Below are 109375 nucleotides of genomic sequence, written 5' to 3'. Positions count from 1 at the left end.
CTGGCTGAACTAGCGACTGCATAATGTAGCAGAGAGAGACAAAGAGAGAATTTATTCTGAGTAAGTCACATTCAGACTTCGACAGAAAGCCAAACGGTGAAGTCATTATGACCACTTTGCCCATTTTCAGTCAGTGAGGGGTAAAAATCTGCCAAAAGGTCACTGAATTGTTTCCCACAGACATTTGATGTGTCTGTATTGTGGCCCAAATGAAAAACGAGTCAATAGAATGTATTTGTTGTGCCACCTTTGAATTGTCTGTTATGCAGGAAGAGCCTTTGCTAATATCAGATGTTTATGCACCCAACAGAATTGGAGACAGATCACCAGTGACAGAAATCAGACTGTCAGAAAACACTGCTATTAGAAGCCTGGTCTAGTTAGCCCTCTCAAAACCCTCTTTAACACAGTACAATATGTACTGTCACAGCAAATACTTGTAGTAGAGTAGTATGCAGTTGAGGTTATGTGAGCTGGCAAAGTGGTCTGTGTGTCCTCACTGCCCAAACAGTGGACTAACTGCCTGGCTGTGACTTCTGCCAGTGGCTCTCAGCTGTATCTGGCAACCCTGTCGCTCCTGTTTGGCTGCTCAGTTGACATAAACTGGAATGACATTCAGTCAGTTTTCTAGTGATTGCAATCATATCATTGCTGTTGCATCTTCAGAGTTATGTTTAAACTTGATTTTGAAAAACAGAAAAGTACAATTAGTATCTAGAATCTACAAGGTCTAATAATCTTTGAGATCAACAAAATAGAAAAAGAGGTTTTTCAGAATTTCAGCATATGAGTTTTTATTGATGATCACCAGGATTGTTCCCTTTTACAGTAAATCAGCAGAAATCTACGTTTGCATTTAGAGTTGAAAGAGATCATATGGAATATTGCACTAAAGAAGAACAGAACTAAGATTCATACAGCGGCAAAAAACAAGAACTATCACAGCATCTTCTCAACAACATCTTAGGGCAAACAGAAGCAAAGCCCAATAATATGCATATTTCAGTACTATTAAGACAATTAGCTTGTTCAAATATACCTTTTTAAAATAGTATTTTTGTTTAATTCAGTTATTAAACAAGTACATTCAGGATTATAACTAATAAGATCACATGCAGAAATTGATGCACTGGCATGACGTATGGGCAAATGAATCCATTATTTTCCGAACATGGGACTCAGGATCATGAAACTGAAATAAAAGAGGAGGTACCTTTTGGTAGCATGTTTGCTTGTTGAGAAGGAGAATTACACAGATGCTAAGTTGTTCTGAAATGAAAACTGTTCACAAGAATAAGTTTGTATCACCTAGTTTGATTGGTATATACAAGTCTATGTAAGTACAGGAGTTGTACCGTTCTTTTGTCTTCTTTCACATTTCAAGTCATATTCAGGAGAAGAAAACCTCGCAACTGTAGTTTGTACAGTTTTCAGTTGTGGGGCAGCCCTCTGCAAACCATTTTTTTCAGTTTTCTATCAGTAAGACAGTGACACATCAGTATTGAAATCAGCAATAGTCGAATGAGTCTACAGTAATTCTTTGACAAATCACTCATATAAATACCTCAGTCTTTCTCTGCAATCGTTTCTAACACTGTGCCATGTGCATATTAGCTAGTTCTTTGTTTTGTTCAAGCAGCATCCAGCAAAGCAACTTATACATTCAATAATATTAAGTTAGTGCATTCATTACTTACACAGAGTTCTGTGTACAGCAATCACAGCTAATCAATAAGACCAGACAGTGCTTGTTACTAAGGCCAAACATTAAAATATATCTATACCTTTGGACATACAGTACGAGATCCCATTTTAGCATAGTCTTCTATCAAAAATACATTTTGTCCTTGGTGTTTGTTTATGTTGTGAAGAGTAGAGAGCATTTTCAGTCAATTTGTTTATTGGCTCACTTCATTTTTCGAAGGCCTAGAGGTAATTCCATTGCTTTGGCCACTTCGAACTTCCCACAGCTAACCTTGTGCGTTCACAGCTAAGAGGAATACTTCGAGACCCTGCCGCTGAAAACATCTTGAGAATATCCTTTCAAAAAGCGAAACATACTCACTGACTTAAAACAAGAATCAGTGATTACTGAAATGCCTAACAGTGAATCACACACCTTTGAAGAACCAATTAAGACATAAACTGAGCAGGCTCACTTGGCTGCTTGGGTTAAAGACCTTGTAACAGCTATGTTTCAGCATAGGAAATGGCACAACCAGTTTACCACAAAAAGAATTCATTCATTCGTGAGCAGCAGTGGGTTTACAAGATTACTATGACTAAAGTGTGGCTAGCTGTATGTCACAGAGTGCAGGACAATGCAATATCACTAAGAACTTATTTCATATACAGTCACAGTCTTGCTTTCAGTCCAATCTGCATACGGCAAAGAAAATAAGAAATATATTTTCAAATGTGACAAATTCTCGCTGGCTTTTTAAAATTTCAATATTAACAAACTGAATAAAAAGATACAGGCATTGTGTATTATGATTTAGAAAATTAAATATGTAAATAATATCGACAAAATCAACCAACCAATGTCAATGTGTTAATACTGTTGCTGTAAAATAAATCTCACGAAACGTATTAAGGTATGCTATAGAACACATAATTCAAAGTATTTTATATTTTGTGGTTTGAAATAATTGACTTCTAGTGGTTTAAGATTAGTCATAGTCGGTTCTTCACTCTCAAATCACTCAACTGAATGTAACTGTTGGATGTTAGTTCCTCTGTATGATGGACATACAAGGTAATACATGAGTGTATACATTTGAGACGTACTAGATTCAATCAACCACATTCCATTAAAGCTTCAGTACATAACAGGAATACCTCCAGATAATTAATACAAGTTTGCATTTCTTTAAAATAAATTAATAATTTGTTATTTACCTAAATATTTACATGCAGTGTAACCACCTATACACCTTGCTTGTATGGCTCCTTTACAGTCTATAAATCTGCTACCATACATGGTGCAAAATTTCCCAAACATCTCATTTTGGGACAAACACCTTAGAATAGGGGATAATTCATTCTGTATTACTGTACATACATAAGGCTGCTAAGGACTCATCATTAAGATCTGGATAATGTTCAAAAGCACATCAGCTCTATTAATCATTTCCACACTATTTAAAATGCTTCTGCATTTTTTTCTGTAAACTATTTTGTCATATTTAGACAGTTAATGCAGAAGGCACATGAGGGGACCCTTGCTCTCTGCTGATACAGTGTATAGGCTAAATAATGCACACTTATTCTTGAAGCTGTCATTTACATTTACACCTACAAACATGTCTGTACTGCTACATGCACCACTGAAAATCAATGCCATTCAATGTAACTCTAATTTGTAATGTTTTGTTGTGTTTGTTTGTTTGTTTGTTTTAAATAACCTTTAAATGTCACCTCAGAAAAACGAAGACTGTGCTGACACTTTAAACTATCAAGACACCCTTGAACTCAAAACTTCGCTCTATGAATCCTCTACTGTAAAACATCACTTATTTCAGCATGTGCAAGCCCTCTGACTAGTACTCTTGACACTATTATGAAAAGTTCTGAAATCAGACTACTGTCCAAGCCCTAGAAAATCATATTACTGGCAATAAACTATCATAAACTCTATCTGATTTCACTCTTAAACAACTTAATCAACATGTAAATGGTCAAGTAAATGACAGACGATACACGTTAAAGTAGCTGCCCTAGCTATTAGTCTGTATGAATACACAAAGACTGTTCTGATCATTAAAGCAGAGCCCTCATGCTTTAGTTGAACTTAATATAATACCAATCACTGAGGAGATCCCCCTTTTAACATTGCTATCTAATATAGGTTCTTTACAGAATGCTACACACAAGCTGCACTGACTGGTTCTTGACCCTTTTGCATCAGCCACTATGAGTACACAAAAGCCCAGTCAGCAAAAATAACACTGAGCTGCTGGTATATGTCATCTACAGTGCCATATTCTTAAAGGCACATACAGACATATACAGCCTCCAGTAATACCACACTGCTGAGATAATTGAGCAGATGAAAATGTTTCCTTAAGGACACAGATTTTGGATTTTTTTTTTTCAGGATCTGTATAGATTCTGTTAATTGACAATACAGGATTAAGATTTGGCACTTACATATCCTGTGTATGAGCATCTGTTAGCTTGTTTATTGGTTTGTCTGCTTGCTTACTTTCGCTGGTATGTGTACAGTATGTGCCTTTTCAGAATAGTGTGATTTAAGTCTCCTGTGGTAGAACTTTATATTCACAGCCATTATACCTGACCATCAGCCACGACAGTTAGACATTTTCTAGACTATCAAAGTGCATGTTATTAGTCCTCTCGAAACAAAATTACACTCCTATATTCATTGTTTGTTTTCCTAGATTGAGGTTAGAGTAAATGTTTACTGAGGCATGCTAACATTCATAATGAAGAAACAAGGGTAGGATGAGGTATGCTATTAAAAAAATAGCAGAGGGTATGTTTTTGTGCTTCAAATTGAAATTTAGGTCAAGGCATTTGAACATGAATACTTGTCTCTTAAAGATATCACCATTGAGAATACAAGTAAACTAAATGTGCAACAAACCTCAGCTAATGCTAGCTCATACAGCGTCTAGTAATTCAAATTCTTCACCTAAGCCTTGCAGACACAATCAAATAATATGTAGGTGTGAATCAGGAGTCTAAACCAAAGCTTATAAGGCCTTGTTTGACAGCACTAGGATCTGTGGCCGTTGCAGGCTAAGATACAAACTATAAATGGCAGTCGATGGAATACAAGGCTGTGGGTGGTAAAGAATACACCATCTAAGTCTTAAGGAATGATGAGAAATGAATGTGTAAATAATAATAAAAATCCTGCCTAAAATTCAATTTTGCAGGCAGGGAAAGACTCATCCTGCATGACCACTGTGCTGCTGCTGGCCAGGACCATTATGTTCAGATCCTGCTGCTTCTCATGAGTCTGCTGATACCAGTCACGAGTCACCTCTGTGTCATGGGTAGGGATCAGGGTTACCTATAGAAGGAAAATGTCATCACTGATGGTTCTCTATTGAAAAGCAGATGTTCATCATTGATAGATACCCACTGATAAATCAGTTAAATGGTTTGACTTCACAAAAACCACTGCAGAAAGTGACATCCTGGCAAGTGAAAACATTTTAAAACTTGGTAATATATCACTGCTGTCAGAACAAAACCTTGTATATCCAAAATGGTAAATTTACAGGAGAAGGAAAAATAAATATTTTACTTTCAATGTAGGTCAATGGAACCAGATTTGTTTCCCCAAGTCAGTTTAGTCCATTTCTTTTGGTCCTTTCGTTGTGAAATTTGCACACAATGTTAAGGGAAATGGGCATTTGCAAATTTTGTCAAAAACTGAAAAACAACAAAAATGGATACAAGGTTTTTTCAGACAGCAGTGATATCTAATAACATCATAATACATTATATGATTATAATAATCAACCTGTTTTCACACTGTTACTTGTTTGCAAATTTATCCAGTGAAATTGTCTTAATCTATTAGTAAATACGTTTGCTTGTTTCAAGACATAACACAGATTGTGAAATGAAACTAGCAAAATTATAATAGAATTATAATTTCATAAGATCAAATGATTTTAAACAAGTTTTTACTTTTTTCAATACTCTATCATTACAGTTTATCATTACTACACTCTTAAAATGAGTTATACTAGACTTATCAACACGATTATTCCACATGCTAAGACTTTTATTATTTTTATTATTTTGCAGTGTGTGGAGTATAAGAGGCCTATGTGAATTCTTTTTGGGAGAGTACCTGTAGATTGGTTCCCCACTGTGCTTTGCCTTCAAGCAATGCGTCCAGAACTGCACGGCTAGGTTCTCCGCTGCCTGGGTCATTTCCACTCACTACGTAGTACGCAGCGCGCACCCGCTTGAAAAATTCTTGGTCAACATTTTTAGCACTGCAGTGATTTGGAATGTAGGCAAGGTCAACATAGAAAGGTGGTCCAGGTGGAACACCAGAATTGGACTTCTGATTGGAGCCTGAAGGGTCAAAAAAAAAAGTTAGGTTATGATTTTAAATCAAGCACTAACACAATTTTTTGGGGGGCTGCAACAATGAAAAAGCATACCTGTATTGCTCTTTACACCATTGACAAGCCCTTTTCCTGAATAGCTCTCTCCTTTAGAGCCTGCTGTCTCAGACATTCGAGACAGTCGAAGTGTCTTCTCAGAATCTAATCTTTTAAGAGAAGGGGTATGAGGCGAGGAGTCTTTGGATGCCTGTTTTACAGGTGTTGTGGACCTTCTGCTCCTAGCATCACCTTTACGTGCTGGAGATGCAGACTTTGGCTTCCCCAAGGTCTTCCTTAACCCTTTGTTGGTTTTAAGGTCTTTCTTGATGGGTCGCTCTGTGTGGGTTTGCCCATTAAGAAGAGCTTCTGGATCCACCATGCACACATCTGGGTGGGGGGGTTGGGGCACAGGGTCTTTCATTGGGGCCGGTGGAGGATCATGGCTCCTCGGAGAGGATGAGTGATGACCACTGGTTGCTGTGGTAGAGGTTTTGTCAACTGGTAGGTGCTCTGTATCTTCATCTGAGTCAAGGTTTCCTTCAGCTGTGATGGATGGACACTCCTCAGTCTCAGGTGGCACGTCTGAGTCAGACTGAGAAGGAACTGACTCACTTAGAGAGGTGGGAGGAGTTTCTTCTCCGCCTGCAAGTGATACTCCATGTCCAGTTGCCATGGCACTAGAAGGGGCATGTGTTGCCTCTTTACTGTCTCCATGGGAGCTGTGGGCATGGTGACGCTGCTGTCTGTGAGATCTCCTCTTAACAGAGTGCTGTTCACGTTCATCATCAAAATCATCCTCCCTTGAGCAGTCACTTCTGCCATCCTCCTCACCCTCTTCACTGGATAAATGATGTGGGCTCGGGTTAATAAACGATGGGGACAGTTCTCCCTTGCAGTGTTTGTATAATGGAGGTGAGCGAGAGGAGCTGGCCTCCATGCAGAGATCAGAAGGTCGAGTAAAATCCTCCTCTGACGTCTTGGATGGCTTAGAGGATGAGGTCTGTTCACTCGATGAAACTGACATATCATGAGTTTGATCTTTTTTCTCTTCTGAGTCATATTTCAGGAGCTCTCCCTGAACTTCCTCCATTTCCATTTCTTCACAGATATCCTCTTCATCACCAGGTGTTGCTCTCAAGCATGTAATGGTCTCCTGCCTTGTTTCAGAAGCAGAGGTGCTTTTTTGACTGGATTCCTGTGCCTCTGTGTTCTTGGTATCTTTTTCTGGCAACTCTGCTTTTAGTTGTTCCTTTCTCTCTTCTGACTTTTCTTTAGACTCTTCTTCAATCTTTTCCTTAACATTCCCCGGTTCTTTTTCTCTACCCTCTTTTTTCACCTCCAACACTACATCAACCATTTCTTTGCTCTCTTCCTCACCCTTTTCCCTCAGAGCTTCAATTGGTAGCTCTTGCCCCTTCAATTCAGTATCAGTCTTTTCATGTTCCACTTCTTCATCCTTTTGTCTCTGTTCTTTCCCTGTTTTCTTTTTGTCCTCCTCCATCTTTTCCATGCCTGGGACAGGTTTATGTTCTTCCTGCTGGTCCTTTTTCTCTTTTTCAATGTCAGCTTCCACATGCTCCTTTTGAACCTCATTTTTCTTCTCTTCTTTCTCTTTTTCCCCCTCTTCCTGTTTCGTACCTGGCAGGCCTAAGGCCCCAGCCACAACTGCTTCACTTATTTTGCTTGAAACATTTTGAGAACTTGTGCAAACTTCTGTTGGTCCTTTTGAGGACCTTTCTGCAGAGTGCTGCTCTGATTTAGTTGAGGCTTTGAAATCATCATGTGGTTCAGGCAATGTTTCTATGCTTCCTTTTTGAAGGACAGATCTGCCACATTCAATTCTACAAGGTAAAGTGCCTTCATCAATATTGCTTGCATGACCTTCAGGTTCAATGTCAAAGGATTCTTGCTGGCAGTCTCTGTCTGCTGAGTCAGCTTTCTTTAATGGCGCAATATCAAATATAACTGATGTAGCTGAAGGAGCTTCAGACTGCAGAGATGTAATTTTGGCAGAATCAGGTTCTTTTGAGCACTTTGAGTCAGCTACAAATATATCTTTTTGGTCAAAGGGCTGATCTTTGTCTGATTTTATACTTGTTACTTCTTCTTCTGACTTTTCCTCTGCTGATGATGCTTGGTCTTGAAGGAAAGATTTTGTCTCCTCCAATGGGCTTAATGGAGAAAACCTTGCAAGACTAGATATTGACTCAGCTGTTGTTGTTGCTGGTGTGAGTTTTTCAGATACTTCCATGTATTCATCTCTTGACTGTACTCCAGAGCTTAAGCAGGGTAGTTCTTCCTCTTTGAGAAAGGAGTACTCATATGACATACTATCTGCATCTGACCTCAGAAGAGCACTTGGTATGGTAATAGGGGTGCCTATCCCCTCTGCAAAGTGCTGACCTGTTGAATATGAGGCAGAGGTTGATGAGGAACTGTAGGATGAGGATGAAGACTGTGTTGCATCGGTCTGGGCACCTGTCAAGGATTCTGTTCCCTCGGTTTTTTTATCCAAGGTCTTCTGTATGTCATATTCATGTTTGTCCTCAGTGGACTTGCTTAGATCTTTTTCCTTTGATTGCTCAGAGTCCTTGCTGTCCATATCATGATGATAACCATGTACAGATGCAGGCCCTGATGTAACTGTCTCACTTTTTTCTGATGGACCTTGACAAAGAGTGGAAAAGGTGCTAACTCTGTCTTTAGCTTTCTCACTTTCCAAAGGGTCTTCTGAAGCTTCTGATGTATCTTCCTCTTGTTTTTCACAAGTGTATTCTGATTCATATATCTGCTTCTCCTTATCTTCTTTTGTCTCACTTAACTTGGTATCACTGTAATCATCGGATGCTACTTTGGTCTCCTTCTCAGACATCTCTCTGGCACCTTTTTCCATATCCAAGTCACTAGCATCATCTTCACCTTCCTCTTCCTCTTCCTCGTAGTCATCCTCTTCCTCTGCAAATATCTTTTGACTTTTGACTGGGTATGTTTCTGTCTCTCCACTTGCCATTAATGATTTGCTGGTCGCAGGACTTTCCCTGCTTGCACTCTCAGATGCAAGGACATTGTCATCTACATGATATACCTCAGTACGAGATGTAGCAGAAACCTGAGCAGCTCCATCCTCAGGGGATAATCGACCAGACATATCTTTCTCTGGTGGTGAGTGCCTTCCAGGGGAAAATGGGTCTTCTTTGCTGGGAGATAAATCTAAATCTTCTTTCACTTGCTTTGCTGAACCCACATCTGTCTTATCGCTCTTCGTGCCCTCACTCTCTGATACGTTCTCAGCATGAGATGAGGTTACTGTTGTGGTCTGAAGGCTTAACTGATCTTGTAATGGAGAAAACAGCCCTTGTTGTGGTGCCCCAACAGTCACATGAGTCTCAACTTTTAGAGATGATGTTGTGTCATCACAAACCTCTGTATGAAGTGCCGACTTTGTATCTTGCCCTTTTGCCTCTTTCTCTTTCTCAGGCTCTGACATATCAGGATGTAACGGAATGGAGGCAGAAGTGCAAGGCTGTTTTACTGGTACTTCAGAACAAGTATCCTCTTCTTCCTTGCTATGGAGAGAAGAGCGTGTGTCCTCCTTCACAGTTTCCTTCTCTTTCTCTTTCTCCTCCCTTACTAACTTCTCTGATTTGTCTTGGATGTCACTGGAGGAACAGCTTGATCCAGAGTCAGGAATGGTTCTATTGTCATATGTCTCTACATAAGTAAAACTCTTGTCCATGTAAGGGGTATCTAGTCTTTCTCTATCTAACTCTTCTTCTTGGTAACTCTCCTTATTGTCTTGTTCCAAAGAGGTACTGAGTCCACCCAGGATACTTGTCTTTGTCTCAGAGAAAGATGCATGGTAATCAACCTTGCTGAATGACACTGGTTCTTCATCACTTTGTTCATCTACGTGGCTTGCAGCTCCCTGCAGAGATGACTGGCTGGCCCTTCTATTGTCATGTACATCTACGTCAAGGTTAGAGCTAGGATATTGCTCAGTGTCTCTGTCATGTTCACTTGAGAGAGGTTTTTCATAGGGCTCATATTTGGATGTTTCATAGCTCCCTTTCTCAGGTTGACATGTGATGCCGTCGTCCATTTTCTCTTTCTCTATTTTGGTCCTTTCCTCAGCAGTCTTTTTAGAGTACTTTTCATCAGTGCTGTCTGTTTTTTGAAAATATGAGGAAGATTTTTCCAACCCTGGAGAGGCCATTTCTCGCTCTCCTTCCATTTCTCTCTCCACTTCTTTTTCAGGTTTAACAGTGTCTGTTGAGAGTGTCTGTGTTTTAGGCATGTTTGACTTTTCAGAACTTGTCTGAATGGTGGTATGGGTTGTTGGCTCTGTCACTGTTGTAATACTATGATCTGCAGGAGCTGTGGGGACTGAGGTTTTCACGGTCTCTTCACTTTCCTTCTCTATCCCTGGTGAAAGCCTAGCTGAGTCTGTGCGCACACCTTTATCGTCTAAATTAGTTATCATTTCCTCTTTTTCACCCGTTGTGGGTGACATTTGTTCAGCACAACTGTCCTTTGTTTCCTCTGAGGCCCATGGTTCCACTGACAATGGTCTTGAACCTGCACCCCCCATGCAGATGGCATCACCTTCATCTTCCTCTGTACTTTCTTCATTGTCAGAGTATTTTTCAGGAAATTCAGAGCCTAACACTGTTTTCACTCCGCTCTCTATTTTCTCAGTTATTGACAGTGAAGCGCCATGTTTAATCTCAACACATTTCTCTTTATAGTCTAAATTCAATTTGGCACCAATGTCCATTTTCTCTGATATTGCTGGTAAAGTTTCTGTTTCATATGTTAACACAGTATGGTGCTCATCATCTCCTAGCTGCTGTGTTTTAGATGTAAGGTCTGTCTGATATTCCAGATCTTCTGCCTCAGAGCTTGACACCGATATTTCTTTTGGAGATTCTTCATGAGATGACTTTTCAACCTCTTGATCTGTTTTTTCTGGGATCACTGATTTAAAGGTATCAGCTTCTTCCTTAGACTCTAAATCAAGTTTAGAATCCACTTCTGTTTTTGATTCAGATGAAGGGATTTGTTCAGGCAATGATTTGGTGGGACTGCTGGGAGCTGCTTTAGATTCTAATTCAAGCTTTAAATCAAATGTTTCATCAGCTCCTTTTTTCCGTTCTGCAGTTTGGTCCAGCTTAGAAATGTCATCTGCTTTTTCAGACAGTGACTCCAGAGGTTGTGGTTTGCTTTCTTCCACATGCTTTTCTTTAGTTTCTTGATCTTTGTCAGAAGTTACACTTGTGGACACAGTTTTTTCAATAAAGACCTCTTCTGCCTTTTTCACTTTAGAATCCTGGTCTTCTTTGTCTGCTGATTCAGTTTTCTCAGATGTGGACTTTAAGACTTGGGCTTGGTCTTCTTCCATATCCTTATCCTTAGGTTCATGATCTCCTTTTAGTGAAATATCAGATTTTTCATGAGCTGATTCTAGTGTTTTTGTTTGAGATGTGATGTCTTCCATGATCTCATCTTTTGATTTTTGACCCTCTGCTGTTGCTATGTGCTCGGATGTAAAAGTGGTTTGAGGATGGCTCTGCTGTCCATCACTGTCCTCAGAACTTGTCTCTGTTTTCTTTGCAGCTGACTGTGGCAATTGAGATTTGATGTCTTCTGTGTCTTGATATCCTTGATCTGTTATGCAGATTGAATCTTTTTCTTCTGAAACGACAGATGTTTCAGGTGTGCTCAATTCTTTATATGTAGATTCATATTCTGTCTTGGAAGTAACATCTGATTTTTCTGCCATAGGTATTGTTTCTTCATGTTTCTCTGTAGACTTCTCGTCAAGCTTGCACGCTACATCTGACTTCAGCTCCAGAGGCCCAGTTTCCTCTTTTTGTTTCTCCTTAGAAACCTGATCCTCTTTCACCACCAAATATGTTTCATTTGATGGGGCCTGACAGACTTCAGGCTGGCTCTCTTGTATTGGTTTGTCTTTTGATTCAAGGTCAGATTTTAATAGTGAATCAGATTTTTCTGATGTTGATGGCTGTGTTTTGGATTCAGTATCTTCTAAAACTGATTTTTTCAATTCTTGTTTTGGTTTGCAGACTAATTCCAAGTCTTCTGAAACTACAGGCTTTGTGATTTGAGATTGACTAGTTTCTGTGAGTTTGTCTTCAGGTTGAAAATCTGATTGTGTGGCTACATCTGGTTCTTCTAAAGTGTGTGTTGTTAACTGGGTATCATCCATAGGCTTTGTAGATTCTTTCTCACCTTCAGAAGTTAAATGTGTCTCATCTGACTTTAAGGCCAGACTCTCCATTTTCTCCATTTGTTTATCCTTATGCTCTTCAACCACACTGGTTGGTAAATCTATGACCTCTGTAATTGACTGACTCATGACTGTATGCTTATCTTTTGACTCATCTGCTGTTGAGGTGACATATTCTGTTGAAGCTGGGTGCTGTATTTCAGATTCAATGTCTTTTGTAGGCTTTTTTGTAGATTCTTCCTCACTTTCTAAAGTACGTATTATTATTTGAGTATCGTCCACAGGCTTCTGAGTTTCCATTTTCTCCACTTGTTCCTCCTTATGTTCTTCAACCATTTTGGTTGCTAAATATTTTACCTCTGTAACTGACTGACTCTCCACTACATCTTTTGATTCATAATCATCTGTTTTTGAGGATACACATTCTGCTATGGCTGGCTTCTGAATTTGAGATTTGATGTCTTCTGTGGTCTCATCTTTACTTTCTTTGTCCATTTTGGCTATAGCTTCTGTTTTGTCTGGTAGCACTGAGATCTGGTAACGTCTCTCTTCAATAATTTCTTTAGAATCCAATAGTTGTGCTTGAGATATTGTTACTTTTGTCTCCTTTTCTTCTGACTTTTGATCACCTTTGTGGGATGCATCTCTGTCTTGTAAAGTCGACTGCAGAGATACAATTTCAGTAACTTCTAATTTCTTTTCAGTCATCTGATCCAAGTTATCTACCACTGGTGAGACTGATACAACAACAGGTTCCTCTGTATATTTTGTTAACGAGACATCAAATGTTTCAGCTTTTAAATCTGATGACTTTAGGTCCACAGGTTGTTTAATGGCCATATCTCTGGATTCATCAACCAGGGTTGAGGGTAAATCTGCCTTTTCTGGTGTTGACTCCAAAATCTGTGGCTGTTTTTCTTCAACTTGTTTCTCTTTAGATTCTACATCCTTCTTGGGGGCTATTTCTGTCTCTTCAGGTATTTTTTCAGAAATCTCAGCTTGGAAATCCTCTTTAGGAGGCATATCTATTTTCTCTGATCCTGAAATTAGACCTTGCTCATGTGCAATTTCTGTCTGTTTTTCTTTAGATTCTAAAAATGACAGAATAGTTTCTTTATCAGTCTCTGGCAGAGAGGTTTGCTGATAATCTTCTTGTTTCTCATCTGCATCCTCTTTCTCATCTTCATAAAGCTCCTTTTCTTTCTCCTTTTTCTCTTCTTTTTCTACAGAGGATTTAACCTCAGAGGATTTACCATCATGATCATCAAGGAAATGACTTTCCTTTTCCTCTGCAATTGTGACTTTATTACAAATGCTGAAATCATCTTCATATTTAACTTCATCCTCTTCTCTACTTTTTTGCAGCAGTGCCATATTCTCTGCTGATAAATCTTCCTTTTTCAGTAAAGGCTCGTCTTTTTCAGTCACTGGAGCTGTCACAGTGGTGGGCTCTTTTGTGTCTTGGATTTGTGATATGTCCCCTTCTTTTACTAGCAACTCAACCTTCTCCTCCTTCTGTACTTCTTTTTCACCTGCTTTCATAACCGTATCTGGTGCAACCTCTTCAATGTCTGTTCGCTGTTTTTCACTCTCCTTTTCAACTTGAAATTCAGAGGGACAGATGGCCCCCTCCTGTTCTTGTTCCAACTGTTCAGGGAACACCCTGGACTTATCTTCAACAGGTGACATACGAAGAGGGGAGTGAGTAGCACTAGGTGGTCCAGATTGTGTAGGCGAGGCCATTTTAACAGTGCTGTCATCCGGGCTGAAGCATCTGTCTTCCGCCTCTGGAAAACTACCTGACTCTGAAACCAATGGCTTAGAAGGGACAGGTGATGTAGAGGCTGGTGTTGCAGTAAATTCAGATGGTGCATCTTCTTTAAGTGGAGACACTGTTCTTTCCTCCAGAACAGAAGGAGACACAGGTTTCTTGTCTAGTGTGGACTCCAAGGGAGAAGCCTCAGGACTCTTGGGCTTTTCACCTTCTTTGTCTTTCTCCTGGAATTTAGGAGATACAGCATATCCTTCCTGTAACTTTCCAAGAGAAATATCAACATTTGGTGTTTGATCTTCGTACTCATCCTCCTCCTCCTCCTCCTCATAGTGGGTAGTAGTCTCGATTCCCTCTATCTTCCCCTCCAAGGGAAGTGGTGGACATTCCTCTGAAGGAGGTGATTTGAAGCACTTGTCCTCTTCTAGGGAGGATGTTGGAGAGATGGTTCCAGCAGAGTGCAGATAGTCTTTGCCTTGGGTAGCTTCTGTTTGGGTTATGGGATGTACACTGTTTACTGTGTCGAGAAGTAATGAGCTCTTTCCAGTGTCCTCAGTCTGAGGTGCTGTGACAGACGCCACTGACTGATCCTCAGTAACAGAGGTTGGAAAAGACGACAGTTTGTCATATTCAGTGATTGATGTAGCTGAAGAGACATGTTCCTCCTCAGCCAACGGAGCAGCTATTATGCTGGTGTACACCGAAATAGCAGGCTCTTGGATGCCAGTAAATGCTTTTGCAGGTCCTTCACCCATGGCTTGCATCTCTTTCATGCCATGGATTGCATCAAAGGAGCCTGTTTGATCTGGTACTGAGACATCATACGTGCCAACTTCATATTGAAGGTAAGGTATCCTGTCCTCAGATTCCTCGTGAATCTCCTCATCTGAGATTGTTTGTTCAGTTTCTGAGTAACCTGGTATTGTTTCATCTTGAATATATGACAAACTCTCTGCTGCAGCAGCTCCTTGGACTGTGGATGTAACACCAGCTGTCAGACCTCCCACATTAGATAAGTATGCGTCCTCATCGTCTTTGGCCAATAGAGTCTCCTCACTCATCTTGTGGTCCTCCTCCTTCGTTAACTTCTCATCAGCAACGTCTTTGATTTCTTCATCCGCAATAGCATCCAAGTCCTCAGCTTCTTCCAACTCTGCTTTTTCAACATACTCATCTTCCATCTGTCCTTCTTCAACTTCAGTCTTTATTTCAGTCATTGCTTCCCTTTCGCCGTGCTTCTCCATTTCTTCAACCTCATGTTTTCTGTCAGCTCCTTCCAAATCTTTGCTGTCTTTTACCATTCCTTCATCTTCTTCATCTCCTATGCCCATGTCCTCTTCCACCTCTATTGTTTTCTTTTCAACTGTAACCACTTCCTCTTCCTCTTCTTCTTCATCCTCTATGGCCGTGCCTTCATCCTCATATTTATCACTCTCCAGTCCTTGTCGTTCCTCTGCAGTTTGCTCAGGTTCAATTTTGATTTCTTCTGTAGTTGGCACTTCTTTTTCTGGAGATCCTGGTTCCTGTATACCTGTTGCAGTTTGTGAAACAAGAGCATCTTCTTTCTCACCAGTAGTATCTGCACACGGACCTACTTTTTCATCAGCTGGTTGTTCTGAAGGTGTGAGGGAACATTCCTCTGGCTTAGGCTGATTTACCAGTTCAACTGGTGTCTTTTCTCTCAGCTCTTCAAACTCCTTGGTCAAATCTTCTGGAGTTGAAGGAACAGATTTGACTTCTCCTGTGCCATTCTCCTGAGTCTCAGACTGAGCCTTCTCAACTCGGGATTCTGCAACAGGCTCTGCATTTTCCACCTTAGCAGTCTTGCTCTTTACTGTTTTGGGTTTCCCTTGGGTTTTGGCCTTGTGAAGAGTTTTCCTGACCTCTGGTGTGAAGGGTTTTAGATCAGGTTTGGTAATTTTCCGCAGTTCGGGTTTTGAAACATCCTTGGTCTTTATTTTTTTCTCATCTTTTTTCACAGAGTCATCTTTTTTGATTTCACGTTTTTCTTTCTTAATCTCTTTCTTTTCTTTATCTTTTTTCTCATCCATTTTGGATGCCCTTTCTTTTGTGAATTTTTTCAGTGATTTCTCCTTCATTAACTTTTTCTTTTCTGTTACCTCAGTTTTTGTTTTCAATGGCTTAGTGTGTTTTTTCTCCTCTTTTTTGTCAGACTTGTTCTCCTTGACAGATTCAGTTTTTGTCTCAAGGATGGATGTGTCCTCCTGTCCATCCAGTTCTTTCTTGAAGGTCTTTGTAGGTGTGTGCATCTTGGGAGATGACTTAAGACTTTCTTTGCTGTCTGTCCTTTGCTTTAACTTTGTCTGTTTTACAGCAGAAGGTGAGACACCAGAAGCTATGTCCTTTTGTGTAGCCACTGGATACCTCAAAAAGTCAAGGTGTTTTAGCTTTTCAAGACCTTCAAGGATTTTGTTCTGTGGTGCATTGCCAGGGAACAGAACTCTGACAATCTTCTCTGTTGGGTTGGCAGGAAGCCAGACCACAAGAGCTGTAACAGATGTTAAGTACGGAACAGATATTTCACCCTCTTTTCCATTGGGGAGCACAATCCCAGTTTTGGCCTTGCTGTTACCAGCCCACTTCTGCATAAGAAACTGCATTTCCTTACTGTCCTTCACTGGATTAAGGACAAACATTTCTAACCTGCCCACACCCATCTTGTGAAAAAGTGTGATGGGTTCAATGGTATTACTAACTACACGGAAAAGAGGTTCAGGCTTAATTCCAAGCTTGTCAAGGTACTGCAATGTCAAAGAAGCTTCTTCAATACTGCGTTTGACTTTTAAGTTTGATTCAGAGGTGCGGAGCTTCTCTGGTACATTGAAGAACACAACTCCAAGCTCTGGTGAAATGAGGTTCTTCATCCAGTCGCTGTATGTAGTTGAGCCTTGTGACTGCTCTTCCTCTTGCTCTGCTATCTTCCTCTGAAGGAGCCCATTGATACCAGGGAGATTGTCAGCACCAATGTGAGTGAGCAGAATGGAATCAATACGATCTAAGTGTCGGACAAGTTTCCAGAAACATGATTTTCTCTCAGAGCCGCCATCAATCAAAATATTGAAACCATTGACTGCGAACAGGGCAGAGTCTCCTCTTCCTCCAGGGAAGATGTAGCAGCAAGGCTTTGACAGTTTGAGAAATCCTCCAGAAGTGGGTGGCTCAAGTAGGTCAAATGGGGATGGCACATCTACTGTTTCGGAAATGTACTCTGTGAACTCTGTGACGCCCTCCATTTTGGGAAGTATGGGCTCAGGATTCAATTTATAGTCCAGAAACTCCCTCAGACACTGCCCCAGGGAGGTCCAACCTGCCTCAGCTCGGCAGGACACAGTGAGCGTTGCCCGCTGCCCTGGGTCTGCTTTACCCAGCAGATAAGTGACCTACATATGGAGAAAGACAGAGTCAGGCAACATGCTGACTAGTGGTCCAACAGTACTCTAAAATATCTGGTCAAGTAAATGTTTAGTGCTTCATTAGACTTCATATGAAAATCTAATTACATTTAATTTGATTACCGGATTTGATGCAAAGTGAAGATTCCACGATAAAGGCCTCTGACTTACCCCAGGATCAGCAAAGACACGTGATAAGGCTTGATAAGTAAACACTCCAGTTTGAAGAAGCAGGTCACCTTGGTCCGAGTTCTGCCCACTCAGGACCAGTAGCTTGTGCACAGCTGGGTCAGACACAAGAGAATGGATCTAGGACAAAGGCAGAGACACAGAGGGCAGTTTAAAAAGACATCACAAAAGTTCTTTGCCTTTGTGTTTTAGGAGGTCAAATAGGAATTTATCTGCTTGGTCTATCCTAACAAGTCTATGTTTCAGTAAATATAGTAAAGTATATGAATTGTCGTTGACCAGAATTGAATGAATAGCTGCAGTCAGACTCCATACAACTTTTCAACAGTTATTTTCTGAGAAGCCTACCTCTGAAAGAACTGTATCCTCCGATGGATTGACTAAGACAACTGTCTCGAGTACATCACTTCGGTGGTGCAGAGTCCTTTGTCCTGTAAAAACATGCAAAGGTTTCACTGCTGAAGTTTAAAAGAACTGGTTTGGGCCTTTGCAAACCTCATTGTGTCCAAAGGGACTTTTGGATCAGTACACAAACTATTTCAACAAGCAAACAATTTTCAACTGCAAAGGATTCTCTGACATAAATGCATTGTAAATGTAGTCATTCATTAAAACAAGGAAAAGTTATTTTGCTATAACAGACCACAATATTAATAAAAGGAGTTAAATCTTGTAAGATGTCCATCATCAAGGAAAAAGCTTAATTTCCTATGCTATTTCTGGCCTTACAATGCACTAAAAGGATTCACTGCTCTACATGAGACAGTTTAATCTATTGGTAATATTGCAATAATTATGGTATGAATTACTGTGCTTAGGGAAGTAAATAAAAAATAATAAGTGTCCAAAACTACAAAGAATATGCGACGCTCACAAGAGACTGACTTGATAAGTTTCTACATATTTCAGTCCATAATTGCAGTTGCACATTAGGTGCATGCCACATTTTAGCTGAATCATTGCTTTACAGGCAAGCCACTGAAAAGTAAGTCTATAAAGTGCTTAATTCAGCAGTGTTGCCATAATTAATCCTAAACGGAATGCCCATTAAGAACAATGCATTGATTGACCAATCATATTAAATGGCAGCTGTAAGCATCATTGGATAAATTCAATCAGGAGATATGCAGATTGAATATCATTGGGTGGTAAGCTATATCTGTTTCTAATATATAATATATATAATATAATAATAATAATAATAATTTAATATAGAAATGCATTAAATAGACCCACTTTAATACTTTCATGTTTATTTGTTGTGGTTTAATATTGCAACATTGAGAAAAATTTGCAGTAAATTCTTAAGGAGTATTGTTAACAAGATATTACAGTGGTTTAGATTACAGACAGCTGGTGAGGACTAAAGGGTCAGGGTTTAATAAGTATAAATGACTGTAAGAGGATATCTAGACAAAGCTGACAGTGGGTGGCAGGGAAACCACATGCCACAACTACAAAAAGGGATCCTTTATTCGCCTTCATCTCAATGGACAAACCCAAACAAACATGATCTTTTCAACTGTAGAAAATCTGTTAGGAGATCAGCCCATATGGGGGAATTGGAGAGTACAGCATCAAAGGAGCTGGTTCCCAAGCTGGCCTGAGCCCAGAGCCTCCATCAGATGGAAGCTTATATTGGGCATATAAATGTTTGCAAAAACTGTTGAGATATATTATGAGGGATGGTTATACTCACACTGCAGACAATGTTTGATACACAGTAATACAGATATTATGCAAATTATTGTTTTTCTTCTCTATCACGAGTCAATGTATGGTTAGTTTGAAAATGTATACAATAGAAAGACAAATAGAACTTCACCATCTAATGAGGTATTCTTCCCAGCATAGAGTGAAATGGACAGGCTTTTTCAGAATATATTGGTTCCTAACCAAATGACTGTTGAGAACCATTGGATGTTAACAGTATGACATGTTGTCTGTGCAGAATAAATTATTGTATAGAAGTATTATCAGAAGCTTGCCAAGTTGGTAATAATAGAGTAATTAAAGTTAGTACAATTGCCATCAGAGACAATGCAAGCTACAGTGTAAAGCTCTGTAATGCTCACATGTTCTGAATTGCGATCACAACAATATAATTTATCTAAATAATTCTGCATTTGTCGAAATGTACATTAAGGTCTAAGCTTGGTATGTTTGCCTTTGTTGTAGCCATTCAGTGACACAGCAGTTTGGAACAAGGGGATACTGAGAAACCGTCTAAATCAAAGCCTTGTCGCTTGCCTCAGGCACACAGCCCAGAGCAACATCAGCTGACTGAATAAGTAACAGATACTGTAAAGTGTTTTTTGTTTCTCACCAAAGTTATCATCCCAAGAGTTCTCAGCTGAAATGGGTGGTGGCATAGATTCCTTCCTGAACCTTTCAAACTTAACATAGCCCTGATCTGCAGTTTTGAGCAGGATGTTCAGCCAACTTCATTTTCCGTTATTCCCTCTGGCACTATTTCGCAGACATTTCACAGAGGGAGGAAGCATAACATCATAACTCTTCATAACTCCTTGTTTCAACTTAATGAAAAGGGTGCCCTATTATTTTGTTTCAAACTGTGATCTTTATCTTATATATTAGCTGTTGTATACACTTGTAGCGTGCTCTCATTTTCGCTTCATTCATGTAAGTGCTGCTTTGTTAAATGATTGTTCTTCAGTCTTTTCACAACATAAAATAGCCGGTCATTTCTCAAGCACGTCTCAGTTGCGATTCAGTCCTACCTCGATTGACCTGTTTGATATAAATATCCGCTCATGAACACCCAAAATGAGAGCGCTATGTTAAAATAAGCTCAAACAGAGCACTGACAGAACGCAGACCAAGCCACTGCACTGCTCCAGATAGTTTGCTCCAGATATAATCACCCCAGAGAGAGAGGCCTATGGAAGTCGGGAACAAAATTGCCTCATCTGAGGTGAGGCATCGGAAAGTGGCTTTTCAGAGCATTACTTAATGCCATCACATCATATGTGCTTTTCCACCTAGGCAACCTTGAGACCTTGCTGTGGTGCACATGCTCAGCAACACTGCATCTGTTTCTGCTGCTGACAAAGACACGTTTTCTGTTATCAGCTTGATGACGGTGTCAGATTGAGGGTGAGGACTCAGTATTGAGGCATTTCTCTTAAGTGCATAAAAGTAACATGTAACAGGCCAATGCCTCTTGTGCATTAACCCTACAAGTCTGTCAGTGCATAATGAGATAACAATGTTGTGTGTAAAGGGTTTACTGTAATCTCATTTTCACAAATGTGTTATTCATCCTGGATTTATTCCAGGGCAATATTAGATGAGACAGAGTACAGTTTAATTAACCACAATTTATCATGAGTCGTATCATTAGCTAGCGTTTGGCATGGAAAGACATCATATGTCTCTGTTCTCCCGAAACATCAATGTATCTGAGACTTCCTGGTTTTATCAAGCCATCCAACACTTTTTTAGAATCTAAACCTGACCCTCCTTTTTGCTGTACCTTCACAAGCAGCGAATGTCCCAGTTTCTTCATGTAATCCTAGTCCTGTGATTTGGCAGTCCTGAATGATTCTGCTGGTAAGCCAGTTATAGCCTCTGTGTTAATCGCAGCTGTGTCCACCACTTGGGCGAAGGTGTGGCCATACCATCATGCCACTGAAATTAGGACCACACTTTCTACATGCATCTGCCATATAATAATACAAAAAATCCAGACCTCTCAGCTGACTGAAATAACTCTATAAAGTGATTCACCAAACCCAGCACCAGGAAGAGATGAACGCAAGGCCAGTAGCAACCTAGGAACCATGACAGATAAACGACTATTATTATGGTTATTAGAAGGACCCTATATATATTTGGTTGCCTGAGGCACGCTTTCAATGTTTGTGCAGTTTACTGTACTAAAAAAAGTTAGAATAATTTTATGATAATAATTGTTTAACTTTTACTTTTTAACTATCTTTATCCCTTTGAATTAAATAGGCTGTGTTGGTTACTGTACCTTTACGACTGATAAATCTATGTGAATTATCTCTGTTCTGATTGGCTGCCCTGTATTGCATCAGCTGGACCACCACTTATAACTTCAAAGTGAATGGGTGCAGCTCAGCTGTTGGAAGATGCAGGTGGATATGAGTAAATGTGATGGTTTTTGTGCCACTGCAAAAATAATTAAATCAAAACAGACTGTTTGTTTTTGCTGATTATTTTCCATATGTGAACTATATGCACTAGGGTGCCATAAGAATCAAACATTTATTTCCCCAAAAAGTGAGAACAAACTTTTTTTTGTTATATAGGCCCTTTAAAGACATACATGGGGAAGACAAGAACATAAGGAAGAAGACAAATAAAGAATTTAATACATTTTGTTAAGAATTGTGTACTGCGGAAATATGTTAAACTTTTCTGAGATAAATAAACAAGAAAAGAGAAATGAGAAGACAAATAAGGACAGATATGACCAAAATGGTGACAAGGCAGGGAAAGGGCAGGAGCACATACTTGGTGCACTACTCCTGTTTCCTAGAGACAAACTCTATGCTCAGTCTTGAGCCAACTATGAGCTCAGAATCCTCACCCTGCCTATTCCCTTAGCTTGGTGCCCATATGCTTGTACCTTTCCTCTTAATTACAAGTGCAACACCACACATATTATGAGTATTAAATATTTTTCCCAGCATATCAAATACAAACCCTCACAGTCTCCTTTATTAGGTACAGATATGTCTACTTTGTATCTACAATGTCCATTTGTCAGTGCCACTGCAATACTAAGAATATTTATCACCCAAATAAGGTGCACCTAATAAAGTAGTCAGTGAATCTATATTAAAAATGCAGCCATATTTATGCAAAAATGTTTAAATCTGAGCCTGCTGAAATTTTCCAAATGTTGATATCTTTCTATTTCTAAAACAAGATAGAAAAAGACAGGGAAAACATCTTCAAAGGTTAACTTGGACAGGGCCTATTGTATAACACAGTATTGCCAGGGAATTGAGACTGAAGCAGTCAGAGGATTTACAAAAAGCTTATAGGTGGATTTGCAGACTGGCAGCAGGCAGGTTGAGAAACAGCCTGGTTTACTTGCCAACGGTAACTTAATAACACAATAACTCTTACAGTTTCCTGAAGTCTCAGTCAGGAATTACTGCATCTGGCAAGCTGCTTTACTGTACTGCGTCAACAAAAGCTTTCAGACCCAATAACACGTGGCATTGTGCACAGTTCATCCCTTATATTGGACTTAATATTAACAATACAACGTATTACATATGCTGGAATAGAATAGAAGCCTCAGATTGGTTCTTCAGAGTAATATGTCTCTTATTGGGTTGTTCAAGCTGCAGTAAGCATGACATTGATAGATTATTCATTTCAGATTTCTCAGGCTTGTTTTATTGATGTACATAAGTTGACGATGATCAAATTCCATGCAGGCTAGCTCTAATATTAATCAATGAGCATTTTGGGGACTGCATAACTGTACAACACTACATATCTGCACCCACTACAACACACTCCAGCATTCCTGATTAGCTTTAGAGACTTTGTATGTCTTACAGTTTGCAAAAGTAAAGCATTTATTTACCATCGTGCGGCACCTTTTATGCACCATCATAATATTAATGCACTTAAATTTAGATTAGAAATACAGATAAAAGATGCATTTAATAATAAATGAAGTTAAATTTCCTTTTAAAAGACTGACAGATCCATTTATAAAAATATCAAGCACTAGACAATGATGAATGCATTATCTTACACTGGCAATTATTAAGTCCAACTGAAAATAAATATAGTAAGAGGATGAAAATGTCAGATAGGAGTCTGTATGTGTTAAAAGGAAGGAATTCAGAGGATTAATCTAATCAAAAGAATTTTTTCATAATTTCTTACCATTTATATAATAAGGGGGAATTATTGAACAGCTATGTGCATTTCAAGAGAGAACTTACTGGCTTAAACCTGAAAAAGCCAGTAGGATGTAGACATTCTGACTAATTAATGCATTAAATCTATGTATTCTCTGTCATTAAAACCATGCAGCAATTTAAAATGCTTTCTCTTTCATGATATCAGTAACATGAAAAAAGGCTAAAATGTCCTAATTCCCTTTTGGATTTAACCACTGCTGCATAGAAAGGTTTTTTAAACACTAATGGTGAATGGTGATATAATAGACCTTGATACTGACCTTAAATCATTCTCTTTCTTTTTGATTTTCCAAATGACTGAACAGCTAATTCCCACTAAAGCTGATTTTTGTATGACATTGATGGCAACTGTAGCGTTTAAACCCTGATGCAGAAAAAGGCTAAACAGAGCATAAACTCATGTTTATGCACTCTTGGGACATATGATTTTAGGAAAAAAACTTATTAATTATTTAATATAGAACATTTACATTAAAAGAGGTTCTTCATACTTGCACATACGGCGGAATGAGTAACAGAAAGAGTGCAATTATAAATAGCAAGAGCTGCTTTTTAAATTGTGTACTGTATTATGCAACTCTGTCTTAACATGTTTTAAATGGGGAAATTGAACCTAATAACACAGAGCTCCAGAACTGGCCGTCTGGCACAAAACATTCAGCGCTCATGCCAAAAAATAAAAAATAAATAAAAAATGTGTGTGTGTGTGTATGTGTGTGTGTATATATACCATATAGGGAAACACTAACATGTGAAATGTAGGCCAACACTGATATCCGATATTTTTCATGTTCTTATCTGCCAATACTGATACTGATGCTGCTTTATAAATGTTTATAAAATGTAGAAACTGGGACTACAGTTACCTGCATTTGCATTACAGAGAAATGTAACATTTATTTCTAAAGGCTCCAAAAACCAGTAGAATAAAGCAAATGTAGCCCAGCATTGTCTAAACCTTTACCACTTCTGGGGTAAAATAAATTCATCATCAAACATTGTTTTGAAATATCAATCAAATCCAAACATCCATCTGATAATTTTTTATTTTTTATTACTTGCCAATGTGATGTGCATTCGATGAACGGTTCTGTACAGAACCGAAAGTGGCTTTTCTTTTTGTCACTGTTTTAGAAGTGTAAACTGAGTAACTTTCATAAAAAGTTGAGTAGAATGTAGAATGTTACAGTAATATTAAGTCAGCCACTGGGAGTGGTCCTCACCAGTGGAGCGCTGCTCAGTGCTGCAGTGCCGCCCGCACAAAAACACACAAATCCTGGATTTCAGCAGCAGTGGCACTTTGTGTGGTCTCCCACACATCCACCAACACAGTCACCCAGCAGTAGGAATTAAAGACAAAATTACTTAACATTTGGAACAGAGAAGGAAGAGGAGGAAGTTGCCTGGAAAAACAAGAATGATAGTGATGAGAGAGAGAAAGAGAGAGAGAGAGACACAGAGAGATGTTTTCACCTCACAGCAACCGATGGGAGTTCACAGCAGGGGCTTGTGACATCATGTCTCAACATCTCTCGCAGCAAATTTTACTCTGCCACAACACATTGGATCATTCCAGCACCTCACACCCCACAGAGTGCGCTTTCCACCATGACCCTATTTTCTCGAGCAGACTAGACTACTGCAACAGAGATTAATGCACCCAGCTCTCCAGTCCAGTAAAAAGCCCCATATTCTTTATCTTTAATGCATTACAAACAGCTGCCAACTGACAAGAATGAATCAAACAGTCCCACAAGCTGTTACAAAATGGCCTTAATATTTCTGTCTGCAACCCATTGACTGCAGCCTCTCAAAGGAAGCAGGATGCAGAGCATAACAGTCAGTTTCCCCAAAACATCCTAATATAGCTAGCACATGAGTGCTGGAAAAGTTTAGAGTGATAGTACTTTCTGGTGTTGGGAAACTTATATTTTCTTAATAAACAAAGACAAAACCCTTAGGCCTCTTGTTCAAATTGCAATGTCTGGTTACATATAGTATCTACTGTCCACACAAGTACCTGGCCTGTCAGGTCAAGCACCTTTCAACTCATTAATCCCCCCCACAGAGTGGCTCTTTATTTCAACGGCCCGTTCCTAAAGCCGGAAGGATTAACCAATAAGCGCAATGTCACAGCTGCTAATATAATCGGTAGGATCATTTAATAGGGACTCCAAGTGTATCGGTAAGCAGAGAGGTCAAGTTGTGTCCTTTATCTCCGTCAGCTACAACTGGAACAAGCCGCGTGAATGACTCAGTAGAGCCTGGCCTCTGACTGTCCCTGTCAGCCCGTTCCTGCCATGGTTGCTTTTAACATTGAGCCTGACAGACATGTCCTTCAGGGTCTTTTCACTCTGCCCTGTTTACTTTACAACAAAATCTAATGGAACATGAAACTCGTCCGTTCGAGCCAAATGAGCAAACAAACAAGATGCAGTCAAGGCAGGACAGCAGTGATCAGGCCAGACTGAAATGGAGGTCATCCTGAGTCCAAAAACACCAAAAAGACCTGCTGGTGTGGCGACTAGGCCCAGAGTTCAGGACTTTTGCACTGTCCATCTTCATCAGTGCACTAACTTGCCTCCAGCATCCCAGACATCGTCTAAGCCCCAGACAGAAGCTTCCAGGAGCCTTTGTCATCTCTGTACTGAGACCACTTTAAGCACGGAGCCGAACACAAGTCATCTGTGCCAAACTCGCTTCTTGGAATTTATGGATTGCCAGCCAGGGGGGTCATTTGAACAGCAGGATTGATAAAGTATTGATTTCTTAGAACATTGATGTTTTGAAAGTTTAGCCAATAAGTATTTTGCCTTGATACTTAGGCCTGATATATTAATTCTACACTGCTTTGGGCTGAAGATGTCACCTGGAATCTGAACAGAAACAGCTGTTCTGCTGGTGCAAGACGAGTTTTCTTTCTTCCAATATGTTAACCTTATTACAGGTCAGATCTCAGGCCAGTATACATCTTCACACAGCAGTACAAGTGAACAGTGTAGGTGCTGCCACTGGGGGTTTTGCTGTATATTGGTGCCTGTTGCCCAGCCACAGTTTACTATTAGTGGGAGCACTGGAACAAATGACTAAGGCACAAGTACTGCACCGATGTGAGCCGGTATTCCCCTACGAATTATGCTTCCCACTGAGTGGGCTACAATATTCAAACCGAGGTGCATTCTCTTGTTACTGACAGCACTTCAGAGGACATATTCAATAGGAACAGATATACTGCTTTCAGTAAGGCTGTCTTAGTCAGAACCTCAGAAAAGTGAACCAATTTTTCAAGAAAACATACAGCTTGGTCAATGATGTAATCACAAGAACCATGATACACAAAAAAGCACAGTATCTATTAGACTGGATTGTGTGTGTTTTTTATCAGAAAGAAATCAAAAAAGCACTAAAAATATGTCCGTTGTAGTTTTTACTTTAATAATGAGAACGTTTCAAGGTAAGCGCTCTCGGAGAAAGAGACAGAGAGACAGAGAGAGAGAGAGAGAGAGAGAGAATGACGCTGAGTCACTGACCAGCAAATCAATGCATGTATTTTTCCCCACAACTACAGATCCCCTTTATGCGACAGTACAACGCAGACGGTGGACCGTCTAGCATTATGAAGCCGTATTTTTCTCCTGCGTACCAGCCACATCAGCGACTGATGATGAGCTACAAAGCAAAAAAAGCAGCAGCCTATTCGGACTGGACCTCTGAACTCCTACGTCTCTATTCCTCTAGGCCATTTACATCAATGGCTGGTCATATTTATTACGCCGTAAATAAGAAATAGTGGATGCTTTTACGTCTAGCAGCAGCAAATATCTCACATCAGTCTTCAGTCTTTCTGCACCGATGCTGCAAAAGTGCGTCACTCGGGACGTTTGAGTCAGGGCTGCTGAAGCCTCCGCTTCACAACACAGAATGACTTCATCTCAAACTACTTCAAGCCCCTGTCAAACACCCAACGTCCCCTCATTTACTAGTCACACAGAGTCTTTAGAGAGCGTTTCTGAAAGCTTAAAAAGTGTATGGTCAGCTGTCCCGCCACCTACCGCCTTAAATTAATCCAGTTAGTATGGATAAAGCAAAGGAGTGACTGAGATCTGCTCGCCGTACGCGCTGTGCTCACGCATGTCTAGGTCGATTTAACTGGCAGTCTGGTTATTTAAAGACTTCATATTCCCTCAGTCCGACTGAATTCTGGTCCAGCTGTCTGGCACCGTCCATATGTCATACGCGTCACCGACATTTCATCACACGCACACAAAAAGTGACCGAAAGTGATGACCAGAGACAAAAACAGAAACAGACAAAGTCGCCAAAAAATCGCGGTCAAATAAGGATAAGCAGCCGGCGCGTGCACTCCACGACGTCATCCTTTTCGGTTGCTAAGTGCAACGGGCTACTGTGGATACGCGGAGAGAAGGCGAAGAGGGACGTACGCAGCCAACAAGTCACAGCAAAGTCCGTGTTTTTTGACAAAACACGCACATCTTTTTGTCAGAAACTACATTCATATGTCCGTACATACCGTTGCTGATGAGGGCCACTTGAACGAGCAGTCAGTCGTGTGTATCAGCTGGCGAAACGCTGAGCCGTATCGCTACGCTAGTAGTCTGTGTGTGGCTCTGTCGAGCCAGGCAAGGGAGGGGCAGAGTGCAGGCGGGAAGTTTTTTCCCTCACCTGTATTCCGACAAGCCCCGCCTTCTCCGCGCTAGGATTCGCTAGTTGTACACAGAGTCTGGTCTCGGATTGGTTAACCTGATCCAGCGTCTTGCGCTAGGATTGGCTACTACTTCCAAGAGCAAGAACTTGTCGGAAAACGGGTGCAATAAAAACGCTTCGGATACAGACGCAGCTCTATAGCTGAACTACATGGCTGCAGCATCTTCGGCTACACTGCTGGTAAGAAGAGCGGCGGGGAGGGGGAGTTTCAGAGACTCAGTTCTGCACTTAGTGACTCCTCACCACAAAAAATACATTTTGCTAGTGTGGCCTATAAACCTGAGAAACGTTCCCACCAATATAAAAACTTAAAACAGATGAATTATTGAACCACAGACTATAAGAAATACCATCATTGCTATTGGTTCTGTTTTTAAAGCTCACAGAAGCTCATTTAATATATGTGTATATCTGTAGATGCAACGCAGGCTGAAGAGACAAAGTGACTTGACATTTTCTCTCTGTTTACCAGATAAGATCAGAATCCTTTTCCATTGTCATTCCATGTTCACTCTAATGCACATGTCAAAGTACCTGTAAATATGATATAATTGCAGCAGTAAGCTTTGAACCAAAAAACTAGCATTTACAGAACAATACAGCTCCTTTACTGGGTTCATATTCTCCTTTCTAAATGGGTAGCAGACCTGTGTGTGAAGGATTGCTGTGTGCCTGAGATAAGGTGTGATGATGAGAGACCTAAATTCCAGCCAGTTGTTTTGGTGCAGAGGGTTTAGTGCTGTGCCAGTTCTTCCAGACGAGCCATATTTCCTCTCCTCTCCCTGTGGAACAATCACATATTTTCTGACTCACTTTTTGACAAATATGATCCAGCTCTAGTGCATCGATGGAGGCTGAGCTCACAGATGATAAATCTCTCACTTTCTTAGCAGTTTTTATACACAGTAGCTTTTAACAATGCAATTATTAAGATTGCTCTCTCTCTCTCTCTCTCTCTCTCTCTCTCTCTCAGTATAGTATAGCAATATGTTAACTCAAATAAGCAGAAATTGTTCAGTAAACATTTACATAAAAATGTCTTAATAATGTCTGTAATTGGTCAGAAAAGTATTGGATCTCTTTGTTTTACATTGAAGGGGAATTCCACCAATTTTCAAAATTTCTCATAATCAAATGCTTAAGATGTAAACAGAGTCATTCCGAGTGGTTCGATGTGAAATGCTTCATGCTAGAAAAGTCTGTTCACAGTGCTGGTGATAGAAACCAGATATGTGAAGGGTTTAATATCTATAAAAGCTCCCTCACAGAAAGTTATTACATGAAATCATTGTAAATATGTTTTTTTTTGATAGTTGCTGTTTGCATGGTATTCTAAAGCAAAATAGTTCCTAAAGCAAACATGCTATTTTCAGAAGTGCCACTGCTATACCATTATCAACATTAAATTAAAAAGCTATATTTGCATTGTGGACATTGTGACCCCTGGTTCCTATCACATCACCAACACTGTAAAGAAATAAAAGTCAGAAATCTTCTTTACAATTAACTGTTTCTTAGTCTCAGTGGCTGAATTATGCAGACATTTTGTAAAACTGGCAGAATTCCCCTTCAACTTGTTACTTTCCACACTAATAATTGCTTTTTTTAACAAACTAGTCAGCAGTAATTTCTATTTCCATGCCTGGCTTGGTACTAACGTTACTCATCTTAACTCTGTCCATTGTCCATATGAACCAGTTATAGCCCCATAATACTGTCTTTCCACTGCCCACATAATAATTTTGTCACCAGTTGTCAAAAACACCAATCTACATCAGTTAAGAGTAAATATATTGATCATTGTTATGGTAACTGTTAGTTTTCTTCTCAACAATGAACTGGTCAGCAAATAAGACTGCTTTTCCTGATGGACTTGTTCCCGGCGCCACATTCTCCAATCCCACCAACCTGGCTGCTATTACAACAAATGCAAAGTTGTATTCTGCAGCAATGAATATTCACAGTAAGAAGACCGATGGAAAAAACCGCCTGGAAAATCAATGCTGGAGAACCTTGATAGAGCTGTGCAAAGCCTGCACTCAGAACCAATCTGCTGTGATATCAATATCCAAACCCTAAATTATTCAGCACAATTCATTATGTATGGATCACCTCCACTGCTGAGGAAGTCTGCACAGCCCCCTGAATGAACATCCCAGAAAATCCCTCAGGTATTATTTCTTTGGAGCAATAAATGTCAGGAATGTTTGATTTATAACTGTCAGATCTAAAAGTACAACAGGTTGCAATATATATATAGGTCCTGTTATCTAATTCTTTTTATGTCTCAGAATTAAACAGCTTGTTTTTGTTACTGTGCCTTTAAGCAAGGTGTATGTACATTACCTCTATTTTGATTGGTTGTCCTGCATTGTGTCTCATTTAAACAGTCTAGTCCAGGCTGAAACATTCCTTATAGCATCAACACGAATGGGCAGGGCTAAACTGCTGTAGTTGGAATAGGCCTAGTTATATGAAAAAGGATGTTTTTTTTTTGATGTCACAAAATCATTGAACACAAAATAAGCAGTTTTTGTAGCTTAGTTTCTATATATGGACTTTATGGATTGGTGAGTAAATGCATTTTAAAATTGTAACAATGTTTACATTCTAAATTAAATCTTTTTCCATTATATGGGCCCTTTGAACAAACTTTTATTTGTTACTGTGTCTTAAAGACTGATACATTTAAATTGTATTTGTTCTGACTGGCTGCCTTATTAAGTACTGGAGCTAATAAGGTTTTGTGGTAAGTGGTACTGCACCTTATTCAAAAATCAACCAGGACTAAAAACTTCAACATGAATGTGCAGGGATAAACTGCTATAGGCTAAATAGGCAAATATATGTAAATATGTTGGTTTTGATGACATCGCAAAAATAATTCATTAAAAACTGTTTTAGAAACTCAATTTCCAAATATGGGAAGTACGGACTGGATAGTAAACCTGATTCTGTTTTCCATAATATGTGCCGTTTAAAATCAACAAACAGCACTTAAAGAAACACAGAAAGAGTCTGTTTCTCTAAACACATGAACTGTAACTACAGTTACTAGTATCAGAATTGCTCATTCCAACATGTAAAAAACTGACAACAAAAAGATCTGAATGAATGGGAATTGACTGCTGGAACAGCAGTTGTAGATGCTGTTTGGCATCTACAAACTAGTATGTCTATATAAACTAGTATGTCTATATATCTTGGAAGTATCGAGAAAGTTATCAGGGAGTGTAGATTACAAATACAGAGAGGGCCTCTGAATCTTGACTGCACTGAGTGCTTGAGTATGTTTACCTTTTCTGATCTTTACAGACGTCTTCATCCTTAATGCATGACTTCCCTCCCTATGGGCAATATTACATCAATGTTTACCTAAGGAAGACTGTACCTTCAGAAATGTCAATGCAGCAGCATTATGTAGCCCTAGAGAAAAATAAAATTGATTCAGTATCACTCAGGCGAAGCATAGTTGAACATACTTATTAAAATCAATATCAATCACTAAAGCCTATGCATTTATCCTGTTAAATATCTGTATATGTGTGTGTTGGGGGGCCATATGCATCAGTGATCTGTCATAACAGAGCCCCTATGCAGAAATCCTTCACAGATGGGCCTATTATATTTGCCTCAAGAGTTTACGAATACACGATATTGTTTAATCCAGCACATTATTTGTCAATGAATATTTTAATAGTAGAGGCATCTGCCCCCAAACTTTTCATTTTCAATGCTATATTAGGATTCCATGAATTTGAAATGTGGATCTTTTTTCTTTTTCTTTTTCTATCACTGAGAAGTTGCCGAGTTTTCTGAGCCTCTTGGTACAGTTTTAAAACCGCCACTTATAAGGCAAAATCTAGACAGAAAGACGTCTAAGAGACACTCTCGAAGCTTATTGCAAAAGCTTCCCGCGGCTGATCCATAGTCTTCATCTCCTGCCTATGACACCAGTAATAGAGGGATTTAAAAACAGGCAGGCAGAATGACACAGCACTTCTGAGCTCCCAGCAGTCTATGGGCCTTTAGCACTCGGCTCGCTGCATAATCAGCGCACGGCTCTGGCCAGTGGCTTGAACTGTGAATAAAGTATTAAACCTGCACATGTATTTTAAATACGCTACTGAAGCTCAGATTCTGCTGAACGAGGTTTCTTTTTTAGCCATCTGTTGTGTAAACCTGTGGTTTGAGCTTAAGGCCTACAGTATGTTTCCTGCTCACAGCTTCAATTCAGGCCCTGACTTCTAATATTAATACATGAATCAGAGGAAGGTGGGAGGATAGAGAGAGAGCAAGAGAGAGAGATGCAGAGAAATAGAATTTGAAAGACACAGAGACAGAGCAGTAATCATACCCTTAGTGTATACCCTTAAATAAGTGGGTCTTCAAGGGTTCTTTAGTGTGGCAATGGTCACATATAAAACCATATAAACTATATGAATGTTGAAAAGGTTCTTTGCATCGGTAAATGATTCCTTCAAAAACCTTAAACCTTAAAAAATGACGCTACATTAAACCAGTAGCTCCACTTTTGTTACATGATATTGCCGCTGTATTGTATACTGAAACTTTTTTTGGTACTATGTAGAACCTATTTAGGTAATTCAGATGGTCCAAAATGGTGCAAAATGACAACATTTTGTTGCATAGAGTTAATCATGTTTTATGATATTTCTGATGAGATTAGATCTAAAATAATCCACTTGAATAAAGAAGGAGAAAGTTAAAGGAAAATATGTGAAAAAGCAGTTTCCAAAACTAGAGGAAAAAAGATTAAAACTACAGTGAAAATGGCTAACAATGGCTAACAACTCCCAACAGCTAACAAAACTTTCTAGACTGCAAATTTCTGTGTAAGCAGGTCTCCTAAAAAAAATGGAATCTGTAATAAGATAAAGGGTCAACACACTAAATACTGAAAAAATTGATTGATCTGTTTAGTTATTGAAGCATCTGTGCAATTTTATATTATTATTGTATGTTTTCTGCTTTTTTCTGATGCTGAAAATTAAATAAATGGAGGGTGTTTTTTGACTTTTGCCAGGCAGATTAGTGTAAAAATGGCAGCAATTCATTTTCATGCTTGCTGCAAACACTGCAACACATTGTGTGTCTCTGATTTCAGTTAATATGTCCACTAACAGTCAAATACCTGTGTAGCTCACTCAGATAAAGGGTCCATCCAGGATACAAGAAATAATCCTCAGGTTGGATTATATAACACATGTCGATGACAATCACAGAAGCTGTAATGACCAGCACTGCTGCAGGACTGAAATGGTCAGACTTGGTAAAGAAGGTGAGCAGGTCACAGGTTAGAGTCAGGCCAGAGCTGCCAGGACTAATGAGATGGGATTGTGCAGAGCAGGTCTGCTCACTGAGGTGACAGTCGATTTCAATCAGGTCACTAGCATGCAGAGCTGCCTCACTGCAGCAACTGCCTTGCTGTAATGCTAGCATTTATACATAAAGGGAAAATAAAGAGAAATTTTAATGATAAATTTTCCCTTAACCATATACACATATATTGATGTTCAAAGGTATTACATTAGACTCATAGTTCTACTGTAAAATTAAAGAAGCAAACCAGACACAGGACGTTGTAGCTGGTCTACTGCTTAACAGACAGTATACGCATACTCATTAGTACCCAGTATATGTACTGTATAAGGGAAAAGCCCTCATATATGGAAAAGACAGAGCATTACAGAGGAGTCCTGCTCAAAATGGCTCACAGGATCTTCCTTTACAGGCATTAGTATTATGCCTATGAGTAATCAATCTTCTAAAGTGCAGACTCATGGACCATAACAGTAGCGAAATGCCTCATTTTCTCTTTCTAACTGGATCTTTTGGGAGAAAAGGGCTGTCGAAGGCTGGTACCACAGAGAGGGCAATCTAACACAAACCAGTCAAGACTGGATAGATATCAGTGAAGTATATGGAAACCAGAGAAATAACCCAATAGTTTGATTAGTTAAATAGCAATTATTCTCACCAAATGAAATAGAATACATTTTCCTTATATGGAGAAACAGATAGCTAGATCTCTGCTTGTATGCCATGACTTTATTTAATAGACTTCAGATCAATCAATTTTAATACCCCTTCCATTACTGAATGTCTTGTACACAGATTAATGTGTTCACTGTAACTAAACATTTCATGCCTCCTGCACTTCTGTGATGAATAAATCTCTGTGCATAAATGGCAAGGTCAAAAACCACAATTGAATGCCTGTGATTTTCATTCCCTCAGACAGCACTGCATTAGAAAGTGGCAAGCTTCTGTGATGCATTTCATCACATGGGCTCAGGAATACATTGACAAACCCTTGTCAATAAACACTGTTGTTACATCCACAAATGTGACTGTACTATGTATTGTGGAAGTCATATGTCAACCATATGTCTAGAAACAACACTGATTTTTCTTGGCTCCAACTCATCTGAAATGGACTGATGGACAGTGGAAACATGTATCATGGTCTGATGAGTCGACCTTTCAGAGAAAATACACATCTTCTGCATGAGCTGCCTTCTAGGCAACATCTTTTTTAACAATGTCCATGCTTACAACACGACAATGCCAAGCCACATTATGCACGTGTTAAAACAGCATGGCTAGGTAATAAGACAACGCTCAAATTCCCACAGCACTGCACCACTATCTGGATAGATATCAGTCAAGCGTTTGGAAAGTAGGGAAATAACCCAGGAGTTTGATAAATAGTTATGAATAACAGAATACTGAAATAGAACAGCCCATTCATTTCCTTACACAGACAGAGAGATGCTTAGACTTCATTTAATAGACTTTAAAACAATCAATAGGACATACTTTTATACCCCACACAAGTGCAGGTACAATCTCTCATGTCCCACACCATGTGACCACACAATGTGAATGTTATAGCTGATCCACTTTGTCATGTTTGTGCATGGATGATTTTGCACAAAGTGAAATTCCAAAAAAAGTTATGACAGTATGTGAAATGAAACTAAAAACAGAAGTATTCTTTTGTGAATTGACTTTGACCTGTATTTAAGTGAAAACAGTACAAAGACAAGACATTTAATGTTTTACCTTATCAGCTCCACTGTTTTCATTCTGAAATTGATTCCTGCTACATGTTCCAAAAAGCTGGAACAGGGCAATTTAGAGCTAGGAATATTGCTAAATGTCCTTAACAAGTAATGCCATCATGATTGGGTACAAAAGGAGTATCCAGAACAGGCCTAGTCCTTTATGAGCAAGGGTAGGTTGAGGCTCACCACTTGTGCCAGGAAATAATTGTACAGTTTATGAACAATGTTCCACAATGAGCAATTGCAAGGATTTTAGGAGTTTCACCCTGTACTATGCATAATATTATCAAAAGATTAAGAGAATCTGGAGAAATCTGTGTGTGTAAAGGGCAACTACACTCACAAATGAATGCCCTTCGATGACCTTCGATCCCTCAGACAGCACTGCATTAAAAACCTGCATGCTTCTGTGATGGATATTACCACATGGGCTCAGGAACAAACCATTATCATTGTATTCTGATGAGTCAATCTTTCAGATTGCTTATGAAAATAATGTTCTCCAGGAAGCAAAGAAGAAAAAGACTATCCAAACTGCGACCAGTATAATGTCTAAAAAGCCAGGGTCTGTCATGGTGCAGAGGTATATTAGTGACCATGGCATTAGTAACTTAGTAATCTTCGTAATCTGTGAAGGAAGCATTAACACTGAGAGTTATGTAAGCATATTGCAGCAACATATGCTATGTTTTTTCTTCCATCCCCACTAACAAACAATCTCATGCTTCTGACCATCCAGTGTATGTTTATAGGCTCGCTCATTCACTCATGCACAGACAAAGGCTGTCTTCCATTAGAAACATAAAGAAGGAGAGCAGGAGAGACTGGGGAACAACTCAGCAGAATCAAGCTCATCGATCAGTGTGTACCTCTTTCTTTCTGTCTCAATCTCTTTGTCTCTCTCTCTCTCTTTGTCTCTCTCTCTCTCTCTCTCTCAGTATAGTATAGCAGTAGTGTGTGTGTGTGTGTGTGTGTGTGTGCGCGTGTGTGTGTGTGTATGTGTGTGTGTGTGTCTCTCTCTCTCTCTCTCTCTCTCTCTCTCTCTCTCTCTCTCTCTCTCTCTCTGCAGCCTGCAGGAGAACAGGAGGTCCCTGAGGCACTGCTGCTCAGTCCAGGCACACATACACAAACACAGCGGGAGAGTTTGTCACTGATCTGGGTCACTCCCACATTGTCAGGGAGGGGCTGTATTTATAGCTACTTAAAGCTGCGTTAACATTTGTGTTTTCATCTTCCTTTTATTCACAGGATATACATGAACAATATTGCTTAAGATAGAATATCATTACAATTTGTATCTGTGTGGGTCCACATAGCCTTGCATCCAGTCAGGGGGGTCTGATCACCTCTTGTCTATGAGCAAAGATACAGTTTTTCTTAAGCAAGAGTGGAGCTTGATTTTCTCCTCTTTCTGAAAGACGAAAGCTTTAAGTGTATATATATATATACAGTGCAAAAAACACTGTCACTGTTTTTGTGATGTCATTTGATGTCAGATATTTACATACACCCTGTATTTCAACCTACAGCAGCCTATATGCCTGACATTATAAGGTGTGTTTCAGCCCAGCAAGACTTTTAAAGCACAATACAGGGTGGCCAATCAGAACATAGGTCATTTACATGTGCCAGTCTTAAGATAAAGACAGGTTGGAAAATTATGTAAAAATGAATTATCTCTGTGGATACCTAAACCCACACCAATGTCATTAGTGGACCTCAGTGAGAGAAAAAAAACATGAAAGATTTACAATATGCACCCTTTAATACAGTCACAATGCAGTTGCCTATGGAGGAACAACATACCCTTGCATTGCACACGCACACTGTCGGTTTTAAAGGCTCCCATACCCTCTGAGGACCCTCAGAGTGTTCCCATTCTTCTTTAAAGTACCATCTACATCTGCAGAATGGCTGTGAGCTGTAATCTGTTTTAATTTAGACTGTGTTAAGCACTACTAATTTAGGGCAGTCAGTCATTACACAGGATGATAATGTGGAGTTCCATCATTTAGAGTGGACGTGTGCATCTCTTCTCCAGATCTACTGCCCTACAGAGTTCAGTTCCACCCCTAATCTAACACACCTGGCTCAAATATTCAGAAGCTCCTTAAGGCCTTGATTAACAGGATCATGTGTGTTAGATTAAGGATGGAACTGGTCAGTGCAGGGCAGAAGCAGGGCTGGGCAGACACAAGAGTTGAGTCCCTACCTGCACTACCTGTCATATCCACAAGAGGGCATCATATCATGAATTTCAGGAGAACACTTTTATCTCTGAAAAGCTGTTGAAGCGTTCTTGTGCTTGTTCATTGCAGTGGCATCACCAACACTGATATGAAATATATTTGTGCTTATTATCTGTATCTTAATTTTGCAGCTGGACATCAATCCAGACATAAATTCACACATAGCAATCTATTTTAGCTCTTTTCATTTCACTTGCTTTTATCTTTAAAATATTAAAGGTTTCTCCTTTGTTTAATTTGCTAGCATTTTACTGTTGTTGCCATTATTATTATTATTATTATTATTGTTGTTGTTGTTATTATTATTATTATTACTACTACTACTACATTGTAAAAATGATCCATTTTTGAAAAAAAATGTATGTAGTATCAAACAATTATAATTATTTAATTTAACTACACTGTTGTTTAGTTGTTGTTGTTAATTAATTTACATTTTATTAGGAATTATTTAATTAATAAGCAAAAAAATGCAAACACAAAATTTTTTATTTTACTTTAAAGATTTTTACTGTGGTCTGTGTTTTGTCATTAAGACAAATTAATTGGTCTTAATTTTAATTTGAAACGTGACATTTTCTGTTGTACTTGCAATTTTTGAAGAACTGGTAATTGGTGTGACTGGGGGACATCTTTCCTTGATAATCATGCCAAATTACATGTTTTGTTGATTTTATAAGTGAAAATAAGTGAACATATCCTCCACAGAGAACACACTTAAATATGATATTGTACCTTAATTTAATATATACTTCATATATATATGAATATATATATATTTGCTGAGTTTAACATATTGTAAAAAAAAATAAATAAATAAATATACAATGTGCCACAACTTTTGCACAGGCCACTTTTTCAGCGTTTTCTTCCAGTATGGTAGATTCAGCAAATAAACAGTAAATGTGCAGAAGTGTGTTCACTGTAGAGGACGTGTTAAATTTCTCTTCAGTTAAGAAAACATGTCATTTGACCAAAGGTGCTCAAACTTTGACTGTAATTATATTATATATTTGTGTTATATGCTCTCCCTTAGGTAAAATATAGATTAAAGAAGTAATTTGTTATCACTTACCATCTTAATGTACCCAATATTCAATCCCATCATTAAGTTTAATTTGAGTGGGAGAAATGTAGTCTTGCTGTGGTCGTTATTTTCCCTTTGGGCATATATAATGCTGATGTATGCTGAGCTGCAGGATTAATATGATAAGGGAAGAAGATGATGTAGACATAGTTGCAGCATCAGCTCAGCTGTCTTTTGTCTGCAGTGCTACAGGGTGTGGTAAAGCACAAACAGAGGCTAGCTGTTCTAGCGAGCCGCGAGGCCACAGACCAGTCATCGCAATCTGATCTAACCACAAAGCATGTCCTTCAGCTGCAGGCATCGCTTCCTCTGTCCCTACTCAACACTCCATTAATAGTGCCTCACAAACACACAGGCATGGAAAAAGCACAAAAAGACTAGACTGAGGTAAAAGTGCTGCTGCTGCTCCTTCAGGGACATTCCAGTTAGGCAGAAATAGAAGCCTAAAGTAAAATGAATGGGGCATTTAGTTCTTTATGAACCACTGAGAGTTTACATTTGCTTCTTAAGGATAGATCTAGGATTTCTTATGGACCTGAAAATGTGATGATGTCTATATATGGTATGCATTGTGGGCGTCTGGGAAAATCAGCTGGAACTAGAGCTCAACTTAAAAAAGAAAGAAATACTCCGGTTTCTCTATATAAGTATTTCCTTACTCTGAAGAGAACAACATAAACTGTTGACTCAAATCAGATAACAGAAGCCAGTGGGCAGTTGCTGAATTCCAACAACAAACATTTATGGGAAGCATCTATTTTTGTGCTATTTTTGTGCAAAAAATGTCATGAATTCCACAGTCAAAGGTCTTTGTAAATTAAGCTGTACATTTGTATAATTGAAAACGGAAAAGTAACTGGAATGACTTTTTCCAGTGTTTGAATTTGGATAAAACTTCACAAGAACAGATAAGGCTAGATATTCAATCATGTCCCTCTTATCTTAAAGGGCCCATATCTTGTACCTTATTTTCCCCCTGAGGTCCACTTATGATACTTTTGTGCTTGCATGTACCAAACACAGGCATAATTCATTTTTACATGACCAACCTAACTTTATCTCTTAGAATCAAATTGGTTGTTTCTGTTACTGTGACTTCAAGATCAATATATGCAAATAATCTCTGTTCTGACTGGCTGTCCTTTATTGTGATTTATTCAAACAGCAGCCCAGGCTGAAATACTCCTTGTAACTTCAGTATGAATGGGCGGAGCTAAGATGCTGTTGGCTTCATAAAAACATTGAATTCATAAACCTGTTTTTGTGGTTTAGTTTCCATATATGGTCTGTATAGACTGTGGAGCAAGTGGTGCACTTTGAAATGTAGACATTGTTTCCAAAATATCAAGGAAATTTTGTGGCCTTAAAGGCTTGTTCTATTTATGCTTGTCACGATTGGCCCCTCCCATTCCTGTCCATTTGTTCATGTTTTGGTTTAGCCCATGTGCGTTTTGTTTTGGTTTAGCCCCCTCTTTCATGACTCCACCCCAGATTGTCTCCACCTGTCCTTTGTTAGCCCTCTTGTATTTAAGCCCTGTGTTTTCATTAGTCTAGTGCTGGTCTTTGTTTGATTGTATTGGTCTCTGTTGTTTGCTTTATGTGACCGTGCTGTGTGTTGGTTGAACCTCTTTATTGTTGGTCTGTCATGTCTGCCCCCCGTTCAATCTGTGTTGGCTCTATGACCCTGGACCGTCTTGACCATGACCCTGGATTTGCCCATAATAAATCTCGCTTATCTCAGCACGTGCGTCTGCCTCCTCGCTCCCCGTTACAATGCTATTTGATCACACATTTCAAATGTTTATTCTCATAATTCAGCAACTGTCAATGGTCTATTGGCGTTGCTATCCAAAAGAAAATAAATAAATTATATATATATATATATATATATATATATATATATATAGACCTGTTTATCTTTAGATGGTGAATATATATAGATTTACAGTCAAGTACAAGGCGATTATGCCTGTAGAAATAAATGGTATTATAAAGAAGTGACAGACAGAGATTAGGTTGATAAATGTTGATATTTACATTTACATACAGATACTGCTAGAAACGAAGTCACTGTTGATACCGAGAGAAAAGGAGCAGAGTTGAACACAGAACTCTGTGCAATACAATACAGTAAACTACAATACACAGTGCAATACAATAAAACATAATATATAAGTACAGCACAAAATATTGCAATCTTACTTAATTCACTGTTCATTTAAGTGCTGTGTAAAAAGAATAAAGATATATTCCTCTGACTTTTACAAATAACCCCAACACTGCAGCATAAATGGGCTGCTTCCACCAGCATACTCAGAAACACAATTCAGTGTTTAACACAACAACCCAGATGCTTTTATTTCAGAATGGATCACAGTGCCATCTGCAAAGCAACTAGTGTAGGTGTTGATCCTGCATGGCCCACATCACTAAATCCAGCCCAGACAGCCAAAGCAAAACAAACTCCACTGTATTCAAATGAACAACAAAGCCTTTTCCAAGCGCTGCACTAATCCCAGTGGTGCTTTAATCTGCTGTATTTTTAGCTTTATTTTACCGGGAGTTCTGACGGATGTCTGCAGTCAGCTTTGTCAATAAAAACCAGGCCAAGAAATCTACTCCTAAAGGAACATGAATAGCCTACTCTACAAACAACAACAAACACAACTGACCACCATTCAATAAGAAACCCTGAAAGAAACACATTTACCAAAAATCAGATTTACTGAGTTCAGTAAAGGAATCTGAATTTCAATGCATAAAAGTGAACTTGTCTTGATTACAAGGGCTGCACAGTTTATTTTCCTTGATTATGTTGTTATATGATATGAGCCTTTGTAATAGTGACATCTTAGAAGTGTGAAATGTGCAAATGAGCCTCTAATGACTAATCACTGAATGTTTTATTGTGTGCGGTGAGTATCCTGACCAGATGTTTTTTGGAAATTTGGGTGAATCAAGGGTTTACCATCATCCAATAAACATAAACAATGTTGGTCAGAAATGATGCAGGTCATTCCTTAACCACATCACAAGGGTCAGTATGTTAGAAGGCATCTGGTAATCACAATATGTATAACTGCAGTATTGAATTTAGACCATAGTGTGCCTGCGCTAACTGAATCTCCCTCTGAACTCGTTCCATTGCTAAAATGATCATTAGCTCCACTTGTGGGTAGTTTAACTGGGTAAATTTTTGGCCCCTTTTATGTTTTTAAAATATCACAATATTTATCGCAAAAAAAAAATATTGCAGTGTTACTTTCCCCCATTATTGCTCAGCCCTAGTGAAAACAAATGAAATGATCAAAATGATAGAATTGTGAAGATTGTTGCAATACTGTAAAATTGCTGTACATTTACAGCAGAAACACTGCAGTAATATACTGTTTAACTTAAATACAGCAGATGTGCTGTAAAAAAAAGGTGGTTCACTCTGGGAGACACAGCCCAATGTTTTTGTCAAGGAGATTTTTTTACAGTATTTTACCATATTTAGCTGTTATTTGCAAAGCATGATGAGAAAGTGACTGTTAATTTGTGCAATCTGAGCAGCCTGTCTCTGAATTTTATAGCACTGCAGATGGAGCATTAGCATAACTTGCTGATTATTTTTAGTTTCTTTTAATAAGATTTTTGTTTAAATGCATTATTCCTGCAATGTATATTTGAATGCATTTTACATGTTTTGTTATTTCACTTTGAACTGTGTTTTTCATCTGGTAGTGTTCTATTAAAACAGGGTTACTGTCAGGTTTATATATATATATATATATATACAGTTGCTATAGTCCCAAAAAATGAAAAGTTACATAAATTTACATTAAGAGCTCTTGATATTTTCCTTCTCCTGTACATTTACCGTTTTGGAGATATGAGATGATATAAATACATATAAAATATAGCTGGGAATGTTTACTGTAAATTCAATCTGTTTTGTAAATTTTAAAAAAGTTAAAACATTGACAGTAAAGTGCTGTACTATGTAATTTCATTATCACTCTGTAAATAGAAATTACAGTAGTGTCCTTGATCTCCTGCTGCCCTATTTCAAAATGTGCATGAACTACAGTGAAGATTTGGCCACCACATGGATCTCATATGAATTCCACAGCTTTATAGTATAGTGTGATAACATCAGCAAAATCCTGTAGAGGCAGGAAATAGAGGAAATAAAGCTGCATATCCCAACAAGACTGAGGCACACCTGAGCCTTTAGATCCTCCCTGAGAAAACCTTATTCAGCTCACACAGACACACTGCAGCAGTGCAGACTGGCTCTGCAGCTCCTTCTCCTGACACAGCGCTCTGATGATTATGGCAGGCAGTGCAGTGTGCAGTGCTCCAAACACACATGCACAGATCTCCATTTCAGTAGGTGGGAGAGCATCTATAGTTTCCTCATGTTACACTGCATACAGTATGCGTGTGCTGCATTGATTCATGCCTTGGGATTACACATGACCTTGGAGATGTGATATCAGTGACTGAATCCTTAAAGGAGAACCCCAGTATTTTTAACCTAGTCTCTAGCTGCAGCATCTGCAACATACAGTCAATTAGCACAAATATAATAAAATATTAATAAAAGAACTAAATAGGCTAACAAAAAACAATTATAATAGAAGCAAATGGACAGTTAAATTCAGCACCTGTCTTCCCCATTTGCTTCTACATATGTTTTAAGTCAATGTTTTTTTCTGTGCTTTTCTATGTCTCTACTAATCAACAGTAACATACAGATATGCTAAATATGGTATTCCATGTGTTTCTCATATTTGGAGCTTGGTGGTGCCATGAACATGCTGTTTGATTTAAATTGCAGGTTATAATACAGTAAATAACAAGCAACATAGCAAGTTATATAGTTATGTATGTTTACAGGGTTTATTGTTTCACCAAATGACCAAGTTAGAAATGATGATTGTTGTCTTGAAAAAGAGGGAAAAGACTTTCACCACAACCTTACATAACTACTTTATTTTTTGCTAACAAGTCCTGGTTGAGTCATCAGGTTTGTCCAGTCATTAGACCTATCACTGACCTCTGATCTCTGCAGAGAAGTGGGCAGAGTGCCTAGTAATGAAGAGCTGCAGTTGCCGGGCCAGATCACACGCTGTGAGGCTGATGTCCCAGGAGCGGATCCCTGCACACACACAAAAACAAGGTGTTTTACTGCACACATTCTGCGGAATACTGAAATGTACTATTTTTCACAGGGCTGTGCAATATATTGTTTCTTAATCAGTATCACAGTGATATTGCAGAGGGCTACAATATTAAACTGAGCCCTTCAGGCTTTTTTTACTGTGCACAGACCAGATCTTGGGGATGGGTTGTCTATGGTCTATGATAATGAGGTCTATAATCCAGCAAACATAAATCATTTTGGTCAGAATAATACAGGCCAAAATAACCATATTACATTTTAGAGGCTCCCTCACAGAAAGTTATTACAAGAATTGGTTACAAATTCGCAACTTGATGCATGAAGTGTTATTTTGCAATAGTTTTGAGATGAGAGATGAGCTTTTGGCCTAAAACAGAAAATCCATTCACACATGTGTGTGTGTGTGTGTGTGTATGTAAAATGTAAAATGGACCAAAATGACTTTGTGTTTGTGAATGTTTGACTCACGTTAAAAATAAGGTAGGTTTTTTCCTTCTGCTGTAATGTTAGCATTTTGGAGCTTCGAGTTTTCATTCCAACAACTGTGATATATGTATAAATATAACTGGATTATCCAGATATGCTTAAGTAATTTAGCAATTAAGCAAAAAAATACCTTTTAATACATTAAAAGGCATATCACAAGAGCAATACTCTATGCAGCAAAATGACAGCAATATATTTTCACCATACTGTGCAGCCATTGCTTCATAGTGCTTTTTTCTTTCTTTCTGTGATTACTGATATGTCTATAACATTTGTAACATTATGTGAGAGATTCACTCCAATTAAAAGTCAAAGGAAACATGTGAAGCAACATTCAGTCGATTGTGCCAATCTGGAGATCACATTTGCAGAAAGCCACAATGAACTAGTGTGTGCTTTCACAGCTGCTACAACTTCTGTGGGACTTTTTTCTTCTGTGTTCAATGAATATTCATGGAATCTCATTTAATGTTACATAACAGTGTCCAAAAGCGCAGACGGCTCATGCAATTGCTCTGTGGCAAACTCGCTGAACACAGCACTTAAAGGATTAGGGGATGAAATCAAATCCTCAAGCCTCTTGCCTTCTTTTCCTCATTATTTCTGTCTTTTCTCGCCACTGTACTTCCGAACGATTAAAATGCTTTTTTTTCCTCCGATGAAGGCCGAAGTTCAAATCTTACACTCTGTACACTCTGCAGTCTTTGGGCTCTGAAATGCTGTGTCACTGAGCTGCTGTATAAAAGAGAGAACTCCCCTCCACCATCACCACTATCACCACCTCAGAAATACAAAAGCTCCAGTCCCCTTGTCTTCTCAAAGATTTTTGACCCCAGTCCAAACAAACACCCAGCTGAGACTTCTGGAGAATATCGATTCACTTTCATGTGTTAATTGCTCTGGCAAAATCAATAAAGGCCAAGCAAAAGCGTCCTTAGGTCATTTCTGGAAGGCCAAGAAGAGATTTTGTCATTCAGTGAAAGTAAAAGAAGTATTCAGACACTTTTGCATTTGTTATTTTATACACTTGCAATGCATATACACTCTACATCTGTACATACACTCTCTTACACAAAGTTCATAATGTCTTCTGACTTTGTACTTAGAGACACAAACAAAAAACCTATGTATACACAGGCATAAACTAAGCTAGGTTTAAAAACAAAATTGATAAAGAAAAAAGTTCTGTAGTAAAATATATAAATTTTAAAAAGTAAATCAGCTTTACATATAAAAATGTTCTCGTGTAAATTGCACCTGGCATCATTATAAAAGATGCTGCCATTGGTTGGGAAAGTTTCACCCAACATGTTGCAGTAATGGTGAAGATAAAGGAGCTTCCTAAATTCCCCAAGGACAACATTATTAAACAACCCTCAAATGGAAAAAGCTATAGCAAAGATCCTAAACATCCCTGTCAGTACAGCTGGCTTGATAATCTGCGGTTAGAACAAAAGCTGGAACAACAGTTATGCACGGAACAATAAGTAATGAACTGCACTGTAATCATATCAATTCCTACACCCAACGCAAATCGCCTACGCTAAAAAGGAAGCACAGAGATGCACATTGAAAATCTACACCCGAGCATTTTAACAAATCAGGACTCTTTTGTGACTATGCTCTAGTCAGACCAAACAATAATAGATCTCTTAGGCACTAATTTAGCTTATCATGTTTGTAGTAAAAAGGATGGGCTGCGTGATCCCAAGAACACCCACAGTAAAAAATAAAAGTGATATGAGGCTCATTTCTGCAAACAGTACCAGAGCAGCACTACATGTCATCAAAGGGTATATGAATGGAGTCATTTACCAGAACAAGATTACTAAAGAGGGTGAGGGTGCTCGCATGACCTAGACAATCTTCTGATTTGTATCTAGCTGAGGATTTATGGAGGGTTTTAAAATGTCATACAGATGGACCCATATAACCTTGGGGGACTGAAGACAGAATAGGTTCTCTAAGCACTAAGTGCTAAAACCAGCTTTGTTTATGCTTATGAATATATTTTTTATATATTTATAGGTATAAAGTCAAAATACATGATCTTTGTAAACTTGAAGTGGATATACACACTGGATGTATATTAATAAACATTAAAAAAAGCCTGAATGCTTGTTTTTCCCACACAGTAGCTACTTATAAACACACAAGGGCTGAGCTGAGCAGAGTGCCTTGGCTACATTGTCTTATTGGCATTGCAAGTGAACCGCCGATGATGAGAATAGCGAGCTGACAATTTATTTATTTATTTATTTGTCTCTCTAAATAAGGCCTAAAGTTCCGTGTTTATTCAGTCTCAGATCAGCGGCTGTAGCTGCTGAGAGTAGCCAAGCAAGCGGATCACTTCTGTGACCCTGTCCATAGCAGTCTTCCACACCAGCGCTTCGCTTTCAAACAGCCTTTGCATTTTCTGTTCCGTGGCAGGTTGAAATCAATCTATGATCTGATGTCCTAGACCAGGGGTGTCCAATCTTATCCACAAAAGGCCGGTATAGCTGCAGGTTTTCACTCCAAACAAGCTGGAGCTCACCTGTTTCTGGTTAAATCAGTTGGTTTTAGTCTTCAAACTGTTCATCAGGTGACCTCCTGCTTTGTTGGAGTGAAAACCTACAACCACACCAGCCCTCTGTGGATAAGATTGGACACCCCTGTCCTAGACACAAATTAAAGTGGCATTGCTGTCTACAGTTAGTATTTAGGCTATTTGATATGCTATACAGTATTCCATAGCTCGTGTATCCTTCAGCATCTTCAGTTTGACACAATTCATGATTTTACATCATTTCGTTGTTTTTATTCATCACTCACACAGTACCCAGTATACATTTTACATATATACCATACAAACACTAAGAATACCAGTCTGACTGATCTATAGGCTAATAAATACAACCAAGCTAGCATTAGTCTAACCCTTACCTCGATAGTTCATTTTGTCATTATTCAGCACAAAATGGACATCAATGACAAGTTTTGGACTTGTCCGTTAGAGAAAAGGCACCAAAGTGAGGTAAAATATCTACATAGCCAGGCAGCTACCTTGCTAAGCTCTTAGCTTAGCAAGGTAGCTCTTAGCCTGCGTCCCTCCTCATGTGATGTCATTTCTGTTTGAGTAATCAATTCTCTTTATTGTAATAATGATCTGAAGAGAGTTTCCACAGTTACACAGTTGAAATTAAATACTTGGCTTCCTAAGAGTAACATAAGTGTCACGCTTGGCTCCTCCCACTCCCCCATGTTTTTTGTTTACCTTTTGACAACATTCCACATGGTTTGTTTTGGTTCAGTCCTGCCCCCTTGTTTTCTTGACTCCACCCCTGATTTGTTTCACCTGTTTCTCACCTGTCCCTTGTCATCCATGTGATTATTTAAGCCCTGTGTTTGCCCCTAGTTGTCGCTGGTCTTTGTTTGATGTTTGATCGTGCTGATTGTTTTGCTTGTTCTGCTTGTTCTGTTCTAAGTGTTTTGTTAAGTATTTGGATTTCTGTGTTCTTTGTCATGTCTGTCCCTCCTGCTCTTCATATTGGCTACATGTCATGACAACGACCCTGGATTTGCCCTCAATAAAAGTCGCTTATCTCAGCGTATGCGTCTGCCTCCTCACTACATTACAGTAAGCTATTTTTGAACAATATTAATATCCCCTTCGCCCGAAGACTGCTGGGATAGGCTCCAGCATCCCCCCGCGACCCTGACGGAGAAGCGGCTTAGAAAATGGATGGATGGATGGATGGATTAATATCCCCATAAATCACCCCCCCACACCCCATGAAGTTGTGGTTCCTCCCACCTTCAATTTACATTTCCTGGCATTTAAACTAGAAGATGTCATTTTAGAGGCTATTGCAGCACCACTGTAGGATGTGACCATGCTGACAACAGATGCAGTTAATGTTTACATTTATCATGAGCCAAGGGTCTGCGATGGACTGGCGACCTGTCCAGGGTGTATCCTGCCTTCCGCCCGAAGACTGCTGGGATAGGCTCCAGCATCCCCCCGCGACCCTGACGGAGAAGCGGCTTAGAAAATGGATGGATGGATGGATGGATGAGCCAAGGGTCACGGCCGGAGTGATGCTTTAAGCTGTGACAAACACTTGCCTTATTTATTTTTTAGAATCCACTTTGAAGACTAAATTAAGACTGTATGATAACCTTATTTAACATTTTTAAAACATTAGAAATGTAATAGCTTTTAGTTTTTTTTCCACACCATTTAAAAACTACTGAGCCACTAAAGTGCCGTTGCAGTGACGTTGCAATAGTTTTGCATTCCCTCACAAAATTTTTGCGCTCCCTTGTAATAGTTTTGCGTTCCTTTGCAAATGCAATGGATTATGCCAGGTGACACAATTATTGCAAGAGAATACAACACATACAACACAAGATTATTGCAAGGAAATGCAAAACTATTTTGAGGGAATGCAATGTGATTACACCTTATATATTTTTTCAGTCCATGGTGCCTGAGAAAACTACAAAAACTGTTGCTTCCATTGTGTGAACATTAATAACTAAAGGATAAACAGAAAATTTGGAAAGCAAATATTAATAAAGTTTCTGTTGATTCTCTTATGACAGAAACAAAATGCTTAAATTGCCAAAGCTCTCTGACAATATTTGTCCTGCATGAGAAGCCAGCTAAGAACATGAGCTGGGCTAGCCATACATTAATATTATCTTACTATTAAGTTCTTTATGTGATAAAGTGTCCTATTCACTTTCTGGTCATAGGCTTTATAAATGCTAACAAAAATGTATGTTTAACAAGCATTCAGTAGTGGCTCCTTCCCATCTGCACTAACATGATTCTGGTGAAGAAAATCTTGCCCAACAGATTTTCTTGAGCTGTAAAGTTCACGTGTTCCATGAAGAAGGAATTATTATTCTAAACACAGACTCATCAAATCAGACCAAGTGTCTGACAATGTGATCTTATGAGCCTGATATCTGGAGCTTACATTATCCAATAACTCAATCATCCACTCCACAGGACTGGATAAATGAATCATTCTCTTCGTCTAAAGACGCAGTTAAGCTGTCACTTAGCTAAAGTACTTCGGCAGTGCAGATATTAGCTCTGCAGATATTAGAAACCAACTGTAGAGTAAAGCCTCTGCAGCTATATTCTTTATCTCACACAGAAGTTAGAACACGTGTCACTGGGGCAAAGTTCTCTAAGGTAGAGCCATCATACCCTCAGGCATTTTCAGCACAAGTAGGCCTTTACATTTGTGCCTTGGGGACAGACGATGAACCCTCAGGAGTCCGTTTATGTTCACTGGGCCTTGGGGACCAAAATAGACCCTTAATATATCTCCCTGTCAGACAGAGTAAACAGATGACAAACAGATGACAAACAGAAGACACCAACAGTATGTTTGTAGGACAAGACGCCAAGTGAATGTCCATGATGGGATTCGAATAGGATAATCAAGCTTAATAAGAACTTTGGGCTACTCTCATAGACTAAACTGTAATTTTAAGGCTCCACACTGAGAACAGTAATTCACTGAAATTGCTTCTCATTTCCACATGAATAAAATATATTGCAAAAAACATAGTTATTGCCAAACGGAAACACAGCCCTGTGTTTTTGTAACATATTTTATTCATGTAGAAATAATGTGCACATTTGAACATTTTGAATAGTAAATTCAATGCATCATTTTTTTCAAGGGAGGATTGTTGTGCTACTGCAGTGAGCGTGGATGGGTTTTGCCTATATATATTTTGCTGCTGAGCCAGCTCAGTCCTCGGTGCCTACGTACAGGCAAGACATATTTCGCTGAAATAAGACATGTCAAATATGCAATGCATGAATAAACACATACCATCTTTCTTAAAGAGAAATTGCATTGCATAATTCAGGCACTGAGATAAAAAAAACTCAGTCAGAGTGAAGTAATTAATTGCAGAGAAACTTATCAACTTTGATTTTTGCAGGAACCAGAGGTCACAATGTCTGCGACACAAATATAGCCATTTTATTTACTATTCAAAACCACCAGTAAATCTACATGTCTTAATAGTTATGCACTAGTTTTATATATATATAAAACATAAAGCAATGATAGTAAAATAATATCTTAGACATCAGGCAGCGTATTCATAAACATTTGATATAATAGCTTTCTGTGCGGGAGCTTTTAGAGGCATTAATATTCTTCAGATGCCTGGTTCCCATTAACACCACTGTGAACAATTCTGACTCACTATGTGTCTCAGGAATGGAGCATTTCACATCAAATTACTCTGTTTTACTACTCTTTACTTTGTTTACATTATAGCTGCTTAATTATGGAGAAACTTTGGAAAATCACAACAAGAGCTATTTAAAGCCCTATCAACTGAAAATTCTGCTTTGAATTCACACAGTTCCAACACGTCAGGTGGTTGAACATGTCTAAAATAGAATAGAATAGAATAGAATAGAATAGAATAGAATAGAATAGAATAGAATACTTATAGGTTATAAGCATTCTTGGCAAGCAGTATACAAACATAAAATATCAATGCTTAAATGCTAAACATTAAGAGCAATTTAGGAGGCTCAATCTGGTGGGAATTAGGGCACTGATATGGGAATTGTGGGCCAACGCAACATCCAATATTTTTCATGTACATATCTGTCAATGTCTATACCAATGACAACACAAACATTTATAAAATGTAACTAAATATACCTGCATTAGCATTAAAAGAAACGCAATACATTTATCAGTAGAGGGTCACAAACACAGTAAAATGACTAGAATGCAGATATTTTAGCACAGTATCCAGTCATCACCTAAACATTCTGCTCTTCTAGAATACGTCACTAAATATTAGTCGGAAATATTAGTCTATATTTGTGGATGCTGAAATGATTCCTCTATTGTTGTGGAAAGGTTTCTTCATCCCGCTCGAACTCATTGTAAAGAGGATGGCTCGGGTCACACACTGTATCAAGAACCTCCATACATAGTGCAACTCTATCCAGCTGCTCCTGCTGCCTACCAATGAGTTTGTCAGCCATTCTAATGATCCTGGCAAGTTTGCCTTTATCTCTAATAGTCAGGTTCTCAATGTCCCAACACAAGTCTTGCCAAAGGAAGGAAACTAAAAGACTATGTGTGTAAATGTGCTCCCACTTGACATGTCTGAACAATGTCATTTTAAAGCAGTGTGGAGGAGACAGTGCTGTAATGCCCCCTTCACAGCGCAGTGTCCACTCAAAGCACAAACTGCAAACGTAGTTCTTTCTAGGGGAAGTAAAAGAGCTCATGCAGGCTACTTGCACTGCTGGACTGGACACTTATACTCTTATACAGCAATGTCCTTCTCTCTGCAGTTAAATTGGCGTGAACACCAGTACTGCCCCCCTCAGTCTAGGCATGCGCACAGCTTGGAGTAAGTGCTGCGTCAGCAAAGTCCAAACTGAAACATGCACCAATTTTCTGCATCATCTTTCTGCAAAGGGCAGAGCTTTGCTATTAACGTAGAGATGAAACCTTTTGACAGTTTGCAAACAAAAATCTAAGTTATACCAATGTAGTGAAATAAATAGAGCCAAGGACATAATACAGAATGTGTTTAATGCATATATTAAAACATAATAGAAAGTGTGAAATATATGCTACATGTAAAAAGTACTAAAACAGCCCTTCATTTAAAATGCCTAGGCCTACTCCATCCTCAGTGCCTACAGCGATGTTTGCAGGGTGAAACAGAAGCTCTAGACGATCGATACAAGCAGGTGAAGCAGACTGAAGCCCCTCAGCTCCAGGCCGCTGCGCCTGAGCTCTGCAGTCTGCTCTCCGGGCTGATGGCAGCGACGCCGCTGGCGTCAATCTCACTCACCGCGCTCGATGTGCTGTCTGGCGGCCTGCAGCTGCTGCTCTGTGCCGATCTCGCCGATCACGATCAGCATGTAGAAGTCCGCGCGCTTCTCTCCTCGCTGCTGCAGCCGCGCCGCGCGCTCCTCGCCGCGGGGCCCCGTCTCCATGGCAACGGCGCCCGCAGCCGACGCCGGGCCTGAATCCATCTCCATGACAACAGCGACTACTGCAGCTGCTGCTGCTGGCGAGAGAGACAGGAGCCAAGCTAATGTGGGAGGAGGGAGCCGCGCGTTGATTGGTGGAGAGAAGCGAGCTTCTGTGTGATGTCACACCTGACGATCAAAAAAAAGTTGACAGTAAAAAATTACAATATAAATAAAAAATAAAATGAGAATAAAGACATCCTCGATGTTATTATTATTAGTATGATTATTATTATTATCATTGTTGTTGTTGTTGTTGTTGTTGTCAGAAGTCGTTACATTCCTAAAGTCAACGTGCCGTTAAGAGTTCTTTATGCACTGCCATAGAAGAGCCACTTTTGTTTCCCTAAAGAACTTTTCAGTGGATGGTTCTTTGTAAATAAGATATGTGAATATGGAGAACCTTTTAAGATTTACAGAACCTCCCTAAAACGTAAACAGTTTAGGAAGAACTCTTAATCTGTTACCTTTACATTATGTGAAGTTTCTTTAAAACTTTATATTTTTCAAACATGGTTCTTTTGGGGACCAGGAGTGTTTCTTCTATGGCATCAGTAAAAGAACGTTTTGTGGCACCTTTATGTTTAAACGTGTAGGGAGTGAAGGCATAAAATCACTCCAGATGGTTATTCAAGGATTCTTTAATAAAGGACACGGCTCTATTTAGAACCATGAGTTCTTTAAAGAGCCGTGTACAAGACATTCTCTATCAATCTGAAGATCCATTTCACCATGCAAAGGACCATTTTAGCATTAAATGGATCTATAACTCATTAATAGGATCTATAAGTCTCTGAAAATAGCTATTCCCATTACTAAAGAACCTTTGAAGAACCATCTTTTGAAGTGTTTAATAGTAGCAGCAGAAGTAGCAATATTAACAACTATAACTAATATTAATAACAATAATTATATTTATCAAAAAGTACAAATCATTAAAAAAGAGAGACATGGTGTTTTGGACTGGATAGGCAAAGGAGCAAAAACGTTCTGTGCAAAAGTCTGAGACCACCCTTTATTTATTTAATTTCCAGTCAGAACACTCAAAAGCTATTTGTTTGTGTGTGTGTGTGTGTGTGTGTGTGTGTGTGTGTGTGTGTGTGTGTGTGTGTGTGTGTGTGTTAGGAGAAAAGCAGAAAACATTTAACAGAAAATTATACAGAAGCTTCAGGGACTAAATATAATATCTAATCTATCAGCATGTGGTGTGTCTACTCTTTATATTTATTACAGCTTCCATTCTTGCTTTCAGAAATTTAAAGAAATCTGCAGGATTTTCTTACATCTTCCAAGTTCAGTCTTAGAATTCTCTGCTTCTCATAATCCAAGCAATCAAAACCCCTTCAATGAGGCTGAGGTCTGGACTCTGGTGTGGTCAGTCCATTGTTCTGAGAACAAAAGCAGCTTCTTTGATTTGCAAATGTTCTCCTTTTTGTCTGTTGCCTTTTTTCAGTAAGAGCTTCTTGTCAACTACACATCCTTTCGGACTCAGTGTTGAGTCATCTTCTCACAGTGGAAGGTTGGACAAAAACACCTGTGGATTTTTTTAGATGTGAAGTCAGAGTGGAGCCTGATTTTCTTCTCTCTCTCAAAGATGAAAGCTTCAAGTGCTGTTTATCTGGGGACAGTTTTGGTGGTCTACCAGGCCACAGTTGTTAGGAGTCTCATTTTCTCTGTATCTTTTAATAATTTTTTGAACTGCAGTTATTTGAAATTCTGCTTTCACACATTTTCCTTTGGTTGTCTTATAACATCCTCCGAAATATCTTCCTGAAAAATCCAAAATATTACACTAAATGGCTTACCTGGAAATGAAGGGTGGTCTCTGACATTTGCACAGCACTGTCAGATCAGAGAAAGATAACAGTTCATTCATTTCTCTGTTATAAAAAGGTTCTATTAGTCTTAACCACTGATTGGTCTAAACTCCAGAATGTTCTTCAGCTTAAAGCACAAACCATACAGACATCCTGACAGGCAGACAATGAAGAGGAGAGAAAGACAGACAGAATGATCCGCTTGTGTCAGCGACTCGTGCTCGGATGGTGTAAGTTGAGATGGGATCTGGAGCTTCAGTGGGGATTGAAGTGCTGACCATCTGACTGGAAACAGCCCATCTGAGGTTTTTCCCTGTCTGAAGTTAGTAGTTAAAAGTGACTTTTCCACCCAATTTCAGATTAGTTATCGGCCAGGGATTTGAATGTGTGCAGACTGCAGAGTCTTTTTTCTCGCTGTATATGCAGCCCTTATCAAAGCAGCTTTGATCTGTTAGTTTAAGGGCAAGACTGCTGAGATGTGCCTTCCAGATGTTTACATAGCTAAATGATGGTATGGAGAAAAACATAATGTGGGGATTTTTTTATTTGAATGAATTTTAACATCAAAACACTACACAGTTCAGCACACCCTCATGTCCCTTTCATCCAGGAAGAACCAACTGATTCACAGCAGGAAAAGCCCTACAGTGATCTAGCAGAGAGAGAGAGAGAGAGAGAGAGAAATGGTGCAACCATATCTGCAGGAAAGAAAACCTTCTACAATATATGACCTGAGACCTTTCAGTTATTTTTAATACTCAAAAATGATCCAAATCAGTAAAATATGTAATTTTGCAAAATGTTAATATTAAGTGCAGCTGCATTTTACACTAACATGACACAACCTATATGTACTGACTCTGCTCTGTTTGACTAAATGGAAATCCATGGCATAGTTAATAACCATAACCATAACCCTACTCCTAACCATAACCATAATGTTGTTAGTAATCAAGTGAACATCACCAGAAGGTTTGTTAATGATTTAAGTATCTGTAGAGTGTCTATAGGGGACCATCCAAATAAAGTGTCACCATGACAATAGGGAAATGAAACTGCTGGTAGATCACCATCAAGTCCCCATCAGATAAACAGCACATAAGCTTTCATCTTTGAGGAGCTTCAAGACAGAGAAGCTTCAGATCTGAAAAATCCACAGGTGTTTCTGCCCATCTTTCTGTGTCTGAAAGGATGTGTAGGTGCCAAAAAGCCCTTATTGAGGAAAGAAAATAGACAAAAAGAAGAACATTTGCAAATCAATTTCTAAGACTGAACTTTGGAGATGTGGAAAAATATCCCTGCAGATTTCTTTGAAAAACAAAATAAAATGTTCAAAAAGAAAGCCGTGATGAAGGGAGCTAATGACCATTTTCAGTGGAAATCCAACACATGAAGGCTCAGAAGTCTTCTTCTCAGCCACATTTCATTTAGACACTAATATTTTGAGTGCTGCAGTTACAGATTTGAATAAAGGCCCTCTACCGGTAAGGTAATGCTTTTTATGGAAAAAGACAAACAAAGTGACAGGAAACAGAGCTATTTTGAAGTTGAATGGAAATGAGAGGGGAATGTATCCCTCCAGCTTTCAGTGCTAAATGCTGCAGTAACCTTGCTTCACTACAGTCAGACGTGGAGTGAGTCAGCAATCCAATCGCCTAGAAAAGGCCTGGGTTCCTACTGCCACCTGCTGGCCACAAGTAGGAAATACTTTTTCTTATTTACCCAAGATGTACACTATCTTTTTCATATTCCAATTCATTTAATGTTAAATTTGATTCATAGTGTTGTTGCAGAGTCTATGCAGGTGTTGAAGCTGGCAATATGGTAGAGATATCGAGCCTCAGGTGGTCCAGGTGGGCAGATGTTACAGCATTTCTATCTAACTCATTATTGATGATGGTATTTTTAGGTGAAGCGTGCTACACTTTATTGACCACCAGCCAGAGAGAGCAGCATCTGTCTGCTCTATTGTAAAGTCATCCAAAGGTTGTTTTCAAGGGTGATGATAGCTTTTGTGGAAGTAGTGTCTGGAATATTCTAGAGTTAGAGCAATGTGTAATGACTAACAGCCATTTTTAAAGCCTATTTCCATCTCCTCAATATGTATTACATCTTACGAGGCACCTTCCAAGCATTCAGTAGGTGTTAATGATAGAAAGCTAGCACATGTAGCACATGATTAAAGAGCTGATTTGTAAATAGACCATATAACTGCACTTCAGACTGATTATTTTGCTTCACACAATATTGGTAAAGTTATACAGTGATTTTTAAAGGGTCTGTATTATACAGTTTTCTGGTATTTTATTATGCTATAAACAATTATAATTCATTTTTATTCCTCCAGCTGTGACTATTTTCCAACCTTTCTTACAATTAAACACATTTTCTTTTATAACTGCACCTTTAGCTTCTTAAAATCCCAGGCTTATTCCACACTAAGACTTATTATTACAGACATTTTAATGCAAACTGGCTCAGCTATTCTCAGGTTATAGAAGTGTGCAATGAAGCTTCGATGAATGGTACATTTTCAAACTTAAATATATATCAAATGTGTAGTTATTTATTTCTTTACTAAAAGTGTGGAAAACTCCTTGATTTGGGCTCTTTAGAGCTCTTCTGGGCACATCAGACTTGCTCTAGATTCCAGGAGGCCTACAAGAAATGCACATTCATTATTGTGAGTCATCAGACAAGGGGCTATGATTGTATTATATATAAATTATAAAACAAATGAAGAAAATAGTGCTCCAAAACATTTTATCTACACCCATATGTAATGGGTTCTGTACATTTCTGTCTCTAATTGTTAACCCCATAAACGGCCGGGGCATACCAGCAGGCCCAAGGTTTTACTACACACTTCTACAACCTAAAAATAGCTCAGTTAGTTTTTATTAGAATCTGTGTAGTTACTGAATGATTCAATTCAATTCACGTTTATTTGTATAATGCTTTTTACAACAATGTTGTCACAAAGCAGCTTTACAGAAGTTTGAAAACACAAAGTTACAACATATATCCCCCAGTGAGCAAGCCAGAGGCAACTGTGGCAAGGAAAAGCTCCCTCAGTCTGGAGGAAGAAACCTTGGGAGGAACCAAGACTCACAAGGGGAGACCAATCCTCCTCTGGTCAAACAGTATCTATAATTTAATAAGCTAAATACCAAATAAAAGCTAAGAGCATCTCTGTTTGAAGAATGGATGGTAAAGCTTTAGAAACTGCATTGGTAGAGGCCGTTTCTGACTGAGTCTTTATGAAAAGTGGGAGTGAGCTGAAACGGTCCCATCCTATCTCAATGCTGGTACATTTGGATGGCACAGTGATGTAACTGAGGGTGTTGCAGCACAAATGAACAGGAGAGCAGGTTGGTGATGGTGAGAAAGAGGCCCTGATGGTCTTCGGCAGGATGGGAGGACAGTCATTATCTCAGGAAGAGTAAAGAGACAAAATTAATTCTGGTCAGGAATGATAAGTTTTGATATGTTGTAATCCTGTGATTTTAAAGGGTTCATGAATTTGTCGGGAGCAATATTATTGTCTAGCATCTACTTTAGCTCTGTATGACCTCAAAACCACAGAGTGTAAGTGACTTATCTTAATATAAACTCTCATCTTATATAAACTGATTACATAACCAAATATAGTCAACCAGTGAATGCAGACTGGTTTCTTTCACGTCATGAACATTTACTCACTCACTGGGATCACAGTGCAGTTAACTGTATTAGTGAGCAGTAGCTGGACCTGAAGCTTCTTATGACTCAACAGGCCAAACTCAATCAAAAGCACTTTGGAAGCAGCTTTGACATCAATACATTTTCAAAGTGAGAACTTTGGCCTTTGGATATCTCACAGCTTTTCCTTGCTTCCACAAGGCATCTCTAGGGGGCAACAGCACATCTCCCTTTTCACTTCATGTCAGACCATAAACATTTCAGTATTATGCATTTCTGAAAAATAACTCTGCAAAGGTTTTTTTGAGCAACATTCAAGTAGCATCAGAATAAACAATCCTCATGTCAGATCAGGCCAAGGGTCAGTTTCCGAACCAATTTATCTCACACATTGATGATCTTTGCTTACCACCACTGTAGGCATGAAGATGATGACCAAGAAGCATTTGAAAAACATCCCAATGACTCTCACGAGTGATTTGACAATGTTCTTTACACAGCAACGCTTTTGGAAAAGCTCAGCCATCATTATGTGATAGGCTGAAGGCCAACAACACTGAGAAATCATCAAGTCACTGGGGGGCAAAAGACCATGACGTAGCAAGGCTAAAAGAACAGACTTAAAAGCTCATCAACCCTAAATCTGGATTTATTGGTGTTGAAAGCTCTTACTCATCATGTTCACTACTTGAACGTTAGTGAAGACCATTAAATTGAACAAAACTGGTGAGAACTCTGCACTGAAACCTAATAGAACTGAAGCTGTTCTATGGTGTTTGAGTTTGAAGCCATTTTATTCTAAATATATGTTTGTTGAGAAGATTAAAAGGCTATCGGAACACAAAGCTTTAGCTCATAGCCGCAGGACAGCTTTTGTCTTGGCCTACATTATAGATTCCCTTTCATAGTTCTCATTGCAGCAGCCTGGCTCCATCTTTTCTGACCAAACAGACGTCATTCAACTGGATTCAACTTTAAAAGCTACACAGAGACAGCAATGAGCTGAAGACGTCATTCTATGCAGTAAATGCAATCAGTTTGTATGTTTTGATTTTATTCTGATTGGACAAATGAAAGCAATAGAATCTCTACAGCGTAAAAACCAACTGCAGTGAACTCCAGCATGACCAGCACTCACTTACGAACTAAAAGCATGATACATGATACCAAAATGACCTTCCAAATGGAATTCAGCAGGCAGATTGGATTGAGCCTGGCAACAAATGACACACTGAGAGGTTCCCAAGCGTAGCAGCATGATACAGTTTCTCTGTTTGTTGCTATTCACAGAGGTACAATCCATCAAGAGAATAAGCCTTGATAAAAGATATCGAGCAGTTCTTTTTTGTAACTCTGGGCAATCGATATGATCCAGCACATGTTTTTATATTACAAAAAAATCCAGCCTACCTATTTGGTAAGGATGAATGGGGCTGGCCAAACAATAGTTTCATGACTGCGCATACACAAACACACAACCTGCATCCCCTGGAAACAAGTGATTTTCACCAAAATGAGCAAATCTAGAGACTGGCTGGAAGAATTCTTCTTTCTAGTGAAAATTAATCTGCTTCTAATTGCCACAGTGTAATGTAATATATAATGTATAATGTAATTTAATATATATATATATATATATATATATATATATATATATATACACATTTTTGTGGACATTTGTAGAGACACATGAACTTAATTCTAGCTATATCTTAATATTTCTCAAAATATAAGATGTTGAGAGACAACTGGGCAATCATGACACTTCTGGTTCAACCATCACACTTCTTTGAAATAACTGATACACAGACTGGTTTACAAAAAGACATTATGGGTCACTTTAATTCACAAAACATTTATGTTACATTTTACTGACATTATTACAGGCGTGCAGCGCTTTAACACACAAACAGAACTTTACAGAAACGTTTCTTTAGTGAATTCTTGCACTTAAAAAAATATCTATACAAATGACTTTGATACTTTTGGACGGTGTGTGTGATCTCCCCCCACCCCACCCCCCAGACGACCCTGGAAATGGTTTGCCCCCTCACAAGCACTTGAGCAGGAAGAAGTTGCAGAAGGCTCCCCGAGGACAGTCACACATCTTCCCAATGCGCGAGCCTTTCCTCACCGCACACTGCTCTCCAACATCACACTGCAGAGAAGCAGACAGCATTTATTACAGACTGACATCCATCACATAAAGCATTCTCACATCAAATGGTGGGAAACCGCACCGCATCACGTGCATGTTAATGACCATTGGACTACAATGTCTACAGGAGAGAGAAAATGAATGGAACTTTGAATGGTTAATGCATTACTGTTGCTCCACAAATCATAACATATTGTACAGCAGTTGCCATTTTTATTTTCATTATGAAAACAAAAACAAAAAACCCAAAAAAGTGGAGGTGTAAGGTTTTGTTATAAAATTCAATAATTTTGGTAATTACTGAATTACTGATGCTGTTGTTTTTTTATAATATACAAATTAGTATAGTCAGTGTTACTGTCAGTGACTTGATACATGACTTAATATTATGATAATATCAGGTTTACTTAATGTTACATAATATATCCAATTAATGTCTATTTACCATGGGAACCTGTCCAAATTTCTTTTCCCAAGGTGGAATTCTCTTGGTCTGCAGCTTCTCAAGGACTTCATGAAGAGCTCCAAGCTGTTAAAACATAAAGGTTCAAAGTTTCAGTGGAAAAACAAACAAACAAACAAAAACACCAGCAAAAGTGCTGCAATTAGTGGTTAAAGGAAATAAAACCCCCACCACACCCAACTAACCATCAACTATTTGCTATATATATATAGCAAATACTATATATACACGTAAAGCTGTATGAACACTACTGTGAAAAGAGATGCAAAACGTTTTAATCACTTTAAACAGTGTCGCGCGCTAAGAGCGCAAGAACTCACCAGTTGTTTTTCGCTGGTCAGGTTGGGGTCTTTAGGGTAAAAGTCTCGGATGGCCCTGGTGTCCAGTTCCAGCTCGTTGTCCGTGGTGTCCGTTTCCTGCGCGCTCGCGCTGAGCAGAAGCAGCAGCAGTAGTGCGCCCCGCACGCTCGAGCTCTCCATGGTGCTGATCCGGGCAGCGCGCGCCGCTCTGCCTGTACTGGTCCAAGCTTTGGGCTGTAGAAACTCAAACTCCTCAGCTGTGTGTGCCCCCTCTTCTCTCCGTGCCCCCTTTTATGTGCCCCGCCGCGCGCGCGCTGCCCCGCCTCTGCTCGCGGAGCGCTGCGTAAGCGGAGCCTCGTTGCGCAAATGCGCAGAGAGTTGACATCAAACCGCATTGATCACAACCTTTAGACTGTTTTTTCCCCTTTTTTCCCACTTTTCTCAGGACGTGTGTGTCAGCGCGCCGAGGAGGAGAGAGGATTTGAGCATTTTCAGCAGCTCTGCATCCGCGCACCTTGGTGAAGCTTCTCAATTGCGCACTGAATGTCCCACCAACTGTGTTAAATTAAGACCTGTAACGTACCTTACATCTACTTCTATCCTCTGCCTCTTTAATAAAGGGATTGTTCTATCTAGAACCATTATACAATCTATATAGAACCATTTCATACTTAAATGGTTCTTCAGATTGATGGAGAATGTGCTGTATGTGGTTCTATACAGAACCTTCTTGAAAATCACACCAAAAAGGGTTGTTCTGATGTTACAAGCCTGACATGATAACAACAGCAGAGCTCTTTGGTGCTATATAGCATTATAGCATTTTCAAAAAACATATACAACACATTCTTCTTCAATCCGAAGAACCCTTTTCACCATGCAAAGAAACATGTAAGCATGAAATGGTTCTATACAGAACTCATGGTTCTAAGCAGAATGACTCCCTTTGATAAATAATTCTGGAAGAACCATCTCACAAGAGTGTACAGTGTTGAATTTGCACTTATAGTGTAATAAAACATTTATATAATTAATTTACAGCCTACAGTGTTAACATCTACAATGATGAATTAATTAATACTATGATTATTACCCTGGGGACCCAGATTAAGCCTAAAGCTGGGCCAATTTTAAATGGTGATTCATGCAATTTAGCCCGAGATTAGGTTTATCCATGTCTAGGAAACCAGACCTACTGGGGTGAAATTACAACATCTCCAATGTTGAATTAATGCACTTACAGTGATAAACTGAAACATATAGTGTTAAATTGACATCTACAGTTATTAATTAACACATTTATAATGTTAAAACTGTACAGTTATTAGGCACCATAGCATAAGGGCAGCGCTGTTGCCTCACAGCAAGAGGGTCCTGGGTTTGATTCCCCTGTCAGTCCTTTCTTTTTGAATGTTCTCTCCTATCTGTATGGGGTTCATTCCATAGTCCCTCGGCAAACTGGAGATGCTAAACTGGCCCTCGGTGTGAATATGTATGTGTGTGTGTCTGCCCTGTGATGGACTGGTGACCTGTCCAGGGTGTTTTCTGCCTTCCACCCAATGAGCAGTGGGATAGGTTCCAGCACCCCTTTGACCCAGGAGGATGAAGTGACTTAGATAATGCATGCATGAAAACAGCCATTAGGTATGTTGATAAGTTCTTTATTTTTCTGAGATGTTCCGGAGGAGATTAGATACATATTCCACTTGCATGAAGAAAAAAAACACACTCAAATAACATACCTCAAATTCTGGTACTTCACAGTGGTCAGGAAAATTCAGTTCCAGTGATGTGGACCATTTGAAAGCTACAGAGAAAATGGGACTCCTAACAACTGTGCCAGACCAGGTAGACACCAAATCTGTCCCCATCAGATAAACAGCACTTAAGGCTTTCATCTTTGAGAGAGAAAATCAAGCTCCACTCTTCCTTCAGATCTGAAATAATCCATAGATGTTTCTGTCCATCATTCCACTGTGGTGTTCTCAGAACAATGGACTGACCACCCCAGAGTCCCCTCAACATCAATGAATGCATTAAGGATTTATTGGACTGTGAGAAGCAGAAAATGCAACCAACATCTAAAACTGAACTTTAGAAACTTTGGGAGGTGTGGAAAAAACAAATAATTTCTCCTGAAAAGAAAGGAAAGCTGCAATAAAGGCAATATATTCACATATTAAATACTGTAAAGTTGATATTAGATTTTTTTTCCAAACCTGAAAAAGGAATAACTTACACTTAATGCTCATTCTGAGTGGAAATGACAAATATTCATTTAAAACCTACAATAATTTCTACTGAATTAACAGACTTATACTGTTCAAACGGTGTTAATTGAAAAAATATAAGTGTTAAATTAAGATCCTCAGTGTTGACCATCTTTGTTTACCTTCAACAAAGCATAAATGAGTCTGCAAGAGTGAATTCAGCACTGGAGTTGTTGTGTGTGCATATTTCTGACATTATTCCACTGGGCTATTCTAATTCTGATTCTGAAATGATGCGTGAATATTTGTAGTTATGATAATATGCTTGAGGGTAGATATTGAAACATCTTAATCACCCTCAGACTTGTTTTTTCACAATTTCCTCTGAACATATCTGCAGTAAGTCACTGAGGATAGATGATTTGGTATTTATAGTGCTGTGAAAAAGTATTTCACCTATTTTTGATAACATTTAAATGTTTCAGATCATCCAACTAATTTTAATCCAAGATAAAGACAACATGGTTAAACACAACATGCAGATTTTAAACACTCCATTTACTGAAGATAATGATTTATTCAGAAGGTATATCACCCATGTGAAACAGCAGTTGCACAGTAAACCTTATAACTGGTTTGTGCCACCCTTGGCAATAACAAATTAAATCAAATGATGCGGATAACTTGCGATGAGTGTTGCACATGGCTGTGAAGGAATTTTGGACTAGTTTTCTTTGCAGAATTGTTTTAATTTGGTTACACTGGAGGGTTTTGGAGCATGAACTGACTTTTTAAGGTCCTAACATAGCATCTCAATGGGAATCAAGACGAGACTTCAAAACTGTTGCAAAACCCAACAGCTCTAGAGTTGTAGGTCACAAACTGACTAGTGGACATTCTCCTTCAGGATTTTCTGGTAAAGAACAGAATTCATGGTTCCATTAACTGTGACAAGTCATCCAGGTCCTGCAGAAGCAAAGCAGGCCCAGACCATCACACTACCACCACCTTGTTTGACTGTTGGTATGATATTCATGTGGTGGAATGCATTGTTAACTGTATGCCAGATGTAACAGGACCCATGTTCTCCAAAAAGTTCCACCTTTGATCAGCAGTGCTTTGCGCCATGCCACTTTCCATTAGGTGCAAATTTTTGCCCAGTGTCTTTCTTACAATGGAACTGTGTACATTGACCTTAAGTAAGGCAAGTCGTAGATGTGCTCTTGGTGAAATTTCGGTAGTCCGGCACTCCTTGGAAGGTTCACCACTGTTCAATGTTTTCTCCATTTGTGTATAATGGCTCTCATTGTGGTTTACTAGAGTCCCAGAGCCTTATCAATGGCTTTTTAACCCTTTCCAGGTAGACTTCAATGAATCTGTTTCACATCTGTATTTGAACCTCTTAAGAACATGGCATTATGTGCTGCTTTTTGAGACCTTCTAGCCTGCTTCACATTGCCAGTCAGATTCTTTTAAGTGAAATTCAACAGGTCACTAGCAATCATCAGCAATCATGCCTGGGTGTGGTTAGTGAAACTGTACCCAATAGTTAATAGAGTTTGATTAACTGATTGATTTATTAGCTAAGGGGACAATTACTTTTTCATATAGGGCCAGGTAGAGCTGAAGAGCATTTTTTCTTCAATAAATGAATTCATAATTTAAAAACAGCATTTTGTGTTTACTTGTGTTACATTTGTCTAAGCAGTTTGATGATCTGAAACATTAAAGTATGACAAATACGCAAAAATAGAAGAAATTAGGAAGGAGCAAATACTTTTTCACAGCACTGTATAAGTAAATCTTAAAGTATTCTTGGTTGTGTATTCTTTTTAGCCAGTTTTTTTAATTCACGTGGTTATTATGCTTTTGATGAAGTCATGCATGAATATTTCTGATCAAGCCAAAAGTTATGTAGATGGAGGTGAATTAGCACTGAGAGCTTTATGCCGGTTGTCATGCTGAGAGCACAACCCGCATGTCCTAAAGGACCCTTACAGATCAGATTTGATCTCCCACTCCAGGGGGAAAGAGCCCTTCAGTTCTTTGAAGCTCTTCAGAGCCTGAAGCACATGTAATATTATTTTCATTGGCAAAGCGGTTGCAAAATGCATCTGTATTCAAATAGATTCAGTGAGTTTAAAAAATCATGCAAATGGGCTGTTAAATGACTGAACTTACTATACTATATGGATTATTCTCCCGAATTGAACTAGCCCAGGGGTCGGCAACCCAAATGTTAAGAAGAGCCATTTTGTCCTTTCAACAAAAATCAAACCACCTTGAGAGCCATAATATGTCCATTTTACCATCTTGGTGGTAAATTTGTCAGCATGTGCTAATGTACTATTATAGGCTATATATATATATATATATATATAAACAAAAAAGCAGACTTACTTTGCTCTGCTTTAAGCTTTAGCTCAGCTATAGCCGCTTTCCTTGCAGCTCTGAAAGCTGAGGAAACTTTTCCTCAAATGTAGCATAGTTTCTTATAAAATGTCTCTCAAAGTTTGTTTTGAGACACGAGGCTGAAGTCAACTTCTCATTCATCAACCTCTTGTTCTAATTTTCCTGTTCAATGGTGCTTGAAGCACCAGAATGTAACTGCTGCACCATTTAAGGTGGAATGGGAAAATTTGGACAAGAAGCTGAAAAATATAATGCTACTGTGGAGGCACAACAGAGCAGGAAATAAAAAAAGACTCCTGAATTAGCTTAAATTCATTGGTCCAGAGTTTTAAACCTATTTTGGACTTTTAAACCTATTTTGGACCTATTTGTTTTAATAGTGATAATTATTACTGTTCCACACTGATTTTCTGACTTTGAGACACATTTACTTCAAAACAATGGGATCTAACTGCTCACCATGTGGCCATGAGGGACAGGGATGCAGTCTCACTTCCTGCTCTAAAATGCAGGTGGTGGGTAAAATAACCTACAGACTGAAACTCTGTGTTTTGGTATTGACATGAAAAATTGTTGAAAAAATTTTCATTGACATGAAAAATTGACATGAAAGTATTGTTTGAATAAAAGATTTGCATTTAAAAATTAAACTCATGGAAAAATCTAAACATTTCAAGTTCACTTTAAAAGAAACCTAAAAGATCTTTAAAAACATTGAAATAAAATATATAATTTTCACATGTTGAAATTTAGGAGTTAGCATTTGGAAAGCCATCTAAAACAATGATTTTATGCATATTTTTTCAGAAAACGTCTACATCAGCTTCATGATGTTGAATTGTTTGCATCTATGTGCTGTTGCGTGTGCATAGATTCTGTTCTTACCTAAGAGGAAATCTCAAACAAGAAAACACTGGTGAATGTCAGGATCTCTGTAAAAACTGTATAAGTGGATTCTAAGAAGTTTCTTTTTAAGAACAGCTGGTGAATGAGGCCCCTTATCTAAGGCCTAACTACTTGCTTACTGTGAGACTGCAGTTTGAACTAATTCATTTAAATGGTCCATGTACATATTAGTGTATAGTAAATATATTTAGTTTATATTTAATAACCTTGTACCTTAGTAAAAGGCGAATTGAAAAACATAATTGTCCTATCTCACTGGCACAGTAAGTCTAAAAAAAAAAGAAATAAATAAAACAATGGGAAACGCCCTTGATCTATTTTAGTGGTCCACTAATCATGTACAGTTTGACACGGCGTGATATCATTTCTCATCCCAAAACACAAATATATGCATTTGCTAGGCTACTGTTTGTGAGTCAGACACACTGCAGGGCTGTTTTAGGGTTGTGGTCCTGTTGTTGTGTTAATTAAGCTGGTAACCTCATACTGTGCCCTTTGACCACTAATATCTGGACACACAGCTCAAAAGACAGGAACTGCATAACACCACAGCAACACATTCATAAAGTATGACTCCTGAAAAGGATCCAAACTGATTCTTGGCTTGGACAGATGACAAAACAAATGGGTTCAAAACAGCACATTGTGTCCTTAAGCCCTTTGAGAGCAGTCATAAAACGTGTTTGTTGTGCTATGCATTTTTTCTCTTCAATAACGTCAATGAAATGCAAATATGTATCATTCGTAAAACTGGAAGCAAACTACATTTCTTGGCACAGTCGTCTTTGTGGAGAGGTGCGAATTATTTTCACCACAATTTTGGATTTAGTGTGGTGCAAAGTCTGAAACTCTGAATAAGAAGTATTTGATTCATATTTTTAATTGAATTTTTTTTAACACAACATTACTGTTTTATTTTTGTCTCTTCCAACTTAAACCCTTTAATGTCCTCACCTAGAAAAAAGCAATGACGTTTTATTTTTTGTATTTTTTATTTGTTTGTGGGCTATAATAAAAACAATGTGTTTTTTTTTTTTCGTTTTTTTTGACCCCACACTTTTTAAAATATTTTTGGTTGACCAGAACATTATTAATTATTAATTCTAACATCAATATTATTATAAAAATAATAATGTTTTGGTACATATCATGTATTGTAAAATGTATGAGTATCGTTATATGATGTTTTTGCCATATTGCCCAACCCTAGCTAAGCAGATAAACAGATAAAAGGAAAACCAGACCGTTCTTTAAAATCATTTTTGAAAGCCTTAACTTTAATAGAACATTTACACTATGTGGAGGTTACTGTGCCAGAATGCTGAAGAAAGAACCATTTCAAGTTCCCTCATGAACCTTTCAATAGATTGTTCTTTAGAGAGTTAGTTTGTAAATGCAGTGTGTGAATGTGAAGAACCTCCATAGAAGTTTAAAGAACCTCCATAGAATGTGAAGTTAACGTTTACATTATGTGAAGATTTTTAAGCCATTAAAACATAAATTTTCAAACATGGTTCTTTAAGGCACCTAAAGCACGCTCTGTGTTGCCTTTATTTTAAGACCAAAGTTTTTAAATTATTCCACTAAAAGGTTCTTCCAGAAACCAACAGAAGTTCTACAATGGAAAAGGATTCTTTGAGCAAAGCCACAGAAGGTTCACTTTGGTCCCTTAAAGAACCATATTTAAAGATAACGTGTGAGTGTGAAGAACGTTTTAAAGAACGTTTACATAATGGAAAGGCAACAATTTACATGGGAGTCCTTTAAACCTTTAAAAGGTTCCTCACACTTATACACCGCATTTACAAAAATTGTTCTCTGAAGGACCCCTTGAAAGGGTCTTTAAGAAAGCAAAAGCGGTTTTTATGCAATCACTCCCTACACTTATAAACATAAAGATGCCACAAAGGATTCGTTGGGCGATGCAATAGAAGAACCACTCTAGGCCCCCAAAAAAAACATGTCTGAAAGTTTTATGATTTATTATAAAATTACAAATATTTATTTATTACAAATGCAATTATTTAAATCTAAACCCTTTATATTCTGTGAAGGTTCTTTAAACCTTAAAAGATTCTTCTTTTACAGATCTCATTTACAAAAATGGTTCTTTAAAGAATCATCCATTGAAAAGTTCTTTAGGGAAGCAAAACTGGTTCTTCAATGGCATCACATAAAGAACACTTACTGGCACCTTTCTTTTTAGGAGCATAATAATCGCAAAAAATACTGCTATTACAACATGTACAAGACTGTCTAAAGGCAGCACCATCATCAAAGCAGTCCCAAATTTAATAAACGTTTCTTTTAATTTGATGTGAGAGCATGAAGAATAATAAAGTCATTGTGAGAAGATTAATTTTCCCTCGAGAGCGACTATGCAGCGTCCATATGAATACAAATGCACTCATCACTGCATATTTTGAAGAGGAGCTGCACAGCCTCCTCAGAGAGGAACTGAAGAGAAAGAGCAGGAAGCGTCTGCGCCCTCTGCAACTGTTCACACCCCACCATTTAAGCGTGTCTAGACTGGGTTAAGCCTTGCTCCAATCTGAATGGGGATTTATTGGAGGAAAAATTACTTTCCAGATAGGGGGCTTTTTTTTCATGGCCAAGTGTAATAGGCTAATATCTTCACCCAGCAGTGACGTCACACACGGAGGAAATTATTTTGAAGCAGGATTTGATAGGCCACTTGTGTGGCAGAAGATCAAAAGATTTCTGCCCAACAACATTTCGCGTTTGCGGCAAATTAGGGTAATACGCCCCGCAGCCTAGGCATGCTCACAGTAGCAAATTCATTTCTCCCAATAATTTATTTCTCTGCAAAAGTGGGTGAGGGTGAAAATGCACTTGAGTAAGAGTTTTAGCAACAAAAAAAAATGTAATTTCCCAAGAGGGCCCTGAAAATTCTGGGGAAAATGACAAGAGATGCTCTATGTTGTCCTGATTTAATTCCTTCTAGCATGAATTGACAGCTGAATTTGTCCATTGCCAAGTGTTGCCATTCTACTACTTAAACAAAGCATGTCCCTCTAGCCCAAATACTTGGGACATTTCAATTACAAGCAGGCAGTAGAACATGTTGTCTTCAGAAATTCTTCATTATTGTCGTCCGCTATAATACTTCATTGTCTTGTGCACTAAAACTGTCATCTCCGGCTGCTCGCAGTGAATCAAGCCACCTAATCCAGTAGAGAAATCTCAGCCCACAGCTGCAATAGACCTCCTCATTACTCACAGAACATGTACGGAAAACTTCTCCCAGCTAATTACAGAAGTATATTGAGGTTGTGTTAGAACAACTGCAAACAGTCACTTCAAGCCTGCATTAAAAATACATAAAATACATCAGATGAGGAAAATATGAGCATAGTGTGGTGGACTGGAACCTGCATTGCTCTTATCAGCTATCTAAAAAGTACATTTTCTTTAGTAATGCTGTTATTGACATCTACATTGGTAAACTAACGAGTGCTAAATAAAGAAATTCCAGCTTTCCACTCACTAAAAGCACTGTCCCCAAAGCAGCATTACAGCATTTTCTTTGGTCTTTGGAGCTCAGTCATTAGTAGCCCTTGCAGTGTTGTACAGCCTCAACGACAGACATTCACCATCTAGTAAGGGCATAATAACTTCAATACAGCATTAATAAAATTTATAATGAAAACCAGTGAATTTAATTGTAAAAGCATATCGCTGATGTGTGCCTGGTCTTTCTCTGATTTTGAATATGAATTTGAATATGAAATCTGAATTACCTGAAAAAACTTGGTTATAGTAGATGCTTAGTGTCAAATTTAGAGTACATTTTGCACATATTGTAACAGTTCATTTGCAACATGTTAATTTTAATATTTCAATTTCAGTGGGGTTGCAAATGGAAATACATTGTACACCTTGAGTGAGTTCTACAAGTTCTACAGTTCTAAGTTCTATTTTCTAAGATCTTCTTTTGCTGATTTTCTAAGTTCTACAGGAATCTAACTTAAATATGGCATTCTGCAAAGTTAATATATATATATATATATTGGACATGCAATTTGTTTTTCTGCCTCAATGTGTTAAATTCAGCAAATAAACAGTATTTATGCCTTAAAATAAGTGTGCTCCCTGTAGAGGATGATTAACTTGTTTTCACTTAGAAAACTGTCAAAACATTATTTTACTAGACTTTTGCATATGACTGTATAGAGTTTTGTATGAAGCAGACTAGGTTTCGGTATTGTTGATAGCTTAGTCACACTCTGATATTCTGATCATGCACATGCTACTTCAAATGTTTTGTTTGGAAATAAAGCTCATATCTTTCTGAGCCAAACCAATCTGCATAGAATAATACAGCATGGTAGAATTGAGCCATTTATATCTTATAAAATATGGACACTAAAATCAAATCTTGTCCTCAGAATCAAAAAACTGCATAAAGCCTGAAAAAATATGTATTGTATATGAGCTGTATAAGTCCAAAAAAGGTTTTAAAGCCTTCTACAGAATGTAGTTCTGTTCTCTCTGGTTTTGTCACAAGAAAATGTTTTTCTTTGAACAGTATTATATTGCACAGAAGTCATAATATAATATAAGATCACCTCTGACTCATGTAATTTCCTGCCAAGTTATCCATTTTTCAGGAGACATTTTTGAGGAGACTGGATTTACAATAATCCACTTGCATAAGGAAGGAGAAAGTCAAAGGAGTATAAGTGAAAAAAGTTTAAAAACTATACACTGTTCTGACACCATGTTACCAGACCTCTAACAACTGTGCAAGACCTGGAAGACCACCAAACCTGTCCCCATCAGATGAATAGCATTTAAGCATCTTTGAGATAAAGGAGAAAATCAAGCTCCATTCTTGCTTTAGATCTGAAAAGGTTCACAAGAGTTTCTGTCCATCATTGCACTCTTAGAGGACAACTCAACACTGTGTCTGAAAGGATGTGTAGCTGCCAAGAAGCTGTTACTGAGAAAAGGAAACAAGACAAAGAAAGAAGAGATTTTGATCATGAGAAGCAGAAAATACAACCAACTTCTAAGACTGAACTTTGGAGGTATGGAAAAATATCTCTGCAGATTTCTTGAGCTGAGAGTAAGTCTCCTGAAAACAATGAAAGAAAGCGTGGACAAACTAAATATTGTGGAATATTACATTAGAGTTAGTTGTTGGTGCTTCTATGTAATTAAATATATATTTTAATGTTTTAAAAATAAATTACATTTGACTGGAAATTAAATAAAGCGACCCAGGAGGAGAAGCGGCTTAGAATGTGTGTGTGTGTAAATTATATAAATGAAGTGTGGTCTCTGACCTTTACACAGTACTGACCAAGCAGACTCTGAAACAAAATGTTCTCAGCAATACAAATCTGAGAGGCCTACAGAGAATAATAGACCATTTCTCGCATATAATTGACAAAGTATCACTGACGTGTGTAACAAATGTAATGACATGTTCTGACAGACAAGGCAGAAGAAGCATATCCAGAGTTAAAGTAGCACCACTGACAAATACGCCTTAGGCCTAGGAAACAGAGCATTATCAAAGCCATTGCAGTACTCAAACCACTTGCTATATATAGCTCAGCAAAGACTGTTGAGTTAAGGGGTTTAAAATCTTAAATCTTACACTTGTTCCCCTGCCACGTTCAGTCTTGCTATGGGGCATGATTCGGTTCCTATTTGTTTCCTCAGGATCCGCTTATGTCTGCCCACGTTTTGAAGCCTTCCAAAAAATCAGTGAGCATACAGCCATGTGCCTCCTCACCCTCCCCAAATTCAGCCCCACTCCCCATGAACTTCCCCATCATCCCTTTTTCCCCAAGTGTTCTCTAATCTAACTGAAGTTATTCTCCGACCCCTAAAATGTTCCACACTAAAAACCATCATATTTGCTGTCAACTTGTCCACATTCACATCCCATTTCTGGGGTTACTGGAATCATTCACTTGATTCCTTCATTCAGCAGGTTAAGCTGGTGTAATGAAGGGTTACATTATTTGCCTTGCATTAGCCTAGTCACCGTGGAAAGGCTCACTCAAGCAGGTGAAATGCTTTACAGGCTATTAATTCATCATTGCATCACATCCAGTGTTGCAGAAAATGACATCAAGTTGTTATCTCCTCATGAAGCCTCTACATGATGTTTTTGACTGGGAAAAAATGTAATAATGATACCTCCATGACATTTCATCCACTTGTTCAATACTTAAATTACGGCAAACATCTTCATTTAACTTCTTATGCATGCAGTTCGATGCCACTGGCTTCCTTCAGTTTTTCTGCTGTCACCACAAAGCTAGGAGTTGCAATTAGGTCTTGTGGAGACGAAAAAGATCAATCTTTTCAATTTCACTATTGATCAGAGGGCAATATCACAAGGCTGCCTGGACTAATGAAGAGCAGCACATGGTACCTATTAGGGCAAATTCATTGTGTTTAATGTCCAATTCCATTCTCGTGACCTCGTCAATAGAGTCAAAGGTAATAAAGCTCCCATTGGAGTCTGCACCAAAACTCTGGATTAAGAGGCATCTGTTTTTCAGACAGTGAAAACAATCAAAGACTATTTAGGGTAAAATATATCAAATGCTAAAATTAATTACATTTTTTGGGAAACAGAGGTACCATGTGTGAAATTGAACAGAATTACTTGCTCTAGGGTTTCTTTCATGTTATGACACTGGCCTGAACAAACAGATGGTTTTAATCACTGGCTGATTGAAACATTACTCTCTGTTCTCAACTAAGCCATTAACTCTTCTGTCCTTTTAAATTGATTTTTATGTATTAAGCACCATGTTAACACATAATTGAACTACCCATGCACTGCCCACAAATGTATCCGATTCTTTTCTAGGAACTGCTGGTGAACAAGATTTACAGAACATTGGAAAATTCTGATTTAACCCAATGACAAACAAACTAGCCAGCTTGCTAATATGTGCTTGATTATATGACAAAAAACTACATCCAATCTATCTGAGTAAAAAGCGATCTATATTCTACTAAAAATGCTCTTTGACTCTAACAATAGTGGAATTCTTTTTGGTGCCATAAAGAACCATTTACAACAGTTTTTTAAGGACCATATACATGATATTCTACCATTTAATAATAAAAAAGATGTAACTATTCAAATTATTGTGATGGTTCTAAATATAACCATTGCATTTATGGACCTTTCATAAACAAACAAAATAAATAATATTTGGAATTAATTATGTTCTTCTTAAGTTGTACATTGTACAATTCCCTATAGGTTAAACAGGGATTTTGCTAGCATTCGGTAAATCTTAACCAACCTTGCAACAAAAAAATGCATTTGTGGGCAGGGCACAAACAGGTCAGTTGAAGTTTGATATATATATTTTTGTACATATTTAAAGAAAGTAACACAGTAGATAACAGGTTACTTACAAATTGTAAATGGTTTATGAACTTTATAAAAAGTCCAGGGCATGATTAAACAAATATAACAAGCAGGTGCAAACGATCAATGACTATCCATCCACCCATCCATCCATTTTCTAAGCCGTTTCTCCGTCAGGGTCGCGGGGGGGTGCTGGAGCCTATCCCATCAGTCTTTGGGCGGAAGGCAGGATACACCCTGTACAGGTCGCCAGTCTGTCGCAGGGCAGACCGATCAATGATTGTGCAGATTAAACTATACTGATTAAATGAAACAGAAAAAGCTATGTAGCAGGAATAGACCAGAGGGGGACAGTCATACTAGAAAGGTTAGACAGTGACGTGGCAATTTAGCCTTCAAATTATACATAACTATGATAAAAGTGAGCATAGCAATAAGACACAAAGTGGTCATCATGCATCAGCAAGGTCTCTCCCAAACACAAATTTTGTGGCAGAGAGGTGTTCCCAGATATGTTGTCCAGTCCTTCTCCTGCAGAAGGCTGAAAACAGGCAGAGCTGTCCAGCAATGTTCTCAGCTCTGGCAAAAAAAAAAAAACAAACTGGGACACTGGTACACCAATCTACAATCCAGAGAAGTCAGAAGTGGCCACATCTATGAGGGAGAAACAAACCCAAAGAACAGAAGGACTGAGGTGCAGAAGAATGGAAGCAGGTGCTCTAGACTGATGAGTCCAAATTGGAAATTTATGGCTCTAACAGAGGGCGGTTTGTTTGCCGAAGGGCTGGAGAGCACCTCATGGATCAGTGTCAATATTCAACAGTGAAGCATGGTGGAGCTTCCATGCTGTTTTTTCCCACCCCAGGTTACACTTCTGCCAACAGAGTTGGTGATTTGGTCAAATTTAATGTCGCCCTCACTTCTGAGAAGAGCAGGCAGATCTGTCATGCAGTGCCATCAAGGAGGTGTCAGATCAGTTCTTCAGCATGACAATGATCTCAAACACACAGCCAAAGTCATAAAGAATTATTTCCAGTAAACAGAAGAACAAGAAGTCCTACAGATGATATGGCCCCACAGAACCTTGATCTCAACATCACTGAGTCAAGCTGGCATTGCAGAAGTAAATAAGACTGCCAAAGTCTGTAGAGGAACTGTGGCAAGTTCTCCAAGAGGCTCGGAAGAACCTCCCAGCTGAGAACCTTTTAAAACACTCCATTAAAAGTGCATTTCAGAAATTTGGTTTTAAAAGCAAAGCAAAATACTGCTTTTATTCTAGGAAGTGAATTGCTGAATAAAAAATGTGTCATTATTTTTCAAAGCATCTTTACATAATTTTTTCCACAAGTGCCTTAAACTTGGCAAAAATATATATATAAATATATCTGTGTGTTCAGCAAATGTGGTACATTGTTTTTACCTGTGGTTAATTGTTTTGCAGCAGTCATTCATTAAGTTAGTCTGTTCTTTAGCCTTCTTTCATAGTGGTAAACATTACTCTCTCTCTCTCTCTCTCTCTCTCTCTCTGTCTCTCATAGGTAGAACTTTGTACCATTTTTAAAGGTATGCAACAGGTGTTCCATAGAGAAAAGTCATTTAACCATGCAATGGTTTAAATGGTTCTTTGTTCTTTGAGTTATCATGGTTCTATATATAACCACTGCCTTTACTAAAGACTCAAAACCTCAAAAAAACACTTTTTTAACGGAATACACAGTATGTACGAACTTTCTAGACACCTGCTGGTTCAATGTTTCTTTTACTAGGGTTGTCTTCTTTCTGCAGTAACACGATCTAGAGGTTGCAACATTGCTGTGAGGATCTGATTGCTTTCAGACACAAGAGCATTTGTGAGGTCAGGTACTGATGTTGGATCCTAAACCTGTCATCCTAAAGCTGTTGGATAGAGCTCTATCACTCCAGACAACACAGTTTCACTGCTCCACAGCCCAGTGCTCAGTCACACTAAGGGTTAAAGTTGAAGCATTACACAGGAGCAGCCATAAAGGCCATGAATCTCTTGCCCTGCAGGACTGTCAGAAGCAGCAGTGGGCCTAAGCTATGTGTATGGCCACAAGAGAGGCTCTGCTCATCCTGAAGCAGGCCTGTAGAAAACACAGGTTAAATCAGCTCAGTGAAATTTAAAGGCCATGTCACTGACAGCTCTTTCTAACATCAACCCTATTCCTCATTCTGACAGGCAGCTCACCCTCAATGACAAGGGGCTTCCAGCAAATTAGATCACATCACCACTTCAGGAGGTAAGCTGCCACCCTTTCTGTGTTTGTTTTGACGCCAGAGTAATATTTGCAGGCTTCGTTCAAGAAGGCCTTGCTGCATCCCCCTCTCCTCCCCCCCCCTCCCCCCACTTAAGCTGCTTTGGTAGATTCAAATTGATGTCTTTCACTGGCTCAGAAAAGTGCCCGTGTTCGGAGGATTGCCATGATTAAAGAGGTGAAGGACGAGCGATAACATTTATAAGATCACAGAGGAATTCTTCAAAGCCCTCGTTTTAATGATCTCTGAGCTTTCTAGGCTGGTCACTGAAGCTGTGTGACATCAGGCTCTGCAGAAAAGCAGCGTAGTCTGCACTGAGACAGAGCTGTCAGTCCACAGCGCTTCAGAGCAGCTGCTTAATGCGAAAAATCTCATTTTCTCTTACCCCAAATGTAGTCAGTCAGGCAAGACATGTTTGGTGTTTGCTTCTTTACTTCTGAACTGGAACTAAAAGGCTAACATAGCTAATGAGTAATGGAAGCGTATACCCCACCAATTAGCATCATGCAAAATGCATGTATAAATCATTACACACTTGCCTAGAACTGCGTAGAGATGTTAAGTAATCTCAAATAGATTCGCTTATGTGGTTTCTGACACTGTATGACATACTGTTATCTATAAAAATGGACAAGTGCACAGACAAAATTCAGGCTTCCAAATGACTGCTACTATAGTTCAGCTACAGTGCTGTGCAAAAGTCAAAAGACTGTCCTTAATATGTTAAACTTCCAGTAAAAATGGCCAATCAGTGCAAGTTATGCATCATTCAGCCATGTTGATTTTTGTTGTTTCCACCTGTTTTCCACCTGTCCCTCGTTATCCCTGTTTGTATGTATCCTGAGTTTCCTGTTGGTCTTTGTTTGTATGTATGAATTGTGCTGTTTGATATGTTTGATGTTTGATCTTCCGGTCTCGTTGTTTGTTTAACCTGTTTTTATTGTCATTATGTCTGTCCCACCTGCTCTTCGTGTTGGCTCTCTGACTACGGACCGTCTCGACCCTGATTTTGGATTTGCCCTCAATAAATCTTGCTTTTCTCCGCACATGCGTCTGCTTCCTCATCTCTCCACGTTACATTGAGATTTGGACTCAAACCTCAAGATCAATCCATTGTGATTAGTTCATTGTTCTGAAAACACCAGCAGCTTCTTTCTTTGATTTATAAATGTTCTTCTTTCTGTCTATTTCCTTTTCTCAGTCAGGGCATCATGACTGCTCCACATCCTCTCGGACTCATAGTGTTAAACTATGTGCAATGAAAGGATGTACAGAAACACTTGTGGCTATTAATATTGTTTATCTGGTGGTGACAGTTTTGGTGGTCTACCTCTTGTGGTTGTTAGGAGACCCCTATTTTATTTTTAGAAATTTCTGTTTTTCCAAGGCGGCATGGTTGCGCGGTGGGTAGCGCTGTCGCCTCACAGTCAAGAGGGCCTGGGTCCAATTCCCTGGCTGACCAGGGTCCTCTCTGTGTGGAGTTTGCATGTTCTCCCTGTGTCTGCGTGGGTTTCCTCCCACTGTCCAAAGACATGCAGTTAGGTCAATTGAACAGGCTGCATTGCCCCTGGGTGTGAGTGTGTGTGTGATTGTGTATGTCTGTCTGTCTGCCCTGCGTTGGACTGGCAACCTGTCCAGGGTGTATCCTGCCTTCTGCCCAATGACCGCTGGGATAGGCTCCAGCACCCCCTGCGATCCTGAGGGAGAAGCGGCTTAGAAAATGTATGTGTGTGTTTTTTCACTTTTTTGTTCCACTTTCCCCTTCATTAGGCAAGTGAATTATTTTATATCAAACTTCCTAAGAAATATCTCCTGAAAAGTGAACAGCTTGTACTCAATAGCCTTTCTGACTGGAAATTAAATAAAGAGTGTTCTCTGACCTTTACACAGTACTGTCTGTAACATAGTTTGTCCATTTTGTACTTTGGACTGATGGCAAACTTCGCCAAACTATTGCTTTAATACTTGCTTTACGTACATGTGAGGGACAGTGATATACTATATGGCCAAAAGTATGTAAACACCTGGCCATCATACATGTATGAGCTTGTTGAACCTTGCATTCCAAGACCATATGCATTAATATAGAGATGGCGCCCTTTCAAGCTATAACAGCCTCCACTCTTCTGGGATTCTTTTCAAAAGATTTTGGAGTGTGTCTGTGGGAATTTGTGCGCATTCAGTCAAAAGAGTAATTGTGTCAATTGTGTAAAAGAACTTGTCAAACCATGTCTTTATGGAGCTCGCTTTATGCACAGAAACACAGCCATGCTGGAACAATAAAGGGCCTTCCCCTGTTGCTACAAAGCATGTAATTTAAAAATAAATAATAATAAATTACCTTCTATGTAACTATAGGGCCAAGCCCAAACTCTGAATAACAGGCCCAGAACATTATCTCTCCTCTACTAAACTTTACTGTGGGCACTATGCATTATGGTAGGCAGTGTTCTCCTGGCATCTGCTAAACCCAGATTCATCCATCAAACCGCCAGAGAGTACAGCATGAATCATCACTTCAGGGAAAAACATTTCCACCTCTCCAGAGTTCAGTAATAGTGTGCTTTACACCAATCCAGCTGACACTTGGTATTGCATCATATGGTGATCTTAGGCTTGTGAGCAGCCGCTCAGCCACAGAAACCAATTTCATGAAGCTCCCAACACAGCAGTCTTGTACTAATGTCACTCCCAGCAATTTGGAACTCTTTAACAACTGATGCAACAGAAGATAAACCATTACATTCCACATGCTTCAACACTCTGGACTACTGCTTTCTGGCCATTATTGCTCCTAAACGATTCAAGTTCACAATAATAGCATGCACAGTTTATTGAGGCAGATCAAGCAGGGTAGAAATTTCACAAACTGACTTATGGCAAAGGTGGCATTCTATGACAGTGCCACATTTAAAATCACTGAGCTCTTCAGTATGACCCATTCTACTGCCACTGTGTGTCTATGAAGATTGCATGGCTATGTGCTTGATTTCATACATCTTTTAGCAACAAGTGCTGTTAATTTGAACTCAATAGAAAGGAGGGGTGTCCACATACTTCTGGCCATATAGTGTATATGTATCAGTATATCATTATGTAAGCATTATATTGTTGGGATACATCTTTGCGTATGTGTGTGTTTGTCTATATTACCAAGTGCTGGCCCTTTGAAGCTGACTCTCAGTAGAAGGATACTTGTGTGTGGGAGAGAGCAGTCTTCATTATTTCTTACCCGGTTCCCTCCCCACTGTCATACCCTCAGTGAGCTCTTAAAGATTGCTGCGGGTGGCATATTGAGATTCCGCCCCGTCATGTGTCCGCCTCGCACAGTCGCCTGCCTGCCTGCACGTGCTCCCACGGGTTCATCCAGCTGCTCGCTCCGTGTGGGCGTCTGTCTCCACTCCTGTCTACTGAAATGCATACTGCACAAGTAAGGATGGAACCAGAGGTCTACACTCAGAACAAAAGAGCTTCAGCAGAGAAAACAGATGGCGAAGGAAGTGAAGATTATATGGGTATTCAGGCTCTTTTGTTTTGGTAAAGACCAAGGACTCTAAGCAAAAACTGTGGCAGTGAATAAGGGTCTGAGTCATAACTTGTTCTTGTAATCAACTTCTTGTTGAATGTTTATGATTTCATGTCTTTTGGTATCTAAAATAAATGCAGTAAATTTGGATAACAGGGTAAATCTTTCACATCTCAAATCAAGATATGGGATGAGGCTATATTTACTGCCTTCACACTAATATGGTGCATTAGTCACAGTCAATTCATCATCTAAACAGTATCATTAATGTCTGTAAAAACAGCTATGAGAGTTGGGAAAATAACTCTTTACCAATAGTCATTTTAACCCCCGGGGTGACTAAACCTCTGGACAGCAGGTGTTCAGCACAATTTGGCCATATCCCTGCTCAAACAAATCAACTAAACCTAGTAATTAATTTAGTTGAGCCATCTGTGTTTGAGTAGGAAAGTCACCAAATTGTGTTGGAGCTGGGTGCTTGGCTCTCAGCCATCATCACCTAAACACCTAACCTCTCAAAGTGCATCAGCACAACAGGACAGAAATTAACTATATCTAGACACTCATACAGAGCTAAAGACATTTACTCTTATTTTTACCAGTGAAAACTAACCATAAGCACAAACCTAACCCTAAACACCTAACCCTAAATCCAAACCTTCTCCCAAAACCTGACCCTAAACATCTAATCTTAAATCCAAACCTGAACCTAAACTAACCCTAAATACAAACCTTCTCCCAAAACCTGACCCTAAATTATCTGACATATATTATTTAGTTTGATTGTCATTATAAAAATACAAAGTTATTCAGTGGAGACATAGGACCAACTAACATTAGTGTTACTTGTGGCTAAACTGTTTTAGATTTAGCCAACTTGTTTAGTCATCTTGCTGGGTGTGCAGGGGCTTTGCAGCTCAGTTACATCCACACCTGATCTATTCTGTCATGTTCAATAATTATTTACACTTAACAATTAAATGTGGAATGTTATTGGTTTATTTAAATTGTTAAAATAATAAATAATAAAAAATAATAATAATGAGTCACAATAATTATTTAAATGTACTGACATTCCCAATGTTACTATTTCACAGTCATATATCTTTTATCATGCCTTATTAATATTAATCATTAAAATTCATCATTAAGGCAAACTTTCAATCAACTCTTAGTTTCATTTTAAAAGCTAATATTTTAGTGCAGTGTGATTTTGCTTCACAGTAAATGAACACTGGGCCTCATTCACCAACTATTCTTTAGAATTCTTTACAGTTTTCATGAAGATTCTGACATTCAACAGTTTTTCTTAATGGAATTTGTTCTTAGGTAAGAACAGAATCTACACACAACCAAAAGCACCCAAAAGTGAAGAATTCTGTTTCTTAGGATATTTCTTAAGAGTAAATTTAATAAAACACTTCTTATTCATATATAATGTCAACAAAGATATTGGTCAGTGAGGCCTACTGTTCTGAAGGGGGAGGAGGTAAGGTACCCCCCCCCCCCCCCCCCCCCGCCCCCAAATATTCCCAAAGACAACAGTTCAAAAAACTATTTGCATTTAGTGACAGAAAAGCCATTTCCAGCAGCTTAGAGTGAGAGAGAGCTCTCTGACAAACAATTTAGAGCTGTCACTTTGACTTTGACAGACAGCCATCCTACTGAAACCATAGCGTTTATATCATCACATACCATGTGGCTGGACACTGACAGCTGAGCATCTGTGTGAAAAAAATCACCTTTCAAACTCAACAATGTTCTCACCTCCCACACATCTTCATTTCATGCTGAAAAAACTCATCTCTCTTCAATTACAAAGGGGGGGGGGGGTGATCACCAGCCCTGCCACATACATCACTCTCCGCCTTGGAATAGCACCTCCTATGTCTTAATGACAGCACAAATCACTATCTACAGGCTAACAGCTGTGCCAGGAAAAGACTAACTACTAAAGTGTGAAACATTTAGGAGTAAATTTGTTCAACTGTTGCTAAACAACATGAAGCATGCTTCCATGTGCTTAACAAAACAAGGAATAACCACTGAAGATTATTTTATTACATTACTACACCTTAAAGTTTCTTATTGGTTATGGCTTCAAAACAAAGACTAATTAGTTTGATAAATTGTTCAAATAAATTAATTTAGCTGTCCCTCTTTATTTCTTCACATTTTTTTCAATGAAATATGTTTGCTGATGTTCTGGAAAGCAGTACTTTTACCTGAGAGTGCTGCATTAACTGACTGATGACTGCAGAACATACTTTATCTGGCTGTCCTCATCACAAACCTATCAGTCATTTTATCCTGCAATTCCACAAGAGCACCAAAATGGAAAAAAGTTAGACTTTCCACAATCTCAAACTGGTAATCTTTTAACAAGACAACATCTAATTATCTATGAATGCAAAGCATGGGTTAATCATCTGGTCAATGTTCTCATCATTCTCACTGTAACAATGGAAAGGAGGTTTTCAAACACAGAACTGACAGACATTTAATGGGTTTCAGTTTGGAGAAATCTTATTTTGATTGACAGGTTATTAACAGTGAAGGCTGCACATTCAATTGAGAGTGATTAAATGCAAACACACTCTAGTCTGAAAGGCTTTCCATTGGCCCACCTTTTAAAGACGTTTGATGAACTGATGATTGAAACACCACTTTAAGATGAATCACGCACTTAGATACAGAACGCAGATGCTTCATTATTCTTCCTCTTTCTGACAGAGACAGAGATTTGTAAGAAGCCTGCCAGTAGTCAGAGGTACAAAGAACATGAGCTCAGTTTCACACTTCGTTTCACTTCACAGAAAATGATAAACTGGGTGCAATCAGTAAATAAGAGTACAGTCATATGCAAATGGTTTTTACATGTTTTGTTGATGTTATAAGCACAAATAAGTTAACACATCCTCTACAGGAAACAAACTTCAATACGGCCCTTTTCTGCTCATTTTACTGTGCAATCTATATTTATTTGCTGAGTTTCATATAATACAAAAACATGCAATATAAAATGTGCCATTACTTTTGCATAGGTCATGGTTTATGTTTTATTTTTCCCCCAATGTTACATTGGTAAATAAACAGTAATTGTGCATGAAATGTGCAGACATGTGTTCTCTGTTTGTTAATTTATTTTCAGATAGAAAATCAAAAAACCTCATACTTGATCATATTACTGTAAATATTATTTTGCATATTACTGTAAATGTTCATCTTCATGGAAAACCTTGTCAAAATCTAATAAATGACATGAATAGCAAAAAATAAATACAACCCCGATTCCATTGAGGTTGCAGGCATCAAATTCAAAACGAGTGAATATTTGCAAAAAACAAAGTTTATCTGTTTGAACATTAAATATCTTGTCTTTGTAGTGTATTCAATTGAATATAAGTTGAAAAGGATTTGCAAATCATCGTATTCTGTTTTTATTTGTTTTATATGACGTCCCCACTTCACTGGAATTAGGGTTGTAAATAAATTCTCAGTGCAAGTCTTAAATGTTTAGGTTTAGAAAAGAAAGAAAACTCTGGAAAGAATCTGGACTAATATGGGCCTCCCTTCTCTCTGTATCATTTACTCCTAGACTGCCTTTAGATGAAGCTTTTACACAACTAACTGCATGTTGTGAGGTGCAACATAATCTGTGTCAGTTACAAAAAACAATTTTAAAAAATTGGAACCATCATCTGCAACACCAAAAGCACAATAAAATTAGATGTCTCATTAAATAATATTAATATTTCTAATGTCTTACTACTCCCTTATTCAATATGATTGCTCACTGTAACAAGGTGTCAAATGCACAGATTTTAAACAGTCAACCATTACCATGTGTGTTAAGAAGAAGAAGAAGAAGCAATATTTTATTACGATTTGAACCAGATGAAAACGGACTGCTGGTTGGACACACTTTGAGAAGAGAAAAACCATTTTTGACATTTTTTGTCACATCTTCACATTGAAACAAACAGAAAAAGGCTGAAATATAAATATACCTAACTGTATCACTATGTAATTAAATCTGTAATAAGTCTCAAAGATTGAAGATTAAACTTAAGACCAACTTAAACCCAACATACCAACTTAATGCATACTAATACAAAATATGACCAGCATGAAATTCTAATACACGACAGGTTTGAAGTAGTCACTCCTGCTATTTACACGTTTTTGGTTTTTTCCTTTTTTTTATTTCTGTGGGTGTTGTGAAATGAACAGTCCAAAAGTTATTTAAATTAGGCTATCTAGTGGCGGGTGCATTTCTTAATGGAAATCATCTAATAGCTCTGCTCATTAAGCCTCTCCTTAATTAACACATTACTCACTGACAGAAGCTCTGATATATTGTCACAGCTATTACAGCAAAAGCTGTCAGCGCCTGAAAAGTCTTAGAATTTAGATATCTTGCAACACAAAAATTGGGGAATAAAGCAGGAGAAAAGATATTTCTCAGAAGCTATTAAATATTAAAAGATGTTGGTACACTGCTAATATCACATTACAGCAGCAGACAGATTTCCACAGAAAGCAATAAATGTTTGTTGGCACAAAACAGGACCGGCACTGATGATATTTTAGGGCAGGGATGTTCCAACCCTAATCTAACATCTATGGAAATACAGACAGTTTATTTACTATCCAAACTGACCTGTAAACCTATATGTCTTCTGAGATCTATATGATATACTGGTAATAGAAAAACAGTGCAAAATTGGGCCCTGCATGAACCTGTCTGGGTTTTTTTTTAAAATATGTTTTAGGCCAAAACCCTATCACACAAAAAGGTCTCAGGCATTCTGGCAACATATTCATACCCACTTCATGTAATAACTTTCTATAATTAGGTAGTTCTTGGGGCATTACACACTTCAGACGTCTGGTTCCTATTAGCACCACTGTTAGGTTTCTCTAGAGTGGAGCATTTCATATTAAAAAAAACAAGCTTGAATGGTTTTGTTTTCAGCTTATCATTCGAATAACCAGCTGATTTTCACTATAAGTTACAGTCTGAGACTTTGTAGGGGAGAGCCTCCAGGGCTACGGTTGGGCAGACCCGGTTTAGCCCAGTGTGCATTCCTTAAAAGGAAAAAATCCGGGAGTTTTCAGTGTTCTCAGCCAGCAGCCTCACGCTTCAGTCTCTCCAGCACCTCCACTTTACTAATAGAAGCAGTGACTTTAATGATTTTCTCTCTTGATTTACTACCCTGTTTAAAAAAAAAAAAAAACATTATTTTGTGATGTGGTAAATTAAGTAAAGATGATGAAACAGAATATCAATACAAACATATGCATAGTGAGTCATATTATTAATGACAAGCAGGCTACTTCAGGTCATCTTACAGCCCTCTGGTATACCTTATCTAGCATTACTTCACTCTTCTTTAGCTCCAGCACTTTGGCTAAATACCGCACCAGCTCCGCATTGGCCTCTCCATCAGTTGGTGGCGCAGCAATAGCGACCCCCACTGCCTCTGAGGACACATCTAAAAACACAACAAACCAAAAAAGGTTATTAACACAAACATCAGGACAGAAGTAACTGGATTCACTAAAGATTTTAAAATAAATCATAAAGAAAAACAAAGATAACAGAAAATGACAAACCAACCTGTAACAGCATTCTGTTTTGCTCCGGGCTTAGCATGGATTGCAATCGCAAGCTCGCCATCTTTAAGAGTGTAAACTGGACCGCTTGGTGTTTCTGGCTGTTTCTGAGCACTTTTACTCTGATGGGGAAAGTGTGGGCCATACAAGAAGTAAAGAAATGAATGAAGATACTATCTAGTTAGTCTAGATAAAGCCTAACTGACTGAAACAAACTCTCAGACTGCTACATATACTCGGGTGGATTTAGTTATTCTGGGGCTCTAGACAAAAGAGAGGAATGTGGGACCCTGGATGCACATTTTGTAAAACTTGAAACGCAACTGTCTACACTGCAAAAATATCTTGGCATATTATATCTAATATTTCTCATCATGAGACATTAGACACGTTTTACTTTTACATTAAGTGAAATTATCTCAAAATATGTGCTTGTTTTAAATACACTTTGAAAAAAGCTAAATTAACTGCCAACACAGTGAGATATTTAGAGTAACACAGAAGTAACGAGATTACTTTTTCCAGTTGGTAATGAGTAACGTAACCTTATTTTATTCTGAGAAAAATAATAATTTTTTTGAGTAATTGCGCCAGAACTGGAGCTTCCTAACCCATCGTTATGCATGATACGCTGAGCCTGTGCACCACTCTGTTCTGAGTGTGAAAAAAAGCAAAAAGTTCAATTTGGAAGAATCAGTATTGCTCACAATGATGATTATAGGAACCAGACGTCTGAAGAATTTAATGCCTCTGAAAACTCCCTCACAGAAAGTTACTACATGAACTACATGGCTAAGTATATACTGCCTGATGTCTGACACATTGTTTTGAAGACGTTCTGGCTTAAAATTATTAGTATTTTAGTCCATTATTTAAATCCATTCATGGCGGAGGGATACATGCAGGGTGCTAAGGCAAAGGAATTTTTACAGATTTATGGATATTTTACCATCATCAGCATTACATATAAAACTCAAGAGGCACACGTGGGTTCACTGGTGGTTTTGGGTAGTGAATATAATGGCTATAACTGCACTGTAAACATCGGGACACTAGTTCCTGTCACCACCACTGTAAAGAAATCAAGACTGTAAGTTTCTCCACACTGAACTTTTTCACGTCAAACCGACTGACTCGGTTTACATCTCATGATCGAGGGATGAGGCTGCATTGAAATGACTAGAAAGGATGGATGTAGTCGCAAATAAAAGCTATTTAAGATGTAGATGTACTGTGCAATACGTTATTTAACATCCAGACGCACAGTATCTTGTTTCAGGGAGGCCCTACAGGCAGCTGCCTAGAAGCAAACACTGCCCCTGCATGTATTCGGTGTGCTCTTAGACTCCAACAGTAAAACACTGAATGAAGTGACAGTATCTCATCCTACCATTTTATCTTTTTTGGGCATCTTGGTCTGAGAGAAAGACAGACTCCGGTTCCTCAGATGATCTCCAAACACCGAGGAGCTCACAACACCAGCACAGCTCCTCTCGCACAGTATAAACGCTTGAGTCCTATTAAAACCACGGCGTAAAATGTGTAAGAACATGGACTTGTAGTGATTCATGTCATGGTAACAACACAGAATCACACATTTGCCTTGTTTTCATAGCAGTCAGCTAAGCTAACATGCAAACACATCGAGCTGCTACGTTAGCACACATGCACTGCGCATGGCATATGTTGAGCTGTATAGAGTCAACGCTGCGTTGTAAATACGCAGATGGATAACAAACATTAAAGGGGAACTCGAAAAATTTCTACGTTATTGTGGTTGTAAATGGTTAAGACGTAAACTTTACAAATCGTTAGAGTGGTTTGGTGTAAAATGCTTCGTCCTAGAGAAACAAGCGAGTCAGAATTGTTCACAGTGGCGGTGATAGGAACCAGACGTCTTAAGCGTTTAATGCCTGCAAAAGTTACACACAATTATTAAATGAAATGCTTAGGAAATGTTATACGGTAGTTTTTTGATAATGTTAAACGTATTTATAATCTCTGCATGGTGGGGGAATACATGAAGGACGTTCTGGGGCAGAATAGTCCCTAAAGAAAACTCCCATTTTTTCAGCTTTACCACTATTTTACCATCATCAACATTACATATAATAATTCAGAAGACATTTAGGTTCACTTGTGGATTTGAACTGTTAAAAAAATGGCTGTATTTGTGTTGCAGACATCAGGACCCGTGGTTTGTATCACAACCACTGTAAAGAAATCTGAGTTGTGAAGTTTCTCAAGAAAAAAAAATGGTGGAACGACCCTTTAAGGAGCCCGTATCCTTACTCACATGTTTCTTGTAGTTTATTTTTCCTCCTCAGGTCCACTAAATGATGTTTGTGTGGTTTTATGTACCAAAAACGGCCATCATTCATTTTTACATTACTATTATTCAACCTCTCTTTGTCCATTATAATTAAACAGACAATTTTGATTAATAGTCCTAGTACTGATATGGTAAACATGATCCTTCTCCTTCTTTTCCTACAACAACTACTCATCATTCATCTTGCTCTTCTTTGACACTGAAGAAGATGCGCCTCTTTTCCCATCTAAAAACTTGGTAACCAAAGCTGAAGCCCCTCCTAGTTCTTTAAATGTAGGCTTCGCCGTTCCTCCCCCATCCATGCTGGAGGGCAGCACTGGTTTAGACAGACCCAGCAAACACTTTCACTCACTCTATTTGGGTTCTGTTGCAGATTCACTTCCATAAAGTCTACACCAATTGATAAAACGACATGGGCTTTTCCATCTCCAGCATTTCTCAAAACCCCTGGCAAGGGTGTGGTGGAGTGTAACAACAGACTGAACTGATCGAGTCCGTGAAAAGAAAACATTTATGATGGAAAACAACTCAAGTCAAGAAGTAGATGAAAATCCTTATCTCTGGTAAGACTGATTTTACTCTGTTTTAGACGTTTTTTTTTTTTTTGGTAAAATATATGTTACAAGGCAAAGCCAAAGAATATGCCAAGTCTGAGAATATCCAAAACCATTCTTTTGTAGAAGAAGTTAAAAACAGGGGCAAAACATCAAGGTGGGTTTGTTGTTTTGAAGCACCTTTAAGCTGTGCTCCAAATTGGTAACCATGTCAAAACTTAAGACGCTCACTACTTATCCTTCATGACCAGACTTGCCTCAGTATAGATGAATACCCTGGTGCCTATTTTCAGTGTTTCTAGAGTGCTCTTTCACTGTAGCTGAGTGTCAGTTTATTCGATTTACCGTTTCACCCGCTGCTTTGCTTTCTCTAAACAGAAGCAGAATGACTTGTTCTCCATTCTTCTGTTGCTAACCCTGACCATAAAGAGCATAACACTGTTATCGGAAGAAACCTCGTATCTCCAAAATGGTAACTTTAATAGAGAAAGAAAAAACATGCTTTACTTTTAATGTAAGTCAATGGAACCAGACTTTTTTCCAAGTCAATTTGGGCCATTTCTTTTGGTCCATCCATCTTGAAATTTATACACAATGTAAAAGGCAATGGGTATTTTCAAATTTTGTCAAAAACTGAAAAATGCCAAAAATGGAGATGCGAGGTTTTCTTCTGACAACTGCGATAAGAAACTGTACCATTGACTAGTGACTGCTGTAAGTTTGATGAGTATTATTGGATAAACACTTGTGAACCTTACCCTCCTAGTTTCCAGAGAACGCCTTCTCTGCGCCGTAAATGGAGAAAACGCTATGGAGGCTTGGATGGCAACAAATTGCTGGAGCCGAATAAGGAGGAGGACCTGAGAGGTACGGGCCTACTCGCAGCTCTGCTCGAGTGTATAATTTGGAAGCAATCTGTGTGGCTTTATGCTCTGTGATTTTCAGGGACATAACTGTGGATGTACTTCCACTTAGGAATTGTCCTTTCACACTGACTGAGGCCCAGCTTTCTGATCCAAATCTAGCCCAAAGGAAACCACAAGCCTGATCTGAGACCAGCACAAAAAATAGACAAAGAGCAGTTCAGCATGAGCTTTAACTAGGAGCTCTTGTCGCCAGCCTCTTTTAACTGGGCTTGTGGTTGAAGTTTTGAGGAGACAAAGTGGGTGTGCCTATAAGCTAAATCAGCTCCCAATGAATTGATGTGTCTGTTTTAGTATGAGAAATATTTAGTGATTTCCATGCAGTCTGTGTTTTATTTTAGGAACCATTGTTTGCAATGGTATTTTTCCCCTATGTTCCTTTGACCTCAAAGAGAAATCTACACTATAATGTTTAGTTTCTTTAAGTTGGGTGGCTTTTTCATTTATTTTAATTGCATCTCACTTTAAAAATATTGAAAATAGCATTCTCCTGCCCTTAACTGCACTGGGGAAATATATTAGAAGTTTATTAATTTATTTTCTGTGGACGACTAATTAGAATTATGAAAGGATTCTCAGTTTTCTTTTTAAGGTTTCTTTTGAGTTGCCTTGCTTTGTTCTCTGGTCCAGAAGCTCTGAACATGGTCCCTTTATGACCAACTGAGCCTTCAGACATCAGAATTAATGGGTTGAATTCAAATGTGCCACTGTATTGTTAAGTAGATTAAATATAGTTGGACTACAACACTTTTTATGAAATGTGGCTCTCCTTTGATGGCTGGCTGCCTTTATTATGGCAAAGCTTAGACCCAAAGAGCTGGCACTGATGTGTGCATAACTCTGTCTGGAATGCACCAATATAGCTGGGCACAGAATCAACTTCCTGTTGAGAATGTGCCTTTTTTTGGCCTTAATATAAAAACTTACACTGTGTGAGGCAGTGGTGTAGACAGACATACATTTTTGGGTAGGCTTGTGAAAAGTAAGTAGGACAGTGTGGTAGATAAAATTTCCAAGCACACTAATGTCCTGCAATGTCATAACATCAGATTACAGCCTGTTCCTCATACCAGTGCAGTCATCACCCTACATATCCGAACACTTCTACCTTAAAAAACAACAGCAACTGGATTCACATAAACCCAAGCAGCACTGCAACAGCCTTCACTATAAAGCATGTGTCCGCTCATCACAGGCACATCTTTGGCACAGTAAAGACAACCAGTAAAAGAGCATTATAAGTATCACATTTGCAGAAAACTGATGATAATAATATTTTTTTAAATTGTTTTTGCTTTGGATGTATATAAAACAACATACTCTACCCTATCAGGATGAAATCTTTTTTTTACATGCTCCCCAGCTACATCTTTTGTCTGCAGTTGGAGCTACAAATACAAACACTGATGCAATGATAACATAATGAGGCGATTGCTTCAGGTTGCTAAGCTCTGATTGCAGGGCTGGGAAAGTAAGACTGCGGAGAGTCTTGGCGGAGAGTGTGATCATATTACATATGATATTATTGGCCGTATTAAAATGGCAGCACAAACAGAAAACAAATGAAATTTCAATATCTATAAAAATACAGCCAAATAAATATTCTTTCTGCATTTGATTGGGTAAGCCCAAACTTCCCCAGGAACTATTTATAACTACACCCCTGGTGTGAACATTTCATGATGAGTTGACCAATAGAAATCACTTGGAATTCAATCTTGTTTCTTTAACTTACATTCTTAGTTAAAAACATTTAAGACCTTCTCCTATACATTTACAATTTTGGAGATGCACAGTTTTGTTTGGACAGCCACCATATGCTCTTCTTTTGTGATCAGGACAAAGAGAAATGCGGCAGATTATCAAATCCAAGCAGTAATTTGAAGGGCTGGTATGATTTAATATTTGATACACTTTAAACAAGAAATTGAAATCGAATGTAAATATTAAAGTTTCAAAACATTCCTTTCACTACCCAGTCCCTATAGTCCATATATGGAAAGTAACCTTCCTGTTTTTATTTTGCTGTTCTTGTGATGTCATAAAAACAAGGTTTGTTTGTATGTGTGTGTGAGTGAGGATGGACAACATGGCAGGCTGCTGACTGGCTACAGCTGCTAAGGATAACCCTATGCTGGCCACTTATGATATTTTAAACATCTGGTATTTTTACATAAATTGTTATGGCTGATTTATGTATTGATTTAAAAACGCCATGGGTCAACTTCCTCAAAAGATAAGAGCATTTTAAACACCAAAGCTGCACACAGTGCTCTCAAACAATATGACATATACAGTAGCCACGTATAAAACTCAGCGCTGTTTGTTTATATTTACATTGTTTATTAAAAAATAGTATAAAAAGATGTATTGATTTGCTTAAACCAGTTGAATGTATCAAGAAAGACCCCTTTAAGAATCAATGGAAATGTATTGTAATTTCACTGTAAACAAAGTAGCTCTACAAAACCCAACTGTGACTTTAACTCCCATTTTGACAGCCACCTTTGTTCCTGAGTAATTCTGAATTAAAACTGAGATTGAAAGTAGAAATTATAATCACCCACAGCAGCCTCACCACACAGGCTGTTTTATTGTGTTATTATTCAGAGGTTTTGGCTTTTGAGAGAGGACAACAACTCAGCTCACAATGTTAGAAACTCTGCAATAGACTTCCCTCACTTCTTTTCACCAAATCAATGAATCTACTTCTTTTTTAAAAAGGCACTGCTTGTAAATGAAAAAATATAAGAGAATTTTGATGAATTTCAAAGTTACTGCTAGACATCCTCCACATGCTCCTTCTCCATTTTTCCCCTTTGTCTCTGTTTTCTCCACTGTCAGAGAATGGTGTAATGACAGACGGCCTCCTGGAGAAGAACACAGCCCCTGTGAAGAGTGCAGAAGCTCAGGTATGTGTGTTTGGGTGCATGCTTTGTCCTGCCATTGCCACATCCACACTCACATAAAGCCTGATTCACTGAGCCGCTCTCTTGTTAGAACCTGAGCTGTGCAAACATTAGGAGACGAAAGCTATTTCAGCAGAGCCGAAGGCTGTCTCTTCCTTTACTGCTCTATGAAATGAGATTGTAAACGTTACCTTGCTGAGAGCTGGACCAGTATTCTGGGAATAATCAAGAACAAGCATTATATTACAAACAATGTAGCATTGTTGGTGTTGCTGAATGAACCTAGAAAAACTTGTCCCCGCAAAAGTAATAAGCTGAGACTAAGCCAACGTGTCCTGTAATAAAACCATTCCTTCAGGCGCTGTTTGCTGTTGCTGCTGTCAGCCAGCTCAACACATTTGTCAGCCGTCATGTTACCTTGTAAAGGTAACAATTAGTTTTTCCCTTCAGTGCGCAGCACCTGCACTCGCTCAGACTTCAAAGAGCTGTCTGGTCACAGCCTTAAAGTCTACCGAATATGTTATATATCATGTGGATATGAGCATCGTAAAAACAGTCAATTCATGTGTTGCTGTTTTATCCAGACCCAGGAGAGAAGCCCACTTTTATGAAAAACAGAAGCAGGATCTTCAGACATTAGCCAATTTTTATTTTACAACTAAACAATAAAGGGTGAAAAAAAACAATATTGCTTGTGTGTTTTTAATATCTCCAGGAGACCAGTCTGTCAGGGTACATTCCACATCCTGTGCCAAGAAATGCCATGCCGTCTCAGAGGCCTCACAGCTTTGTGGCTCCAAGCTCAACAGGTAAAGAAGCTGAACCACAAATAGCTTCTATTTACAGTGACGGTTTGGCCACAAATTAAATGTACACAATTTTCCCAAAAGCCCAAAAGTAATGAGGTCTGGGTGTAGACATGCACTCTAAGCCTAATATGCACCACCAGCCTGGTAATAATGTCAGTGCAAGCTCTGCCACGACAGTGTTTTGTCAGTTTTATAAGCAAAAGCAGCAAACCACATTCTGTTAGGACACCAGAGTAACACAATGTACAACCCCAATTCCAATGAAGTTAGGACGTTGTGTAAAACAGAAATAAAAACAGAATACGATGATTTGCAAATCCTTTTCAACCTTTATTCAATTCAATACACTAGAAAGACAAGATATTTAATGTTCAAACGGATAAACTTTATTGTTTTTTGCAAATATTCACTCATTTTAAATTTGATGCCTGCAACATGTTCCAAAGAAGTTGGGACAGGGGCATGTTTACCGCTGTGTTACATCAGCTTTCCTTTTAACAACACTCAATAAGCGTTTGGGACTGAGGACACTAATTGTTGAAGCTTTGTAGGTGGAATTCTTTCCCATTCTTGCTTGATGTACAACTTCAACTTCAGCATTAATGGGGCCTTCACAGATGTGTCAGTTACCCATGCCATGGGCACTAACACACCCCCATACCATCAGAGACACTGGTTTTTGAACTTTGTGCTGATAACAATCCGGACAATCCTTTTCCTCTTTGGCCTGGAGGACATGACGTTCATGATTTCCAAAAACAATTTGAAATGTGGACTCGTCAGACCAGAGGACACTTTTCCTCTTTGTGTCAGTCTATCACAGATGAGCTCGGGCCCAGAGAAGCCGGCGGCGTTTCTGGGTGTTGTTGATATATGACTTTCGTTTTGCATGGCAGAGTTTTAACTTGCACTTGTAGATGGAGAGATGAACTGTGTTCACTGACAGTGGTTTTCTGAAGTGTTCCTGAGCCCATGTGGTAATATCCATTACAGAATGATATCGGTTTTTAATGCAGAGCCGCCTGAGGGATTGAAGGTCACAGGCATTCAATGTTGGTTTTCTGCCTTGCCACTTACTTGCAGAGATTTCTCCAGGTTCTCTGAATCTTTTGATGATACTATGGACTGTAGATGATGAAATCCTTAATTCCTTGCAGTTGCACATTGAGAAACGTTGTTCTTAAACTGTTGGACTATTTGCTCACGAAGTTGTTCACAAAGTGGCCCCATCCTTGCTTGTGAACGACTGAACCTTTCAGGGATGCTCCCTTTATACACAATCATGACACTCACCTGTGGAATATTCCAAACAGGTGTTTTTTGAGCATTCCTCAACTTTCCCCATATTTTGTTGCCCCTGTCCCAACTTCTTTGGAACATGTTGCAGGCATCAAATTCAAAATGAGTGAATATTTGCAAAAAACAACAAAGTTTATCCGTTTGAACATTAAATATCTTCTCTGGGGTATAATCAGTCAGTCTAGTCGTGTTTGGTGTCTAAGGTTTATTTAATTAGTTTTAGAGCTATGAGCCTAATGTAGCTAATGAGTAATGGAAGCTTATGACCACCATGTTAGCACCAGGCAACCTACATGCCTGAATCACCACACACTTGCTTAAAATTTTGACGTTGTCATTAAGCGCAACAAGTAAGCGGAAATATTTTTTAACTCTATGAAAGGGCTATGTTATTGATCATTTTTTTGTATTTTCACAATATATGTTTCTATAATAGACACATCATTAAGGGCTGGTTGGTGGGAATTCTAGGGGCTGTGTCTAATATTAGTATAGTGTGCTTCTGGAGAGAGTTTTAAATCCTACTCTCCCACATATAAAAAAATAGTGATTTATCCACTCTGCTACAGAGCCAGTTATGAAACAGAATTTTTTTGTTAACATCCCTATGTGATTCTAGTGTAAGAATATAGATATAATTGTTGTTGTTTTTGTTATATTAGATAAGCTCCAAGTGCTGAACACAAAAACTTATCCTAGTTCCAGCCTAGGCTTAATCTCTGTGAAGAAAAACTGCCCCAAATTTCATTTGCCAGCTTAAATTGCAGTGTCATACTTTGCTGCCCAGGCTTACCAGCTTTTATCAGCAACGGAGGTACAAAAGCCTCCATCCCCCAAGCAGAGCAGGAGAGGGCCATGTCCACCCAGCCCTGGCCCAGCGTCAGCAGGACGGACGCCCAGCACAGCCAGTCAAAGAGAAAAGTGTGAGTCCAGCGTCTCATTCACAGAATCCTTTCAGACTTGCATACACCCAGAGTTAAATCTACTTAAGGTAACTTTATTCTCACTGATGCATTTTGGTGACGCACACTTTGTCCCCTGCACTGTCCAGGGCTGCTGACGTGTTGTTCGATAGCTTCGCCTCTGGAGGAAGAGTCAGCATCAATCTTTTCTTTGAGGTATCCAAGAAAAGGCATTACATAACCAAGTCGTTAACAGCACTTCAACCGAGAAAATCTTAGATGTTGTCGTTTTTCCCCACAGACCCTGTGGAGCTCTGGCGTTTTACGCACTGACCAGCGGATTAAAGACTGTTATGCACTGATGAGGAAACTGCAGGATGCTGATGGGGCAGTGGACAGGAACACCTTCCAAAGGTCATGATAAGCTCTTTAAATCTATCCTCAGAGTCCATATTCAGTAAGCAGAAATGAAGCTGATGTCACACACCTGCTACACTCATAACGTTGGCTCTGCTTTCCTTTGGACGCCCCGCAGGTGTGTAACAGGCTTCGTGTCTTTCATCTTGAAGGCCGTGCAAGGCAGATTTGTCATTCCAGATTTCTCCATGTTCACTGAGGAGACCCAAAAGTTGTTCATTAAATGTAAACAGCTGTCTTCTGTCAAGGTGTGTCACATGATTTCAGGTTTGTCATATATGACCAGTAAATGATCAATGAGTTAATTCTAAGTACAGCTGTATTCCTCAACAGGAGAGAGAAGAGGGAAATGAGGGCAGTGGAAAGTGGGGGGTTTCTGTCTGCACCGTGGATGGCCAGAGGTACTGAAGCTAATGCTTTGAAATATGATACTGTGCAAAAGTCAGAGATCACCCTTCATATATTAAATTTTCAGTCAAACAGCCATTCAGCACAAGTTATTCCTTTTTAGCATCAAGAAGAAGCAGAAAACATACAAAAGCCTCAACAGCTAAATCTAATATCAAGAATATTCCAAATCACGTTTGTCACATCACAGTTAATCACATTAACGTGAAGATGAGTGAAAATGTTAGGTGCGTAGCCCCCTTGAAGTGCTTAAATATCAAAAATAAATTATATATATATATATATATATATATATATATATATATATATATATATATATATATATATATATATATATATATATATATATATATATATATATATAGAATCTGGAGAGGTGGAGGTTTGCACTGGAGAGGAGATGAATGAAGGTCAGTAGAGACAAGACGGAATACATGTGTGTGAATGAGAGGGAGGCAGGTGGAAAGGTGAAGATGCAAGGAGTAGAGGTCATAAAGGTGGATGACTTCAAAAATCTTGGGTCAACCATCCAGAGCAATGGACAGTGTAGAAAAGAGGTGAAGAAGAGGGTGCAGGCAGGATGGAGTGGGTGGAGACGGGTGTCAGGGCTGATGTGTGACAGAAGGATAGCAGCAAGAGTGAAAGGGAAGGTTTACAAGACAGTAGTGCATCCTGCTATGATGTATGGTTTGGAGACTGTGGCTCTGTCTAAAAGACAGGAGGCTGAGCTGGAGGTGGCGGAGATGAAGATGCTGAGATGTTCGTTGGGAGTGACAAGGATGGACAAGATTAGAAATGAGCAGCTCAGAGGGACAGTGAAGGTGGAGCAGTTTGGAGATAAAGCCAGAGAGGCCAGGTTGAGATGGCTTGGACATGTGTTGAGGAGGAATAGTGGATGTGTGGGTCAAAGAATTTTGGAGATGGAGCTGCCGGGTAGAAGGAGAAGAGGTAGACCTCAGAGAAGGTTTATGGATGTAGTGAAGGTGGACATGGAGATGGTTGGTGTTAAAGTAGAGGAGGCAGTGGATAGGGCAAGATGGAGGCAGATGATCCGCTGTGGCGACCCCTAAAGGGAGCAGCCGAAAGAAGAAGAAAATGATCACCAATTTTTCAAATGTTTGAATAATTAAGACATATAGACGTAACCAGTCATTCTGAGTTTTGATGCAGAATGTGTCACTGTAGAGAACAGATTCAGAACTGTCACTGTTGTGGTGACAGGAACCAGAAATGTATAAAGCCACTAAAAAAACTCCCTCACAAAAAGTTCTTACATGAAATGTTTATGCTGCCTAATGTCTGAAACATTGTCTTACAATAGTTCTGAAACAGGGTTTTATGTATTGTAAAAAGTCATTCATGGTAGAGAGGTAAATACAGGGCATTGCCAAGCATAATAGTACCCCAAAAAAATTTCCAAAACTGTTCTGGACACCATTTTATCATTAGCAACATTACATATTGTCACTGTAGGGAGAAAGTATGTTTTTTTTATCTTCATTTTTTTTGGCATAACAGACATACCAGCTGCCCATTATGTTTTGTTAAATTTTATGGTGAACATAAAACAGATCTACTTTGAATAAAATATTACTTACATTGTAAGCTAAGGATGTTTCCCCTTCTAGTGAAAAGAAAACTCAGAAGACACCAGTAGGTTCATTAGTCACTTTGGATTGGCAATATTTGCATTGTGGTCATCACCACCCCTGGTTCCTATAACCACCAAAATCTGAATCTGTATGTTTCTCTACACTGAACCATTTCAAATGAAACCCCTCCAAATGACTTTGTTTACACCTAAACACTCAAATTATAAACAAATGTTGAAAAATTAGGTTAATTCCTCTTTAAAATCCCATTTAGTCCAGGTTTAGGCTTAATCTGGGTCTAGGAAACTGGCCCCAAGGGTCTTGCTTGTTTCCTTGCTGTTGTTCAATCCTCACTCAGTTACCATCCAAAGCTGTAATATTGTTGATATTCTTTATCATTATGAATCAGGTTATGTTTAAATAAGAGACCACAACTATATTTATTCAGTGGTCATTTGTTTTATTTTGGCTGTAGGCTCTCTCTCGGGGACTGGGCAGAGCCGTGTGTTCTAGGAGAGATCTCTTGGCCTCTGGTTTACGGGCTTGCAGTGGATCAGCTTGGGGTTGACTATGTACACAGATATGTAGGAGTGGAAGAATATGCTAAATATGAGTCTCCCTTTACTCTTAGCAAGCAAGGTAAGAACGGTTTCATAAAAACATTCTTTTCTTTGTCACTGTTCATTGTTGTGAGACTCACACCACCAGCCTTTAATCCACACTGTGGTTTGCATCAAGCACTTCCAAGTGATAAATGTTTCTGGTCCAGGATTAAACCAGACTTAAGCTGTTTGAACACAGATGAATCCTAATCCTGAACTAAAGCAGATCTTCAATGGAGAGTCCCTGTTAAATATATAATTAAGTCTTAGGTCCAGCTTATTCTGTATTTGTTAAGCTCCTCTTTTTACAGTCTGTATTGATGTGGTTGGACCATTCTGGCTTGCAGGTGTCCCTCACAGTCCGCTGACTGAGACGGGAGCTATCATCAGTGCATCACTGCTGCAGGTGGGGCCAGTTTAACACACATCACCACAACACACCCTCAAAAGCATATCTTTCTTTTTGTTGATGGATCATCTCTTCTAGCAGTTAACAGTGAAGCCAGTTACAGAGGAAGAGGAGAAGTATGAGTCGGTAAGCACTCTATGGGCACACTTCAACCATTGTACATTTTAGAAGAACTGTGTTTAAAGTTGATTTTCTTATCTTCTTGTATCACTGACAATGTCAAAAATGTGTTGTAGCTTTGTGATTTTAAATATTTCTTAAATCAATGCTCAACAGTACCTTTCAAGGTCAGTGGCTTGTCACTGGGACGGTAACCTCAAGGGTTTTGTAAGGAAGACTCTCCAGACTGACTGGAATCAATGTGCCCGTTTACTCCAAAACTCAGAAGCCAGAATCAGAGTCAAAAAACAGTCTGAAGGCCAAAACACTGGAAAAGTTCAAAAACAGCAAAAGCACTAAAGGGAGATCCAAAAGCAGAGTCAAAGAGTACAGAAAAAGGGCCAAGGCAAGCCCCAAAAAAAACCCAGCAACAGTAAGGAAATAAGGCTTGATATGCATATAAACTGGCAATACTTCCCACTGAGCCAGTGTATTGAAGGTCCTTAAATAGGCAGGTAAATGAGCTGCAGGTGAGGGGTCAGAGTGCAACTAGGGAGTTAGTCAGTATTCAGGTGATGCTGACCTCTCGTGGCGAGGACGGGTATTACACCTGACAGGTTTGTTCTTCTGTCTCTTTAGTTAGGGAACATAATTAGACCATTTTTCACTGCAGTTGTTTTTTTTAATGGAACGATGTGGGAGAAAAAAAATTACGCAATTTTCCGCTTAACCCAGGCATTGTCTGTCAACCAAGGCACAAGATTGTTGCTTCTTTATACAGGAGCTATGAGGCTAATTTTGCTAATAAATCTTTTCTATAAATACATCCCAAAAGACTCTCTCCACCCACTTAAACCACAGCCAGTTCTTCATTAAGGTCACTCAGGTTTGTTGAGCACAGTATGACTTACTGTGAATTATAAAAATTGCAAAATTTTTATTTTTTGTGTGCTCAAAGATATTATGGGGATTTTTTACGTAAAGATTTAGGTGACCATTGACTTTCAATGTTTGTTAGCAATGTTAGCCCTTACTTTAACCATTATGTAGTATGGTATATTATGTAACTTTATGAATGTAGTGCACCTTTAAGACTCATTTAAGATATAAAATTAGACCTTAAGAATATTGTTGCATACCTGAAGGTACATTTCCATTGCTTGAGGGGCAAATATGTACTTATACAGAGCTCTTTTTTTCTGACAGATTCTCTGCAAATTCTAAACTTTTAATCCACATCACATTTGTCTCTTTAAATAGGATATTTTTTTTTATTTTATAGATTTTTTTGTAGTTTTTTAGTCGAAAGTTATAGTGTGTGTGTGTGTGTGTGTGTGTGTGTGTGTTTTCATATTTTTTGGGATTTTTTTTCACATCAAATCAAACAGAAAATGTAAGAAGTACAGCATCAGATCTGTTGATACAGCATGTAAAGTAAAAGTGATTGTAATTTACTATGCAGCTCACTAGGTGATTAATTGTATAAGTACTCTGAATAATAATGCAAATAAGATATAATAACTTCAGACCTCTAAGATTTAATCATCTTCCAAATTCTCATTGTCAGGCTCTCAATATCATAAGGAGACTGTGTAACAAGGAACACGCCAATTTAAACTGTACAAGGTACGTTGTTTCCACAGACTTGTAAAAGGTAACAAATGCTCCATTTGATTTCATGCTGTTTATACTGCTTCAGTTACCAAGGCTTGAGGAAGGACATCATTCGTCTACATGCGCTCTCATTTTATCTTCAAGAGAAGAAGGTAAGCTCACTTGTTTCACCTTATATACACCAAATTCTGTGTTAACAGGCCCATATTCTATTCTTTTTTGTGTATTTTATTTCTTTTTCTGAAGGCCCCCTTATAAAATCTGTGTGGGTTTATGTACCAAAAAACTGCTGTAGACTGGCTAGATGGATATAGAAATATAAATGTGCTGTTTTTTGTGACATTACAACAACAATTAATTCAAAACAGGCAATTTTTGCAGCTTAGTTTCTATATATGAACCATATGGATTGAGAAGCTAACAGTACATCTTCAACTTTAACCACATTTACATCCTGCATCAAACTCTTTAGTTTAAAAAAAGTGTGGAAAGTTTGGTTTTCCATGATACATGAGTTATTTAAAACAGAAAAGACATGTTATCAGAACTGTGGCTCTTCTGAACTTAAATACTTGTTGATCCCTTGCAGTGCTTTCCAGACAGTGTTGACGTAAATGCCACACTGGATCTGCTGTTACAGGTAATCACTTTCACCAGCAAAGATTGACATGTTTTACCACACAGTTCATGTTAGCAGCTCTGACGGAACATGTTTTGTTTTTAGTGTCTATCTACAGAAGTCACATGTGAGTCTGGAGCGGCGTTGGCTGCTACATTAGCCAATGGTGGCCTTTGCCCCATGTCAGGTGACCAGGTCCTCTCGCCCGCTGCAGTTCGGAGCGCTCTATCCATGATGCAGGTGGCAGGGATGAACAATTATTCCAGAATATTCCATTTTAAGGTAATATTGACTTGAATGTAAATGCTGTATTTATGTGATAAATTAGCAATATGTATTTCTCAACATGTTGTTTCATGGTATGTTAACTTCACAGTGTAACAGAGTGCATATCATGCTACTTTTAACGTATGCAGCAGTATAGTGAATGATGTGAGGTATAGGAAGGAAAACACAAGGGCAGAAGCTGCATAGGCCCTGGTGAGAAATTTCCTAGTACTGCAGCACCACCTATTGGGAATTTTTGATGCAACTGAAATAAATTCATTTAAATTAAATTCAATTTAGTTCAGATTCTGAGGTAATGTAGCTATACACAAGATTACATATAACAGTAGTCATCAAAGATATTTTGTCAAATTTAAACATTTTTGCATAATTCAGTTTTACAGATGTATATAAAGCCAGTTTATTTTCAAGTGTATTCATAAACATTTAATGGTATACATTTTTGTAAGAGAGCTTTTAGAGACATTTAACACTTCAGATATCCAGTTCCTTCCACCACCATTGTAAACAGTTGTGACAGGGTAAGTTTTTCTTCAACTGACCATTTCACATCAATCCACTCTGAATGACTTTATTTACATCTTAATGATTTAGCTGAGCAGAAAATTTGAAAATGAATGGAATTCTTTCACAATCTGTAAAGACATAGTGGATTTTACACTCTCTACTCTGTAGACATCTGTGCCTGCCAAATCCAGCAGCTCTGGTGTGGTGCTGATAGTAGTCCCTGGAGTGCTTGGCCTCATGTGCTGGTCACCAGAGTTGGACGCACATGGAAATTCTTGGAGAGGAGTGCATTTCTGTGAGGTCAGAGCCAAATTTGGCAAAGTTTAAATGAGGTCTGATTTCCATACCATGATCGTTGTAACCACTGGTAACACCTTATTTGGTTCCAGGAGCTAGTGTCTGCCTTCCAGCTGCACAGTTTTGACATCCGGACTCCTTTCAGACAGGTGCTGTCCTATAGGCAGTGGAAAGTGGAGTCTGAGGTCAGCTGAACTACTATGAAATGATTTCAGTGTAACATTTGTTAGCGAGTTGGATATTGTAATTGGTTCAGCACGTTCCGTGTGTCTGGCTTCACAGGGTTATCAAATCATGAACGTCCTCTTAGCTGCTTACCGAGGGGACCTGCACTCCTTAAGGAGGTAATGCCATCTTACAGTGCTGATAATGTCATTAAAAGAGGTAGCACTACATTTATTGGAAAAGATAGGGAAAATGTTTTTTGTGGTTAACCCCTTAAAAGGCCAGGGCCTGCTGATGGGCCCAAAGTTTTATTACACACTTCTATAATCTAAGAATAGCTTAGCCAGTTTGCATTGAAATTCCTGTAGTTACTGAACAATAAGCCTTAGTATGTAACAAGCGTGGGATTTTAAGGGGTTCATCAGCTCAATGTTATCACCTTTAATTGAAGTAAATGTAGTCTGAGAAAGCCCTTTATCAAACCTTTATCAAACAATGTTTTTTTAATCAAAATCACGTCATAATTACTGACACCACACATTTACTTTGTGCAGCCCACCTTACCCAACAGAATGGCAATGAATCTTCTTGTATAATGCTTGATGAGATATAGAACATGTAATCTGAGACCACTCCTCGACCCAGAATCTCTCCCAACCCTCCAGAGCCCTAGTTCCTCTCCTTTGGATTCTCTTCTTTAGTTGACTCTTCACATTTTCACTGTGGTTTCTGGTCATTTTAAACTTCTTAATTATTGCCCTAACAGTGGATATATGCATTTTCAGGCATGTACAAGCCTGATTTATGAAAGTCAACACACTTTTGCCTCATTATGTTTGTGTATTCTCTAATCTTCGACATGTTGATGAATGAAGAGAATTTGTCCTCTGTGTTGCTTCATATATTCCTCAGTGAAACAGGAAGTCATGCAAGACCTCTTAAGAGTTCCTGAACACTCATATGGACTTAAAAAGTTAAATATAAATGGAGGGGCCTCAATTAAAGGTTAAGTTTCTTTCATGCATTCAGTGTGAGAATTAACCATTAAGGCATTTTTTTCATGACCTTTTATTACCTTTCTTTACCAAGGGTGCCAGTAATTGTGGAGGTCACTGTATCACTGTAGCTTTTCTTTCCTTGAAAGCAGTTTTTCAAAAGGCTCTTGCCATTGTCCATTTCTTATCTGATTAGTAAGTGTATTTAAAACACTACTGCAGTTCATTTAAGTGAAATGTTAGTGTGGACTGTTCTGTGGTGATTCATTTTAGCTCTGTGTTGATCCTGAGATGTGAGAGCAGTCTCACTGGCACTGTGTAAATGATACAGATGGTCCAAATACAATGACGCGGTGCAACTGCTGCTAAATCAAGTATCACTCTCCCTCTCTTCACACCTGCTCCCATGACCTCTCTCACTAATTAGTAAACAGGATGCATGATGTATTAAGATGTGTCATGCCTCACCTCGGCAGGTACTTCCTCTCTGGAGCAGATGTGAATGCCGTGGATTATGACGGAAGGTGTGCACTTCATGTGGCTGCCTCAGAAGGGCACTTGGAGGTCATCAAGTTTCTGATGGAGAACACAGGAGCCAATTGCACACTAAAGGACAGGTAAATTTAAAACACAGTACAGAATGATTAGAATGATGTTAGGGATGCACCAATCATGAATGTTTATGGCCAAGTTTAATTTTTTCACAGCCAAATTGGACAGTTGTGGACTTTAATTTGCAGTACTTTCTATTATCCAAATTGCGGTATGAATGACATTATTTTATATTATTTATTTAATGAAACTGGCAAGTCATATTTGTAAAGGAAAAATCAGATCAATCAAACAAAGTGCTACACTGAAAGAAAGATAGCAGCAGCATTCAGCACAACTGCAGTTACTCTGCTCACATTGTTTACATCATAAATCTGCGCATTGATCAAAATAATAAGTTCTCCAATTGTCAGTTATTTAAGCAGATTTCCATCACACATCCTTAAACGCAGGTTAGGATGTAACAGACTACAAGTTTTGGGAATATGTTAGATCTGTCCATTCAGATTATAGATATGAAGTGCCTGGATTTAGTTGAAGTTACATTTTGTAAAGGCAGTTTTCAGGATACAGTTACCTTTTACATTTTGAGGAGAATCATTTTAGAATATGTATTCAATAAATGCAAAAAATATATGCCATCTTTAAAACAAACCCCATCAATGCTTGTTTATTAATTAATTTGACATCAGTGCATGGCCTGTAAACTGTTTTTACAAACCCTGAAATTGATGCTGAAACCTGAGTAGACTGATAAATCGATGTGATGGTCAGTTATTAATCTCAGTGTTACTGAGCTCTGATAAAGTAATGCTCTTTTCTCTTTGCATAGTATGCTTGCTCTTGGTCATTTGCAGGCTATTCAGAACGCTGCTGCAACACTACTTACAAGGTCAAATAGAAGGTCCCACATAACCCCCTTAACTAAACCTAATAATAATAACTAAAATCTCTTCATCGGCTTCCTGTTGCATATATGACCCAGTTTAAAATTCTTACTTTCACTTACAGAGCACTGCATGGGCAAGCTCCTGCATATGTGGCTGATTTACTTCACCCACATTTATCAGCTCGCTCTCTCAGGTCTAACAATCTAAGATTATTCCCTGTGCCACATACTTGCTTAAAGACTCATGGTGATTGAGCATTTGAGGTTATAGCACCTAGATTATGGAACGGTCTCCCCGCTGTTTTAAGGTCTGCCGATTCTATCGATTCTTTTAAAAAACAGCTAAAGACCTATCTTTTTAAACAGGCATTTGGGTAATTGGTCTGTATTAGGTTTCTATCCTATTTGTCTTTGTGTTTGTCCTTTCTTTATCATTGTGATTTTGTTTTTGTAAAGCACTTTGTGACTTATGTCTGTGAAAAGTGCTGTATAAATAAATTTTACTTACTTACTTACTAAAGCCTGAGTAGACTGATAAATCAATGTGATGGTCAGTTATTAATCTAAGTGTTACTCAGCTCTGCTAAAGCCTGAGTAGGCTGATAAATCAATGTGGTGATTAGTTGTTAATCTCACTGTTACTAAACTCCTTTGAGTGCATATGCTCACAAGTGATATGCTTACCATTGGTGCTGTTCTGGGCTCAGACATGTCTTTCTTGTGAAGTTACATACATCCCATTACCTGAATATCACATAGCTATAGCTATAGCATAGTTATTGTGAAATGTACATGATTTTGTTATTAGAATATGGCAAATCGTTTACTTAGTTCATGAAACGGCAGTGAGATTTTGGGAGCAGCAGTGCACTGAAGCAGGCGATAATGATGTTGAGAATATTACAACACCATTTTGATGTATTTTTTGTGAAAGGTATTAACAGAAGAATAAAAAAAACTGAAGAAACATGTAGAAAACTGCCAACCAGTAACAGTGAGGAAAAGTCTGAATTAAATAAAATGACAGCAGAGTTTTTCCCATGTGCCTTATCAACATGTATTCTAAATGTATTCTGAATGCATTACTGTTTTTTGTATTGTAATGGAATATGTTATTGAATACACTGAAGACAGTATATTTAGTATTCAGCCATCACTCCTGTTTCAAAGCATTCTGCCCAACTCTACTTAAAAGCTAATTCCACCGAATGTCTACATAATTACGTTGTTAACATTTAAACAGATCTAGTCAATGTGGATTGATGTGAAATACTCCATTTAGTAAATTGTTTGCCTTCAGTGTTTTGTTCTTTTAATAATAATTTTAATAGACATCAGTGTCAGACTAATTAATGACATTCTATTGAAAGATTGGTTTACCTAGAGTGACACTGGAGTATTTTTACCTAAAATGAGTTCATGAAGCAAGAGTCTTGTTACAAAAATAATAACAGGATATTACAGTCATAATTAATCTTTTAGTACTTTTACTTTCAATACTTAAGTACATTTGAAGGCAAATACTTTAGTATTTTTACTCAAGTGGAGGTCTAAAGGGAGGATTTCTGCTTTCACTGGAGTAATATTTTACCTTGGGTATCTCTACTTTTACTCAAGTACATGATTTGTGTACTTTGTCCACCTCTGATAAGGACCAGATGAATTAAGTGTTTAAAGCTGTTATACACAACGGTTATGCATATGCTGCCTGATGCCTGAAAAATCAAGTTTGGCTTAAAACGTTTTTTTAATTAATTTATTGTGGAGGGGTACATACAGGGCATTGAAAGGTAAAGTAGTCCCTAAAGAAAATGTCTTTTTTTTTTCAGATTTAGAATATTTTAAAGAGTTGTAAATAAATTTTGCATTGTAGACATAACAACTCCTGGCCCTTATTACCACCACAACCCAAGCTGGTACTACGCTGAGGCGTTTCACATGAAACCACTCTGAATGACTTTGTTTACATCTAAACCTTTGAATTATACTGATTTTTTTTTTTAATCTACAGAATTATCCTTTAAGCTCTGTCTGACATGTTGACATATTGGGATTGCACATTCTACTGAACAGTGAGAACTAACCTTTGACCTGGTGTTGTGTTGATATCTGACAGGTGGGGCAACACACCATTGCAGGAGGCTATGAGATGCAATCAAGGTCCTGCCACACAGCTTCTGAAGAAGTACACAGACTATGAAGAGAGTTTATGACAGAGCAGGGAACAATAACCAGTCTGTGCCAAAGTGCGGTTTGGAACACTAACACCAGTTTGAGACATCCATCTCGTTTCTTCTCCAGTTTCTGACTGGAGCTTTAAAGGCCAGTCATTTACACACGTCAGACTTGTTGCTATGTATGTATACAATGAATAAAAGTGTGTGTGGTGTGGTGAGCCTACTTTTTATAGAAGATGAATAGTACTGCAGCAAGGACGTCCACTGGTATCTCACTGTTTTTTTGTTTTTTTTTTATGAACAAGAATGGTCTATGAGAACTTTGCTGTTTGTTCAATAAATGCTAACCTGTATTATCTGACTAATCTCCCTTACTAATCTGTGAAGTTGAAAACTGTCCAGTTACATACTGAACACACTGAACAAAATCATTTATTGTCATACCTAACTGTAAAAGCTCAAGTTTGTCAAGCATGGATTTAGCTAATTTTCCTCTGTTAATACGCCCCTTAATAATTTTATGTAACTGAAATTTGTTTTGTACATTGTACAAGTGGCTTTTTCTATATATCCATAATTTTATGAGTGGAGCTGCTGTCTTTGTGGACAATATTTTTTTTATTTATTCCATAAGAAGTGCTGAAACAATGCCAAGAACTGAATTAGCATAATAAACAAAACAAAAAAATATACATAGAGGGTATAATTAAAACTCCTAGTGATTTGCAAATGTCCACAGTTTTTGCAGCTTTTCTGTTTTTAGAGTCGGAAGTACAAAAATCGTAAATAACGGCGTTCCAAAATTCCAACATTCCAACATTTATTCATGACAATTTTGCTAATTTTATCATTAAGTTAATAATATAGTAGTGTTTTACTTTATCTTTCTAAACATTATCAAACCAAACAAGAGAATTTCCAGGTACAGAATCTGAGGCAATATGATCAACTAAAAATCTGGCTAAGTGTTTAAAACATTTTAACAAAGTGCGGCCATTAAAAGTGAACTCACTGTAGTGAACGCGCAGGACGCGGAATCTCAGTGTCCAATCACAGCACACAGCGCAGGATGGGAGACCCCACTAACCAATCTTGGTTTGGGTCGTGGGATCCTGATAGCCAATCACAGCGCAAAGTAGGCGGGCTTTGTCTGAACAAAAACAACACCAACGCGTCTGTTTTGCTGCTCCTTCTGCACGCAGCTGCTCCACCAATCAAATCACAGCTTTGCTCCACGGCGCACGAGGACTCCGGACAATGCGGCGGACCACAAAGGCAGTGGGCGGGGATTTGGCATACGCCCCGCCCACTCCTGTCTCCTAGCTGCTGCACTGCCCTGCTCGGACGGGTCGTTCGTGGATGGAGGATGATCATCATGGCCAGCACTTCTTCACGACAGCGTTTTTTGTTTGTATGATTTTGTCTGGAATTTGACGGAAACGAAAGCGTAAAGATGTCGGTGGCGGGACTGAAGAAACAGTTACACAAAGCAAGTCAGGTAACAAGAGCGACTGTTTTCAGATCATGCACAGTCAGAGTCATCACTCCATCTCTCACAAAGTATGACAACAACACTTTGACTGGACGTTCAGGTCAGACAGCTAGCTGGACTCTTTTCTTCTGAAATTTGTTAACTGCTAGCCTGCATGAAGAATCCGTGTCAGCCAGTGCAGAAGTTGTCCCCCTGATCCACGCTGGCTTCGCCTCAGTGCCTCAATGTGGCTGTTCAAAGTCACGTAGAAAGCGAATTAAAGGAAGCGTGTGATAAAGTTAGCAATGTTAACCTTTGCACAGGTGTAACGCTTTTATTGAGGTGTGTGATGAGAGCAATACAGGAAGAAAAGTGGGATACTAGCAGCAGGACTGGTGTCCCACCTTATGTAATCAAAGCAGTGCACACACCTCACTCACCTTGTGAGCTCCAAGCAGGATTGAATTACTGCAGTAGCAGAAGTGCTGGACAAGGAGGGTCTAGGGGTTGGAGTGACTTTGCTGACAAGAGAGAAAAGTGCACCCAGAGCGTTTGAAGGTGTTGGATTGTTTCCAGCTTTTGGACTACACTGACATTAGGGACATTAGTTGTATTGTATGTTTGCTTTATGATTGCAATAAAAATAAGTTTGAGAATAGAAAGTTGAAATGTGATGTGATCTTTCCAAATGCTGTGGAAGCCTGCAGGTTGTTGTTTGTGAAAACATAAATCCACCTACTGAAAGAAAATCTCTCTTTGGCATAGAAAGAGTAGTGAATGGGAAAAGTTTTGCAGGCCTTGTTCTCTCATGGCAGAATGAATCCTCTTAGTGTTGTAAAGGTATTAGCTGAGCAGCTGATATTGGTAACCAATTAGAACAAAACTGGGCTTATACTTACTCCTAGAACTGTTTTTAGAAATACAGTCTCTCCTGAGCATCTAAGGAGTTTAAATAGGACAGAAATGTGATATTATGTGTTACACTTTCCTAAAGGGACAGTGGCCTTCACAGATTTGCAAACAGAAATATGGATGATAGCCCTTTCACAAGGAAAAAACATGAATGGTTCAGACCTGATAACAAAACAGTCTTCACTTCCTTACAGCTTGACTCACTAATGCCACTACAGACAGAACACCATAGAACAACAACAGAACTGTGTAAATACTTGAGGCATCTATCTATCACCACACATACAGCTGTAGAGAAATATTTTATCTGTTATATATGCAGTACTAGATTCACATTCAGTGATGCTGAGGTCTGGACACTGTGGTGGCCAGCCGTTGTTTTGAAAACACCAGCAGCTTCTTTGTT

The 109375-nt window shown here is 38.7% G+C and overlaps 5 protein-coding genes and 1 long non-coding RNA gene across 8 annotated transcripts in view; 2 read left to right on the top strand and 4 right to left on the bottom strand.

The window, feature by feature from the left end:
• Positions 1-767: 767 nt before the first annotated feature.
• On the bottom strand, positions 768-52524 carry map1ab (microtubule-associated protein 1Ab). Its single transcript, XM_017690227.2, has 7 exons — positions 52311-52524; positions 43851-43952; positions 18064-18146; positions 17698-17835; positions 6153-17514; positions 5834-6063; positions 768-5041 (listed from the first exon to the last, which is right to left on the bottom strand). Exons 1-7 carry the CDS (start codon positions 52498-52500, stop codon positions 4886-4888), a joined length of 12261 nt encoding a protein of 4086 aa, XP_017545716.2. The 5' UTR covers positions 52501-52524; the 3' UTR covers positions 768-4885.
• A 7279-nt stretch (positions 52525-59803) lies between these two features.
• On the bottom strand, positions 59804-61188 carry cart2 (cocaine- and amphetamine-regulated transcript 2). The gene is made up of 3 exons (XM_017689648.2): positions 60931-61188; positions 60593-60676; positions 59804-60147 (listed from the first exon to the last, which is right to left on the bottom strand). The coding sequence occupies exons 1-3, from the start codon at positions 61087-61089 to the stop codon at positions 60040-60042; spliced, it is 351 nt and encodes a 116-aa protein (XP_017545137.1). The 5' UTR covers positions 61090-61188; the 3' UTR covers positions 59804-60039.
• Positions 61189-83460: 22272 nt separating this feature from the next.
• Positions 83461-86902, bottom strand: c8h15orf40 (chromosome 8 C15orf40 homolog). The gene is made up of 4 exons (XM_017690232.2): positions 86619-86902; positions 85233-85350; positions 84980-85107; positions 83461-84828 (listed from the first exon to the last, which is right to left on the bottom strand). The coding sequence occupies exons 1-4, from the start codon at positions 86796-86798 to the stop codon at positions 84736-84738; spliced, it is 519 nt and encodes a 172-aa protein (XP_017545721.1). The 5' UTR covers positions 86799-86902; the 3' UTR covers positions 83461-84735.
• Positions 86299-106939, top strand: glsl (glutaminase like). 3 transcript variants are annotated; one of them, XM_017690230.2, is made up of 22 exons: positions 86299-86318; positions 87993-88123; positions 88881-88981; positions 91882-91949; positions 92662-92755; positions 94842-94977; positions 95106-95172; positions 95258-95370; positions 95492-95621; positions 95707-95774; positions 97849-98012; positions 98323-98381; positions 98463-98510; positions 100051-100109; positions 100183-100249; positions 100687-100737; positions 100822-100998; positions 101680-101811; positions 101901-101993; positions 102091-102152; positions 103445-103585; positions 106526-106939. In XM_017690230.2, the coding sequence occupies exons 2-22, from the start codon at positions 88074-88076 to the stop codon at positions 106620-106622; spliced, it is 1977 nt and encodes a 658-aa protein (XP_017545719.1). In that variant the 5' UTR covers positions 86299-86318; positions 87993-88073; the 3' UTR covers positions 106623-106939. The 3 variants fall into 3 exon arrangements, with proteins under 3 accessions (XP_017545719.1, XP_017545720.1, XP_017545717.1); XM_017690231.1 differs by lacking the exon at positions 86299-86318 and having other exon boundaries at positions 87878-88123; positions 98466-98510; XM_017690228.1 differs by lacking the exon at positions 86299-86318 and having other exon boundaries at positions 87878-88123.
• Positions 101843-107715, bottom strand: LOC119263861. Its single transcript, XR_005130567.1, has 4 exons — positions 107599-107715; positions 106494-106586; positions 103437-103574; positions 101843-101965 (listed from the first exon to the last, which is right to left on the bottom strand). It is a non-coding gene; the product is annotated as an uncharacterized LOC119263861 (long non-coding RNA).
• A 180-nt stretch (positions 107716-107895) lies between these two features.
• Positions 107896-109375, top strand: part of sh3gl3b (SH3-domain GRB2-like 3b) — a 9885-nt gene continuing 8405 nt past the window's right edge. Inside the window, exon 1 of the mRNA XM_017690238.2 lies at positions 107896-108084. Within this exon, the coding sequence (XP_017545727.1) occupies positions 108040-108084 (45 nt within the window). The 5' untranslated portion in view covers positions 107896-108039. The remainder of the gene's footprint in view (positions 108085-109375) is intronic.

The sequence above is a fragment of the Pygocentrus nattereri genome, chromosome 8, assembly GCF_015220715.1.
Source record: "Pygocentrus nattereri isolate fPygNat1 chromosome 8, fPygNat1.pri, whole genome shotgun sequence".
Taxonomy (NCBI): domain Eukaryota; kingdom Metazoa; phylum Chordata; class Actinopteri; order Characiformes; family Serrasalmidae; genus Pygocentrus; species Pygocentrus nattereri.
Note: the sequence above shows the minus strand (reverse complement) of the source record. Positions and strands in the feature narration are given on the sequence as shown.

Excerpts from the sequence above, each read along its gene's own strand:
- c8h15orf40 (XM_017690232.2), bottom strand. The coding sequence starts at position 86,798 with ATGAATCACTACAAGTCCATGTTCTTACACATTTTACGCCGTGGTTTT. Across the intron at positions 85,351-86,618 it reads TGCCCAAAAAAGATAAAATG|AGTAAAAGTGCTCAGAAACA; the intron begins GTAGGATGAGAT and ends TTTCCCCATCAG. Across the intron at positions 85,108-85,232 it reads AAAACAGAATGCTGTTACAG|ATGTGTCCTCAGAGGCAGTG; the intron begins GTTGGTTTGTCA and ends TTGTGTTTTTAG.
- cart2 (XM_017689648.2), bottom strand. The coding sequence starts at position 61,089 with ATGGAGAGCTCGAGCGTGCGGGGCGCACTACTGCTGCTGCTTCTGCTC. Across the intron at positions 60,677-60,930 it reads TGACCAGCGAAAAACAACTG|CTTGGAGCTCTTCATGAAGT; the intron begins GTGAGTTCTTGC and ends ATGTTTTAACAG. Across the intron at positions 60,148-60,592 it reads AATTTGGACAGGTTCCCATG|TGTGATGTTGGAGAGCAGTG; the intron begins GTAAATAGACAT and ends GCTTCTCTGCAG.
- glsl (XM_017690230.2), top strand. The coding sequence starts at position 88,074 with ATGATGGAAAACAACTCAAGTCAAGAAGTAGATGAAAATCCTTATCTC. Across the intron at positions 95,371-95,491 it reads GACAGGAACACCTTCCAAAG|GTGTGTAACAGGCTTCGTGT; the intron begins GTCATGATAAGC and ends GACGCCCCGCAG. Across the intron at positions 102,153-103,444 it reads GACCTGCACTCCTTAAGGAG|GTACTTCCTCTCTGGAGCAG; the intron begins GTAATGCCATCT and ends TCACCTCGGCAG.
- map1ab (XM_017690227.2), bottom strand. The coding sequence starts at position 52,500 with ATGGAGATGGATTCAGGCCCGGCGTCGGCTGCGGGCGCCGTTGCCATG. Across the intron at positions 17,836-18,063 it reads AGGATACAGTTCTTTCAGAG|ATCCATTCTCTTGTGTCTGA; the intron begins GTAGGCTTCTCA and ends CCTTTGTCCTAG. Across the intron at positions 17,515-17,697 it reads GTGTCTTTGCTGATCCTGGG|GTCACTTATCTGCTGGGTAA; the intron begins GTAAGTCAGAGG and ends CTCCATATGTAG.